General features: G+C 39.2%; 4 protein-coding genes and 3 long non-coding RNA genes across 23 annotated transcripts in view; 3 read left to right on the top strand and 4 right to left on the bottom strand.

Moving 5' to 3' along the window:
* The first annotated feature begins 18,454 nt into the window (after positions 1 to 18,454).
* Positions 18,455 to 25,407, top strand: LOC120410089. Its single transcript, XR_005602037.1, has 3 exons — positions 18,455 to 18,583; positions 20,264 to 20,338; positions 25,128 to 25,407. It is a non-coding gene; the product is annotated as an uncharacterized LOC120410089 (long non-coding RNA).
* On the bottom strand, positions 23,890 to 39,304 carry DDX24 (DEAD-box helicase 24). The gene is made up of 9 exons (XM_039552926.1): positions 39,148 to 39,304; positions 38,000 to 38,736; positions 34,651 to 35,028; positions 32,829 to 32,982; positions 31,947 to 32,462; positions 29,765 to 29,840; positions 29,003 to 29,191; positions 26,484 to 26,613; positions 23,890 to 25,018 (listed from the first exon to the last, which is right to left on the bottom strand). Exons 2-9 carry the CDS (start codon positions 38,727 to 38,729, stop codon positions 24,795 to 24,797), a joined length of 2,397 nt encoding a protein of 798 aa, XP_039408860.1. The 5' UTR covers positions 38,730 to 38,736; positions 39,148 to 39,304; the 3' UTR covers positions 23,890 to 24,794.
* A 4,391-nt stretch (positions 39,305 to 43,695) lies between these two features.
* LOC109144150 lies at positions 43,696 to 47,541 on the top strand. Its single transcript, XR_002044698.3, has 3 exons — positions 43,696 to 44,559; positions 45,044 to 45,197; positions 45,334 to 47,541. It is a non-coding gene; the product is annotated as an uncharacterized LOC109144150 (long non-coding RNA).
* A 440-nt stretch (positions 47,542 to 47,981) lies between these two features.
* On the top strand, positions 47,982 to 112,381 carry PPP4R4 (protein phosphatase 4 regulatory subunit 4). Of its 11 annotated transcripts, none has more exons than XM_019283446.2 (26): positions 48,026 to 48,586; positions 49,071 to 49,144; positions 72,274 to 72,376; positions 79,008 to 79,155; positions 79,833 to 79,906; positions 80,892 to 80,998; positions 83,487 to 83,594; positions 86,462 to 86,583; positions 88,118 to 88,240; positions 90,423 to 90,592; positions 91,621 to 91,740; positions 93,536 to 93,613; positions 94,999 to 95,082; positions 96,288 to 96,470; positions 97,203 to 97,308; positions 98,041 to 98,188; positions 100,725 to 100,869; positions 101,757 to 101,798; positions 101,890 to 101,964; positions 103,899 to 103,974; positions 104,385 to 104,465; positions 104,791 to 104,884; positions 105,323 to 105,393; positions 106,174 to 106,309; positions 106,524 to 106,570; positions 110,499 to 110,565. In XM_019283446.2, exons 1-26 carry the CDS (start codon positions 48,473 to 48,475, stop codon positions 110,555 to 110,557), a joined length of 2,688 nt encoding a protein of 895 aa, XP_019138991.1. In that variant the 5' UTR covers positions 48,026 to 48,472; the 3' UTR covers positions 110,558 to 110,565. The 11 variants fall into 11 exon arrangements, with proteins under 11 accessions (XP_019139026.1, XP_019138991.1, XP_019138993.1 ...); XM_019283448.2 differs by lacking the exon at positions 110,499 to 110,565 and adding an exon at positions 107,327 to 107,380; XM_019283444.2 differs by lacking the exon at positions 110,499 to 110,565 and adding an exon at positions 111,212 to 112,381 and having other exon boundaries at positions 48,027 to 48,586.
* SERPINA10 (serpin family A member 10) lies at positions 104,365 to 123,672 on the bottom strand. Of its 4 annotated transcripts, XR_005601955.1 has the most exons (7): positions 122,708 to 122,785; positions 119,921 to 120,686; positions 118,677 to 118,950; positions 117,835 to 117,982; positions 114,811 to 115,008; positions 106,483 to 106,537; positions 104,365 to 106,257 (listed from the first exon to the last, which is right to left on the bottom strand). XR_005601955.1 is itself a non-coding variant. In XM_039552231.1 (6 exons), the coding sequence occupies exons 2-5, from the start codon at positions 120,642 to 120,644 to the stop codon at positions 114,817 to 114,819; spliced, it is 1,338 nt and encodes a 445-aa protein (XP_039408165.1). In that variant the 5' UTR covers positions 120,645 to 120,686; positions 122,708 to 122,785; the 3' UTR covers positions 104,365 to 106,257; positions 114,811 to 114,816. The 4 variants fall into 4 exon arrangements, 3 of the variants coding, with proteins under 3 accessions (XP_039408165.1, XP_019139041.1, XP_019139043.1); XM_039552231.1 differs by lacking the exon at positions 106,483 to 106,537; XM_019283496.2 differs by lacking the exons at positions 104,365 to 106,257; positions 106,483 to 106,537 and adding an exon at positions 111,206 to 113,530.
* Positions 123,673 to 130,154: 6,482 nt separating this feature from the next.
* Positions 130,155 to 131,696, bottom strand: LOC120410101. The gene is made up of 2 exons (XR_005602039.1): positions 131,516 to 131,696; positions 130,155 to 131,159 (listed from the first exon to the last, which is right to left on the bottom strand). It is a non-coding gene; the product is annotated as an uncharacterized LOC120410101 (long non-coding RNA).
* Positions 131,697 to 140,555: 8,859 nt separating this feature from the next.
* LOC109143411 (alpha-1-antiproteinase 2-like) overlaps positions 140,556 to 143,711 on the bottom strand; it is a 9,489-nt gene continuing 6,333 nt past the window's right edge. For all 4 annotated transcript variants that reach the window (XM_019280754.2, XM_019280874.2, XM_019280835.2 and 1 more), the window contains 3 exons: positions 143,307 to 143,577; positions 141,410 to 141,557; positions 140,556 to 140,809 (listed from right to left, as the gene is read on the bottom strand). In XM_019280754.2, the coding sequence (XP_019136299.1) occupies positions 140,615 to 140,809; positions 141,410 to 141,557; positions 143,307 to 143,577 (614 nt within the window). In that variant the 3' untranslated portion in view covers positions 140,556 to 140,614. The remainder of the gene's footprint in view (positions 140,810 to 141,409; positions 141,558 to 143,306; positions 143,578 to 143,711) is intronic.

Below are 143,711 nucleotides of genomic sequence, written 5' to 3'. Positions count from 1 at the left end.
GAGCAATATGATGCCATGTACTTACCCTGGGTGCAATCCTAAAGTATAATCTTTGCACCAACTTGTCAGGAAGCTGGACAGGTGTGTTTTATATTCCCTCAGTCTGTATTTAGTCCACTTTGTCCTCATAAGGAGCCCTGCTCACAAGGATATATATTTTTGTAAAAATACCCATTCATTTTTACGCAGAACATCTCAAAGTAAAGTCATCTCTGTAAACACTCAGACCAAAACCCCTTTGGTACTGAAACCACTGATGCCAGAGCAATGGAAGAGATTCTTTTCTTTGTCTCAACACAACCCTTGCTCATCTTTGCTACCATGCACTACCAAGCAGAGCTGTGTGGTTGTATGCCATGACAATGCACCACATATCATTGCTATTATCAGGATCACAGAATCATGAATCACAGAATATTCTGAGTTGGAAGAGACTCACAAGGGTCATCAAGTCCAACTCTTAAGTGAATGGCCCATATAGAATCCAAAACCTTGGCATTATTTAGCACCATGCTCTGAACAACTGAGCTAATCTGTATTAGGAAAAAAAATCTTACCACTGCAAGCTGGTATTTCTCATGCCAGGTCTGATTCCAGCAGCAAATTCTTGATCTGTTTCCAAACATGAAGTGTAATCTTAATTTAAAAAGCAAAATCTATTAAAAGACATCAGATTTCATTTACATTTCCATTTAACTTAATATTGAACCTAAAAGATATGTTGAAATAACAAAAAATACTGAAATGACTTGCTTCATAAAATAAAATTTTCCAAATCCTGTAATTGCTTCTGAAACTAATCAAGCTATATAAAATCAGAATATTCAACTTCCCCTGTCATCAATTCAGAATTTTTTAAAGATCTTTTCAAGCCATCACTGCATTAAGTATGCTCAGGACAAATGTACTAGAGACAAGTAGATGCATCCTGCCCTCTTCTCTTCTAACTAACATGATTATAACACCAACAAATGCAAACAATTCCCTTTTGATTTGCATCAGCTTATGACTTGGCCAAAGAATTAAATAATGATGTCTCAACAGAAAATCTGTGACTAGGAATATCATCAAAAGAAAAGGCGGTGCCTCATTCACCTGTTAAATAAAGCATTTCATTTCTCTTGTGCCAGAATCAAGCTTTTAATTTTCATAAGTTTTTTTAAGACTAACAGTGGGAAAAGGAAACGAGGCAGCACAAACTACCAAGCAGAAATAAAATTGAATGAAATGACAGAGGGAGAGAAAAATAAACTAGTAGCAGAGCTTGAAAAATGGGGAGTCGGGTAGGGCTAAGCTCACACTGCCACAATATCAGACTGTAACACAGAGCTGCCTCTGACTGCACACGGTCTCATGCAACCTCCTGCATCTCTGTTCTTTCATCCATTCACTTAGTAAAATAAATTACCACGATAGAGCAGTATTGGTAATAGGAGAAAGCTACTAAAAGGGTCTCATTGCATCTTTAGGTCTTGTCCCTTGCTGTTGTTAGTAAACATTATGCACAATCCTCATTCAGAATAGAATGAGGTCCATCAAAAAGAAGCAAGGAAATACAGGCTAAACACATTAAGAGGCTGCAAAAACTGCTGGGCTGTACAAGACAAATGCCGATTTAAACCCAAAGGGGACTTGAAATTTGGGAGCTCAGGCTCCTTCTGCAGTCAGCGGGAATTAACCTCTGTTATCTAGCCTATTTATCAATAAAGCAGCTGTCTAAAAAACGTGGGTAATGGAGCACTGTCTCCTCATCCTTTAGTCATGATTAAAACACAGTGGCTCTTGACCATGGTGAGAAGCCCTCCAGGTTTAACCCCCAGGACATCAGCTGGTGATCAGCCACTTCTGATGGGGCTCAGGGATGAGCAGTGAATGAAGCTGCTCATCCTGAGCAGTGCTGGGCATGTGGTGACACAGGGCCTGCAGCTCTCTGGAGGCTCTTGATGCCTGTGGGAGAGTGCTAAGTGATTTAGGCACACCCAGCATTAGAGAGTTTTCAAGAGGCTGTAACTTGCAAGGACAGGATGCAAAAAGTGTCCAACATGGCTCTAGCCCCAGCTCCTGTTACACCCAGTAATATACTGTTCAAAACCTCTTTCCACTGATTACAAGGTTTTTTTCTAATTGACTCATGGTCCTTATTTATTTTGCTGCCAACTCTGTCCTTTAGCTCAGCTGTCTCTCCATCCTCCCTGATGATATGCCCTTGCTTTATTTATAGAAAGCACTGGTATCCACTCTGGGATACTTTCTCCATAGCAGTGAGCCAGCCCAGTTCCTGTTGTTCCAGCCAGGCTCTCAGCTCCCCTGCTCTGCTCAGATCTCCCTACTGCACCTGTCCTGAGTTGGCCTTTTGGGCACACTGCATGCAGTATTTGGGAGTAGATCTCATAAATGTCTAGTACCACAGGACATTAATACTTGCTATTATTAAGTATTATGGTTATTAGCATTCTTATTATTTCAGCAGACCACTGGGAGGCTCAACTGTCAGAACTTCTGGATTTCCCCCTCAAAGGATAGTTGTTTGATATATTCCTTCAACATCATGGACATTCTCTTCACGAGGCCTAACACAATTAAAAGCTCCTTTGACACAAAAATCTTTCACTCTTACTGTTTGAACTAGAATTGTCTTGTGCATTTCTCCATTTTCTTTGCAACAGCTAGAGAGGAAAGTTGCTAAATGCAAAGTATATGAAGGTTTCCTGCTGAAAAACAGTGACAAATTTCCTGTCAGTGTTACTCTAAGGCACCTGCTGTCTCCTTTACTGTAATAACAGCAACAGGCACTGCTCAGTTTGCTCCTGGGTCTGTTTACCAGCAATCAGCTGTGCAGGGCTGTGCTGGGGTGCACCCGGCAGCTGATGGCAGGAGCAGCAGGGAGGACTCAGACCCATTTAATGGGTTGAGCCTCTGTGCCTCGTCAGCACGGTCAAGGGGCAGGTAGAGGGTGAGAGAGACAGATCCCTTCAATAACAGCAGCAGCCCAGTTTGACCCTGGGATCTGCATTGCATCATGGCTGGGAGCTAGGAGCACCAACTCCTCCAGCTGATACCAAGACAAGGGGCAGAATCTTCAGCTTACCAATAACTCTGTGCTTGGGAAGAGAGTAAGTCGAGATTGCACAGTGGAGCTCAGCAGCATCAGCGCAATTAATTGATGATGTCCACTCAAGAGTTGGGTTGGACCAAGATGACATGAAGCTGCTGAAAGGATTCACAAAGTGTGTGGTCATTTCTGCCTTGCTGAGCTTGCTTTTGAAGGTGGGGTCTAAAGCATGCCTCTTGCACAGGAAGCTTTTAGACCTGCAACTCCATCCATTTACCACAGGTACTAGGTCTGCTGAGCCTGCAGAAGTGGGCAGTCATGCTTGGACTGCTACACTGCATTATCCCTGCAAGCACAGACTGGACCTAAAGTGACTATAAGCACCCTGAGCCTCCTCAACCCCTTGTTTCCCATTTCCATCATTGGCTGTTCTGTTTTTCTCCTGGCTCCACACAACCATAAAACACTCAGGTGGGCCAACCTGAAGAAAACTGCTGGGACAAATTGCAACCTATATATGGCCTTGCTTGGCACTTTTGTCAGACCACACAGGCACATCCTCAGGCCCCAGGACTTGGGTTTTGACTTTGGTTGGATTCCCTCCCTCCAGGTGACTGTGGATCTTGCCCTGAAATGTCTCCACAGCACATGCTTGCATGGGAGCAACGTGGATGGGAGACAGCCCTGAAATTCTACTTCTGCCCTTTTGTGAATGACACAGTCTGATTATCTCCACTTCTTTATTAGGGGATTAGGGCTGCCGTAGAAGAGGCTCCAGACTGTTTTATAGCTCAGTGTTTTTCAGCAAATTGGTTGTGACCCCTGTAGCCCCATGCAAGAGGCTTGTGATATGTTGAAACTTTTATTACACTATAAAATGAAAACAGTCCTGCTCCCTGACCCCCTCCCCACCATGTCTAAGGCCAACTATGCTCTGTCAGCTTCTCCAAACAAGCAAATCAGTCCAACAAGCTTTGATTTTTTTTTTCTCTTGCTTTTAAAACAAGTATACTGCGGTCAGGGGAATATTTATTTTAGAATGAGGGGGCCACCACCATCCAGTGGAGGCTGTTAAACATAGATCCAGCTTGCAGAAGGCTTGTTGGGCATAGATAAACCCATTTGTGCCTTAATGCTGTACCTAAACACTTAGGTGATTTTCTTTTAAATAAATTCCCTGTTGTGTTGTTTACATACAGGTAAAAGACCTGTCTATCATTACCAAACTCCCTAATCCTGTTGAATTACACAACCTTAGAGAAGATATATTAAATACATCTTTTTAAATCCATCTTAAACCCTACCTGAATCCTTTCTAGCAGTCCAGGTCTTCGGGTTTCCAGACCAGTCTTAATCTGGAGTGATAATTTTGCACCAAAAGCTTTATCAGCCAGAGCTATTTACCACATAGTCAGGTGTTAAGCTTATAAATAGTTTATCTCTTGGCAATGTTTAGACCTTGAGCTAAGAAAAGTCACTGCCTTGCTTTCACTGTCAGGTCAACTCTGTTTGAACGAGTGGCCTATTTAAAGGACTCAGAAGTACTCATGCAGACATTAAAAAAACCCAAAACAACAAAACAACAAAAAACCTCAACCTACGAAAAACAAGCCAAAATCCAAACCAAACAGCTTTTCTTAAAAGCCCGTTTCACTCGTTGGTGTGATGTCTCGCACTGGATTGATTTCTTTGTTGGATCACTATTGAGTTCCACTGTATTCATTCTCTATTAATGGCGCAACACTTTACTTGATGGAGAGCTTTCCTTCTTTCTGTCCTTATCACCATGTTCTACAGAAATTAAATTCCCTAAGACTAGAAGTTTAAAGCCTTCAGTAAAAGTGGTATGAAGTCCCATTCATTTTCCTGACAAAACTTTGACATGAAATCACTTTATGTGCCTTGTTTTCTTACCTTTCATATTCTCTGAGTAGAACAGGGTTGTTTCCTTTTGTCAGACTTTCAGCAGCACAGGCACTTCACTTAATTTTCTCATCTCTCAATCTGGCTCATGCTTTGGACTCAGCAGTTTAAGCAGCATTTTCCCTGTTCAGGTGTGAGTGGGAAAGAAGACAGCATGTTTTTTTGCCTCGGGAGTCTATTTCAAGTCTCTTCAAAGTAGCAGGGAAACCTGCAGTTGCACCTGAAAATGTGAAACTCCCACATTTAAAACCTGACAAGCACAAATCACTCCCAATTTCCAATTTTGGAATTCTTCACTATTGAGATGACCTTCAGATGTGGTAGAGGAGAGCAAACTGAGAGCTGAGACACAAGTGTTCCTAATTAATCATTTTGAATCTCTTTCCACTACGAGATGCACTCCCCAAAAGTGAGATTAGGTTGTTATGCAGAGGTCCTGGTCCTTCGTGGACTTTGTAAGGTGCATTCATTTCCTAAGAGGTCCATAAGAATCCTGCAGGAAGAAGTCTGTACATCAGTAGGATTTGGCTCCTACCATGCCACAAAAGGACCATAGTGTATATGGTAGATGGTAGGTGGCACCTCTATCCACTTTGTGGTTCATTTCCCTTTGTCCTTTACCGATTATTCAGAACTTGTTTGGGAACCCAGGATATGAGCTATCATCAGGAAACACAAGACTCACCTACAAACCAGATCTTGAGAAAGAATTTACTCATCCAGTCAGATGACCACAAAAATAAACCAGCATGACCCTGAAGCCACGCCATGGGAACATGATACCATAAAAATGGTAATGTTATTAAGCAGGTTATTTATGGTTTATAGGGTGGTATTTAGGTCGAGTCACACCATCTAAAAATCAAATGCTTCATGGTGCTGAATTTCATCTTGCAAGAATTCTTTAGACTCACATGTAACAGCTGAACAGGGGAACATTTCTTCAGCTATTGCTGACCATAAATATAAAATATATCTCCCTCATTTGAACAGGGAAGAAGAAAATCCCTTTTGTCAATTGAGCGGTGTCAGTGGCCATGCACAGTCTGGATACCCTCCCTCTTGGAATCTCTCATGGATATCAAGTGGGTTCCTGGAAGGTGGCCAAGTGCAATCCAGGCCACAGTGATACACAAACATGGTGACTGAAGCCTATTTTTGACACGTGTTTACAAAATGTTGCTACTGAGGCTGATTTCTATGATTAAACAAATACGATATTTTTGGTTCAATCAATCATCCTTATTCATTATTTTAATTGGGATGAGTTGAGAAACTATGCTCTCGCTGGGAGAGAAAGCAGCCCCAAAAAGCCTGTCTCCTCATATTACTGCCCTGGATCTGATCATTACTCCAGGCCAGGTCCCAGGGAGGCTCCAGTGGTGCCCATTGGGCATGGGCTGTGTCCGGGTGGCACTAATCTCATCACTGAGTGCTGATGCCAGAGCTGCTCGAGGTTTACCTCGGTATTGACAGTGAGAGAAGGAGCTGGTCCTGCCAGCAAGGACAGAGCTGCACAGAGCAGAGCCTTGGTGCTTGTGGAGCAGCCCAGCCTATGTTTGTCTCCGCCCAGCCCCAGAAGCAGGATTGGCAAATTTGCAGAGACTCTTGGAGTCACTAAGAAAGCTATTTGGTAACTGGAAGCCACCAGAGCTGGCAGTTGCTCTGCAAATGAGAGGCACAACGGTGGGTCAGCTTTCTGCTCTCTTCATCCAGATGCTGATGAGCAAGTTTCCCACTCCAGAGGAAGGGCAGTATCTTGTGGAAGAAAACAAAGAGCTGGAGTTACACACCACCCAAGAGAAAGGTCATTTCAGACAGCAGGTGAGCAGGTTGCATAAGGCCAGCCAGAGTCACAGGGAGGAAATGGGAACAGGGACAAAAGCATCAGTGTCATTGGCTAGCTGCCAGAAGAAAGAGAGGATCTCCCGAAGGGATCTGTACTGGTCTGAAGCCCTGCTCTGTCAGCATGGGAAGAATGGCATTTTCTGGGAATTTGGCAATCCTCAACTCACTGCAGGGAGCAGAAATTCACGCAGGGCTTTTGTGCCGGGGCAGAACTAGGTAGCAAGTCAGGCTACTGCCAGACACCCCATCATATGCACCCCTGGTAAAGGAGGTGGGATTTTCATCAGGCCTGAGTATGAGGCAGGTAAGTAACAAACTTTGAGTATGGCATGTCTGTGGCACTCCACCATGAGGACTATGCACACTCCCATGTCACCTAAACCCCTGGGGAATTGCCCTGCTCACCAAAGCACTCTGGCAACTGCAGTCCCCCTCAGACTGGCAGCATTGCTGATGACAGCAGGACTACAAACAGCCAGCAACAAGGAGTCCCAAACTGTCTCTCAGCTCCACCAGCGAAGCTACGAAGAGACTAGGAAAATGTGACATCATGCCATGCTTCAAGTTCCTCACAAAGAGCAGTATTTCTCCGCCTATCACTTTTTCTCTGAAAATTAATAGATACATTAAACAATGGAAATACTGGGGGAAATGTGCTAGAAAGGGCTACATATCACCAGCAGCACATGCACCTATGCATGTGTGGTGTGCACATTGCACAAGCCATGTTACCAGTCTCATCTTGCTGCCAGTCTGCAACACTAACAATGCTGGTGGATTCAGCTCCTATTAGGTGATCTGACAACAGACAGGTCATAAATCCAGGGCAGGGAGACTTGAAACTTTTTGGCCAAGATATGTCACAACATGATCTTCGAAACTGATTTTTCAGGATTCAGCCCCTGGGAATGTAAACCTGGGGAACGGAGTATTGTTGGAGAAAGCCATGGAACATGCAATCTGCTTGAATGAATAAATAAATCCACTTGGAGACTGCCTAAGTTTAGCTGTATATGGACATTTCTAGAAAGTGAAAACTGCCATGGTTTTCCATTAGTATTTCAAGAGTTTTCTCCAGCCTTTTCCAAAGCCCTATAATAAAGGGGTTTAACAGAATAATCCTGTCTTAACACAGAGATAACAGAGACACAGAGAAGTGCTTGGTCAGAGGTAAGGGACAAGAATAGCATCCAGACAGTTCCCAAGATGTGACCCCTTTGGGTCTAACTCTGAACCTTGCATCGGGTCTCTCAACCTTCAGTTGAAATCCTGGCCCTACTGAGACAAGACAAATTATTTTACCTTGCAAAAATAAAGAGAAAGGAGGAAATCAGTTCACCTTGATAGTCTCAAATCTCAGACTGTGGACCTAGTCTGTATCTACATGCATTTCATAGCAAGGGCAAGAAATCCTGAAGGTTGGATATGATAATAACAATAAATAATCCAAGTACTGGCCAGGACTAGTTAATAGTGTACATAAACATACTCCTCCACTTACTCTGATTCACTCTGCCTGCATTCCTGGCTACAGCACATGCCTGCAAGGCACAGCACAGCCCCATGACAATGCTATGGTGAGGGCACAGGCTGAGGAGAGTAGAACTGTAACTCAAATCCTGTAGATTAGGAGGGCACTTAAAGCAATTAATGGTTTCCTGCAGAGGAATCCTCTCCTTTTCATCACTAGAATTTACTTCTGAGAAGATTTATATCATACACTTAGTGACACAGACAGATGAATCTGGAATGTTGTCATTCAGTGTTGGAGACCAGACTCAATGCAAGATGCTACCAAGAAGGCACAAAACAAGTTACCAGTGGGTAGTGATGGAATAATACAATTGGGTGAGAAAAAGTGGAAAGCATTCACACAGCACTCTTTTAGATGACTGTACTGCTGCTTTTAAAATTGAGAACCTCAGCATTAGGCTAGCTGGTTTTCTTAACTAATTCTTCTAATGTTCTTTTTAATTTCTTTTCCCTGCATATCCAACTTGGTAGAAGTAGATTAACTGCTGCATAATGGAAACACACTGGTAATAGAAAATATTGACATTACACTGATCATGATGGGAATCAATGGGACTAATGTACGTTTTGGTGCACTCTGATTCAGGGTATCCACTTTGAAATTAGTGCAAGAGCCCTCCTTTTAGTTCCTTCTAAAGGTGTTATTGGAATCACTCACAGTGACAATACCATATTATGGTACTTCAGAATCTTCTCAGGGTGAGGCCAGTGGGGTTCAGAGGTTTTTGGCCTCTGTTTCCCTACACTAGCTCCTCACTAGCTCACTTTTCCCATCAGATTTACACTAGTCCCTTGAAACTTCCCCTGAACCTGGAGCTGAACAAGGCTGTGCTGAAACTGGCCCTCACCCTGTCTCCCCAGTGCCCACAGTGCCCTTCCCAGTCCATTATTCAAAGGCTGAGACAACCCAGTAGCTCCAAGAGCACCAGAAGCCAGAAGAGGAGAGTGGGGTGCAATTCTCTTTTGCTAGTCCTCCTTCCTACACTCCCTCCTTGATGACAATCCCAGTCTGGCAGGCTCCTCATTGCAGGGGTGGTAGAGGAGGGCATCAGGAACAGAGGCTCTCCAGGGCCAGAACATGTGAATAGCAATGGAGGAACAAGAAAGGGAAAGATGCAAACCCAGAATCACTGATCTCAATGCAGTACTTTGGTACTGGCCAGTAACACAGGCTGTGTTGTATTATCACCACATGCATCACTCTGTATGAGAAATTATTCACTACCTATGAAACACAGGGGCTCTGCTGACTTATTCTTGGTGAATACCTTACCCAGGATTTCCAGTGACATAACAGCATGTTCCATTCAGTTTTCCTGCAAGCTGCCAAATCTGTACAGTAGGGCAAGGTTGCTAGAAAACCCTACCAAACTGGAAAGGAAGCATCTGACCCTGCTTTGCACCAGGCTGCAGGGAACCAAACCCTTGAGTTCTCCCTCACACCATTCTAAACAGAAGAGCTGGTTGGTGAAGTTTTGCTTCCTAAGAGTCATGGAATTAGACACTCCTAAGTGACTCACCAGCAGATGAAGCTGGAGGCACTCACTGCAGGCAGCATAAAGTTCTTTCAGATCTAGCATCAAACCCCTTGTCTTTTGTCTCAGTCCAAAGGTAGCATCAGCCTTAATAGCGCTGGCATCAAACCACTTGTCAAGACCAGCCCTCCTTGAGTCACAAAAAATTATCCCCAGCTAGTAAAAGCCCTGTGGGACAGCAGCTGAGAACAGTTCATGCCCCATGCTCATTGCCAAATTCAACAAAGAGTGGTACTGGTGCCAAGGATGCCAACTTTTAGGACAGGTAGGCAAGTGGCAGTAAGAGCTCCCACTGGCGCCTTGGCTGGCAGGTGTGCAGCTGTGTCCAGAGCAGAGAGTGCAGATTCACACATGCTCTCCAAAACGTCCCACCACTGTGCTGCAGGTCCTCCTCCCCTCTCACCTCATGAATCCTGAGCTGCTCAATGGGTAGCTGCAGAAGCAGGGCTTGCAACTGCCTCCACCTTGCTCTTGCCCAGGCACTGCCATGAGATGTCATTTTGCCTCTCAGCCTAATGACAGGGCCCTGGGTAGGCACTTGTGGTGAGAGGCTTTTGTCTCTGGTCCCCCCATGCTCTCCAGTGGGCGTGTGGTAAAGATAGCTCTTCATCCAAAGCATGGGATAGTGGGCTGGGGGGAACTGGGCTGCCCACTGGACTGCACTGAATGATGTATTGAACGAAATTTCTTCTGATCACACAGAGGATGAAAGTAACACCTTTTCTCCTGTTGTACCACAGCCCCATGTCCAGTCAGTCCATTGGTAAATTAATAACAATTGCTTCTTTCAAAAAAGTGTGATGTAGCAGTTAATTCATAGAATGAAATGGAATGAGTTGGAAGGGACATTAAAGATCATCTAGTTTCAACCTCCTGTGCCAGAGGCAGGGATGCCTTCCACTTCACCAGGTTGGTCAAGGTGTCATCCAACCTGGCCTTGAACACTTTCAGGGATCAGGCATCCACAACTTCTCTGGGCAACCTGTGCCAGTGCCTCACCACCCTCACAGGGATGAATTTCTGCTCTATATCTAATCTAGTCCTGGCCTCTTTCAGTTTCAAGCCATTGTCCTATCCCTTGTAAAAAGCTCCTCTCCAGCTTTTTTGAGCCCATTTAGGTACTGGAAGGTGCTATAAGGTCTCCCCAGAGCCTTCTCTTCTCCAGGCTCAACAACCCCAATTCTTTCAGCCTGTCTTCCCAGGAGAGGTGCTCCAGTCCTCCTGATCAGCTTTGTGTCCCTCCTCTGGACTCGCTCCAACAGGTCTATGTCCTTCTGATGTTGGGGCCCCCAGAGCTGGTTGCAGTACTGCAGGTAGGGTCTCAAGAGAATGGAGTAGAGAGGGGGAGTCACCTCTCTCAACCCAACTCAGTCACCCCAGATTCTGTTAAGTTCCACTTTTCAGATTTTTGAATGATTTTATGATACCACAGTTACTACATGTAGTGCTGCTGTATGGATAAAGACCCAGAATGAACCAGTACTCCTGTGGTTTGTACAGGTATAAATAAAACCCATACAAATCACTGAAACCACATCACCTGCGCTCATTTGGAGAAGGACATGGATTTTCTTTTGGTGTCGAAGGCTCAATTCAATAGTATTTGGAAGCTGATATTATTTGATAAGTAGGAGTTACCAAAGCACAGTTCACAGCTTAGAAACCTTTAAAAAACATCCCCTTTATAACAACTGTCTATACAACCAACCAGGACAAAGTCAGGAGATCAATCTGCCACAAATTAAGTACTACAGTAAAATAAAAAAGAAAGTAAGAATGTGTTTAAAGACCTGAGTAAGACAAGTGTTCCTGTTGCTGATGTGTTAAGAGACATGATTGAAGAACAGTTTGTGCATGTGAAACATGACCCTGGTAACTCTGTCCAGTTCAGTCAGCTGAGGGACAGCGTGATTTGCTGGGAAGGGACAAGCAGTGTCACAGAGCTCTGCAAGATTTCATTTACCAGGGAGAGAGAGCATCACATCTTATGTGATCAGCTTAACTAGGACTAAAAAAGCAGGATTTAAAAGTGACTGCATGCTTCCTGTATGGCTGCCTCTGTCCTTCTCCTGGCCCCCTCTCTTTACTTGGAGTGTCCTCACCCAGAGCTGCTTCATGGGTCTCTCCTCTCATGTTTATCAGTGTGCAGAAGAGGGGACAAAGCATCGGGCACATGGAAAAGGCCGTTGTACACCAGTCCAGGAGTGAATCTTATTAATTCATTAACTGTTAATAGGCACCGCTAATGCTGAAACTGCTTCTGAGATGTAAACAAGATTTTCTGAAACTGTGGGGTTTGATAGAAAATGAAACTGGCCCTTGAGATACTACAACAGTTTTGTAAATACCTGGAAAATGAAAGTCACAGGGTCTGTAGACTAGAGCTGCACTTTGCTCCCTGTATCCTTCAGCTTTCCTAGAGGCCAGGATCACCCTCTCTCTGGCAAATAGCAAGGCCAGCACCTCCCAGGAAAAGGAAGCTGAGGGGTCCCCTCAGGATCTCAGTGCTAAGACAAGAATGACAGCTGCAAATGTAAAATGTGACTTCTCAGCAGCATGACAGCTCCTGTTTTGACTGCAGTCTTTCATGTTTTCAGAAATTAAATCAGAATTTTCCACTGAATGAAATGTTCTATTTCAGCAATATTTTCCCTGGCTTTCCCTCTTCTACCACAATGCTTGGAAGGATTAAAATTAAAACTCTAAACTGCCACATAAAATTTTTTATTTTCTTTTTTTTTTCCTTTAGGCCACACTAAGTCCTTTTTCTATAAGAAAAACAAATGTTTGGAGCTGCTGTGGTCTTTCTTTTTGTGACAGACCTGCAGAGGCAGAATGGTGCCCATGCCCATTCCACCATGACCTAGTTCCTCTGGTGGAAATCAGGAGCTCTGACAGTTAAGTGAACAAAACTCAGAAATGTCTCATTCTCCTCTTTGCACCTTTCTTTAACCTGTGCAGTGTAAAATGCAATGGAATTGCACTGGCCCGAAGCAGCTCTGTGCAGTGGCAGCCAGGTGCTCCTATTCCTCACCTACTGTTCCCCACCACCTTCCTCCAGCTCCCATCAAGATTCCTGCTTTCCGCTGCTCACCATTGCCTGCTCCAGGGACGTGATTTAATCTAGCCCAGCTCATTACCCACTTGAGCCAATTGGGATTCAGCTGTTCCAGCTTCTTGGAGGAAGCCCAACAGAGGGTAAAAATGTCACCTCTGGGTCATGCCTGTGAATTGCCCCACTGCACCCCATTGCATGCACCCAGATCCCCATGGCCCTGCTGCTGCCCCACAAAGATCTACACACAGCTAACCAGTTTAAATGGAGAGCTGGTCTCAGACTGTGAGAGCATCACAATTAGGAGTCTGCAGAGTGTAAGTAGCAATGATTGAAGCATCTGAGTTTGATTTCCAGAAGAGAAACCCAGAAGAAGTGTCTGCTGAGACTATTTATGAACAAAAGTGAGGAGAGTTAAACAGTCCTTGTTTCAGGCAGGAGGCAAATGGGGAAGACAATCCAGAACTGCTGTGTCTTGACAGCTTTGAGACAGTAACTGGGTTTGTCCATCTGATTACAAAATGCCAGTCCTTGCTGTCTAGACCCACATCTGCTTACTTCACACCACTGTTTGGCTCAGAAGTTTTCCAGTTTCCTTCAGCCTGCCTCACTGGGTAGGACATAAAGGACAACTGTGATCACTGTCATTCCCAGGACTAAACATACCCAGAACGACATGAGGGCACACGAACAAATGGCTGAAAGATTCTGTGGACTTACACGAGGTAAACTCTAGTCTTCATCTCTGTTGCTGAGACAAATGAGTTACCAAAAAAATGCAGGTTTGGGCCAAGTAAAAGGGGCAGTGCAGATATCCAGTGCTCCTCATTTCACTCATGAACCAAAAGGAGGGAGATTTACAGATGCATAAGCCTGTCCAGGGACACCTCTCCCAGCGGCTAACGGAGCAGAGGGAATTACGCGGGTGGCTCACCATGACCCTGGTCACAGTCCCTTACGCCTCCTCGGCTGCAGAGGCCCAGGGCTGGCTCCTGGGGAGGGAGGGAGGATGCGGGAGGCACAGCCCGGGCTGGCTCCTGCTCTCCCAGCGCCCCGGTGCAGCCAGCGCCTGCTCCACCCCGCTGCCGAAATGTCCCTGGAGCGGCCCCTGCTGCGCTGAAGACAGGGGGGCTGAGGTGGCTGCTTGCTAATGAGTTCAGCTGGCTCAAGAGACATCTGAGGCGGAAGCAGCACGAGCTCTATTGCATCCATAGGCACCCGATCATTGTGACATTGAACACCAGGGAGGGATGAACGCTGGCCTGTTATTTCACAGAATCATGGACCAGTTTGGGTCAGAAGAGATCTTAAAGATCATCTTGTTCCAGCCCCCCTGCCATCGACAAGGACTCATCCCATTAGACCAGATTGCTTAAAGCCCTGTCCATTCTGGCCTTGAACACTTCCAGTGGTGAGGCATCCACAACTTCTCTGGGCAACCTGTTCCAGTGCCTCACCACCCCCATAGGAACGAATTTCTTCCTAATAGCTAATCTAAAATTTCTTGTAGGGCGCATTAGGTACTGGTCTAGTGGACGGTGTACTTGCCATGGCAGGAGGGCAGGAACTAGATGATCGCTAAGGTCCCTTCCAACCCAAGCAATTCTGTGATCCTACATTTTCACCTAAAAGCCAATCATACTCCACAACACAGGAGAGAAAAAAGTCAACCCCACGACCCCAAAAACCAGCCCTGAATAATCCACCCCCCCCAATCCATCAATTTCATTTAGCCTGAATTTTACTATTAATGGTTTAAACAACATGCCAGAGTTTTGAATTCTTTTTCCAATCCAATAGAATAGAGCATTTTACCTGGTATCGCATCTGTATGGCTTCAGAAGACACAAAAAGGCTTAAGGATTACAGAACAGTCCTTTGATGTTTGCAGAGGATCAGTACGCTCTGAAATACGGAGCCTGCTGCCTCCTGCAGGAGACAGGAGAGTGGCCCAGGCAGGCCTGACACCTGGCCAGAGAAGCTGTCCATGAGCTCTGCCTGACACCAGAGGCAGAACCAGAGAGTCACCTACCAAATAAAACTGCAAACAGTGCCGATGTTTTGGTGGGAACCTCAAGAGCATCTCAAAGCTGCTACATGCAGCAACTTGAGATATCTTTATTGCCACATGATGCTTTCAGTGTGCCAGACAAACAGCACCAGGCAGCCCAGCCAGACTGCTGTATTTATGGGCAGAGCAGCTGACCCCGTCCTTACACGGTGAGTAACATGCTAAGCAGAGCACTGCTGTGGCTGCACCTCCAGATGAGGCTGCAGCTCTGCCGTACAAACAGCCGGGTGCATCAGCTGCTGACCAGAAACTGTGTCCTGTGGTGAAACAAGCCAAGGAACAATGAACAGCTGCAGAAAATGAGACAGAATGTGAGCAAAGGTAATACTTCAAGAAATCAGCAAGACTCCAGGAAACTCTCCTACTTGTCCTACAGCTGCGGTTGGTGGGGCACAATGTAGATCTGAAGCAAACTCAACTCCTGTGAAAATCCCTTCTTTCTCTTCTTCTGTTAGTGCTTTGGTCTGTCCCAAGTCCTGCCCCATTTTGGTTCTCTGTGCTGTGGGAGGTACAGGTGGGTGCTGGCAGAAGCCAGCAGCCACCAGCACAAACACAGCCATTGCCAGTGGGAGGGCGATGGGAACAGCAGTCAGTGTTTCAAGGTATGCCAGCTGTCCAGGAGATAAAATGTGGGAGGTTTTGGCAATATAAATAGCTATTGCATTAGTGCTGGATTAACAGGAGAAAGGCCAAGCTTAATCCCTCTCTTAGTGTGCTCCTGCATGCTGGGAAAAGGGCTAAGGAAGAGACGCTTTTCAGAGATGAGCATGCAGACAGGTACAGAGCATTTTGCTTGAAAGAGGAAGACACTGAAGAAAAATACATCACCCAGAGTAGGAATTCCCTAGCATTAGTGTCTTAAATTCAAGCAGCACTTTCCTATTGTGATTTTTGTTTTAAATCATGTTAACGAGGTAACAGATGTTTTTGCTATGAGTATTTATCATCTTTCAGGACCTCTCCTTGTATTCTCAATCACTGCAATGCAACAACACCTGGCAAGATTTGGTTTAATGCAATAACTGAACAAATAAATACAAGGAAGGCTGAAAATATAAAAAGAGAAGAGGGATGGTTATAGTGATAATGCCCAGGGAAGCAAGGCAGAAACGTGGGTGGTAACTACAGGCAGTGGTGAGGGACTTTGAGGTACAAGATGCTGAAGCAGAACTGAGAGGAGAGCAAGGCTCTTCCTTTCCCTCTTGCAAGGAGAAGGCAGGATTCCACAAGGAGGATAACCACTGTTTGTGCAGCAGCATCACTCTGGTTAAGTTTTGTACATGGGACAAAACTGTATGTCCATAAGAGACCTCTGTGTGACACTAGTACAGGAGTTAATCACTGTACCAGCTTTACCCCTCAATGTATGCACTGCTGCATTGTGCTATGCACTTTATAATACAACACCAAAGGGAGTTTGTTTACTTTAAATTTCATGCTGGCTAGGGAAAAATGTACTATCAGATTTGCCAGGATGGATAAAACCAGTGGCTAAAGCAGAGAGAAGACCTGTTTACTACTCACAGCAGCAGCAGCCTTTTGAATTTCATGGCTTCCTTTCAAAACCCAAGAAAAGTTTTTGAAGGGTCATGGAATTTTTCTGCAAAGGGCACACAGACACAATGCCTGATACTCACCAGTCACCAGATATTAACAGAGGAAGATACCTGTCTATCCCCTAGACACCATGCAGCCTGCTGAACAAACAGGGGTTTAAAATGACAAATGATTTGGCACCCAAACAGGTTCTAATTTAGGGGATGTGAACAACATTTTCTCAGTGCTTGTTAAGCATACAGGAACCTGGTCTGCACCTGGTGGTTCTGGCTGTATTAATGGTACTGGATCAGTAACTAATGAGAGCTGTCAGGAATTAGCATGCACCTCTTATAAAGCTGTCACTCAAATCTAGTTCCCTCCACACACCCTAAGGTATTTAATAAATTTTTCTAAATGAGTGTTTACTTTTCACATTAACTCAGTCGAAAGATTATGCTAATAGCTTAAAAACAAAGCAGACAGGAAGAACATGAAGTTCTAGTAATTGCAAGGTCACAGAAATTTTTTTCTTGAACTGCCTTCTCCCTAAGTCCTCTGCTTTGGCTGCTGTGTAGAGCAAGGCACATTTACCAGCCCTGTGTGTACCTGTATCCTGTCCAATTAGGACACAAATTACCTGTTTCTAATTAGTTCTCTGCTGGGGAAACTGCCATATATACAAGTGCCTGACTTGCTTTTCAGAGCATATAAAATGGTCATAAATATAAGTACACCAAGGAGCAGAAAGGTTAATTTATGGCATTGATTGCTTAGCAATGGAATCAGTGCCTGGCTGTTTGCTCTTGCACCATAACTCAGCTCTGGGATTCATCATGAACTCAGTTCTGGTCTCACCATCTGTGTAAGGAACAGTTTAATAAAAATGCAGGAATAACAAGGACAGCTTCCATTGATATACGTTAGATAATGTTTCCCAGTCTAGGGTTTTAATTTTTTATTTAGTTTTGGTGTTTTTTCAAATAACAAGTCATTGCAGTAAAATATGAATGTCATGTAATGGAAACTGCAAATATTTTCTTTATTCGAAGCAGGAAGTTGTCCCTGGCTATGGGTAACACCAAGATTTTGTGTACAGAAAAGGGCTGGGATAAATGGCGGTACCCTTTTCTAATTAAACAGTTCCTGATAAATGTTTATTTTTGTGCTCACATTGATCATATTTTAAAAAGAAGAAAACAACTTGCAATTTCCACTTGATAAACCTGTCCTTGGGTTTTTGTACCCCAAATATCAGGTCTTAATTCCTCTTCTTTTTGCCAATAAATCAATGCAATTTTTGTTAACCTTGTGTGGGAAATAGGAAGAAAAAGGTAAGACAGTATCTGGAATCGTGCTTCAAGGCTTAAAGGAAGCCGCATATTTTTTTTGCTAAGATGTCGTTGAGATAGAACATTGAAGTTTCCTTGTTTCTTCTGGAATCTGTGATGGCAACACTTTTTCCAGCTCACTTTCACTTATCATTTGGTAAACATATACCACACGTCCTTATTCCAAACCGGTAGAACGAAGCGGGAGCGGGAGCCGGGCAGCAGCGGGAGCGGGAGCCGGGCGGCAGCGGGAGCGGGAGCCGGGCAGCAGCGGGAGCCGGGCAGCAGCGGGAGCGGGAGCCGGGCAGCAGCGGGAGCCGGGCGGCAGCGGGAGCGGGAGCCGGGCGGCAGCGGGAGCGGGAGCCGGGCGGCAGCGGGAGCCGGGCGGCAGCGGGAGCCGGGCGGCAGCGGGAGCGGGAGCCGGGCGGCAGCGGGAGCGGGAGCCGGGCAGCAGCGGGAGCGGGAGCCGGGCGGCAGCGGGAGCGGGAGCCGGGCGGCAGCGGGAGCCGGGCGGCAGCGGGAGCCGGGCGGCAGCGGCAGCGGGAGCCGGGCGGCAGCGGGAGCCGGGCAGCAGCGGGCCCCCAGCGCCGCCCCGCGGTCAGCGCCGAGCGGAGCCTTACCACAGCGCCTTACCGCGGCAGCGGAGAGCGGCAGAGCGGCACCCCCGGCTGCCCCCCAGCCCTGCATGGCCCGCACGAGGTAAAACTGATTTTGAAGCAACATGCTACACAAGCATTGTCCCCACAAGCGGCTCAGCACTATGATTGAAAAGAATTTAATTATCTTAAATGAGAATAATGTTATTTTAAAGAGATGCAGTGTTTTGAATCCAGCAACTTTACTGCCTGCTCCCTATGATGAGCCCTGTCATGATTGTGCTAGGGCCGTGTTTCACTCCAAATACACACAGAAAGATCTGCTGCATCAGCTTCTAGGGAACGCAAATCTAACCCTTATCACCAACAGATCTTATGCTATGCGAATGGAAAATGATGTGTGGGCTATGTAGTGGTGAGAAACCTAGAGGTACTTGAAGCAGAACCTCTGCAAGCCTTGATGAATTAACTGCGTTAGCAAGAGCAGCCTGGTGGGGGCATCAGCAGCATTTATTCTAAGTAAGTTTTTGGAGAGTGCCATGCAATGGGTATGCTATGGAAAGAATGAAGATTCCTTACCTCAGCAAGAAAGTATATTTCTAGTGGAACTGAAATCTGAATGCTGTTGGAAGCCATTCAGCTTCCAAGGGAAATTGCTGTAGTGCACTGTCCAGCTCAAATCAAAGGATCCAGCAAAAGCAGAACAAATAATGAATCGGCAGATAAAGCAACTAAAGCTGCTGTCCAGCAACCTATAATGAGTGTGCCACCATAATACTTCCTCTGCTGACAGCTGATTAGAGATCAGTAATGCAGCCCAAATATATGCAGAGGTTACTCAGGACGAATGGGTTTGATGGGAAAGTTGGGAGGCTGTGAAAGATGAAACTAGAATTTGGACTATTGGGTGATAACCTATTCTACTACCAAGAAAGTATTTAATTACTTTGGCTAGGTGGTTTCATGATAAAATACATGGAGAGATGATAGCAATTGTTAACCAGATTGAAAAAATGTGGGCAGTCCCCAGAATGTATATGACAGTTAAAAGGATTTTGAGTTCTTGTCCCACTTGTTGGAAGTTTTCCAACGCAAAACACAAATGAGAGGTTGAAGGATGATCATAATCATTTTCCCCATTTTCAAAGACTGCAAAGTGGTTGTGCTGACATGCCTCTTATGAGCACTGGCAATCATGGATCAGCTCTCAGAATGGACAGAAGCTTTTCCCACCAGGAAAACTGTTACTTGGGAGTGGTTAAAGCATCTTTAACAGATATGGAATACCTGAAAACATAGAACCTGCCAGAGGTTCTCACTTTCCTGCAGGAATGCTAAACAACATGTATAAAAGTTTAGGAGCACAGTAACAACTACACATTCAGTATCATTCACAGTCCTCAGGAGAGGGGGAAAGAATGAATTTCAAAAATAAAATTGCTTGAATTTATAGGCAGGTAGGGTTGAAATGGCCCTTAGGAATAGACCTATGTGATATTAGAAATACTTTGTGCCACCAGCAGAAGTAGTGTTTGGCAGGCATTTAGCTGTATCTGCCTCCTTGGTCCCTGCTATAACCAGCCTCTAAGATGGAGAGGAATGGGTTACCAAATTTATACCAGGGACACAAAAACATCTACAAGAAAAAAAGGCACAAGACAGATGGTTTCAACCACTTCTATTGTTGGATTGTCTTCTACACCTTAAGATATTAGAATGGTTACTGCAGTTCAGGTATTAAACTCTCCCTTGTATAGATGTTTTGGTTCCTTTTGTTTTCTAGAATGCAAGGACAAAGGAGACAATTCCAAGGGAATGAGGTAACTTAAGAAGGCCAGCCCAGCAACAGTGAAAACCAGTAAGAAATCAAGAGATGACTGACCAGAATTAAGTGATGAGGTGTGGATTGGGTGATGGGTGGTGTCAGTATCGCAGAGGGGAATGGTCTTGGGGAAGGGGTCGCTCTCTGGAGGCACACAGATGTAACCTGAGAACTAACAAAAGAGGAACTGGAAACCTTCACTTGGACTCGACAATCAGTGGGATCCTAGGGTTGGACCCTATTATGATGGCCAGTGTATGTAAATGCGTAACACTTGTCAGCTTATACTGCTATAGTTATTGCCACGAGGAAAGGAAAAGAAACTTTACTTCTAAAAAACCACCCACACTAGTGATTAGACTGATATAATTGCATCAATAATAAAAAAATCAGGCCTCTAATTAGCCCAGTGTTACTAAGCCCATGTGAACTTTGTAGAGCCTGTTCTGCTTTTCCAAGTCAGGTTTTGTGTTTATGTTCTGTAACTGCAGCTCTTACCTACAGAAATTTGGCAATTTGTACCATCTAAAGTTGGTTGCTCTGGAAACTGGCTACAATTTCTTCCAGTTTCACAGCAAGAGCTGCTGAACTCCAAGGCAAAAAGCATAGCAGCTCTATTCACTTGCTTCCCCAGGCCAATAAACTTGCCACAGGAGTGACAGATTATTTTCCTATTTCTTACTTACTCTGGGAGGCCAATCCCAGGAGACGCTTATGACTGACTTGAGAAAACACTGAAACCTTGAAATATCTTTCACAAAAAGAAGCTGAAACAGAAAATCTCTCACATGCCAGAACAGTATCAGACAACATCTGCCTAACTGTCAGAAGTGGACTATAGAGGGGATCTACAGAGGGTTACAGAACCAGGACCATTTTCTTAAAGAGAGCTCTTATGTCTTGTGCCTCCCTTCTACTTCCCAAACCTATGACCACTGACATCATCCTACTTTTCTGCAATGACTGTTGGGTATTACTTACAGATTGTTGCTTGCTGTATTATCAATCTGTTACTAGTCTTTCAATTCATGGCCTTCTGAGCGCCATCCTTCACCAAGCCATTCATCAAACAGTCTGGAATAGCTCAGGCACCCCAAACCACATCCTGCTAGCAGAGGACAAAGCAGGGGGAGTTTCAACTCCCAGGAAAGCACAGCTTTCTTACCAGATTTTCCTGCTTGTGTCAGGCTGTGTGAGGTGAGGCTGTCAAATTTGTCCGTTTCCCATCTCTTCTCCCCTCAGGGACACGACACAGACTAATTGCAGTGAGGTGTGGTACTGGCCCTCTCTCAGGAGGTGTGAATTACCTCCCCTGTGCCACATGGCCAGCCGTGTGCCTGGGCTGCTGGCATATGGTGAGGCACCACTCCAGCTTCTGCTCTGCTAACTTGTTGTTTTATTAACATACAGGGGAGGAGAGAAATAAAAGGCATGGGGAACGTCAGGAAACTCTCTTGTCTAATACGCGAGATCCTGTCCAAACTATCTCCTCAGCAGATGCCCTAAACCGCAGGGACTCTTCCTTCTCTTTATAGAGTATGACAGACCAGGAACTCTGTCGCAGGGATGAGGTCAACTGGCCCCATGCTTTCGGAAAATAAAAATGAAGGTTCAGAAGCTATTGTTTCAGTTTTCTGTTTCACAGTACTGGTTGCTCTATATCAGCTTGTACCCTACCCCCACTCTGCTGAAGTCATGCTTTTATTAATCTACTTGGAAGTTGCTTTGACAGCTTAAATAGACTTAGTGAGTCCCTTAATTAATGGGTATTTCAGCAGACATAAGCTGCCACAAAACACAAGATTACTTGTTTAAGGCCTCAGTGTAACTGCTGTGCCAGCAGAGCATTAGAGAAGACATTTTATACTACATATTTGATAAATACTAAGATTACACTGGGCATATAAGACTTGATGTAAAATTCTTCACGTCTAATTTGCACCAGTAGTACACGTGCAAATCAGAGCTAGAGAAAACATTCTGCCTTACCATTCTCTCTTTCTGCAGTAACTTCATTCACATAGGACTGGGGCAGCTAAATGGTAGTATCTTTCAGTTATTGGTTTAACAATTTTTTGAAATTAGCTAAAGCAAATATAAGGTTTTTCTTCTAGCTAGAAGACCCAGGGTATCCTAGTAAGATAATGACAAGGTAAAACAGGCAGCCACAAGAGAGCTTCCAGAGCTCTAGACAAGTATTCTTTTTAAGACACCATGATATTTTTAGGGTTCAAGCTCTGCTTGAGTTCCTGTGCAGGTGCAGCATCAGTAGATTTAAGCACTGAGAGCTCATGCAGAGCACATCAGAGGCTGCAGAAGAAAACTAGCCCCAGAGCCTGTCCCACAGGCAAATGAACCATTAAGCATTGGAACAGGCTCGCCAGGGAAGTGGTGGAATCACCATCCCTGGAGTGTTCAAAAAATGAGTGGATGTGGCACTTTGCTGTATGTTTTAGTGGGCATGGTGGAATAATTTTGTGACTCTATGAAGGCAGCAAGGAGGGCACAAGTGCCACGCTCCATCTTGGGGAGACTCAGCAAGACAGTGGGCTGGCAGTGTGAGAGCAGTGTTGTTAAACACAGGGAAACAGAAGCAGCTGAAAAACTTCATAGCAATGATGGAAATGAAGTAACAACACGCTGTTCCTCAATTCAGTTCTCCTCATCATCTCATGGAATGAGAAATTGCCGAAACTCCTACCTCATGCAGATTCAGGCAGGAAGATGCTGAGCTCTATTGCCAGGATCCAGCCTTGATTTTGCTAATGAAATGGAACAGAAATGCATCATAAGATGCAGAAAAGGCCTTCCTGGTCTTCAAACTCTTCAGGATGCAAAACCAATACAAGTTTCCTTTTCATAATGTAAGAGTCTGATTAAAATGGCACAGAAAAGAAATGAGGGCATGCTTACCTTTGTTCAGTTCCTTTTTTCAGCCTTCCTTACAATGAACCGTCATAAAATTGTTTTTATTTTTCAGATGTCACATTAACTCCAAAGATGTGTCTCCTCACGAGTAGGGAAACCATCTCTTCTCACCCAAAACTTCCCCCTCTGCTCCCAAGGGCATGAGACAAACAGTGCATTGCAAGGAAAGTCTCATACATAATTGATAAGCTCTGTATGCTTATGATTACAATTGTCACAGCTCTTCTTCAGTAATGCATGAAAACAAGAGAAAAGTCCTCCAGAGATGAGGGGCTTCAGCTATTTACACAGATGAAGGGATAAAGAGTTTGTTATTCTCACGTAACTAGCAAGTGGTTAGAGGGGGCACTCAACTCCACAGACAAATTTCCCTGAGTAGCTGAGTAAATTGGTGCTTCCTATCATGGCAGTGACCCTGGTTCATTCATTCCATACTGTATGAGACACAGAAACTAAGCCTCATCTAGAGCTGGCAGGTGAAGGTTACCTGTCCTCCCACCAAAACAGATTCCACTGTCTTATCTTTTGGGTGCTTTTCCCCTCTCCTTGCCTGCTATGTGCAAACAACATCAGCTATGAGGGACTTAGAAATCTCAAGTAACTGAAAACAGACACAGACTTTGGAGTTTATGGCAGATATAATTTAACAAAAATTCAAAATATATTTCTGACGTATTATTAAAAATAGTTTTAAAAAATATTTGCCCAGACCAGGTTAAAATTATTTAAAAGCATAATTATCATGGAGCAATCTTCAAAAGTGACATTTCAAAACATCATCTCTTCCATTACAGCAAAGATCATGGTTCTAACATGTTTTCAAATACAGGCTTAACTTCAAATATTAATTAAGAAAACACTGAGTAACACCACTTATTCCTCAGAAATCTACACATCTCCAAGGTCAGTCCTGGCCCATTGCCACCTTAACTTTTTTTTGCACATTCAAAATGTATTAACACAGGACTAAGGGAATTAAACCTGGCGGAGAACAGAACAGAGAAATGTTATCAGAGGAGAAAGAAAATCGGGACATTTCCATAACCAGAACTGTAGACTTACTGGTAACATTATCTGTATTTTCTGCCTTTCACACTGAGCTGGAGACAGCAAAAGCCAAACCTCCCACTACCACCAGCTCAGATTGTACTCGCACTGTATATAGCTGACCTTCCCCTGTCCTTCAAAGACATTAAAACTGAAATCAAGTTTTATCCTTAGAGTATGCCCACAGTGAATTCTACCCAGTAACTTTTACCCATCTCACAAAATGGAGTAATTACCAGAACGATGAGAAAACTAATTAACTTCTATTAATACAGAGACTTAAGAAAAAAGTAAGAACATAAAAAAAAACCAAGATCCAAGACAAGATTCAACAGTAACTAACCAGATGTTATCTGAGCCCTTTAAATCAACATTTTGTTTTGTGCCTGCACAACAAATACACAGGCAACACCTTATACAATCTGTCTTCTAGCTGGGTTCTTCCATAAGCACTGACAGCCTTGATGAGGATAGTCCTTGCTTCTGTCACACTGAATGATCTTGCTGTTATCTAATTTTATTTTATTGATTTCTTCTTCTTGGCTTGCTTTCTGGACACGGCACCTAGAGCTGAAATGCCCACTGATGTCTGAGGCAGGAGTAGTTTTCCAGACTGCGTTGGGTACTTGGTTTTCATAAGGACTTTAAACAGTGGCTGGGACAACATATGTTTCAGTTGTTTTTTCATCCCCTTCAGCATCTTTTGCTTCTGGCTTTCTTCTTGCTCGCTAGCTTTTCTTCCTTGGGGCAGAAATCAAAGATACAGAATGTTACAATAAAAGAAAAACTTGCATTGCAGGTCTTTGTAGTGATAGGGGCAGATGCTAACCCCAGCTTTCTCTCTAACAAGGTCACTCAACTCCCAGTCATCAGTGACACTTTCAGATCACCCAGGCTGTTCACAAGGTAACGAGATCGAGAAGAATCCTGACTACTGAGTAACCATAGTAAAGGCCTGAACTGAGGAAAAATGAAATCAAGGTTGCTGTAAGGTAAAATTGAAAGCACATTACTAAATCTTTTGTAACTGTGTAAGAGGCGCTTCACTTATGGGAGGAATGGCTGAGAGTTTAATTGGTCTCCAACAAGCTACACAAGAATTAGAGACTGAGTACACTTTAAAGCATAAATCTGGCAAGTTTCTGGGTGGCAATTATCAAGTGTTTCACTTGAGAGTCACAACTTACTTGGACTGGATGTGCTGTTTAGAAACTCATTCCAAAGCACAGCATACTCAGATTACGTCAAAACAAGAGAGCAGAGTGCTAATTATCTGAAAGCACCCCTGAACAATTTAGACAGAGATGGTTAGTGTTTGCTTGCAGAGTGATTGAGAAACAGCTAGTCCAGCCATGAATAAAGAAAGACATTAATCTAAACATGTTTCAAAATTAAGACATTGGCATATTTAGCAGCTAACAGGTTAGATGCAGACTAATCTGAAGTGACCCCTGCAGCAACCCTATTCAGCCCGCCTTCAAAGAACTGGTAGGAAATCATAATTTCAGCTCTCAAAATATGAACACAATGCGGCATTTAACAGTGCATCTAAGCTTTGCAAAACTTCATGGCATTGAACTAATAGCCACTTGCAGTTGTACAGCCCTACACATTCTCTCAGCCACAGCCTGCAAAATATTTTAAAAATGTAAGAAATTATTTACTTCTAACAAACCACCAAAAACCTCACCAACTTCAATATATGGTCATTTAGCCCACACAACTCAACCTACTTAAGGCTCACATAATATTTGGTGTTCCCTAGCACTTCCTGGGTGTTCCCACACAGAGCTGTCAGGCTCCTGTCCTGATGCCTGACTACAAGGGAGTGGGAGAGAGAAGCAGAAGTGTGGAAACAGCCTTCTCTATGACAAGAGGGGACAAGACTCAATCAGGACATACTGAGCTGCGTAGATTACTCTGAAATGCTTGCCAGAGCTCAACAGTTCTTGTCCTACAACATGTAGACTTGTCTGCGACTTGCCAGAACTGTCACACTTCACTCCCTCAGCTCCAGCACTCTCTGCTGCTCTCTCTGCATCATCCTGAAAACATCTCTAACACCATGTACCAACAACACTCCTTTCCTTCCCCCCCACTTCTGCCCTGCTGCTTTTGAAGCTTCTCCGCCATAGTGAGGCTTCTTCTGGACACCAGTGCTATGGGACCTACTGAGCATACCCATGGAAAAACATTTTCTACTTGCCCATCAACATGTCATCATCAAGATCAATCTCAAGAGCCTCTGCAGCTTGCTGGAGCCAGGAGTTGTGTTGCTTTGCCCGACTGTTGAAAAATTCTGCCTTCTCAATCTGCCTTGCCAAATTCATCCGTTCCTGCAACAAAAATACATTTAGACATTATGATCAGGTTTAAATGTGGGGTACTTTAGCAGAATAAGTGTTTGAGAGCATGCACTATAATGCAACTGGGGTGCAGAGACACTTTTGCTCCCCATCCATGTTCCAGGAGATGCCCCACCTAATAAACACATAATTATTCACTAGCGTTTTCCTTCTTTAGATCCATGATAGACTCTGACTTCTAAAACACCTCAACTACTAAACATACCTGAATGTTAACATTCTATGTGAATCATTATAAACACTTGAGAGATATCAAGAGCAAACCATGATTCAAATACCAATCACTTCCAAGTTACATATTTATATAGTACAGCTTGATCTCAGATTTATTAGTCTCAGCAGTTTAAGGGGCAGCCACTACTTTCATCCCACTCTGAAGAAAGTAAACTCCTGCAAGCCATATGGAAGGAATTGATGTTTTCAGGAATGCACCTGGATCTTGTTTAGGCACAGGACAGACTGTCCTGTCCTTCTTCCCAGCTGCACACAGGTGGAACAAAGATGTCCAGCAAACTTCACCTGACCTGCAGGCTTCCAGCTGGGCCAAACACATAACTAATTCACTGTGGAAAGAAAGTCTGCACTAACAGTAAATAGGAACCAACCAGAAGCAAGTTCTGCTCTTCGGAATGTGCCTGCAGTTGCATAAAACAAACTCTTGCACTAAGCGGAACAGGCTGGTGCTACACAGTAACAGCAGCAACCAGGACTGCCAGGATAATTACTACAGAGAGAAAGAGAAGAAATACCACTTGCAGTGGACTACTCACTCAGTCAGTTACTTCTTAGATCATCACAAGAAATTTCAAGTAAGTTTTTCCATCTCTGTAAAATTTAAGTCCTCTGTAAGTCTATCTTGGTTCAACAATTCTTTTCCTCTCAAGTGTGAAACCCCTTCAGACTTCCTGAACTTGAATGAAGGCATGCAAAAGGAGGGAAAGAGCATGCCAAAGGGACAGACATAAAGAACCAGCAGCACTATTAGTCCCAACTACAATGACTTTGTGATTAAACCCAGGACAAAGCATAAATAAGACCTGACTGTTCCAAGGGCTTATGAGGCTGGAGTCCTGCAACTACAGTTACAAAGATCTCTTCTGGGGAGAAGAGCACTATTACAGACAGGAGAGATCACTGTGAGATGGCGACAGGAAACAGAAAGTGTAGAAACAGTATTTATTTGCCCATTAATTGACAGAGCATGATAAGAGCCAAGAACTACTCATCAAGAAACACAGAAGGAACCTCTGAAGCAACACTCTCTGAAACAACAGATTTCTTTCAGTAACTAGAAACATTTAGTAGGTGGAAGGGGGCAGTGGGAGAGACAGGGGTGGAAATCAGGTTCTCTTCGTTACTACCAAGAGGAGAAAAGAATGAATCTGTGGAAACATTTATTTTATTTCCTTTCCTCTTTCAGACATCTGCATCTCCTGAAAGAAATACCCTATTTGCAGCAAGCCAGGGTTTTGAAGCTTGCTGTCATTATTCCCAAGGTGAGGATACTGCTGTTGTCACTGGGGTAGACCCTGGGCTCAGTCCAAGCCAGTTAGGTAAGCCTGAATCAGAACACCATGGGGAAGACACCTGCTACATTATCTGACTGCTTGCATTCTTCCCTGTTCTCAGTGACTGTGCAATATTCAGACATTTCAACCCCAGCTGGATTCCTTTAAAATCCAGTATTTAAATATGTCCCATTTGTACATGATTGACACCACCCAAACTCTTAAGAGAATGCTGAGACATGAAATAGTCTCTTACTCAAGAAGCAGAAAATCTGCAGTGACAAGATGCTTTCTAAAACACATTGCTTTGTAAATCCTAACCATTACCCATCTTGTGAGTTAGTGAATGAATCCTCCTTAAAATGGGCAATAACCTATAAAAGGGAAACACAGTTTGACAGGGTTCAGTGGCAGCTGTGGCCTCACAGTACAGGAACTTCTAGAAAAGCAGACAACTCACTACTTCACATGGGAAGAGGCAGGTGAAGACCACTGAACATCCCTGGACCTGCTACTGTTGTCTAGTCTGTTCTTAACATAAGAGCCTTTAAACAATGTACTTAGCAGAGCCACCCCAACTCCACAGCCACAAAACACATTCGCTTCCATATACTGCTGTTGGAAAAACAAGTGATATTTATGTTTGAACACCTTTCTTGTGCCAGTTATTGAGGAGAAATCATAGATATTGCTTAAAAAACCAGAAAGTGTTATTAACTTAATTTTCAAATCCAGGTCCTCAAGAGTAAATTTCATCTGAAACCTGGAAAGAACACCACAGGCAATATCGTATCAGTAATACAAGTAAGAAAGCAACTACTCAGGTTGCAAAAAGACTGTTGTTTCTTTACCTTGATAGAAGTCATGCACTTGGTATCAACTGGGAAAAATGGCAGCTCTTCACTCTTCTCCAATGTTTTATAGATTTTCCGAAAATTGATCAAGTCCTCAGGGCCAATCAGCAGCAGGCTGAGGCCTTCACTGGCAGCTCGGGCTGTTCGGCCACTTCTGTGCACGTACAGCTCAGAAGTACGAGGGACCTGCAAGGATTCAGAGAAGCCATGCAGCTGGCCATGGACAGCTACCAGCAGCCTGGCATGCTTTGGACAAGAGGCTGCATACACACAGTACATTGCATGTAACACTGATGAAAGTAATGTAAAAGATGATGTCCTGACACACTTTTTGTTCTCTGATCCAGCATTTTTCCTTGCGTAATCTTTTGTGAGTCTCTCCTAACTTCTGACCCTCTGTCATTTCACTTGCAAAGCAGGAAAATATTTTATGTGTCCTCAGAGAAGAGTTATATGGCTGAGTCATTTCACACCTTCGGATACCAAAGTTGAGCAAAAAACAAGGAAGATCATATCTATTATGTCATTTCTGATACATAATCACACATTCATAAAGTACTACCTACTGCAGTCAGTCACTGCAGAAATGAGATCTTTAAGTACAAAGCACCAAGGACAGTTAAATGATTTAATTTCTGTACTTGGGACTATACTATACACAGGACCAAGAATTACAGCTTTACAGTGTTCAGGATTTGTATCAGCAAAAACGTATGTCAAACCACAACAGTAAAAGGAAAAACATTAAAAATACTTAACCTGGTAGTGGATGACATGCTGGACATTAGGAATATCAAGACCACGAGCTGCAACATCTGTTGTCAGGAGGACACAGCTGAGAAGGTGACAAAATTTAATTAACATAAAATTGAAGAGTAAATCATGTACCAAGGAACATAAAATACAGCAACCTAGAATTCTACCATAGCAGTTTAAAGAACAGGTTTATACTGCATTATCTGTAGGACACATGCATTCTGTTTGTCCTTACAGAAACGATACCCAATTTAACTCAAGGGCACTCTTGAAACAATAATTCTTAGAAGTAAAATTAAAAAATGCAAATGTTGCCTTCAGCAGGTCTATTGTGTTTCCAGTAAATAAATACTACCTTGCTGGATTGTGTTTTCCTAACGTTTTCTTCTCAGTTCACAAAAATGCTAGAACAAATTGCTATTTAATGAGGAAGTGGGGGGTATGTGCCCCTGCATTACACTTTTCAGTGCACTGTCCAGGTTTTAAAGAATTTCTTTAGCTTGCTATGACCACACAATTAAAAACACAGTTGATCCTCCAGCAGTACAGACATGTTATTAGAAGTTTTACCAGTTGAGGAAAATCACATTTTTCACATTATCTATTTAAATAACAGTTTTTGGTGGTGAAATATCTTCTGCCAACTTGCACTCAAATAAGCTCTCAGTAAATTAAAAGCTAGAAATACAAGGGGTGAGTTCTGTTCTAACAATTACTATTTCTCCTTATCCTTAGACAAGATGAACTACTCAAAGAAGTTGTTCTTTTATATAAGCAGTCTCTACAGAGACAAAAGTCTCCCCAGGATATGGAACAGTTTGTTTCAAAAACATCTCCCAGCAACTGAAATTAGTTCCTTTTAGATAATGGAAATTCATTGAGATTTTATGGCATTTGACTGCATACTCTATTGCTACAAGGTGCAAAGCAGAAATAGCAAAAGAAAATTCTACAGCTTGCAACCTGCAGAAGGCTGTGAGAGATGGTCTCATAGATTTCTTTCTTGCCTTGAAAATCTGCAGTCTCTGAAAACACCTCACCTAACCTATGCAAATGCTATCAATACATTTGCCAAGGGATGCTGCAGCTCCATCACAGCAATTCAACCTCTGCTCTCCATGCCTGAATCTCCTAACAAGGTACAAATTCCCAGACAGCACACAGCAGTTCACAGCAGGACTAAATTGTGAGGCTTCTGGATCATGGAAGTACTGAGACCAAACACCTCCTCCCAAAGGCCACCCCAAAGACACCCCAAAACAATGTTTCCTAAAATGGCAGGACAGGTCTGCTTGGGTAAGCCCTGGCTGCCCACCACTGCTGAAAAGCATAATTGCCCTTTCTTTTGCATTGCTCAAAGATACTTTGACCCTTGGGATGCTAATTTATGTAACTAAACCTGCAAATGAGTAATGAGTGGTTAGTTTTCTGATGGTTTAGGGAGATTCAATAACTTACAGAGGATCAAATGAGCTGCAGAGCCAGGACATGGGCAGAGGTGTGCAGGAGAGTTCTAAAAACATGTCTGAAAACAGGGCAAGTGACAGCTCTTTCAGCAGCAACGAGCTGCTGGACCACAGGATATTTCAGGCTCCAGTGGACCTCAGGAGGTCTCTAATAAAACCTCCTCTTCAAAGCAGGATGAGCTGCAAGACTGGACCAGGTTGCTCAGGGCTTTTATCCAACTGAGCCTCAAAAAACTCCAAGACAAGCAGCCTATTCCCATGCTCAACTGTCCTAACAGATGAAAAGCCCTTTCTCACATCCAGCCTGATCTTATTTCAACTTGTACCCATTGCCCCTCATTCTCCCATCAAGCACCACTCTGAAAAGCTTGGCACCATCTTCTTGATAACCCTCTTTTATGGTGTCAGAGGGCTGCCATTAGGTCCCCACAAAATACTTTTCCCAGGTAATACAAACAGCCAGTGCCTTCAGCCTCTCCTCTTGCAGAGTCAGTGCTTCTTGAACATCTGGGTGGCCTTCCACTGAACTTGTTCCAGTTCATCACCTCAACTGTGAAACCTCATCCTTAATCGTTAATATCCTGGGCTCATCAACAGGGGACTCACATCCTCAGCTAACTTCCCCAACCTGCTCCTACTCTAACAGAGTTGTTTCCCCTCCCCACCACCCTTTATGCAATTTCTTTTTTTCTCTACTAGGAAGTTGAAAATCAACTCACCTCTCTCGCTCAGCAAACCTTTCCAGGTTTTTCAGCCTTTGCTTTTGGTGCATGTTGGCGTGCAAAGGAAGAGGATCACAATTTAAGATTGTGAGGAGAGAACTGAGGCGTTTTACACAGTCTATGCTGTTTGCAAAGACCATGGTTCTTCCTGGATACTGGAGAAGAAAGTAATAGAGATAATAGTCCTTCTCATTTGTGTTACAGTGGATTCTGGTTTCTGTCAGAGTCTCAACAGTAGCCTCTTTCCTTGTTAAGTCTATTACTTTGGGTTTGCCCCTTATTCCTACTTTTTCCATTAACAATTCTAGTTTGGTCTTCTTGTCCATCTTTTTAGCATTCTTTTTTTGTAAAACTCTTGTGGGAGTCTGATGGACTAAAGTCAAAGTGGCAGAAAAAACAAAAGTCTGCCGTCGAGGGTTATACTGTGAATCATTTAAGATTTCCAGCAACTGAGACAGCTCTAAGAAGTGACCTTTCTCAACCATTCGGTCTGCTTCATCAATCACAAGGCACCTGTCAAGTAGAAAACACACAGTAAAAATACACTTGTGTAGCTAAATACAAACCTGATACATTTAAAAACAACTTTTCCTGCTAAACACATAAAGGATGTTATGCATACAAAACTGAAAAGAACACCAGGTATGCTGGAGCAGCTACAGCAGCCTTCTGCACTTCCTTTTGAAAAATCAGTTCTTTACTATTGTTTTTAACTGACATCTTCCTCCATCAAAATAACCAATGTGCATTTCAATAAAACACTGACACGGAAACAGGTGATTTTATGTAGTCTAAATTATTTAACCTGTTAGTAAACCTAATCAGTATGCAGGGCTGCCCAGTTCAGTATCCAGCAGTTATCTGGAAAGACACTTTTACCTGAGCTGACGAAGATTTGAAAGATGTGGGTGTCTCTCTTTAACTAACTCCCACAGACGGCCTGGGGTTGCAATTACAATTTCTGGCTTTCGATTCAGTACACGTTCTTGCTTCTGTGCAGCCATGCCTCCTACTAGAATTGCAGTCTTAATGCCTAGAACATATAAATAACAGATTTTATTTCACTAATTTACCAGTGAATGTTGTTATATAGATCTACTTCATGAAGTGTTTTAAACACTCTACACTGCAACTTTCAACAAGCATTTTGGCCAGGAAACTTCAGGGGTTTTATGTAACACTGAGCATACAACAATGCACTCAATTTTACAAAAAATTCCTCATTATAGTTACATGCCATGAATTAGTACACGTCTTTCAACAGCATGAAGAATCACATCCACAGCTGTTAGATTTGTTTACACACGTTTCAGAGTCTCATGTTTTCTCGATTGTATTTGCATGAACAAGCACATTCCTGTTAAGAATAACCAGAAGATCCCTTCAAGAGTAAGACTGAGAAATGCTTGTCTTACTAAATAACTGCTCGTTTGTTATGGAATAATCAATCCTACCAAGTATGCCTCCACACGATTAACGATTCTTGCACAGCAGCACAGACCTCATTAGCTTTAAGTAGTCTGCTGAAGTACTAAAAGGAGTTTATCTTTGGAAGCAGACTCCACACACAGCTTATTTCACCCTACTTCTTCAAACAATACATTGGCCCATGGTAAATTCCATGTTACTCTGCAAGACCCTTCCAGTATCCAAGCTCCCACTGATCTCTCTTCTGGACTACTTGTGGAACACCATGCTTCCAGGTGCAGATTTTTTTCCCAAAGTGAGTTGAAGGCAATAAAGAAAGTCCACATCAAAACATTTCCTCTCCTGCTGCAGCAACTGTATTATCACTTGGACAGCAGATTTTTACACATAAATAGCACTGCTCCTATCAGAACTGTATGACATAAATTGATTATTTCAGCCCAGCAGTTAAAATAAGCCTTGTAATCAGATGCAGACTGATGAGCACAGCAGGACATACAGACACCAAAGGAAGATGGGCTTAAAAGTAGTGCATTGCACTATATATCCTCTTTAATAAATAAACAATTCCTGGTACTGGAGAAGTGGAAAGGATTGGGAAAAACTTGTAATCTTTAACAGTTTCACGTCCTCACTCATTTACTTAACAGACATACTGACTTCTGGTTGGGAAAGGAAAGGAAGAGGGGGGAATTGCTTTTGTCAGGCACGTTAACATTGTCAGGTCAGTAACACTTCTGTGGCTTGACTGATGCAGGAGGTAAGTCAGACAATACAGCAATACAATATGGCCATATTTATGGTCATAACTTCTTTTTCTTTTTTAATAGATGGAACAAAGTTATACATATACAGTATATACAAAGATTGATATACCTGTCAAAAATGAAATTATTATACGTATAATCAAAATTTTATATATAATGAAATTATTAATTATATATAGCCTACGTTACCCAAACCTAGAATAAAGTTAACTGTGGCCAGGTATGTAGTACTGATTCTGTGTTATGAGAGCATGAATCAACACCTATTCGAAGGAAGACACATTTTAAAGTAAAATAGCTCACATTAACTGATTACTTCCACATGCATCTCATTGAAGAATCTTCAAGCATTTCTCCCACATCAATGACTACAAACTCTAACCCTTCAGAAGCTACACCAATTTTATGATTTTATGGAAGAAAGTGTGGCACACATGCTGGTTCAACACCAATGCCAAGATCCAAACACAGTATAATCTGAGACATGGCCTGTGGGATCTACGTACCTGTAAACTTTGCAACTGCATCAATGTGGTGCTTTACTTGTACAGCTAATTCTCTTGTAGGAGTAAGGACCAGTCCTAAAAGAGGTCTCTTTTTATGGGAGTCAACAGTATGTGTCTTGTCATCGGAATCAAATTCAACATTTTCCAGCACCTTCACACAGCCTGTTGTGAAAGATGCATCATCTTCATCTCCGCTATCTTCAACCTGCTGATGGGTTACTTTTTCTGCTTCATCCTCATTTTCCCATCTTGTTTCATCATGATGCTGATGGGACTCTTTAGAAACACTGTCATTTCTGGTTGTTGAGTTATTTGATTTTTGCCACTGCAGCACAGAGTGAATCATTGGAATTGCAAATGCAAGCGTTTTGCCACTTCCTAAAAAAACAAACAAGAATAATAACACAGACTGACAAGTCATTTATTTGAAAAGATGAGAAAAGCAACAGCCAATCACACACTGTTCTCAAAGCATACCATTGTAACAGATGCAAACCCACGATCTTTAGAAGACCAGAAACTTGCAGCAATAGCATCTTTTCTCCCATTTCCCTTATATATCTCTTTGACATGACCAATAGCATATTTCCTGGGGAACAGGTATTTTTCCAATCTCTAGCAGGTCAGGCAGATTTATTTCTTCTGAAAGTGTTTTTAAAAAGCTGCAGTTGCAGTCAAGATATTTTTAAGGAACTTCATGCTCATAATGAGAATACCATGCCCTAATTGAAAGTTCTAATCAGTGTTCTCCAAATAAAGGAGTAGCAAATGAGGCCAAGGACAAACTGGAATGCACTTGAAGGATTAGCTTCCATCTTCAATTTGTAGTCCTGTATTTACGACCTTCTAAGAAACTGTATTTTGAAATACTCCACTGTCTAATTTCCTGATCTAGCACTGGGTCCTATTTTTATAATCAGAACACATACATTTAATTTAAAAGAAAGAATCCACTTTGGTGAGACGAGGCTTGTCAAAAGAAAGTTTAATTGCAAGACTTCACTGTACCAACTGCAAGTTACATCCCTGCCACATATTCCCTTCTGAACTATCTGTCAGAAATAAAGACATTAGGAAAAGCCCAGCAGCACATCCACCCCAGACAATTAAGCTTCTCAGATGTAGCAGTTCACTAATCATGAAAGCAGCATCTGGAGTACAAGACACTATTACACCATTCCTGTAACAGGCCACTGCTAGAAAGCAGTCCTTTGGAAATCTAATCTCAATTCCTGTCCATATCACAAAGCTGTAAAGGTTTGCCAAATTTGGCAACACAGAATCTTGCCTATTTAGGGAAGAACCTTAATATGAGATAATAAACAGCTAAGCCCAGTGTCATCATCACGACCAGTGCTGCTGCAAAGTCTCATATCCACTTCTCCACCTTTCTGCATGTCTGTGAGGTCTTTTATGACTTCTGTCTGGACTTGAGGCAGAAAATGTTTATAACCTGTACTTAGAGCACTTATACAGTAAGATTCTGAATTACCAAAACATCTGTTTTTAAGGTGAACAACACTGCTGATCTTGAATTAAATGTAATTCAATTTCACTGGTGCAAATGTCAGTACTGGACCCAGACAGATTATGGCTGTGATAATCAGAACTATTCTGCAGGCATTGGATTCACCCAAAATTATCACCTCACAGGACATGTTATCTTTATAACACACAAACCACATACCATAGGCAGGCGTGCAAAACCAGAAGGAAAGTGTATCTTGGTACTACAGCTCAAGCCAATTCTTGCTCTTTTAAACTGTTTCAGATTGTATCATTTTACATAGATTTGGCTCCTTAACCAGAAACCTCACTAGTTCTACATAGTAATGAACAGAAAGGGTAAGACCCACTGCAAAAACAAGCCTTGACATTCCCCGCATCTCCACCTGGATCTGCTGCCATTATCAAAATCTTGCCACTCTTCCCAATGCTGCTACCAAAAAAGGAAGATTAATAGTTCTTTAACTTCATACATTCCTCCCTCAGGCCCAATGCTAAGGGGTGCTATAGGATGCAGAAAAAAGGACTAGAGAGTTTCACCCTCTCTCAGCTGCAGCACCTCTTAACAGGCAGTTGTTTACATCTCCCAAGTTTCTACAGAAACACCAACGATCCATTGGACTGTCTACAGAGAATCTGGATTGCTCTCATGAAAGAATAAATGAGCAAAACACAGTCCTACTACCTCAGGGTTATACAAAATTATAAAGCAACCACACAGCCTGCCACCAACCATGCTTTCCATTCTGCAGTTAGAAAGCAATTTGCTTACCAGCACTGCCAAAATGGCACTTTTTTGCAGTACAAAAGCACCATTTAAATTTTCAGTCCCATTTTCAAAAACACTCCCTGCGGGGCTTTCTAATCTTATTAAAGCTAATAGCATCAACGTAGCTTCTAATTAAAATAAAAATGCAAATGACTGCGTATCGTATTAGTTACTATACCTTCCTGCTTGAGAGCAGTAAATGACTTCACAGAGAAGCAGTGAGATAAAGCAACTGGAACAGATGAAAACAATGTAAAGGAAGCCTTTAAATCAAGGCAGCTTCCAATTGTGCTTCCTATCTCTAGGTGTTTTATGGAAAAAACATTGCAGTGCTAAAGACAAAACTTCAAAGGCAGGAACCGCAAACAAAGTTTGAGGGAGCATAATGTTCTGAGACTTCCTCGCATTAAGTAAACAAGGAGCTATAACAAATTTCATGAAGGCTAGTAATGCTCAAACCATGAGCTGAGCGCAAAATGGAAGTGACTCTACCTCTCAATCATCGATATAATACTCAGTTCAAGCACAAGCAGGGAGAAGGGCTGGTGACAATGTACAGGCAAAGCCAGGGGACAGAGCACAGGGTGGACACATTTTGCTGTATGACCTGGGTCATATTCACACTTAACACTGTGCCCAGTGTTTATTCACTGCTCCACACTAGTATGAATTATCTCCACAGGAACCTGGTTCTCTGCTTTGCCTTGCCAGGAGCACAGGTTTGGCTGCTGCAGAAATGAGCCTGTTTGTTTCATTAATTCTGCCTTTTGCAGAGCATCACTTTCCATTCCCAAAACAGGAAGCACTTCGAGAAACAGGAAAAGAGACTTCTGCCAAAAGCATAAAGACTCATTGAGACTTCAAAGCTTTGCATGCTTTGTAAAGATGGGACGTTCCCATGTTTGTAAGTTACAAAGTTCTAACGCTTTACTAATATGTTGGATACCCAAAAGACAAAAGCTCTTCTCTTATAATACATAAAAGCTGCTTCTTCTACACATAAAAACTGGGCTACATTTAAAGAAGAGAAACGGGATGCTGCCAGCATACACAATAATTTTAACAGATTTGTACCTGTTTCTGCAGCACCAAGAACATCCATATTATCCCGAATGGCAGAAGGCAAGGCTAAGGCTTGAATAGGAGTTGGAGCACTAAACCCCAGGTAGCTCAAGGCCTGCAGCACTGGCTCAGGTACAAACAGGTCTTTCCATGCAGACACATCAGCTTTTTGATCAGTTGAGGCAGATAAAACTTCTGTTGTCCAATTTTTGACTTTTTTAGAACCAGATACTGATGGAAAGGCTTCCTGTGCTTGAGAAGCCTTGTTTTTAGACACCTTCTTTTTCTTTTTCTTTGGAGTGTCTTTCCTGCTTGACATGCTCTCAGTCACATGTCTGTGGTCTTCCCGATTTGCTTCTTCAATTATTTCATTACACTTTGTCTCTTTATCAACCAGCACATCAATTTCTACTGCATTAGGAGTATTGCCTTTATCTGTTTGGCTTCTCAAATCTTTGTTTTTCTTTTTCTTTTTTGGAGGGATGACAGGTTCTTCCACCTCCTCATTGCCTTCTTCTGAAGCACTCTCAGCCCTTCTCTTCTTCTCTTTTACTTTCCCCACTTTGGAAGAACTTACTAGCTTGTACTCTGTAAGTTCCTCCAAGCACACTATATCTCGAAACTCCTCCTCAGCAAATAGATTGGGGTCGATCTGCACGGTTTTCCATTCTCCTACAACTTCAATGCCTTTTTGTTTCAATTTAAAGGAAGACCTAAATCTCCCTCCTTTTCTGACCTTCATTTTTTACCTAAAAAAGAAACCGAAGGAAAAAAGAAAAGAAGGGCTTCAGATCCAAAAAATGAAGACTATCTTGATATTCAAGCAAACGGGAATCTATGGAATAATTATTTTACTTACTTCTAAAATATGCCAATAGCATAACTTAAATATAGCTTTAGGCTAATATAAATACAGCTAAAATATAACTTAATAAACTATAGTATAACTAAATACATCAGGCAGGCAAGCCTACTGCGTCCCTCCTGTAACACCTCCGGAGATATAACTAGAAGCGCTGGATAAATTGCCGCAGGCCGCGCAGCGCTCCCACCCCTGCCCACCCCGGGAACCACCCGCCGGAGCCGCGGCAGGGCCCGGCACGGCCTCCGCAGCCACACGCGGGATCTCCGGGCACCTACTCCCCCGGCCCAGCGCTTACCGCGCTCCGGAGCCCCGGGACAGAGGAGACCGCAGAGGGACAGAGGGGACTGGAGCGGGACAGAGGGGACTGGAGCGGGACCGCAGGCTCTGCCCAGGCCCGGCCGCTGCCGCTACCGCCCGCCGCGTGCGCTGCCGGGCGCCGCCATTGCCGCGTGACGTCACGCCGCCGCCGCATGACGTCACTCCGCGGCGCCGGGCGGCCGCGGGCCGGGTGTGCGTCCCCGCGCGCCTCGTGTCCTGTGAGGAGGCAGCGAAAGGCCTCTGGAATCCCAACCCCGAAACTGGCAGCTGCGGTTGGGTACCACCGGCACTGCTCATTCAGTGAAAAAGATTTGTTATTCACGCCTGCTTGTGTGTTCGTGTGGTCCTATTTTAAAGACTATTGCTATTATTCTATTTAAGGACTATTACGGGTAAAGTAACGCATTTAGGAGAGAAGTAGCCAATACCTACTGAAAAGCAGCAAACACCACCGAGGTTACAGCAAGGTTTTTTTCCTCTTGTGTGATCACATGCTCTTCGCAGCCACATCTTGCTGTAGGAGGAGGACGTCAAAAATTATATGATAATGGAAGATTTTTTTTCTGCTAAAAGGTTGGCTGACATTCAGAAGCACCTCTTGCTATGAGTGATTTAAAACAACAGGAGGTTTCTAGGTGGTAGAGACCAGGACAGTAGGTTAAAGCACAATTACAACAGCAACTGCAGTTATTTCTTCTCTTTGGTATTTGCAGACGTTTCCCAATTCTGTGAGAAGATGGGAAAACAGAGGGTTGTTTTCTCTACCTTTGTTTTTTTCTTTCTTCTTTTTTTTTTTTTTAATGTTTCAAGGCCAAGGGCAGAAATATGCATATTAAATGTTTTTAAGGACAGTTCCAGGTAATCATCATTAATGAGCTACCAATGCACAACATAGGGAGTTTCTTCCAATTCATATTCCATGAGCAAGGCTAAAGAGCATTTGATGCTTGGTCCTCATGTTCTGTATGAGACGAGTTTAAATCAGTGACAGTCAGGAAGTGAGTTCAGGGAGCAGGGTTTTATATGGTACATTTAACACTGTAGCTATCCAACCTTATTTACGTAGTACTGAGCTGGAGGCAGCCAACAGTACTGCCTCACTGATAGGAACTGGGGCTGCATCTTCATGCCAGCCTTAATGAAGGGTCTCAGGAGCCTTTATGCATTCCTTCATTAAAAGTACCTTTCCTTCTAGGTTGTTTAGATTCAAATTTGTAAGTGACAAAAGAGCTTGTTTGCAATTTTTCAATTTTTTTCTCTCATTTCAGTGCATATTAGCAAAAGCAAATTTGCAAATGCAAAAAACCCCATTATTCTGAAATTCTGGTGTGGTTGACTTAACACTGATGCTGAATAAAGATACAAAAAAAAAAGTGGACAGAAGAGTTCTTAGCTGTTACTCTTAGGTATAATCATATGTCCTTATGTAGTTTCAGAATTTCCAGCTTTGTTCTGAAAGAAATATTTAACATAGACATGGCTTGCCAAATTATGTTGAATTACGCTTTCTAATGTGGACATGTTTTTACAGGAGTATTCTGATTTCTTCAGTAAGATTTCGTGTGAGGGTGCAGCTGAGTTTTCTTCTTGATCAGTATTGAGCTCTATATACTATTTATAGACTGAGGGACTGAACTACAGGCTCTAAATCTCAATTTGAAAGGAGGGACATGCCTGTCTGTAATAAGCCATGATCTTCAGAACAGCCTTAGCCACACAGCCATGGAAACTTTCTCCCTGCTGAGTTGGGAACTGGTTGTTCAAGAGGCGTTTGGTTATTTGAGTTGCTTTGAAATGGGATAAACTAAACATTTGCTTAGTATTACGGTGACGTTAATCTTTCTGAGCCTTTGTAACATTAATCTTTCTGAGCCTTTGTGACCTGAAGGAGGCGCAGCTTTGGTGTGTTGTGACAAGGCTTTGTCAATGAGAAGTTCACCTCCGTGTCCTAACAGAGAGTCAGCTGTTAAACTCCTGATAAACACAGTTCCATTATCGACAGTGCTGAGTGAGCTCTTAGTAAAAATACCAATGACAAATGAAACAGGTCTGCTTTACCCTCCTAGGATTTCTTTAGATCAACAGTTATTTAAATACCAGGAAATTGTGAATTGAAGATAATACCCTGTATTAATAAATTAATGAATCATGTCATTTACTTGCATAACTCATGTCAGTACATACATATTTTATTATTTTATCAATAGTTTCCAAGTTATTTAAGCCAGTAAGTTTGAGAGCCCAAGAGAACTTGAAGGGTTTGATGTCCTTGTTATAGAACTTTACCTGGTAACCGATCCTGTTCTTCCCAGCTGTAAATTTACATTCCTGCAGATCAGTAGCCCAGAGATTGTGGTTTGGTCCCTAGAGTGCAGTATTAGATAATAGATATTATATGTTTTTTCAATTAATATTTTAAATTTTTATAAAATATGGAAGACTTCTCCTAAGGTGGGTTAAGCCAAAGATTGTTTCGACCAATACCTTTAATTTTGGGATTCATGCAGCACCCAGTAACAGTTGAATCTGCAAGTGAGCAACTGATGTAGGCTTTCACTTAGTAATCAAATTCTTTGGTTTCCCTCTTTTTTTTTTTTTTTTTTTTTTTTTTTTTTTGGTCTCTTGCAAGAATGTCAGTATGTGCTTAATTACTGATTCTGATAGCTATTTCTGCTAACAAAAGAATGTCATCATACTGTGATTTATATTAATACTCACGGTGCACTGTGCACCTGAAAAACATGCAGCTGCTGGCCAGTGGGGGACCTGATGCCTCCTGTGCTTTGCAGACTGTAAAATTTGCTCTTCTCTCTTTTCTGGGATGCAGCCAGACAAGATTTGTTGTCCTGGTCCTGAAGTGGCAAGGTAAAGCCTTGGTTCTCAAGCTTAAGGCCTCTGTTGTCATCTTCAGAAGTTCTGGAATACCATTCTAGGACTGACAAGATCTTATGGCATAGCACCATGAAAAATAGTAACTCTGGGAGTTGGGTTGTTAACTGTTTTAGGTTGGATTCCTCTTTCTGTTTTCTGCAGTATTCTGGAATACTTTTCTATATTTCTCCACTTTATTAGTTCTCCATTGTTAAACCTCATTTGAAAATATATACCCCTTTGCCTGTGCTGCCTTTTTTTACTTTTTCTCTGTTTGTTCTTGTAACTTCACAGATGTGTTTCTTATCTCTGTGAAGCCTTTTGTCAGACATCATGCTGCTCCTACAGCCAATGTGTTCATAAAGCCAGGAGAACAAGATAATCTCCAGGTGTGAGATTTAAGAGTACTGGCACGTTTAACTCTAGTTACAGTAGCAAAGACTTGTTTCAAGTACAGATTTATCAAGGGGAAGATTTTTCTGTGTGATTGAAGAATAGCAAAAACAACTCCATTTAATATGAGAGAAACATTTGGAATGGTTGCAAATGCAGTCAAATGCAATGGATACTTCAGAATGTATTTTCAAGGGAAGAATGGTAAAGGAAGTTATGAAGATAACAGGAAATTAAATAAAAATCGATATTGGTTAACCGAGGGGAAATGGGAAATCAGGCCATGTCCCTTAAGAGGGTAACTGGTTTTCTGGGCAGAAAAATAAAGTGCATGTAATCTATCTGGACAACATCAAAACATTTTTCATAGGGGAAAAGGGAATAGTACAGAACTTTGAGAGGAAAGAAGTTGGCTAAAGAGGAAGGGAAATGCATGTTTCTTTTGGGGGAGCATATTGGTGTGTATATTGATAGATTAATCTATCAGCTATATGGAGTTTACTTGCATTTCTTAAAGTTTTGTGGACTAATCTTATTTAATGAATAACTGTGATACAATATTAAATTTGCTGATGACATAGTTATTAATACAGAGGGGAATTATGATATCAAAGCCGATTGAAAGGACCTCAAGGACCAGAATAATTGGATGAATTGTCTTATACAAAGTACATTCAGCTAAAGCTAATACTGAGAATTTATACCATTAAGATGGGACTTAATTAATTTTAGGTCACTGTGGATGACAGTAGTAATTGACCCCAAGATCAACTGTGAGCTGCCAATGTAGTATATTTGGTAAGATAACTCCTGTACAGAGATTCATTCTTTGCAAGAGGCATTATTACCCGGAAGTTTTTATGTTTAATACTATATTCTGGTCACCTTAATTCAAGAGAGGTGAAGTCAAACTGCAGCAGATGCCAAGGGAACTGCTAGGGTAATCAGGAGAATGAGGAGCCTATTTTAGGGGTGAAAACTAAATTCTGAGCTTAGCTTGTTTAATCAAGGATTAGAGCAGATATGACTGCAGTCTTTAAATACCAGGAAAGGAAGAATAAAGGACACTATGACAAGAAGAAACTTGGTAAACTGGCCAACAGTAATTTTAGGTAGGAAATCTTAAGTTTCTATGGCAACTAATGAGTAAAGAATACTTGAAGACAAAAAGTTGTTAGTTTTAATATAATATTTGACATAAGTATGACAGACAGTGTTCATGGTTGTCATAGCAAGGAACTGGACTCATCAGCTTCCTCTTATGAATATAGCAGAGCCAGTTTTTACAATAGAAAATCATTCACTTAAACTTTGTAAAGTAGTTGGCTATTAGGTCCTACTGCCAGATAAAAAATCATACAGATAGCTGGATGATATGAGGAAAAACAACACTTTCTATTTTCTCTGTTGTTATTCTCTTTGTGCATGTGCTTTTAACTACTTTTGGACAGAGGGTAGCAGATTAGACACTGTAGGAGAACATTACTAGTTCTTAGAGAAAGACAGGGAGAGCACAATGACTGCAATCTTTCAGATTTTATATATTACATAAAGATAAATTTAAGGGTCTTTTCTGTGTTCTCATAAAATAATCTGTTTGGTTTTTTAGATCTTATTGGAGGTAACTGAGTTACAGGAAATAATATGGGAGACCAGGCTACAGATGAAAGCACATTGAATACAATCCAGTGCTTTTCCCTTTTAACCCATTTATTTATATAGCTGTTACAATGAGATGAAATGGCAAAAGAACAATCAAAAATTTTCTGCAAATGACAATAGTGAAATGAAGCAACAGTTTCTTAGCAACGAAGTGGAAAATACGCTAAATAATATATTTTTCCTGCTGAGGTTTGTGTATGCTACATTCCAAGCATTGTTCAGAAGTAGATTCACATTTTTGTGCATGTTTCTTTTATATTAATCTTGTTACAGGTTTGCCTCAACATGGAGATTTTCTGAAGAACCCCTGTTTATGGCTACATCCTTACTTGGAGTACAAATGGAATAAAAACAACCTTGTTTGTAAGGCTAAGGGATTAGATTGGACATCAAAATTGCATTTTTTAAGAGTCTGGTGGACTGTAAAAACCAATTCCAGTCAGAGGTCGCTCATTTGGAAATGGTGAGTGACAGCTGCTGCAGCTTTGGCTGTCTGTCAGTGGTGGTGAACAGACAGAATTCTGAATTGAACTTCTGCACAGTTCAGGTGCTGAGTCCTGAGTAGAACTGTAATTACACAGTGCATAGCCTACATTGTGTACATTATGAAACAGTATTTATTTTTCTTTAGAGTATTAAATTAGAGAAAATGGGAAATGAAGAATGATTTCATTTTTGGGGTTTTTTTTCCCAACTTAATTAAAAAATATTTTGCTGAATTTTTCCTTCTTTTTTGGTTTGGCCTTTGCATGAGAAAGTCTGGCTCTTAATCGGGAGGGCACACATTTTGCCTGAAAGCATCTCTTGGCATGTCTTTTTGTATCCCCCAAACCAGTTCCTTCATATTTCAGCTGATTCAGGCATTACAGTACATACTGGGACTTCACAAATTTTCAATATCTCTGTGACTAATTTAATTTACAGGTAGATTCTTTTGGTACGTACAGGTACAGTAAGAACACACAGCTTTTTCAGAGCAGTTTCCAGAAGGCAGACACCTAACCGCGGGTAGCAAAGGAGAACTGTGCATCTGTCCAACACCACAAATCACTTCTCCCCAGAATCCTTAAGTTGAGCCAGAGTACCTGAAGAATACTTCAGGTATAAAGTCCTTCCATCTATTTTGTAGTTGGTTTTTTTATTATTATTATTATTTTTATTTTATCTTTGCCTGTATTGCATTTAGACCTCATTGCTTTAAAAGGCATGAATAACACTCTCTCTCTTCTTCCGCTAGGTATGGGTGCCATTCTCCCAGGTGCTCTGCAGTTTTCTCCATCAAAGAAAGATTATTTGAAATCAGCCTGGTACTGGCTTTGCAAGGTTACACAGCTCCTGTTAGAACGAAGGTTCCAATTCACTCTGGATTTCACTAAAGCAGCATGAAATAGCTCTTGATTCTAATACAATAGCTATGACAAGGTTAGAATGAAGCTGAGAGTAGAGTTTTATTTGAGAGAAGAGAGGAGTGGAAAAGGGAGGAGCTGAAAGCAGCAGGAGTGGAAGGGAAGTCATACGTGACTTTAATCACAGATGAGAATGAGAGACCACTTGCCTGCAGATTTACTGTCAGAGGGGATTCATTTTTATATATGTGGTTTTGGAACAAAATATGCAAGCTTTATTTTTTCTGTCAAATGCATGGGTCAAAATGAGATATGTTTATAGTTAATCTAATTCCTTCTGTGTTCTTTATTCTAGTCCAGTACTATATGTCTAGAAAAAAAAATCTTTTTTTAAAAAATTTATTCTGCTTTTCACATTTCCAGGATATTTTTAGATCTCTTTGACATATCTACAGATTTAAAAAATCAATGGGAATCATGTCTGCTCAGTGTTTCCCGGACTGAGTTAGAAGGACAGTTTTTTAAAAGCAGTAAGGTAGAGATGCTTTTATAAATGTTTACATATTTTTTTAAAACTCTCTTCCTTAGTGGCTTGCGAAGTTTATGTAAAATATACCATGAGAAATCAGCCTAATTGCATATCTAAACTCCATATTTTTCAGTCTTTAAAACTGAATTCTGGAATTCCTTGTTTGAAAACTGCATTGAGTTCCTAGTTTGAGACATGCAAAAGAAAATATCTTTGATCTCATAAGATCTCTAAGATTCATGAGAACTACTTGCAAGGTGAAATAACCACAGATTGGTTGTGAAAGAACTTGCAAAAGGATTTTCCTAACTAACTGTGTTCAGGGTTTCAATATGTTTTCCTAGTACTTATTATTGGCAGAAGCCTGTATGCTAGGATTCTGAATTTGAGGAGAGAACATTCTTTAAAACTCTTTTATTATTTCCTCTGCTAGAGCTAGTTCCTTAACTACTCCGAGAGGACTTAGGTTCAGTTACAACTATATATTGTATTTACTGTCTAATGATGCTCCCTGGTTAAAAAGATTTTGCAAAGGAGATGTTCAAAATAGTTTTTCTCGTTTTAATTCATCATCATGCCTTGAAAACTCCAAATGGTTTTAGTTTTGTATTACATAACACTTTAATTATTTATATATATATATTGGATTAGATTTTCCTGCTAATAATTCATTGTACATTTGAACTTACAATTTGTTGTGCATTTGAAATTAATGGAGATGGTCTAAGTTTTTACTGTTTTACTGGTTTATCTGAGTACAGGATTTGGCCTAACTGGTAGACAGAGAAGCAAGACATAGGGACCATGTTTATTTTTTTCTAAATAAAAGCTGAGATACTTGCCAGTCATAGAATAAAAATTAATAAAATTCTGGGCAATATACTACATAGTATCATATAATCTTTAGGATTTCTGGAATTACTTTTATCAACAACTTAGTCATGTGGGCATTTCGGAAGGATAAAAAAACATTTCACCCCCTCAAATCAGCCCTTGCATAATTTTTACAGATTTTTTAACTCCTGGTTGGAGTGTGATTGTTTAGTTGTGTTCATATAACCATTGGAAAGGCCACTGTCTAGATGTCTGGTGAATTACCTCAGTAAATGCTGAGTCTAACTGTGTAATGATTCTTGTCCTGTGTGCATTTTACATCACTAACCAAAAGAAGCTCTCTTACTAAGTTTTTTAAGATTATCCATGCTTATTTGTCTATGAATCAGAGGTAAACAGCATACCTTTATTTTGAAAAAAAATACTCTCCCTTCAACCCCCAAGGCAATCCACATTTGTGAACCAAAATGGCAAAGGCATCCAAGGCCTAACTGCATGTATCAGGAAGACTATCCATATGGAAATCTGTGCTGCTGCTGTGATTATGAGTGGTGTGTAACCTGGGTCTAGCATATAAAAGGTGAAGAATAAGAATTTATGAAGAGTGTAAGTGGTGTCTTCACCAGAGATTCACAATTTACTGTCAAAGAAGTAATTTTTTTTTTTTTAAACATTAATAGAAAAGTGTTCATTGGGGGAGGACCCTGCTTTGGACTTTTCATTAAAAACAGCATTTCTATCAGTTATTCCGGTGTAATTCTGCGTTGACATAGCTGTGAGACAGCGGCGACAATTGGTGGGGGGCCCCAGCACCGCTGGAGAGGAACGTGGCGCCCCACAGGGGAGGGGTCGAGGAGCAATGGACGAGGTGCTGCAGCTGTGGGAGGGGAAGCCCCCGGAGGCCACAGCCGCCGCCGGGGCGCCGCGCGGTGCTCGCCGCACGTCAGGGGAGCCCCCGCACGGGGCCTGGTGCTGAGGGGGCGGCGCCCCCCGCCCGTTCCGCCGCTACCGCGCCCGGCGCTGCCCTGCCCCGCGGAGGCCGCGGTAGCGCCGCGTTGCCCGGAGACCGGCTCGGCGGGGCTGGGGCTGCCCCGGCCGGGGGCTGTGGCGTTCACCCCCGCGCCGCCGGGGAAGGAGCCGGGGAGCTGCGCTGCGGGACGGGGGCGGGGAGCGTCACTGCACCACAGAGACCGTCCCTCCTCCCGGGGCGGGCGGATAGGCGGCACCCGGGTACCGCGGCGGGGCTGTTTCGCTCCGCGCCGCGCCGCGCCCTGCCTCGCCGGTGAGGGGCGAGCCCGCAGCTGAGGGCTCCGCCGTGCCCTTCTGGCGCTCGGGGACACCCCGCTTCCCGCGCCCTCACTGCGGACAGGGGTGGCCGGCGACGAGGGGAAACTTGGCTCGAAACTCCTGCCCGCCGAGGCACCAGCGGCTGCAGCGGGCTCTCGGGCTGCGGGCGCGGCCCCGCCGCCTGCCCGCCCGGGCCGAGCGGAGAAAGTTTGGCGGCGGGAGGCTGGGCGCGGGCGGCGGCCGGCGGGCGCTGCCGCAGTGTGTGCGCCGAGCCGCGACTGCTGCCGGCGGCGGGAGCGCCCCGGGGCTTCGCTCCTGCCGCCCTCGGTGCGATGTGACGCTCGGGGACAGCGTCGGCTGCCGAAGGCTTTAGTTGTTACATGCGCCCAATAATCTTCTCCAAAATGGATTTTAGTCATAGCAATCTTTTTGGATACATAGAAGACCTGCAGGAACTAACTATTATAGAGAGGCCAGTACGCAGGAGCCTGAAGGTATATACCTTGAAATAGAACGATGCTTTAAAATCCATTTTAAATTGTGTCTGTTTTAATTATGCACAAATAAGTGAATAGACAGTTTATTTATTTTTTTTTTTACAGCACCAGCATACGAAACATTGTTCTCAGTCATTTTACAGTCTCGAATTCTAGATAGCAGGGGTTTAATGTTTTCAGTATAAGAATATTAAGATGGGAACAAATCGACTAACTTGGGTCTTTAGATTAATTTATATGCCACTTGTTTAACAGTGATAGTGTCTGACTTGAAACAGTACTTCTCTGACATTCTTTCTTTTCGTGGTGGAAGATTTATTTGATTGAATTTGAAATGTTGGCTAAAGGCTTCATGAATAAATTCAAATTACTCATGAAGCTAGCCGTGTATATGTGGGGAGAAAGGGGTTGTTTTAAGAAGATTAAGACAGTGAAATAGTAAGGTATTGTAAACTCATAATTTCTGTTTCACACTTGACAGACCCCAGAAGAAATAGAAAGATTGACAGTTGATGAAGAACTCAGTGATATTGAAAGGGCTGTTTATCTACTCAGGTATTTCCTAAAACGTTACTGTGAAACATTGCTGACCATCGTGTTTACATACATGTTTTTAGTGTTTTACTCTTCACTCCTATAATTTTCAGTCTATTAGTAGTTTTTTTTTTATATTCAACTATGTTAAGCATATAGGCAAGATAAGAATAGGTACTGTAATTAAAAAAAAATATATAATTTTTTATTATATATAAAAAGAATTATTATATATTAATGGGGTGTCTGTGTATATGTATAAGCATTTCTGAGCTTTTAATATGGTCCTCACCAGCACAGAGTTGTACTTAATAATTTTTTCCCCTGCAGTTGATTTTGCAAGATTCCCTGAGCGTTAATGTTAACACCAATCGTTCAGGGAGTTTGTACTCAGTCTAAGCAAATATTCACTCATGGGCAGTTACCACAGGCTGGTAACAGAGCTGTTCTAGCATCCTGTGTATGTTTGGACTTTCAGAAGAGAAAAACTTGAGAGGTTAGATTTACAGCCCGTATAAATTACTGTAGAAGATACTGTGTTAATACTTCCCTGTGTTCTATTTTTTTTTGGGTTACCTCCTTCTTGTTGAAAGCATTTATTTGCAGCTACTTGAAAAACTTAAATTTGGTAGTTTAAAATACAGATTTTTCAACTACTGTGTAAGTCATCTTTAAGAGTACCAGTGTTCTGGGGGATTTTGAGTTGAATATGCATTTTTAAACAATACCTAGCAATTGGAGAACCAGCTGCAACTCCCTCTCAGTTTGCTTATTCTGCTGTTTTAAGTGCTTTTCTAGTCTATGCCTGTACTCAGTATTTAGAATATATATTCTTGGTGATTTCATTTTCTCTTTTTGGGGTGCGTGGCATTATTTTTAAGTTATCATTTTTGTCCAGTGATACTGCTTTTGATACTGACTTCTGTTTGTGGTTTTTTTTTTTTTTTTAACGCTGAAATTTATGAAATAGAGGATTTTAAAACTTGCTTTGCTCTTAGTTCCTGTACTGAAAGCAGTCTGTTGACTCTAGGAAACAGTTTGCATGTGCTGCATATCACGGAAAGGATGCATATCAATTCTGGTTGTTACCTCACAACAACCAGTGTAGGTGATGTTTTTTTTTTTTTCTTTTCCAGTGTGGTAGCAAATTTCTTTGCTTTTTTTCCGATTAAAGATCACATTTCCAGCATATATGTCTTAACTAGATCATTGCCTTTTTAAATGGCAAAAGGTTCCACTTAATATCTTTCATCTTATCAATTGCTTTTCAACCTGGCCTTGACCTTCTCCTGACACCTTTATCTGATTTTTTCTACTCTAGCAGCTGTTCTTGAGACATAACATTCTTCTTCTTTTAATGAAGCTTTCATTTTTTTCTCTGCATAGTTCTCATTGCTGAAAGGTACCTTCAACTCTGCTTGATAGGCTTTTTGTAAGGTAATCTTACTGTGCAGGTATGTTAATATAATAATCCAGTGGAAGCTTTTGCTGTTGAATAGCATATTGCTGTCCTTGTACTGAGTGGAGTAAAAGCAGAGTTGAAAAGCTGCCTGTTACCCAGTAGTACCTTTTATATAATGTACAAGAGCATGTACTTCTGGCTTGTCAGGAATTTTTAATCTATTTTAATACAATATCCCTGCCTATTGCTATTTGACAGTAATGTCAGTCCAGTCTTTCTGTGCCTCATTTTCTCACACAGATGCATTATTCACTGTCCTTCAGGTTGTTCCTTATGTGGGACTCTCCTTGATCTTATCCAAAAAGCCACTGCCTTTTCTGAAAATCTATCTATAGAAATAGCTTTGCTGAGATGGAAACAATTTGTTAATGACACCTCTGTTGTATCCCATTTGGAAAGGACGATGTTATCTCCATATACATTAAAAGTGTACAAGAACAATAATGGAAAGCAAATCTCTCACCTTAAATACCTACAGATAACATCAAAATACTACTTCTGTGCCAATGTCTTTTATATTGTCATTTACTTATTGCACCCTAATCTGCAAGTTGAAGATTTTAAATTTACTGAGGTGAGTATCTTCAGTGTTGCTTGTACAGTGCAATGGAGCTGGTTAATACTGAGTGAAACTTTTGTATGCTACAGCAAAGCTAATATTTACTAATGATTTTCTGGGAAAGTTCAGGAAGAGTCTTCACATTTTAAAGATTCTGATTCTGAACCAAAAACCTCAACCACTTTCTTCTCTTTTCACATCCTTTCCCTCTAAAACCTGCCCCCAACTTCTCCTCCCCACCCTTGAACTTGGATTTGCTTATATGCAGGGTTGTTCTATGTTTACTAGATACTTGTTTTTAAAAGATTTCTGCTCTTGTAGTCTTTTACTGTAGTAGGCTGAAAATGGGTACATTGACATCCAAGTTGGAGAGGATAGATTTTTTTTTTCCTAGTGACTGATTCTTGCTTGCTGTATATATGAGAAGGTGTTAATTTCCCAGCTCTCAGAGTTTCATCAGTTATTCTTCTCTTTTCACTTCTTGTGTTCTCCACTTCTTGTTTGCCAGTGGTATCGTGGAGTTTCTGGCATGGTCTTTTACTTCTTGGTACTGTAAAGTTAATTGTTTTGCTCATCTAGTATGTATTTGTAACCATCTAAGGATTATTTTGCATTTCCATAGTGTCCTGTCTGTGTCTAGCCATGATGTATGGTCACAGATTTTGTAAATTTCTGTTCATTGTCGTCTCTTAAGTATGACATAATTATGTATCTACAAGTGTTTTTAGCACGTGGTAAGTACATTGACAGATTGATCTTGTGTGAGATCTCACTTCCATAGGGACATGATTTCATTGTAATTGGTTTTTTGTTGTTACCTATCATAATTTGGTTTCACATTCTAAAGTGATAATTGCAATTTTGATAATCCTAAAAAGTTAATCTCTCTCTCATTATTTCTAGTGAATGTCTTTGCTTTCTGTCTCCCCTTTTCTGCTAGTACAATTTTTCAGATAACTATGTAATGAGGTAAATTGATAAGAAGATCTAGCTAAAGCTGATGATTTTTAGTTGCATTAGTTTTCAGATAAATCAACTCTTTGATTTGCTACATCATGTGGATATAGAAACAGCTCTGCAAGCAAAAGGAGAGGATGTAGTAGCTCTCCTGGTGGCTAGAGTTACTTTAATATGACATGAGCGTAAGTGAACTTCTGCTTTAAATCACTGATGCCCAGAGTACTCAGTTTATTTAGGTAACATTCTGCAATTAGACTGAACAAGTTCTAATTTAATAAGAATGTGGTAAAAAAGTGGACTGTAATTTGTTTTAATCTTATTTAACCTTGATTCTGGTAGAGGAACCTGGGTTTCCTTAGACCAGACTGTCAGGGGTGTTCATGAACTTCTCATTGAAATCAAATGGGTTTAGGGACTTCTGGAGGAAGAGGCATCTGAGTGTCTTAGATCTATCTTTTAGAGCTTCAGCCTGTGTGTTTGGTGGTTTCTGGAGGGTGTAACAGGAATCACTGTAGAGTTGTATTCTGCCTGGCTTTGCATGCTGCTGGCCCAGCAGAAGAACAAGGACAGCAAAATAGCTCTGCATCTCAACCAAGTCAATGTCAAGGTTGATGGCTTATCATAAAACCATCAGCAGCTTAAGAGAAGCTGCCAGACCACACTGAAGCAACTGAATAGTTTGCATTCCACCTCAGGGCATTGTGACCTCTACCAGGACAGTGGCACTAAGCAGCTCAGGGACAATTTTTTAAATTCCTGCTGTGAAGTTTTGCCTGTAATCTTAGTTTTCATGTTTTCTGATGCTTGATTCATGTTATTACTTATATTAATTTGTCTTACTGTGGCTCCCTCTTTTATGGTATACAGCCAACAGTAGGTATTGTTAGCTTGATGAGAATCTGGTTCTGGATGCTTACTGGCATGTACACTGCAGAGTGGTTTGTTTTTGATTTTTTGGATAGATTTCCCTAGGGCTTTTGCATTTTTGTGTGTACTATATGATTTTGTATTCAGCTACATTTTGGTTTTTTTTTCATTTGTGTCTGCTTTTCATTTTTTTTCATTTGTGTCTGCTTTCCAGACCTTGACATTTGTGTCTTACTCAAAATTACAGGGTAATAAGGAGTTATTAAGCTGGAAGACTGAATTATTTACCTTTTTGAGAACATAGTATACTTTGTTTTTGGAGAGGTCCTATATGTCAGTGTAGAAAACAACACAATCCCTTTCTAAAACATTTGACATAGTTTTTGAAGACGCAATAGGTACTCTGTCTAGATTGGAAAGAATTCAATGCCTCTAAGCTTAGGATGACTTAAAAAGACCACAGCAACAACAAGAAAAGTTGTACTTTATTGTAGCAATCCTTGATTAACTAGAGCATTCTCAAATTCTAAGCATCTTTTAATACATTCTGTGCTGTTAATTGTGAACATCAAAACCACTGCTATTTAAAAGTTTGTGGGTTTTAAATTTTTTGTCTTGTTTTTAGTGGTTGTGTTAGTTTTGGGAAGTTTCATTTTTCTGTAGGTGAAGGCAACTCATCTTTGATTTTAAATGAAAGCTTTCATTTACATTTAAATTTAGGAGCTGATTTTTTGCATTGTATCAATTTTTTGGGTGTGTTACATAATCATGAGAACTGGCTACTCTATTCCAGATATACAGTTTATGGTTCTGATGCATACATGGTATACTGAATGATCCAGCTGTAATGCTCAGCATATTGGAAAATAGTTCTGCCATCTGTACTGCTGAGCTGTAAATATTAATGTAAGAAGTATTTCTTCATTTTCCCCATCTTTTATTTTTCAAATTGCAACTTAAATTTTATAAAAGTTTCCTTCTGATTCACTTTGCTAGACAGGTAAACTATTTTCTTGACCTTAAATGTGTTATGCAAATAAATTAATGAGTATAAAATTGATTCTTTCACTTTAGAGTAAAAGGTGTACCTGTAGACTCCTAAAGTGTTGCTCAGTCACATACTTTTATTTAAATTTAGATTTGTGCAAATACTTCTGTTAATCATATTTGCTGAGCTGAAACTGCAGCTGAGGAACCAGCTGTGAACATACAGAGCAGAGTTAATATAGTGCTTTGAGAAGCATAAAAAAAAATAGGAGAGAGAAAAATGTACATTTCAGTATTCTTTCTCAGGCTACAGTCAGTGCAGGAAGATGGCAGTGCCAGCCCTCTCCCTACCCTAGTGTTTGTGCTGTGTTTGCCCTTTTGCCTGCACAGCACATTTATCTGAGGCAAACCCTGAAAATGATGGTTAGTTTTATTCTGATCGACTGTGTGATCCAGGACTTTGTACACTTTAAAAAAGACCTGTGCCAGCACAAAGGAACTGAATAGCAACATGGGAACAATGCTTGGGAGGGGGTGAAATGTCTTTGAGACTTAGCACTATGTTTGGCTGGCTTATGGTATTTATGAAGTTCTGGTTTCCTGGTGTCTGGTTTCACAGTCAAGTTAAGCTGAAAGAAGCTTTCCTGGTATCAGAGAGGAGCTCTCCTCTCCTTCCATTATGTGACTGCATGTTACTGGTAAGTTTTGTGTACCAGTGCTAATGCTGTTGCAGCCACGCAATCTCAGTCAGATTAGGGAATGGATGCTAATTCTAACAAGTTTTTCAGATGCTTGCTTCCAGCAAAGTGTGGAACAAAATGCGACTGCTTGTGCTACTATAAATGGGAGCATGAGCAAGAAGTCACAGCTGGTAGATGACTCTCCCATCAATAGCAAACCAGATTTAGTTCTTATTACTCTAATTTTGAATGTATGCTTTGAATCTGTGAAGTAAAGTACTGGTTGAAATGACCAGAGAATAGAAAGTATCAGCTGTTAAAGAATCATTAAAGTTGGAAGAGACCTCCAAGGGCATTGAGTCCAACCTCTGACTAAACGCCACCGTGTCAAATAAACTATAGCACTAAGTGCCACACCCAGTCATTTTTTGAACACTTCAAGGGATAGAGACTCTACTACTGCTCTGGGAAGCCTTAACTACCCCTTCCTGATCTTCAACTTGACCCTTCCCTGACACAGTTTGAGGCCATTTCCTCTCATCCTGTCACTTGTTGCCTGAGAGAAGAGGCTGATACCCCCCTGGCTACAAACCCCTTTCAGGTGGTTGTGGAGAATAGTAAGGTCATCCCTGAGCCACCTCTTCTCCAGGCTAAACAACCCCAGCTCCCGCAGCTGCTTCTCACAAGACTTGTGCCCCAGCTCAAGCTCTGTTGCCATCAATACTCCAGCACCTCAATGTCTTTTCTGTTGTGGGGGGCCCAGAATGGATTACAGGATTCGAGGTGTGGCCTCACCAGTGCCAAGTACAGGGGGCCAGTCACTGCCCTACCCCTGCTGGTCACACTGTTGCTGACCCAGGCCAGGATGCCATTGGCCTTCTTGGCCACCTGGGCAGAGCTGGCTCATGTTCAGCTGCTATCAACCAGTGCCTCCTTTTCCACCAGGCAGCTTTCCAGCTGTTCTGCCCTCAGCCTGTCACGCTGCGTGGGGTTGTTGTGACCCCAGTGCAGGACCTGACATTTGGCCTTGTTGAACCTCATACCAGTGGCCTCAGCCCATTGATCCAGCCTGTCCAGATCTCCTTGCAGACCCTTCCTACCCTCCAGCAGAGTGACGTTCCCACCCAACTTGGTGTCATCTGCAAATTGACCAAGGGTGCCCTTGATCCTCACGTCCAGATCTAATCCTTAGCCTTGGGGAACACCACTGGTGTCCATCTGCCAACTGAACGCAGCACTATTCATCACTGCTCTCTGCATCCAGCTGTCCAGACAGGTTTTAACCCAGCGAAGAATACACCCATCCAAGCCATAAGCTGTCAGCTTCTCCAGGAAAAGGATGTGGGAAACTGTATGAAAGGTTTTGCTGAAGTCCACGTAGCCTATAGCCACACCCTGCACCACCACTAGGTGGTTCACCTGGTCATAGAAGGGAGATCAGGTCTGCCTGAGGTTTGGAAGTCTGCCTGAGCTGTGATGTGTGAGACCAGGTAGTTCTTCCTTATGTGTTGTCAGGTTCTTCTCTGAAGATGTCAATTATATGTGTGTTTCAGAGCATCTTTGCTCATGACATAATAAGGAGAAACTTGGTGGCTACAAGGTATAGATGTTATTTTTTTAATATCAGACACAGTTGAAAAATCTGTGGGTTTTCTTCTAAAATGTTCTGTTGTCCTGGGAAAACCTTATCATCCTCTCCTAGAAACGTTCAACGTAGGAATATCCAGCTAAATATTGCCCATGTTTCTTTCTTTCTACATGATGGATCCCATACATAAATAGCATGTTGCCCAGCAGGCGAGTGAGTTTCTTTTGGTTTTGTTTAGATAAGCACTGGCATTTAATAAATAAGTTTAACACTTACACAGTTCATTTCAGAGGTCACGTAGTTAATGTGTAGGTATAATAATTCTTCTTTATATCACCTTCCTTAGAAAGTTCCAAGTGTTTATAGAAACATTTTGTGCTTACAAGGAGCTTTTATCCTCATGCTTGCTCAATATTACTAATTTATGTTTTTATCCTTTACCTGATTTGGCAAGAGATGATAGTATTGCACTAGGTTTTGTCAGGAACTGGAAATGCCAGTGGAAACTCTATGAGGATGTAGATGGGAAAATGTGATATTTTATGTTAGAATACATCAAAGGTACAGACTCCTTAAAGAGTAGATCAGGCTGTCCATTTATGGCTAGTCTGAATATGCTTTTGCGCGATGGTGCCCGGTAAAATAATGGCTATTGTATGCTAGTGACTGAAACACAAATCTCTAGTCAATTTTCATGGAATCGTTGAAGGCTGGGGTCAGAAGGGATTAAAGGTTATCTAATTCCAACCCCCTGCCACAGGCAGAGACACCTTCAACTAGGTCAATTTGCTAAAGGCCCCATCCAACTTGGCTGTGGATGCTTCCAGGGATGGGAACTCTGAGCAACCTCTTCCAGTGCCTCTCCACCCTCACAGTAAAGAATTTCTTCCTAGTATTTGATTTAAACCTACTCTCAGTTTGAATCCATTTCCCTTTATCCTATCACTACATGCCCTTGTAAAAAGTCCTTTTTCACCTTTCCTGTAGGACCCCTTTAGGTGCTGTAAGGCTTCTGTAAGAGGCTGCTCTCTTTTCCAGGCTGAACAACCCCAATTCTCTCAGCCTTTCCTCACAGGGGAGGTGCTCCATCTCTTTAGTTTACTTTGTGGCCTTCCTCTGGACTTGTTCAAACATGTTGATATCCTTTCTCTGCTGAGGGACCTGGACCTGGATGCAGCACTCCAGGTTGGGTCTCATGAGAGCAGAGTAGAGGGGCAGTGTCACATTGCCTTGCTGGCCACGCTGCTTTGGATGCAAAAGCCCAGGATACAGTTGGCTTTCTGGGCTGTTGCACAGTGCACATTGCCAGCTCATGTCCAGCGTCTCACTGACCAGCACCCCCAAGTCCTTCCTAGCAGGGCTGCTCTGATCTGTTTGTCTACTGGCCTGCGTTGGTACCAGGGGTTGCCCCGATCCAGGGACAGCACCTTGCACTTGGTCTTGTTAAACCTCATGATTTTCCAGCAACGCTCAGCTTGGTGTCGTTGGCAAACTTGCTGAGGCTGCACTTGATCCTTTCGAGTCATTAATGACGTAACCAAGTGACACTGGTCCTAGTACAGACCTCTGAGGGATACCACTTGTCACTGATGTCAGTTGAGACCACTATCCTCTGAATGTGAACGTCCAACCAATTCCTTATTCACCGAACATGTTTTTCTTGCAAATTCCTTTGGATGTTTTGCGGACTACTTGGTTATACGCGTAGGAAGCCCTTCATGTGTCATGCTGTGATGCTTCTGTGGCCCTGCATTTTGACTCCATATGTTGCTGACACAAAGAAGAAACAGCACTTAGTACTGATCCAGCTACTCTTTCCATAAAAGCAGTTTAGTAGCATGCACTGCTACCTGTCCCAAAAAATCGGAATACTCTGAGACTCTTGAGAATAATAACTCTTAGTGCTGATACACCGCATATTTTTGCATTCAGGGCTGTTAAAAAGCTTTTCTGAATCTCCGCAAGACAAAGTAGATAAAACTCCATTATATATTGGTACACTGTAAACTTCATATGCAGGGAAGTTGTTTTACTGAGGTGAAATTCTGATTGTAATTTAAGGACTTCAGAACTAGGACTGCAGTCTTGGGGCTGTATCTGTGCCTTAGCAGATATGCTATGACAGAAGAAGTTGGAATGAGACAAGAAATAGCTTTGTTGAGATTTAAAATTAATCCTGCTCTCTGGGGTAAACTTGTATAACAGTTAATTTAGCTATTTTTAGAGTTAACTTTAGTAATACTAATGTTTTTGTCCTTGTTCCACCAGCTGGTACTCTAAATGCCAACACTGAGTTACCCTGGATTTTGTCAAGCCTTGGAGCCCAAAGCTTTATGTCACAGGAAAAAACCCCAGGATTATTTAATCACTTAGAAATTTTTACACTGGGAAAACACAACGGGAATGTAGACAGTCCTTGAGAGTAAGCAACTCAAAGAGATCTGCATTATTCATTGAGAAATTCTCCTGTGTTGGTAGGAGCATCTTATTTAATCTTCTAGGGACAGCTTTTTGTATAAGAGGAGTTCTCTTTAGTTCTTGAGGACAAACAGAAAAGGAAATTGAAGTGATTTCTATACCAAGGGTTTCTATTGACATAGTCTGGCAAAACCTATATTGCAGCTAAAGAGCCGGCTGTTTCAATTATGCACAATTATAGGACTCTGGACTTGTTCAAACATGTTGATATCCTTGTACCTGAATAAGAAGGTTGCTTCAGATTCCAAAACTGAGGCCAGAAGTGGCATCTCTAGCCAAAGACAGTTATATCCTTAGGCAAAGATTTTTAAAAAAACCCCAGTAATACAAAATCGATGGGAATTGTTCATAACTGAGTTGTTCTTGAAATTCACCCTTTGAGAATTAATGTGTCACTGGCATTCTTATATTTTGATTCTCCTCTCCTTCCCCCCAATGTATCTTTATCTTCCTAGATGAGGTTGGTATGTGTCTTTCCAGTCTGAACTGTAACGGTGTCCTTTGCAGGCTTTGAAAATCAGGGGTCTCCAAACTCATAGGCCTCAGTCTGTTAAAACTAGTTTTACATGGCCATCACATTCACTGCAGTTTGAGGTTGCTCCTGTCTCCGTGAATAACCTTGCTATCTCATGGAGACACTCTTTGACAAGAGGGAGTCTTTCCCTTTGAATGCTAATTCCCTATGGCCTATCCACCCCCGAAAAAGGAAGAAAAATGTGTTTCTGGTTTAAGAGTAATAAATAAACAGAATGAAGAAGGAGACAAAGAATCCCTTGAAATCTTGTGCTAGATCTCCTGGATACATCTGTCTGAGGTTTTTTTGGCACTGCCTGATACTTTTACACAAGCGGAAGGTACCAGGTGTTTCACATCCATGTTATTAATTGAATGGACTCTTGATGATGCAGGTATTCTTATTTAAATTAATCTATTTAGCTTCTTTTACATTCAAATAAATGTTTCTGCATGTTTCTCTTTGCAAAACATTACCCTATGAGGGGTTAATGTTAGGAAATAAAAATACCAGGCTCTAGATACGTCTCTGTATCTTGGTAGCGGTTGTTCCAGCAGCAGTTTTGTTTATTCCATGTTACGTGACTGTGGGTTCTGAGAATGTGTACAACTCTCATGTACAGAGTAGCTGAGTCATTCCTTGTCAGTTGTATCAATTCAGAGCAGGACCAAGGGTACTTGCTGTGCTTTACTGAGCTCGTTAACTGTTGTTGGAAATGCCTTACCCATCTATCCTTACATAGTACCTTTCCTAACAGACTACAGATAGACAGTACTTCTTAGTCATTGCATAATCCCAAAATTGCTGTTGCTTTGTTTACAGAAACATGTTACACTGTGAATTTAGCCTCAGTGTTTCTATGTAATGCTTACTTTCACGTTCTTCCACTTGTTCTTGAATTTACTATAAGAAAGTCAGATTTAGGCAGTGTGTAAGCAGGGATAGATGAACTGGCATGAATGGAATTGCATAATTTTAAGTGTGTATGAGTCCAAGCTGGGTATAGTAACAAGGTTTGTTGCAGGACTTCAGACTTTTTTTTTAAACTGACAGTATATAAATAAAGGTGACCCATATTGCTAAGTCAGTATAATGTATAGTGGTAAAGAAAGACTGCAGTCTCAAAGAGCATAGTCTTACATTCTTTCTAATAGGGAAAAAAGTAGTTTATGCATTCTTCTTGTCCTTATCTGTTTTTCAAGAATCATCTAGTTTAAGAGAACACTTCTGGCTTTGGAAATAGATCAGTACATCATTTTTTCATTGGGCATTTTAGAGTCAAATGTCCTATTTGATTTGGAAAAAAACGAAAGAAATTAGTTTTCTTTCACCAATCTATCTTAAATCAGAATGATATAATTAATTTTTTTAAATGGCAAAGCACTGTAACTTTAAATAAAATTACGAAAATTTCCACAGGGTATTATGTGACAGTCTAAGAGAAAAGGTATAAACAGAATATCTTGGAGGACTTGGGTTGGTTTTTTTTTTTTTGTTTTTTTTTTTTTTTTTTTTTTTTGTTTATGGGAGTAGCTTTGTGTCCAAATTGTCAATTATGCCTCTAGTGAAAATTCCACATTTCTTGAAGTAAAACCAGTAAATTAATTTAGGTAGGTATCAGTTGGCTTCTCCCTCTCCCCATCCCTGCTGCCTCCCCATGACTATTGTGGAAAAACAAAGAACAACATTAAGGACTGGAGCCACCAGTTTATGCTATGATTAAATAAAAGTTTTTCAAACCTGCTTGTTTAATTCCAAAACATTTCTCTTTACCAGTTGAAGTACGACAGGAAAGTTGGATTCAAGGTGGATCAAAGCATTTGATAACACAATTGATATTAACAGAGCTGTACAGCAGAAGTGATGTTGCACTCAATAATGCCATTTCATTTTGGTTGCAGTAGTTTATGTCTACAAAATGGGATGATTTACTGTTTTTCTGTGCTGCATGAGAAGTGCAGCTGACCAGCTTGTGGTCAGATTTTCCAAAGTAACTGGCTGGTTTTTTTCCTCCTCTGTAGTGAAATTGCTTGGTAACTTCTGTTACCAAGAGTATGTTGAGAAGGCTCAACTAGGGACAGAAACAAAATGCTTTAAACATGCTAATTGTATTTTTGTTGTCAGTAGGGGTTGATTGTATTGTCTCTTGCAGAATAAACACATGTAAAAGAGAAATGTGAAAGGCATCTGCTTTAATACACTTTTTTACATGGTAATACTACTTACATTTTTGGGCAGGCTTGGAGATAAAAATCCTGTCTTTAAAGTGAGAAACAGAAAAGATGCCATTTTCACTGCTGAAATTGTAACTGAACTTTTTGAGGGGGAGGATTTATGTCCATATTAAATAGCAAAACATGAGTCATTGCCTGATTGCTGCTCGCACCAAAATTCTTCTGTTAATCTCTTTTATGTAATTTCATTTCAAAGCTCAGTATTAGGACACCTATTTCTCTGCCATTTTGGGAAGTAGAAGTCAGTTAGATTCAGGGCAAGATTTAATTTTATTTTTGCTTTTTCCAACTGCAGCAATTGGTCGTCACTAAATCAACAGAGGAAAGAATGATGGCTACTTAAAATTAACCTGCTTCTTTACTACAGGTTTTGATACAAGAGTATGTCTCTTTCTTCTTATTTTTATCACCATGTAAAGCAAATTTAGGTGTATTTTAAGGATTACTTGTAAATTCTTTTGACCCTTTCATGCTTGTTGTATTGCAAGAAAATACTTACTACAAATGAGTTTGTAATAAATCAGTAGATGCATACTGGTATGCAAAAATCAACTCTAATTGCAGATAAATGCACTTGTGCTTTGATGACTTAAACTGTCCCACCTGTTTGAAAATGATGTGTTAGAGGGTAGATAGATCAATAAAATTAATGTACAAATCTTTGTATCTTATGTATTTATTGCAAATTCTGAGGGTATTAGGTAAAAACTTCTTCAGTGTCTCATCTTACTTTCTTAAGTGAAGAAGCTGGTTTTGGTCTTTTTAAATGAACGGTTGGAACATGGCAGTTTCTGGATCTGTTGGGTGTAATGCCCCCCACCTGTAAAACCCATAAGCTGAAAAAGATTCTAACTAGACTTTAGTACATGATAGGTTGTTTGAGATGTTCATGCCTCACTTTACCTGGTTTTTGGCAAAGGATGTGAGTATTTTCCCCCAAATGTTTTTTCTTCCCTTTTATTTTCCTTTTCTTTGCCCTCATTGCTGTGACTGAGAGTTTGCCTTAAGATCATTATTTTCAGGGGACTACACACTGGATACCAACTGAGATGGTTTGTGAGACATCTGTAAAGACTATGTTGGTCCTATGGAAGTTGTATAGAACTTTGGAGTTCTTTATGCACTAGAATAACATTGATAGCTTAAGTACTGTGGGCTGTGTTTAAGGTAAATTCTGCCAGTAGATATCCATTTTCATGGATGCCTCTTCAGATATCGAATTAAAAGTATTGTTTATGAAAATAATATATTCTGTTAATATTACACCATGAGTTTAGACTAAAAATTTATTATTCCTAACCTTTTAGTGATCACTTAATTCAGTTCTTTTTCAGTAACAAACAAACCACAGGGAGCAGGACCGGGGGGATGGCATGCAAATAGTATTGTATCAATGGATGCTTTTTACCATAATTTTTCTTTTTCCGTGTTACGTTTTCTTCCATAGAATAATGTTGATACCAATGCAATAAATAGATAACCCAGAAATTCTGGTGGTTAACACTGAATATATGCTGTGAGGGATCTATGCAGCTGAGCATATTTGACATGCATTCAAAGGAAGGAGATATTCTTTTCTTCAGAGATGATTCTGGACTAATTTTAGTAAATGTGGGAGGAATTACTGGTAAATGCTTTTATTTATTCTTCCCATTGCATAATGTCGAACTCTTTCTGGGATAACTGTACCACTAGAAATAAGTTAATATGACTATATGAGGAAAAAATAGTGTAACTATATGAGGAAAAAATAGTGTAAAAAGGCTATTTAAGATTATTGTAGTGATTTTGAAGATAGGGAATGTTATGAGGACTATAATTACCTAAACATAATTGAGTAGTGTTGTGGATTAACCCCAGCCAGCTGCCAAGCCCCACGTAGCCACTCGCTCATTGGGACAGAATCAGAAGGGTAAAAGCTGGAAAACTTGTGGGCTGAGATAAAAACAATTTAATAGGGAAAGTAAAGCCACGCACGCAAGCAAAGCGAAGCACTGCTTCCCACTGGCAGGCAGGTGTTCAGCCATCTCCAGGAGAGCAGAGCTCCGTCACGTGTAACGGTGACTTGGAAAGAGAAACATCATCATTACAAATGTTTCCCCCTTCCTCCTTCTTCTCCCCACTTTATATACTGAGTATGATGCCACATGGTCTGGACTATCCCTTTGGTCAGTTTGGGTCACCTGTCCTGGCTGTGTATCCCACCAGTCTCCCATGCACCTCCAGTCTCCTCCCTAGCATGGCAGTACGAAAAGCAGAAAAGGCCTTGGCTCTGTGTAAGCCCTGCTCAGCAATAACAAGAACATCTCTTTAGTATCAACACTGTCTCCAGCACAAATCCAAAACACAGCCCTATACCAGCCACTGGGAAGAAAATTAACTCTACCTCAGCCAAAGCCAGCACAGGTAGGCAGGAGGATTCCAATGGTGTGCTAATAATGGTTTTAACAAGAATGCAGATATGGGTTAATTGTCTGTATATGTAATGCTTTTTTTTTTTCTACTGTTTGAAATTATTCTGTCAGAGAGCTGGAAGTTTGAAATACTTGTGTCACCACTTCAATTTGTTAATGATGTTAATTGTATTACCTAGCTTGTTTGTCCTCTCCAACATGGAACAAATCCTATGTGTGTTTGAGAGACGTGTCTTGACTCTTCAATTTAATTAAGTAGCTGAATTTTATCCTACTTTCCAAAGTGAACATAAATCAAGTAAAGCACTTTTTTGTTTGACAGAACATGAACCAGGAACAGCTTGAAATTGAAGCAGTTTTTAGTTATTTGTGTATTTACTTCAGAAAGCTGCCTTCAATCTATGGTTGCTTTTGATATATGAGAAAGCAGCACTAGCATCAGCTGTTTGACATTGTATTGCTGATGCATGTAACTGCATCAGTCTAAAGTAGCTGTCCAATATACTTGAAAATATGAATATTACTGCTATGAATACTCCTTGAATAATGAATAGTGTGTGAACCAGCAGAGCTTTCCACTTCTGACTTGTCTAAAAGCTAGCTCTTACAAGGAGTAAGTTTACAGTTTTGTGTTCATTTTCTAATTAGTTTTTCTTTTGAGTTGTCAGGCCCTTGGAGTATAACAGCAGTAATTTGATAAAAATTTAATATGAACTGTTGGAAGTCATTCTGAGCCCACAGTTAGATTTCCTTGGCTGAGAATAAAACTGCTTCTACAGCTAAAAATACAAATTGTTTCTAAGATTTCAGGTATATTTTTTTGGTGCTCACAATTTTACTCCTCTATTTTTCAAATTAGAACATAAGCTTAGCTTGTATTATTAGATATGATACCTGTCTACTTACAATATCTAGATACCTATACATATATCTATGTAAAATATATCTAAGATATCTAGATGTGTTTCTCTTGCATATGAGGGAAAATGCTGTGATCAAAAGCTTCAAACCCTCTCTGTACCCTTTTTTATTTTTATTTTCCTTGTGGCTTTTCATTCAGTCATTGTACTCATACCCTGTACTTTCATTCTGTACTCAGTGTGATTTATAGTGTCTCTATGGGTCTTCTACATTTGCATTTTCCTTTGGTCCAGTCTCTGTGATTTTGAAAAAGGCTGATCAACTCTTGTACAAAGTATGTTTTATTTACTATTTGTCTTACTGTTAGTAAGATTTTGTTGTTACGGGGCTTATAAGCCTGTTCTAAAAAGTTTGAATTTTTTGAAAGACAGGTAAGAAGTTCTACTTGTACTTTAATTCCTAAAAGGCTAGGGTTACTTCAGGCTTTTACCGTGGTCTTCAACTCTTGCATATACAGAAAGGTCTTTTTTATGAAGCCAAGCAGATATAGGCAAAATGACCAGTTAATAGTTTCTTTCCTAATCTTTAATGTGCTTTTCTTAATAGCATGCTGAGGAATTGCAAGTGGGTTTAGCATAGCATAATTTGTTTTTAAATGATTGAAGAGACTCATAGCAAGGGTTGAGGTGAAGTGGCAGCTTCTGTTAGAGCTGTCAATAAATCTTGAAAAAATAAACTATTTTTTTAGACCTGTGAGTCAGTTTAAGAAAGGAGAGGTTGCAATGTACAGCTACAGCTTTCTATTTTTTAGAAATTCTCATCAGCTTCCATGACTATTAGATTAGAGTTGCTATGAAAAAAAAAGTATGGAATTGATACACAGTGGAATATGCTATAGTCAGAAAGGTTGAGAAGGCATGATAGAAATACACAGAATAATAAAGTGGGAGATTTGGGATCTGTTGTTTATAACTCCCCACACACGTAAGACAAACTGAAGAAGACTCTAAGTAGATTTTAGTACTTACTAGGTCATTTAAAGTTTTCCTCTCTGTGTGCTTGAAATATACTGATAGGAAAAATAAGACTGGCGAATGAAAAGAGATCCTGTGTTGAAATTAGACTATAAGAGAAATTTAGGTCAACAGAAGTAATTTATCCTTCTAGATTTCGGTTAGCATCTGTGGTTTTTTATTTTTTTTCACTTTCAGCGTAGAAAAATTACAGGCCTTGTACTTTTTCAGAGGACTTCTTTTAGCACATAATGCATGCTGTGAACATGACAAATCTTGTTGAATGTGAAAATTACAAATTCTGGTTCAGTGAATGAGGACTGGCAGAATGAAAGATAATACCAGCTCCTAGCTCATTTTTGCTATATCATCTAGCAATGGGAAATGGCTATCTTGATCTTGAAGTAAGAAGACTGTCTTTACTTTTCACATTCAGACTCAAAATAAAAAATGACAAAATGAATTCTACCCAGAAACCATACAAAATGCAATATGTGTTGTAAGCCCTCTAAGGAAGAAGAAACATTTATCTTCTAGGAGGTTGTAATGTTGATACTGGGATAATATTTGAAGGGAAAAATGTGTTCCTTTGAGGCTCTTTTTACATTCTTGAAACTTTTCTTGAAATTCAAGGGAGAAAAGCTCAATGTTAACTCATAATAATTAGTGTATAAACTCATAGAAACTGATTATATTAGGAAGAAAGACATTATTGTGTCATTATAATGTGTCTGTTTTGGTTCAGGAACAGAAAGGGATATCTGTATGAGTTAGACATTCTTCTTTCTCTCTTGACAGATGTTCAGCAAGGAAACAGAAATAAGAGGCTTCAGTTGACCAAACCTATCCTGGTAAACAAGGTTACTATGAATATGAAACTACTGTGCAGCTAAATCTGGGGTTTTGGTTCTTACTTTAATTACATTACATGTGATGGTACAAGTTCAGATATGTACTAAAATGAGATTAGTTTCTTCTTTTTTTAATTTATAGACCATGTAGATTTTATTCAGATGTGCTCTAAAATGATCATGGGCACATATATCTTAAGTAGAAGATGAAAATGAGAAAGTGGTTTTGAAAATTAGATTTTACTAGGAAAGGACTATAATGTCAATTGCAAGGAGATGTTCAGCCTATGATCTTATTAGGGCTTCCAGCTTCTTGAAAATTGTCATTATTATGGAGTTAAATTTTCAGATTAATTTTATTCTCTTATTTTCAGCAAAGTTATAGAAGCCTAAAAATAAAGTTTCTTCTCTTAAAGAAGTCTCCTAAAGTCTCTTCTCTTAATTTACTTTGGATTTTCTGCAGATTTACTCCATTGTAATATATAGATTCAAGACTGTGCTAATAATGATATTGCTCACAATTCTCCATCTTTGTTCAACTGAGGCTCTTAAAGGAAGTTACTTTAACAAAATGACAGATCTTTCCATGGGACTGAGTCTGTTTATAATATACTTGCTACAATAAATGTCAGATAGATGTTCAGACACTCCTGTTACATAATTTATGTTTAAAGAAGTATAATTGAAATGTAAGCATACCTCACATGACATGAAAAGAAGGTTACTGCTTTACACCAGTGTAAAGAAAGGGTTGTACTTTTACAGAAGATAGTAGATTGTATTTTATCAAAGGAGTATTTACTTTAAAATAAAATGAAAACTAGTCATAAAATGACACATCAATATTCGTGATTTCAAGACATTTTTCTAATTTCTAGATTTTTCCCCTTTTTTTACTAAAAGCCTAAAATTATTCAATCAAAAACTAAAAAAAAAAAAAAAACCAAAAAACCCTTGTAAAAGTGTTAGTATTGATTAGCAAGAGCAGTACCTAGAAAGCAGTGTAATAGATCTTAAGTCTGTGTCTACCCATCTGCATAGGAAAGATTGCCATGTAAAAATCTTCACAATATACTAAAGGTGTTTCTCAAAGGAAGTTTTATGGGCCACACACTTTAATGTTATTGGCAAATATTTATCTGGATTTCTAGTTTGCCTTGGCAACAGTAGATTGTACAGGAGAACAGAAATCCTGGAGGGAGAATTGAATCATTCTGAATCAGGCTAAATCCTGTCAGATACTGAGCTTTTAAACAAATAGGAAATTCAGTCTAGGATTTATGAATCCCAGTCACAGAATAGTTTAGGTGGTTGGGGACCCCGGAAGTCATTTGGTCCAATGCCCTGCTTAAAGCAGAACCAACTTCCACGTCTGATGTCATTTGATGTTAGATAGTGTTGTTGCTCAGGACATTGTCCAGATGAGTTACGAATGTCTCCAAAGATTCCCACAACCTCTGGACACCCTTTTTCAAGTTTGAGTGTTTATGAATTTCGTTTTTCTAATACCCATTTAGTTACTGAATACTTAATTCTTTTTTTTTTTAAATCTTGCTATTCTAATCCCTCACTCATTGAAGTTGCTAAATTTTTACTTCTGTCTTCAACAAATTCAGATTTAGACTAACATAGAACATAGAATCTTGCACTGAAAACAGTATCGCTTAAGGGGTGTTAACAATGTAATTCCCTGCAGCCATTCATCAGAACTTCTGTTTACACCGAGCACAGACTTCAGTGGTGGATTCAACAATGGCTGTTTAACAAATCATTTCTGCTGAAGTAGTACACTTAGCCACAGTGTGAAAGAAAAGCCTCTTCACAAACAGAGCCTCAGTTAGAGTTTGGGTAAATGTTGTACCTCAGTCTTCTTTCCAGTACTGTGTTCTGCTCTTGCAGTCATGTTTTGTAGGCTAGTGCGAATGAAGGAGAGCAAGATGTAGATCTGTCTTTTCTCTTTCAGAATCCTTTGTGGTAATGCTGTCTTGCAGTACATTCAGTGACTAGTCTTCGTTCCTCATGCTGTAGAAGGAGCTGTAGTCCTTCCATCCATTTCCAGATACAAATATTTCTAATTGAGTACCCAGGGACTTTTAAAATTTTCTATGTTCTTATCCTGTAGAATGTGTCTTTAAAAATGCTTTAAAAATTAATGTAAGAAATCTTGTCTTCCTTGAGCTTCATGAAAGTTTGCAAAATTGACAACACCTACCCTGAACATAATCATAGTATAGTTGTGGGAAGGGACCTCTGGAGATCAACTAGTCCACCTCCCTGCTCAAAGTAGTGTCAATTAGAGCAATATATTCAATCTTGTCCTGAACTCAGGATTTTGAATCCTACAGATGGAGGCTGCACCACTTGTGTGGGCAACTCATTCCAATATTTGAACACTCTGATATAGAAAAATCTGTGGGTTTTTTTAAGATTTATGTTGCATTTCCTGTGTATTGAATTTGTTCCCATTGCTTTGCATCCTGTCACTGGGCACTGCTGGGAAGAATCTGCCTCTGTCTTCTTTACTGTCTCACATCAGAGTTTATACATGTCAGATAAGGCCCCCAAGCTTTCTCTTCTCAAGATTAAAAATCCCTGTTGTCTAAGCATCTGCTCAGATATTTCAATGAACTTGCTGCCGCCTGTCTGTGAGATTCTTGTGTTGAATAGAGAAGAATAATCACCTCCCTTGAGCTGCTGGAGATGCTCTTGAGTGCAGCCCAGGATGCCATCAGCTGCCTTTCCCGCAAGAATGCATTGTTGGCTCCTGGTCAGCTTTGTGTCCACTGGGACCTCCAGGTTCTTTCCTGTCAAGCTATTTCTCAGTTGTCTGGCCCCCAGCCTCTGGTGGTGCATGGGGCTGTTCTGCCACAGCTACAGAACTTGCATTTCCTGCTGCTGAGCTTTGTAAGATCCCTGTTGGTTTGTTTCTCCAACTTGTTGAGTCACCAGAGACTCCTGGTCTGTCAATCCCTCCTCCTGGTTTTGTGTCATCTGCATACTGAGAGTCTGCCTTGTCCCCTCACCCAGGCCATTAATGAAAACTCTAAACTGTTGCCCCCAGTAAGGTAAACCATGAGGTAAACCACCTGTGGCTGGCTTCTTTGCCACTAATCACAACCCTTTAGGCTCAATAGTTTGCTCAGTTTTCAGTCCACATCACTTTCCCTTTGTCCAGCTTGTACTTCATCAGTTTATCTATGGGGATATGATGGGAGACAATGTCAACAACCTTGCTAAAATAAGTTAAACAACTTCCACCATCTCAGCCAGTCATCGTGTTGTCAAGTTGGCTGGTCAGAATTGATTTCCCCTTGTGCTGGTTTGGTCAAATTTAGAAATATATCCTCTGAGAGAAGGCACAACCAGCCCTCCCCCACCAGGTTCAGGAAAAATTAATTTTCCTCAAAGAAAAGTGAAAGATATAAAAACTTTGTTTACCAAACACACGGGAAAAGGATAATAATGCTAAATAATAAAACCCCTTGCCCTGCTGAGGGAAACCTGGGAAAATTTCAGAGTCCTTCCATAGATCTCTCTCCCCCTCCTTGGAGCTAGGACAGGGTGGGCCCACCTCCAGGGCCAAGGCCTTGGTAGAAAGTCCTCCCAATGTATTCTGATGTTGAAACCATCCAACAGAGAGAAAAGGAAAAAAAACCAAAGTCCCAGGAAAACAAAAGTTCAACTCTCCAAAAAAAAAAAAAGCTGAGGAAAAAAACCTGCCAAAAAGCTGGCTGGAAAGAAAAGCGAGCAGGGTGCTTCCCTTCCCTCCCACTCTCCTGCTGCAGCTGAAAAAAAAAGTCTCTATCTCTATGTGACCTTGAACAAGCTGCAAACTGCTTTGAAAAAGTTTTGCTCAGTTTTTCCTTCCCTCTCTCAGGCTCAGTTTAAAGGCATAGAAAGGTACAAAAATTAATTTCTGGGCATAGGGCAGCAATATGGGTTACACATCATAAAGTCACCCCAAGACACCCCTGACTACTCCCAGGCACTTTTCTGTCCTTCGTATGTTTGTATGTGTTTCCTAGGAGGATTTGCTTCAGTCTCAAGGCATCCCAAATATTATGTGGACTTCATTTTATGATGGTAGAAGAAACAAGTAAAACCAAATGTAGGGGCTAGAGGGAGAGCATTAGTGCTGTCCTTGTGCTTGAGAAGTGTTTGAAAAGTGCTTTGCAATGGGTGTTGCAGTTAGACCAGGTCTGGTAATACTGGCCAGCAGCAAGCAGCTGCTGTTGCAGAGGAAGGAAATATTAGAACAGGAGTGTTGGGGCATGAGAGCTTCCCTCCCTGCATGAGGATTCCCAGCCTTGTAAAGTCACTGGGATCTCCTGTAGGATGAACTCCGAAGATGAGTCCTGAAGTTTTGTATTAAAATGGTACGTGAATTTAGCTAGTACAAAAGAGGTTGAGTTAAATTGCTTCTAAGTATAGGGCTCTGTTGTGTTCTTCTATACTTAGCACTGTTAATAGAGGAATAGCATCTTCATAATACTGAGCTTACTGTGAGTCTGAAGAAAAGATTTAGCATTTATCTTAATTTGTTTATTGGTACAAAAATGTGTACATCCGAGCACTTAGCAATAATTCGCAGTAATTCTGAAGTCTCCAATATTTAAAGAAAATCTGTGGTGCAGCTCTTTTGGTAGAAATAAAAGAAAAATCTTCTGCAGTTGGAAAATTACAGACTGTGTAGGTGTTGAAATGCCTCTTGCTTCACATTCTTAATTGGCAGTAAGCCAGTTAGTAAGAATTTCTGGTTTAAAGGGAAATGCTTCCCTTTTCTTTACATTTTGATGGATAAAGGTAGCATTTTTGTTTGCATTTTTATCAGTTCGGGTTTCTTCCATCTTGATACAAAATGACTAAAATTTCAATTAAATAGCTTCTCCAAGGTACCTTGGCTTTTTGCATTACTACTGGATAACACAAAGATATGCATGCCTTGCCAAAGGAAAAGGATGTGTTGATGTTTAGTTTTAATTTTGGCATCCAGACCCTCTTGCTTTTTGATTCTATTCTAGGAGTTTATCCATTTGAGTAATTTTTGTTTTCACCTCATACTTTTTTTCATATCTGCCTACCATTTCCTTCCCATACTGCTTTTTTTTTTTTTCATTTCCTTTTTCAATTGTGGGATACCTTTGAGAGAGACAGAATGAGGAGAAAGGTAAGAGATCTGTAATTTAACCGAGTTTTTGCATCCTTTCTTGATCATGTTTGTGTGCATATGACCATACATCTGACTGCTTTCCCTACAAAAAGGAAATAATGGTAGATTTCTGTTAAAATGTTGTACATTGCATGTAGTTTTCATGTATGTCTTCTATTTGCCCCTTCCTATGGTTTATCCCTTGTATTGCTTTAATACAAAAGATTCCATGAAACCACTGCCTTGATCATCTGGTTTGAAAAGATCTTTCGCAGGTTTCATATTTTTATGCAAAGCTACACTAAAAATTAAAGCATCCCATGTAGGAAATTATATACAATAGCTTGAGAGGTTGATCTTTTTAAATGTTGTCTTCTGCCACATATTATAGAAAAACATAATGCCTCTCTTTACTTACATGAAAAAAAAAGCGTAGGTTTATTCTCGTTGGTTTTGTTTTGTTCTTTTAATGCAATCCGTGAGATTGTAATCATCATAGTGAGTAATGTATTGTATGTTTATGTTTTTTTAAGTTCTGGTCAGGATATCCAAGGAACAAGTGTGGTGGCAAATCTTCCAGTCCTGATGCGACAGAATCCTGCAGAAACACTTCGTCGGGTTTTACCAAAAATCAGAGTAAGTTTTGTGTATTGATGTTTGAATGTATCTTTTTCTGCCAGTTTAACTACTTTAACAAAGGAAAAAAAATCCCACTTTTATTGCAAACTCAGTCTCCAGGAGGTGTATGTCCAGTAGGCTTCCACATTAATTCACTCAATTTACGAAATATTAAAGGTATTATATATTTTTTTAAATTGTTACAACAGGGAAAAATAAAAAAGCAGAATTAATACTACTTATATATTGTAAAGATTTACCAGTGTTTTGACAGCTTTTTGAGACCTTTCTTTGAGGACCATCCAGTCATAATGGTTCATTCTGATGTTCTCAATCTCCTTTCATCCAAACATTAAGATTTTCATAGTGCTGTCCAGGAGAGTATAGTTTGCTTTTAGCTGTCTGTGTCAGTCACTTCTAGTTGTGATAGATGCATACTGACCATGGAATGTTATACAGTAATTTTATATAGAGATATGTTTGTATAAAGCATATTTGTGTTGTTTAACCTGGAGAAGAGAAGGTTCTGGGTATACCTTATTGTGACTTTTCAATACTTGGAAGGAGGCTTATAAGAAAGATGAGGACAAGCTTTTTGGCAGTGCCTTTTGAGATATGACAAGGGGCACTGGGGTTAAACTAAAGAAGGATAGATTCAGACTAGATATAAGGAAGAAATTTTTTAACATGAGGATAGTGAAACACTGGAACAGATTACCCTGTATCCAGGTCAGACTGGATGTGGTTCTGAGCAACCTGGTCTAGTGGAAGGTGTCCCTGCTCATTGCTGTGGGGGTGGAATAGCTGACATGTAAAGGTCCCTGCCAACCCAAACTATTCTATGATTCTGTGATAGTGGAGAAGATACATGTCTGTATTTCCACTCTGTCCCGGATATGAACTCTTGTCCACAAGAAATGTACAAGTTCATTTAAGGTGTGGTTTAAGGAGCAGCCTTGGCCAAATAAGAACAAACTAAATCACAAATGCAAAACTTACTAACGCTAAATATCCATTGGCCCCCTGCAGAAGAAGAGGGTTGCAGGGGGCCTTATCAACATATACAAATACCTGACAAAGCAAAGACAGAGACAGGCTCTTTGCAGTGGTACCCAGTAACAGGACTGCAGCTGTTGTTGCAGTGCGCACAAACAGAAACACGGGAGATTTTTTCTGTATATCAGGAATCACTTTCTCACTGTGAGGGTGACTGAGCTGTGGCACAAGTTGCCCAGAGATGTTATTGTCTCCCTCTTTGGAGGTATTCAAAAGTGGTCTGGGCATGTCCTAGCTGTAACTGGTCCTGCTTGAGCAGGGGGATTGGACAAAATGACCTTTCAGCCTCAAGCATTCTGTGAATATCAGACATCACCTCTCAACTTCATATTATCTCCTGAAACATCTGTGATTTCAGGAGACTTCTGTTTCTTAAGAGGAGCTGTTCCAACTTTTGTCTGATTTTTTAGATTCAGCAAATGGTCAAGATAAATAGCTGTCCTCAGGATTAAGGACTGCTATAGGCTGACAGATTATTTAGAAAATGTTAAAGTGCTTCTAGTTACATTCTGTGCTCTAAGATGCAGGTCAATAGGCATTTTGTTTAAATATGTATGAGTGTAAAAGTGCTTTGAGAAGAATGACTTGAAGGTGCAAAGTAATTGGAAATTTCAACTTATACCAAGTTGCTACCACGTTATTCTGACATATGTAATGCAGTCTTTCTAAACCTACCTACTGGCTTCAAGAAAAGTTGGTTTGGTTTTTTTTATGCTTACCATACTGAATCCATTTTTGCCTCTGGTTTTCTACTTTGAGAGCAGAATTCTTCCTGAAATTAAGGAGGAATAAGAAACACTGGGAATTTTCTACCCTTATTTTTCAGGCTGTAGAGAAGTGCTGGTCTTGGCCTGTATTCAATAAAAAGTCTAGTATGGGAATACAGTTTTTGATTCTAGTTTTAAGTTTTTTTATATAGGGATGAAGAAAATATTTGAAAGTATGATGATTTGCATGAATAGGGCCTAGAGCCTGGAAAGTATTTGTACAGTGGGAGTTGGATCTCAGTGTGGTCTTAGATCAGGCTGTACTTGGTTATTTTGTAAAAGTATCTTCCTGTATAATATTGAAGACATACAACTGAAAACAGTATTTGAAGGAAGAAGCATTAGGAATTGCAGATAGAACTATTTGAAATGAAGCAGACTACTTTAATAAAAATGCAGTCAATCTTTGAGCAAATTACTGAGAAAAGTAGTGTGGTTTTCATCTTACAGTGTCATTTAAACCCAAACTGGATGCCTTGCTAAATGGTAAATTAAATGAAACCTAAGTCAATGGGCTCCAGAGAGAGGTAAAAAAGTAAAATATAAGAAGGTCAGTCTAAATCCAAGTGTTTCTTTCATGTTTAAGCTTTACAAACTGAAACTTTGTAGAATGTTTATGAATTAAGTTCCTTTCTGTGGCAGTGCTCCTATAAAGGCAATTCTTCAATGGTGTTCTGTTATCTAATATTATTTATTCGTAATAGAAGTAAAGTTCTGTTGCAGCCATATGCACTGCACTTTTGACTGCAAACCAGTATTTGGCATCATTAACTTGACCTATTTTTTTTTCTTAACCTTGTTTTTCTTGGAGGAATCATCCTGACCATCCATTAAATTGAAACTTTTATAGTCTGTAAAGGCATAATTGAACTCAGCTGCAATTAGAGTCTTGCAAGTGTAATCTGTCACTGCAGGGAAATAAGCTGATTTAAATTACTGCACTTGGTTCTACTTCTTTAGGTTGGGAGTAATCATTTGTGAAATCAAATTGGCACATGAAAGATGAATTGTGTAGTAGTTTCAGAGGGCTGTTTATTTGAAAGTATTGTCACCATATGATTGCATAAGGGTGAACTTATTTAGCATACTTGCAGACACCCAAAGCAAAAATAATTTTTTTGTTAGAGCTGAGGGTAAAGCAGATGAAGAAAGAAATAAATGCAAGGAATGTTCAGTCTGAATATATTGAAAATTTGTATTTTATTTCTGAAAAATTGATAAACCTGGTTACTTCTAGAAGTGTAGAAATGGGTGTATGCAAATTGCTTATTCTGAGGAATCTAATGAAATTAAAATTATATCAAAGACACTATATATTTAACATAAGTGTTTTAGGTCTGAGATGAGCAAAATCAGTACACCAATACATGTGACATACATAAGTAATTATTGAATTGTCAGTGTTTTGGTTATAGTATATAATTTAGATGTTAATGTAGGAATGAGATTAGGAATTTATTTTTTAAGTTCTGCAGTTAAAATGAAATTGTGTCCTTGTATGTGTTCTTTTGCATAGAGAGCCCCACTCTGGATTTCTGCATGCACCTCCTCATGAACCTTGGAAGTCATTGAAATGCAGATTTAGGGAAAGCTTAGACATTCTTACCAGCATTTCTCTTTGTGCACAAAATGTCTCTTTTCAAATGATGTTAATAGTATTTTTCCTGCTTTCCGTCTGCAGGCTCTGCAACCAAAAGTGAGAGAGGGAGATTGCAGGCATCTATCTGATTGACTTAATAAGACATTTTTCCAAATGCTGTGATTGCAGCAAACTATGCTTATTCTTGTTGTTGTATATACATCAAGCTTTATTCAGTGTTGTCTGATTAGTTCCAAACTCATTTTCGTAGTTACTTGTTTTTCTAATATATCAGCCTCCTCTTGAAAGCTTTTCTTTTCCACAGCTGATTTTATAGTTTAGGAAAAGGTGGGGTGATTTTCATCCTTTCTTATACCTAACATTAATTTTAAGGTCCGTTCTCATTGTATTCTTGAGCTTCTGTAATCTCCATTATTTCTGTGTCTTTTAGTCTTAAATGAAAATTTCTATCATATCAATGCAATTACTAAAATGATTAGACTATGTCTGTGCTTGCAGCATTCTTTTAAGAGAATTCTGTTGTTGCAAGACAAAATGTGCATTTAAACTAGAGGCAAATTTTCTTTTTTCCAATTAATGGAATAAACCAGGCTTTCTAAATTTTAAGTTTTGATGCCTGAGTTTAACTTGTAGACATTAGAACAGTTAAGAACATGCTAATGCCCTTAAATTCCATTAAATATGCTTGTCTGAGTAAGATAGATAGGGAGAGTTTTTTTAGTCTGGAGTGAAAATTTGTGGAGTATCCATATATAGAAAAATACATTACTTCCTAAATAAATAATTCTATGTTAATTAAATTTAAATTACTCAACTTGGGTTGTGTGAAGATGGAAAGAGGAGACCCATAGATTTCCAAATGCGGAACTGTATAGTTCTGAGTGTAAACACCAGTGCAGGCAGGTGTGTAAGCAGTCTAGAAATTTATATTTCAATGTCTCCCGAGGTCCATGAGGAGGCACATCCAGAGAATGTGTTCTCACACATGACTATCCAGAGTTATGTGGATCAGTGGAGGAGACTATTTGGAAACTTTGTTTGTTGGTAAGTAACCCTGTTTGTATTGCGTACAAAGTGAATATGTACAGAAAACTGAATTCATAGAATCATCGAATTATTTAGGTTGGAAAAGACCTTTAAATTCATCAAGTCCAAGGGTTAACCTGGCACTGCTCCATAATTTTCTGGTCTGCACTGCTGTGTTAGCATCTGCAGTGTGAAGATAGTGCTTTTGATTCTCTTGGGGATGTTTTTTTGAACAAGTACAAGCCAGAATCCCAGAACAGTATGGACAGGTATTCTGATCCCAAAAATATTCAAAATACAAAATTGGTAGGTGTCCTTATTCTTTCTTGGCTGTGGCTGTAATAGCAGTGGAGGAACAGCAACGGAGATAGTCTGTGGAAATAAGAAGAAGGCAATTTCCATGGCTATTGAATGTAAATATTTTGTTGGAAAGCAGCACAGTTCTGTTCCTTTTTTTCATTTGGGGGAGCAAGGACACAGAGAATCCTTTTAAAAAGGAACGTGGCTGTAAACGGAGGTCTTGAGAGATATGTTATGGTTCTCCTTGAACTGAGATAAACTAATAATTGTACGTTTGCACGTACAAATTTTTTGACATTTGTAGAATGAAAACTTCTTAGTTTTTACCAAGTCAAATAGTAATATCTCAGATGTTCTCTACAAACTATTTTCTCAGCAAAATCCTTCTGATATGCAATACTTAGAGTCATAGAATCATTAAAGTTGGGAAAGTCCTAAGATTATCAAGTCCAGTTGTTTACCCAGCACCACCATTTCTGCCATGTCCCTAAGTTCCATATCCACATGCCTTTTGAACGCTTCCAGAAATTCCACCATGTCCCTGGCAGCCTGTTCCAATGCCTGACCACCCGCCCAGTGAAGAAAGCCACTTTCCAGCCACTGCCACCAGCCTGTAGCACTGCATGGGGTTTGTGTGACCCAAGCGTAGGGTCTGGCGCTTGCCTTCGTTGAACCTCGGACCATTGGCCTCGGCCTTGATATTAATTAAGAAATTAAACAGGACTGGCCCCAGCACTGAGCCCTGGGGACACCCGCTTGTGACTGGCTACCAGCTGGATGTAATTCCATTCACCAGCACTCTGGACCTGGCCATCCAGCCAGTCTGTAACCCAGTGGAGAGTGCTCCTGTCCAATCCATAACCAACCATGCACTTAGCTGCAAAATGAATTTTTTTTTTAATCTGATCCAGGCTTATTTTTGTTTTTTGGTGAGTGATCTGAGAAAACACTGTTCATCTCAAGCACTTTAAAAAATAAACAAAACCACATATATAAAGTGCTAAATAGAAAACACGGGCTTTAAACTCTTACTGAGTTTGGAATCAGTTGTAAAATGAGTGTAATGCTTTAGTAGTAGAATAATGAACTTTTTATTTTCTCATGAAATAGAGAGACATGTTTAGAAAACTAAACAAATGGAATGTTCACTTAGTTGATAGATACTTACAGTTACGAATACTTATAATGGATGCTACATCATAGATTGCATCCTGCAAGGTCTGTGCATAAATCTGAAATTTAAAACTTAAATTGCCTTTTTTTAAGTTAAAAAAAAAAGTAATATTTCATTTCATTTCATTTCATTTCATTTCAACATGTTAACTTTAACTTTTGAATTTATGATTTTAAAGACAACCTAATTAATGACTTTCTTGTGTGTCAGAGCGCAGACTACTTAATATTTAGTTATGTAGATAAATATTCTTGTATATCTTGCTTTATTCTTAAGACTATATTTATGTACTTTTCATTTGCATTCCATGTTAGTCAAGGGATGAAATTTAAATTGCCTTCTGCTATTTTAGTATCTCTCACTGAATGAATGAATGAAATAGTTCTTTTTAATTCATGTGCGTAAACAGCAGAAGTGCAAGTGTTGGCTGCTCTGGTTTTACCTCTCATTTTGTAAAGTGGAAAAATCCACACATATGCATTGATGAAACTTAAAGTCTCAGAAATATTACAACTAACTTTTTTTTTCTTAGAAGATTCATGCTATACCATAAGAAAATTTAATGTCTGCAATAAATTGCTGTTAAGAGAAAATAATTTTACAGCAAATTTTACAGTTTACCCAGGTTGTTGCATATTAATTCTAAAAGTGAATATAAAAATTTGGATATTCTTTCAGTACATTTCTGCCTCACTTTCTAAATTGTTACAATTTGTAATTATACAGGAGGTTCTGCATGTTGCAGGAGTGGAAATGCAGTTAACAGCTGCTGTTTCTTTTTTGACTGTTCTGCAAGAGGAGTCGGTGTCCATTCATACGTACTCCCACTCCTTCCTACACATCATTCTCCAGAACGTGGAACACAGAGATGCAGGTCAGGGCTGTACAGCTACTCTCATGACTGATGACTTCTACGTGTTTTGTTTCTTTAGTGACCCTACAATACTGTGTCAACAGTGAGTACAGTCACTGTGACTTTGTATCTAGACTGGCATGAATGGAAAGATTTTTGCACTTTCATACTGACATTTAAGTGTAATTCTCATTGAAGCAAAAAAACCCTCTGACTTTGTCTGAAGGATTAAATCCCAAAGTTGTTTCTGAGTCTGAGCTTCTCCTGAAATACCAACTTTTTATGGCTGAGAGAATGGAGGGGGGTTGACAATTCTTCTGTGTTGACTATTTGTTCTTAATTTCTTTGACACTAATTTTAGAATACAAAGGAAAAAAAAGGCCTATTGTGAAACTAGAAAGTTTCAGTGGGCATAAGAAAAGAACATCCTTCTAAAAGAGGGAAATTAGCTTTATAAAGCAATCAGAGTAATAATTAATTTTATATAGGAATTGGAAAGGGAAAAGAAATGGGGGTAGACTTTGCTTCTTACCTATCCTATTTCTTACTTTGAAGTCTTGAATATATAGTGGCTTTCAGATACATAGCTCCTTGAAGACGTGTGAAAAGAGCAAATTTTATAAAACTGATGTATGTTTTCGTTTAGTCATGGTATGTACAATATAACATATCATGTATAACTCATTTCTCTTAAACAGGTGTCAGCAATGCATGGTTAGAAACTCTTCTTGCTGTAATAGAAGCTTTACCAAAAGAAACTGTCAGACATGAGGTAATAATAATCTCTCACACTAACAAAAAATAATATTAAGATTGTAAGATTGTATTTCCCTGCAAGTTTTATTCACCTCAGTCAGATTTGTGGCAGTTCTGTACCTGTGAGAATGGTAATGGTTGTCGAACACCCTGTAAGAGACGAATGTGCAAAAAGGCAAGACAGGAAGTCACCTTAAAAAAAGTAGTGTTCTTCAGCAAATAAAGTCAACACACACACTCCACTGTACCACTTCCACTGTACCTTGTATTCTCTGTAACATGTTTTCCTGCAGTCTGTTTTGGTTTACAGAATAGTATCTCACTTTGCGTTTTCATGAAGAAACTACCTTTTGTTTGTTACTGGACTAAAATTCCAGTCTGCTATGTCTGCTAAATGGAACTGAATGCTGGAGAGCCATTCCTTAGTGTATTTCAGTTGTTCTTGATGTACCAAAACCCTAATGCACTGCAAACACTCTTAATTTTTCACTGTGTAGCTCAAGAAAGAAAATCTGTCACTAAGTTATAATGCCAGTCCCTTTTAGTCAGCTAATTTATTCACTTTTAAGTATTCTTATTTTTTTAAGTTTAAAAGCTTTTCAACAGGCATATTTACCGTGTTTATAATTTAAAACAATATGGAGATTTAAATATGTGATTGTTTGTGTGGTATAAAATTTCTCATCAGAATAAGAGTAAAATCCAGAACTGTTTAAAAAATAAACTTCTAAAGGGTAAAAACTTAGGTTGGATGAAGCACATAGAAATTATTCTAGTCACCTCCAAAATCTAATTGCAATGTAATTTTAAAGATGTCATTTAAAAAAAAGGGACTATTAATGTTCATAGGCGCCATTATTGTTAGTACTGATTAATTCAGTGAAAAGGTTAATGACATTTGGAACATGTTTTTCTAGATTTTTTTTAAGAAGAGGAATACTTTATTTAATGCTCACAATTTTTCTGCTTATATTTCTTCTTTTTTTTTTTTTTCCATGTAGATCCTGAATCCACTTGTTTCCAAAGCACAGCTTTCTCAAACACTTCAGTCCCGCTTAGTTAGTTGTAAAATCATGGGAAAAGTAGCTAACAAGTTTGAAGCTCATATGTAAGTAGACTGTACATATATTTTCATTCCGCAGTGTAAACCAGTATTTCTTTGTTAGTGGACAGAAATTACTACAAGAAAAGTAGACTTCATTGCAAAAATGAAATGCTTTTTTTTACAGATCCCTTTCATTATTTAACTAGCATGTTCAGACTTGCTAATGATTGTCATTTTATAACTTGAGTTTGTTTGCTCTTTCACAGATTTGAATAGATACCATTTTCATGCCATTCTTCCATATTGTTTTTATTACTAGAAAATAAGCCACAAAGTGGATTTCTCTGCAACTTACAGACACAAAACACAGCTTCATCTCCTTGGAGTTTCTTGTCATAAACAGAAGAATTCTATTCCCAACTTTTTATTATGTAACCAAATTTAGCATGTAGATCTGTTTTTTTCTATCCCTAATTAAAATGTAGATACATCAGGAACTACTGCTGTTCCCTGATATTATCCAGGCCTTAGATTCAGTGTCTGTGAGTCTGGACAGAAGAGAGTGCAATAATGAAAGTAAATCTGAGTAACTCATCTGCCCAAAGCAATTGGTGTGGTACATTCCTTGGTCAGTTTACCCAGGCTTATGATAGCAGGACCACTTCACCAAATGTGTTTCCTATCCGGGCAATTGGCACAATGTGACTTTGAATTACAATAGAAATCCACTGCGGGCTACTAAATGCACAGAAACTGTCTAGCTGAGGAAGTCCACTCTAATAATGATTTTGATTTGCCCCAAAATGCAAGAATTCAGTATAACACAAAAGAAGAACAACAGGACACTATGACAAGATATTTAGTAATAAATTTCTTTAGAGCTATGTTTTTTTTCTTTAATAAAGAAGAACTAGAAGCAGCCAAAAGGAAACTCTTTAAATCTTCATTTGCCATTTACATTGTTGGACATTCAAAAGTTAATGAACATGGTAGAGTAGTACTTTTGGAGAATGTTACCAAAGCCTTCTAAACCTTTATATTCCAAATCTCTAGGACTCTGGCAGAAGAGCAGTTGCATTTATTTATTTGATGTTACATTCTCATGAAAATAAGTGACTTTATGGGTTACTTGGAATCTTATATGAACATATAGCAGTGTTAATTAGTAGCCATAATTTTTTATGTTGTGTTTTTTGTTGTGTTTCTTCAAGGTGATTCCTTGCTGTTCAGAAGTAGGAATCCCCTCATTTCAGTGAACAGATCATAGCACCTTTTCTGCACAACCACTACATTTTAAGAAGATAACTGAGAATTTTCTGGGACATCTTGTTCATTTGGTAGAGAGCTCTCAGTGCAGTTCAGAGGCCTGAAAAGAGAGCTGGGTCCCCAGGTTTAGAATGTGGCAGACTGACTAAAATTCAGGACACACTCTCATTCCCCTTTCCGTAGGGCTCTTGGTACAGGCCCAGAAGACGTATCTGTCCCCAGGAGTAGGCAATACATAAGCATATCTTCACTTTCTTCTTCAGAATGGCACAGTTTTTCCTCATAAAATTTATACTATAATTAAAAACTTTGTATTTGATGTTACTCCTGGGTTATTTTATATCCTGTCCTTTTCATAGAACATTAGTTTTTCTACCCTCTGTTCCAGTGTTCTAAGTTACAAAGTCTTTTTTTCTCTGTAGCCCCTACTTCAGAGTATTCTAAAATGCCAAACTTCCAAGACTGTGTAATTTTTGAAACTTCAGGCTAAATTCTTCTGTAAGAAAAATTAATTAAAAAACTAATTTTCACTGGAATGAATGGAGGCTGTGCAAGCTGGCTTGAAAATTTGCTTGTCTGTGTCTGCATATTATTTATCTTGAGTTTTGCAATAACATAAGAATTTTTATAGAGATGTTTGATGAATACTTATGACAGAATCTTGGGCAGTGAAAGGAAACACAATGGCTGATTCTGCCAAGTTGTAGTGTGTGTTTTTACTTTAACAGGAATCAAAATTTTTGTTTTGTATCTGCCATTGATTTACATGAATACTTGGTCTACTTGCCTGAAGGCAGCACTCAATCTTTTAATCTTAAATTCTTCTTCTCCTTTCTTCCTAATTATGTCTTGGGTGATACCTGCATGTCAAAGATGAGGTATTACAGACATTTAATTGGGGTTTACATTTCCATTTATGTAATTCTTTGTATTCTTTCAATGGCTGTTCAGAAATTGTGCTGAAAATGGTTATTAAATGAGGACAGCATTCTACTACTACAGTAGCCTACCTACTATTTTTGTAGTTTATAAGAAATAATAGATGAAGTATGAGCAAATGGTAATGACAGTAAATATTCCTTTTCCTGTTTCTTTGTAGCACATATTTGCATCCAATGAACAATATTCTTTTCTAATTGCTAATTGTCAGAAAAATAATTTACTCTGTGTTATAAATTAGTAATATATGGGATAAACAAGTAATATATGAGTAAAGTTCAGTACTACTCAATGGATTTTCTATATTCTTGTTCTATATGTTAATAAAAAATGTTCACATTTTTAGTGTTAAAAGAGAGGTTCTTCCATTGGTAAAATCACTGTGCCAGGATGTGGAATATGAAGTTAGAACTTGCATGTGTCGGCAACTGGAACATGTAGCTCGAGGAATAGGGTGAGTACAATTTGCCTAATTGATCTTAAATGCAAAATGTTTCTCTAAAATGGTAACTTAAGAACTCCCTTTAAAATTGCTGAATTCATGCATACTCAATAATGAATTTGGACTGTACAGATGTGATCTTAGGAAATGGCTGTTGGCAGTTGTCCATTTTCCGGTTTTAGATTTTTCTTTCTCTTTTATAGTAAAATTGCTGAACCATAAACCCAACGGTTTTTTGTAAATAATCACTTCATCTGTAGCTTCTTGAAATCATCTCAATTACCCATCGGTGGTATTTGGCTTTTAAAAAAATTCTGACAAGTATTAGCAGTTTTAATAATTACTGTGCAGTGTCTGAGAAAGGATCCCAAATGGGTTTTGTACGCAAATTTCAGCTCAGTATCAACTTTTACTTGAAGCTTGATGGTCTTCAGTATTCATGCATAGGATTGAAAAAGTCTGAAACTTTAATACAAGAAAATGTTAATTACACACAGGATTGGTCTCTGAGTGAACAAATATTTTAAATTCGAGGTCTCTCTACCTGGTATTTTGTCAAGGCAGATAAAAAGCAGTAACTCCTTTTACACACTGGAAAATTTATCAAGTAATGTTCCCTACCCAGTGCTAGACAGCAGAGATAGATTAGTTCTTGAGTGTCCACCTGGCTTTTAAAATTGTAAATCTATGAGCAAATTCAAGGATGAGGCTGAAACTGAAGTGCAGTTGGAAAGATCCATTGTGTACTTGAGTGTGATATGTCAGTACAGGTGTTTGTGGAAAGGATGCTTTCCTGTAGCTGTGGAATGATTTCTGGTTCTTTGGTTTGTTTTTTTTTTTTTTGTTGTTGTTGGTTTCTTTTTGGGGGGTGTTTGTTTGTTTGTTTGTTTGGGGTTTTTTTTGAGAATTATATTGTGGTTTAGATTCTGAGTTATTAAAAAAATAAATAAAAAAACCATCAAAAACCCCCAAAACTAAACCACCAGAAATTCCTGAAGCAATGGGCTTAGGGAATATAGAGATATAAGGAATTCACAGCAAGAGCTAAGCATTGCTGTTAAAAACTTAATTTCTCTTTTTTTTTGTAATGTCATGTAGGTTAGTAATTTCTAGATTTCTAGAAAAAATTCTCTTTATTGCATAGAAAATAAACTTATCCATGTGCTTTAGGCACTTCTTCTGCAAGGTCTTTGTCTTGCAGAAGTTCAGAGGATGTGAATAATGTTGAAACCATATTATACTCATCACAGTAAATTTGCTAATTTTTTTTTGTACTTACTCTTTTTTATAACAAAATGTAGGCTAGCATGATAAATCATTTTAACATTTGACATATTGAATGTCTTTCAATATAAAAGAACTTGTGATTAAAGAAAAGAAGGGTACTATTGTCAGTACTGTTGATATTTGTAAAACTGGTGATTTAACAGGCATTTTACTAAACTGAATTACTGAATAATTTGAACTTGCATTTATTTTTACTGTGTGCATGGGTCTCATGTATCTTTGTGTATCACAAAATTGAATTCTGTTCAATGGGAGATAAAAGATTTGAGAAAGAGAGGGTTCTCTTTACCTCCAGGGAGTAGCCTGGTGTTTTTATTCCATAACTACTGTGTTTTGAAGGGAGAGCTGTTTCTGTCCATCATATTAGTTTGAAGATTTTTGATGCCACTAAATTGGAAATCCAAAGAAACATTTGCAATTTTTTAAAAAAATTTCTTTCCCCCTTCCTCCTATTTCTATGTTTTGATTTAGGATTTAGTCCTACCCTTTTCTTTCCTGCTCATTCTTAGGCTGTCTGTTCTCATTGATCTCATTTGTTCTTGCTCAATTCCATGGGAATTCTTTTGTGTCTTAAGTTTGAGGTACTGTCTCCATTTCCATGGATTCCTTTAACATTCTCAGTCAACCTGTGCTGTAGTCAAGAGCTGAGAAGTAAGCATATGGATTTGGCTTTGAAAATGACTTGTTATGCATAATACAGAAATTTTTTTAAACAGTACAAATATGTTTAAAGTATCCCTTACCTAGGATATGCATATAGTTAGAGAATATTTCTTACTGCTACGAAAATTATTTTGGTGGTAGCCTGTAGGAAGCACTCACAGTTAATATGCTGCGTGACTTTGCTTTCAGCAGTTTTATTTTACATTTAAAATAGGTTTAGGAACAGCCAGGTGTTAAAATAATAATTGAAAGTGTGCATTTGTCTCATTTTCTTCACTCCTCCAAGTGCAGTTTAAGTTCAACATATACTAAGCAGTGTGAAAGAAGAACAAAAAATGTTGTTTTCAGTGATTACAAGGTGGCTATGTCTTATACTAATAAGTAACCATACTGGAAAGGAAATTTTCTTAATTCTGTTTAGTGTCATTAAAATTAACTAAATTTAATTTACTCTACCTGGGAGTTGAAAGTTTTAAAAAATTATAGGTATTATGCAGTGGCAAATGACAGCAGTATTGGTAATTTACCCAGCCTTAGAATAGTGGGTTTGATAGGGCTAAATACTTTGTTATCAATTAGTGGTCTGTCCTGTGTATTTTTCTTTGATTCTTTCCTCACCAACTTTTATTTTTAGCATTAATGTATTTCTATAAACTGTTCTCTCTCTGAAGATTTTACTTAATCCCTTTTCAATGCTTCAGATGATTTAATCTCATAAGAAATGGTGAACATTCAGTGTTTTCAGTATGGAAGCTCTTCAGTGTGTCATGTTGAGGATAAATAGTAGGTAAATGAAGAAATAACTAAACAGACATGAACAAATCTTCCCAAAAAATATCTAAATGACTATTTCAATGAAGAATTCTGTTTTGCAGTGGCAGTATTGTTTCATTGTAAGTTTTCTTTTGACTGCTTGCTTCACGTTGCAGGACAGAACTAACAAAAACTGTGGTGCTTCCTGAGTTAGTGGAACTGGCAAGAGATGAGGGCAGCAGTGTACGCCTGGCAGCTTTTGAGACCTTAGTGAATCTGCTTGATATGTTTGATGCAGGTAAGAATTTAATTTAGGCTTACTAGCCCAGTTCTTAGTGCTCTAGTGCATCTTATAATTGTATTTAAATGCTTTTTGTTCTGTCTGCATTATTCAGACATTTCTGATTTTATTTTGTTTATTGCTTTATCCTTTATATTTCCTTCTATTTCATGTCTTGCAGTGCTTGACATGCAGAAAGTTTTAAGGGAGGTGAACTAGTTGTCCATGAAATCAGTTATCATATTCCAAGTTCCTAATGTAATGTGCCTAAATGGAATGAGTAAAATTACTGTATAAATTATGGGAATATTGTGTTGCTAAGATTTAATTAATTAATGTAGTGCTATCAATACACAGAATACAAAGTGTTAGCTCAACAAAAATGTACTGTACAGGAACTTGGTGATGAATTACTAATATATGGTAGTATTTAAGCCATATAGAGGAGTGGAAAAGGAAAAGAAAAAATAATATAGTTTTAGGGAGAATACCATAAATGGACTTTTTAGCAGTTAGTGTTTATATCATTAAGTATGATAGTAGGTTAATTTTGTAATTCTTGAGCCTTTGGATTCATGCCATCAAGTTTGTGCCTCTCTTTGCACCTTTCAGTCTTCGCTCCTTCTCCCCCACCCGCTGCTGTAACTACTGCTTTGAGTTGCTGTAAGAAGCTTAGAGAAAGCAATCAGGGGTTATTTACAGGTTTGTAAGGAATGTGTTTCTAGAAACTGGGTGTGCTTTCATGGCTGAACTAGAAAATGAGCACTTTTGAAGGTAGATGACCCAGAATTGCATCCTAGAGTTTCTCTTCCACAATATTAAAATATTTCTTCAGGCCAACCTAACTTTGTTCAGCCAAAATTATTTGCTGAATTTCACTGTTGGTCTACCATTAAAAAAATCATAATCTATTTAAAACTCAAAAATTTTTATACAGTGATTTTATTTAAAATAAGTCAAAATATATAAATTTCTTTAAACGTTTGCTTCTTTATTTTATAAGGAAGGCAGAGTGCTTTAGTTTCTAAATGGTTTAATTTCTTTTCTGTGTCCTTAATTATTTTGTTTCTCTGAATTTATTGTATACCAAAAGATTTTGAAACACTTCTCAGTAGGTTTAAAAAATCAACTTGCAGCATATCCAGATTTTTCTGTTTACTGTCACAGTCATGTTCAGTCTTGATCTCCCTGTGTGCCTACTATTGTAGGAAATCCTATTGTAGGAGTACTTCAGTATTCCTTCTCTCTCTACAGTCTTTTGCATGGAGAAGGTAGTGACTTTATTTATTCTATGCCTCATCCTTTAATGGGGGATGCCTTTTCACTGACAACAAGCTAACAAATGAACGTAACAGGTAGGGTATTAAATTTAGGACCTGTATTATATTAACATGCTCATCATTCTTTTTACCTCTTTTCAGTGACTGCCTGCCAGAAGTAATCCTAAGACTGTTAAATGAAATTTTTCTAATGTATTACAGAAGTTCAGTCTCTGTGCTCTTTTTAAAATGTTGACCAATGGTTAACTCTAAAAATTTCTTTTGTTTTTCAGATGATCGGAGTCAAACTGTTCTCCCATTAGTGAAATCGTTCTGTGAAAAATCCTTCAAAGCAGATGAATCTATCCTAGTTTCTTTATCTTTCCATTTAGGGAAACTGTGTAATGGATTATATGGTATGATTTAATTTCTTTTTTTAAAATCTTAAAAATGAGTGAGGATTGGAGAATTTGAACCCCTTGGAAAATATCCAGATTTGAGTGTATCAAATTAAATGGTAGTTAGTTAGATTTTGGAAATTTCTTCTCAGGGTGACCATCTGCTTATTTTTTGTTTTTGTTCTGTTTTGTTTAGACAGGGTCAAAGATGGAAAGATGGTGTTTTATCTTTATTGGTTTGACTGATTTATTTGGGTGTTCTGGAGCTTGTGATTTGGATGACTGAATTTTTAAAACTAGAAACCTTTGAAAATATTATGATGTTTAACTTTGTATGTTCGTTTCTGTGCTTGATCTCCTTTTAAGGCACAGTGCAGAGTGTGGCCCATAAGGAACTTCAGGGGAGAAAGGAGACCTAATGGCATGTGGATTCCCCAGCTGCAGCTGAGGCTGAATCTGAACGCATAATTTTTATACCCATAATTTGTGCTTGAGTTTTCACTTGAGCACAGCACATCTTTCCTTGATAATTCTGCCCACCATATATTACCTGTGGAGGAGCAGCACAGAATCATGGCTTTACATTATAATTTTCCCCTAGGCTCTTAATACCTTTGATCTTTCCTACAGCTCTCTAAAATGAACCTCCATGATTATGTTAGAGACTATCAAAGTGACCATTGCTTCACTACAAATTACTTGAAATGGCTGTTCCACAGTGTCAAGCTATTATTTTCAAAAACAGATGGCTAGAACAGTTCATCCTGTATTTACCATGTTTTTCCAGTCTTTTCTCTAGGTTGAATGACTAATTCCTGATCTTTCTTCACCTCTAAACTCCATCTGATGAGGTGTTAATGCCTTAGGACAGCTGAACAAAGTGAAAGGGTTACTTCATGTCTCTTGCCAGATACATTGCTGTTCACATTTTTCAGTAGGAAAAATTGCTTTTTTATAAAAATAAATCTAGCAGCTAGTTAGTCTTTCTCTTTCCTGGCCTTGTGCAGGTGATGCAGATCAGGCTAAGCATGGTACCTTACTGCTGTTCGAATGGAATAATAGTCTAAAGTGTTAAGGCCATATGTCCAGTTACTGAAGATCATTTTAAACTCTGCCTCTGAAGAATAAGCAGTCTGTCCTTGGTTGATGCTTTCAGAATACTGAATAAGCAAAGTCTCTTGTCCAGCATCCAGAAAATCAATGAAAATACTGAATGGTACCACAACTAGGATAGAACTTTCTTTATGTAGTTGCCTGTCTTGTCAGTAGTCCATGGGTAGTTTTTTCTTAGTTGTTTTTCCAAGCAGTTTTAGAGCACCTCTATAGTTTTTCATCTCTCATTCCTGTTCCCTTGTGAAAGTCATGACCTTTACTGCCTCTTCTGTTTCACAGGTCCTGTTACCCCATATTAGGAAATTGAATCAGTTTGACAAGTTTTCCTTTTGTCGTGTTGTCTACTACTGCTATTTTTTGGAAGGAGGGAGGGTGGTGGTGGTATTTTGTAGTAGATTTTTTTATTTCTTTTTTGTTTCAATTTTTTCAAACATGTGAAAGGAACCTGACTTACCTAATTATATGGCTTGTCTTTCCCTCTCCAACTCTTAAATATCAGTACCACTTCAGCCCTTTTCTGTTCCATTATTTGACTTATTTATGAATTCAGCAACTAGTACTTAAGTATTTTGAATACTGGAATGAAGCACATCTGACTCTGCACGTTTTGAAAACCTCTCAAGTGTTATAATCCCCACTGTAACACTTAAGATCCACTGACCTGTTGCTTCTCTACTTAAAGCTTGAATCTTTGTCACAGTTATTAATTGTACTCAGCCTGATAACACTAGTGGAATTTGAAAAAGAAAATAAAATTATTAAGCATTTCAACCTTCTTGGTACCAGTCACTGATAGCTTTCTTCCCTCTCTGGAGTAGAAAATTGAGCCTTTCCTTGATTATTCTCTTACTACTAATGCACTTGTAGTTTTGAATTCTTCTTGCTAGTTGCATTGCAGTTTGTTCTGAGTACTTGTGTGTACTGTTTATACTCTGCTAGATTCAAGGGGATGGGAGGGAAAGGAGGGATAAAATCAAGATCTTTGATAGATTTTAAAATAAGACTTGTTTGGGTACATTATTAATAGCATTTGTAATGAGGAAAGTTTGTTGTTTTGTTTGGTTTTGTTTTTTTTTCTTTTTTTGAGGCATTTTTACTCCTGAACAGCACTTGCGGTTTTTGGAATTTTATAAGAAGCTTTCCACACTGGGTTTACAGCAGGAAAATGGACACAATGATAATCAACTACATCTGCAAACTCTGGAACAGGAAAAGAAGTATATTTCAGTGAGGAAAAACTGTGCTTACAATTTTCCAGTAAGTAATATTAATTTAAGGTTTAATATTAATTTGTGTAATGCATATACTTCACTAAATAGGAATACATGAGTGATAGAAGAGTTATTCCCAAATTGTTCATTATTAGCTACATTTTAACTCTTTCCTGCAAAGTTTCAGTTAGTGAGGTTGTCCAAAAGAGTTAGCAAGAAATATTACTCAGAGCCTCAGAAAATTATTGGCAAATTTTGACAGAGGAAATGGTGTTCTAAGAGTTTACTGGTCTTATTCTTTCCTACGCATTTTCTCCAGACTCTTAGCACAAAGGATTTGGGAAAATGTCTGCGTAACAGAGTCCCCAGTTTCAAATCACTTGAATCTACACTTTTACATTCACTGTGTGTCACATCATTCTAGGGAGTTGAAGATGGAAATGGAATGCTTAGGTTGATGTTTTAGTGATGTTCCTGCCTGAGTACAGAAAGTCTTTTCAATTTTATGTGAGGTCTTTAAATACACCACTCATGTTTCTGTAAATCCACTTTGTATTTTGACATTCTGCATTTGTATTCAATGAAAACATGTTTGCACCAAGAGCCAGTAGACAACTATTTTTCGTTCTGCCTTTTAAAGGCAAGCACACTGTATGTAGGTAGACATCTGTTGGTTTATTTGAGCAAAACCAGGGTATGTACAAACATGATCATGCTGAAAGTCAGGTTCTTGCTTTGCTGCTTGCTAAAATGTTCTTTGTTTTTGAGGTATCCAGTTACAGGTTTTGCTAGAGTACAGAAACATTAACAATATTTATAAAACTGAGGTTTTATATCTCATGGTTTTAGTCCTTATCTTCAGAAAAAAAGCCTACAGCGTGTTTGGAAAATACGTAAATTCAGTTTAGTTCTCAGCTCCGGATTTTGTCTGGTGCCTGTGTTTTAACAAGGCCAACAGAACCTCCACACTTCCTCCTTAAAATAACAACCTGTTATCTCTCAAGTTCATCTGATAATCTCTGATAGTGTGATCCTTTAGCTGTGTAGTTGAAAAAGGACTTTATCCTTCCGCAGGCCATGATTGTTTTTGTGGATCCAAAGAACTTCAATTTAGAACTTTATTCTATATTCTTCTGCCTTTGCCATGATCCCGAAGTTCCTGTCAGATACACCATGGCCATAAGCTTCTTTGAAGTAAGTCTACAGTGGTTCTTTGTTACTGCTCACATGGCTTTATTTTCTTTTGTTTTCTTCTTTAAGCTTACATTTGTGATTGTTCAACCAAAATAAAAAGACTGGAGAAAATATATTGAACTTACTTAGTTTGTCAAGGGTGTTCAGTTCTTTCCAACCTCTGTATATAGCCCATATACGCACATTGTTTTATTTAAGTTGTGTAACATTTGGCTACAAGAGACTACTGTTAGGTCAGATTGTAAGGAGCAAAAGCTTAAAGAAACTTTTAATGATCTAGTACCACAAACATAAACAAATGCAGTAACTATAATATTTGAGATTTTTCAGTGGTATTAGAAAACAGACAAATGGGAGAAAGGAACTTGCCCTTTTTGTGCCTCAAAACCTTCAGAACTGTAGTTTGCTGGTGTGGAATGTGAGGAATATTTATGTGGAACAAATCCAGATGAAATGCTCAATTTAATATGAAAGTACTTGGAAATTTATGCAGATGTAACAGCATATGTATTCTTATATTTCTTTTCAGCTTATATATGTTCTACTTTATTATTTTCATAAAATTGAAAAAAAAGTATAAATGCATAGGTAGTATTAGCTATATGGAGTGAATTCCAGAAATTAAAATACACTCTCCTAAATACAGAAACCAATATAGAGAAATCTTCGATGTTTTCATATTCTCTTACTGAGAATCCTTGTGTTTCAGTCCTTGAGCTCAGCTTTGATCCCATTTTGTTGCTGAGGAGATTGGTAAATTTGCTGAAAATATTTAAATGACTAGTAGAGGAAAAAATGGCATTATTTCCACCATTGTAAGAAAGATGTATGGATTTCCGGTTCTCATTACCTGTTGATGTTTTAGTGAATGATAATCCAGCATAATTGTTGAAATTGTAAAATCAGCATTTAATTCTACATAATGTTTTGTTTTAGCTATATAACACTATTAAGGTACTGCCTGAATATAAGGAAAGTATTTTAGCTCATTTTAAAAAACCTGTAAAATTATGCCTTGGTCTAAATGTACATTTAGTTCTTGTTGGTTTAATTTTAATAGCATAACTAGGCAACCACGTGACAGACAGAAATGAGTAATTTATGGCATTCCCTGTTAGGTGGATTACTTTTCAAAAAAGAAAAGTCCTTGTAGCCATTTCGTTAAAGCTTCATCTTGATTGGTAGTAAGCTCTTATTTTCACTTGGCTTAAAAAAACATTAAAAAACATCATCTAAATATTCCTTGTGGCAAAAAAATCTCATTCCTCAAGTTTGTGTTATGCTTGCTATAAAATCCTTTTAATAACATGGAGATGGACTACTAGTGTTTCTTAAAAATTTACATGAGACTTATGAATCACATAAGTCACAGTCAAAAACCTAAAGAAGTGAGGAGTGAAGACTTCAGATGGAAGGTTGGGGAAGCTTAAAATCCAGCACTGGCTAAGAAAGTTTTTTATGTTTATCTTTTGTAAATTATATGGCAGGCTGACTCTCAGCTCTCCTAATTTACAACATTTGAATATTCCCCTAGAAATTTCTAGCCTGGCAGTGCAGCCTTAAACATTTTTGGTAAATGTGAAATAGACTTAATTCTAAAAGCATGTGTCATACATAATAGACCTGTTTCTTGGGCATATTTTTAATGTGATCAGTGGGAAAGTACACAACTTTAGGAAGCTGATATTAAACAATTTTTTCTGTGTCTCTTCATGCTTGCTGTAAAGTAAGTAAGTGGTGGTATGCGATAGAACTAAAGAATGTTTCACCTTGCCATCTTACTGTCATTTTTTAGGTTGCTAAGCTTTTAAATTCTGATGTGTATACAATACATAAAGAACTGGTTACGCTATTACAGGATGAGTCACTGGAGGTAATACACTTTTATTGAAGCTTCTTTTTGCTTATTACATCAAGGCAGATTATCTTCATATTTAATAACTCTTCAGTAACACAGTAGAGTAGCAATTTGAAATGATTAATAGCTTTTACTTCTATTACACAGATACCACGTAAAGATGCCAGCCTTCTGTGAATAAAAAAAGAGGAAAATAGGAAGGTGTTTGAATTTAGTAAACCCACACTAAATTTATTATCTTTTAAAAATACTAATTCTAAATAGTTTTATTTGCTGTATTATTTATTACCTTACAAACTCTAAAAAGCTTTGGGTTTGGTACTATATTAAAATAATAGTTGGGAATAGATCGGATTCAAGGTCTTTTGCTTTGTTTTATTTTTATTGTCCAGTTGAAGAGGAGATGAAGAAGTTGTGTATGGTTCAGAGATCAAGATTTACAGAAAGAGATTTGATCCAAGGATACCTGTATAGAACATGAATCAGTTATATTGCAGTTAACATAGTGAAACTTTTTTGGCTGGAAAAAAGAGACATATTTATGCTTGAGACAAAATCACCATTTCCTCTGATACCAGTTACTCCAGTAGTTGATGTTTCTTGTTTTCTATGAGGATCTTTGGATATGGCATGGAAAAATTAGTTTTGTATTCAGGTGCTCTTTTTTCATTCAGTACCTTTTGTTAGGTGTTTTCAGGAAAATTAATAGTATTTGTAGAACATATAGTTTAGGAAATTCTGACCCATATTAGAAGATTTCTCAAGTTGAACACCTGAAGGTTGAGACTTAGAAACATCTGGTGACCTGGAAAAATTCCTTGTTTTGATCTCTGTATGTTTATATGAATCGTAACAAATATATTGAGCTTTATCTTATATACCACCTCAGTCTGAATTGGTACAAAAATATACAGTTATGTACTTTTCTAGTCAAGTTAAAGTCTCACAATATTTGAAAGTAGGGTTCGTCTATTACTATAGGCTACATATTGTATTTTGTCTATCAACTGCATCTTTTCTTAACACAGGAAAAATTGCTTTTAAGATACAGCTGACAAATATAAAAAAGCATCTTTTTGTTTGTTCAGGCTCTTAACTCCTGATGAAACACAGATCTTTCTTAGGGATGAATGTTCATTTTAAAATATTATATTCTCTGGATATTTTAGAAAACTTGTCTGGTCACATAAATAAAAACTGAGACCTGTAATGCTTATATTACTTACTACATTAAAATATCAGTTTTAAATCCCAGTCCTCATCAATGCAACTAATCTCCTTTTTTTTTCAACATGAGAGAGCAGTAACTTAAAAGGTATCAGCAGGGATATGTTGGTGAGAGTTAAAAATGGAGTTGAGTTCATTTACAGACCTCTTTCATGCAGCCTTTCTTTAAATAGGTGTTAGATGCCCTAGTAGGTCACCTTCCTGAAATCCTTGAACTAATGACTAATGGAGGAGAAAACAGTGGATCAGAAAGCAAGGTGGGTATTCCCATGTGTTTTTTTAAATTTTCTTTCTAAGTGAAGGTAGTAGCAAATTTCAGACAAATTTTGAAGGAAAATGCTTTCATGATTAGTTTCTGCTTTGGAGAGATACGAAGTTTGTGTTTGTTTTTGGCTTTGTTTTGTTTTGTTGGGTTTTTTTTGGTTTTTTGTTTGTTTTTTTTGGTGGGTTTTTTTGGGTTTTTTGGTTGGTTTTTTGGGGGGTTTTTTGTTGTTTGTTGTTGTTTTGCTGTTTGGGGTTTTTTGATTGTTGACTTCATAAACTTTAACATTAAAAAAGTTTTGGAAAGATTAGAGTTAATAAAAAAATGAACAGTTATACATCTTCTTTTTCTGATTAACCACAGTTAAGTGAAAACAAAATTTGGTTTCATGTTAAGGGAATGATAGGTAATACCTATTTTAAATCTTTTTCATATTAATGTGTCAATTGCTCATGGGTGCCATTTTCAGGCTTCTGCTAGAAGGAAATCTATTTCCTGAAGTAAAGACACTGAATTAAGAGATCTGTACTCAGCTCCCAACTTTTCTAATTTAATTTTATGTGGCTCTGGAGGACTCCTCACCTCTAAGATGGAACAGAAAAGATGCTGGTTTTGAGCAGACTTCCTAAATGTGTGGATAAATTGAGATATTGCAGCAGTATATTGTATGGACAGAAGTTGACAGCGTAATTTAAAAACTCGAATTTGTCAGATGTTTACAGCTGTAAATATATATAACATAAAGCAAATGCAATGTTGGGTGTGGCAGTCTGTTTCATTTTTCTTAGTGCTAAAGGGAATTTAGCTTGGCTACTATAAATTCTTTGCCTCCTACTGAGAAAAGGTGTATGATTCCTACTAAAATTAATTCCTACTAAAACTAATTAGGGGATTGAGAACAATAACTGCAAAGACTTAAGAGAATAAAAGAGAAGTGGGATTCGTTTGGTTTGAGAAAGAGAATACTGAGGAGAGTTGGCATAATAGTCTTAATATCTGTAAAAGGGTGTTACAAAGAGAACGGTGTTTAATTTTCCTTTGTCAGGAGAAGGGGTTGGAGATGAAAGTGTATTTAGTAGGTACTGGAATAGCTTTTGGATTAGTCTTCCCATCTTGTATTGTTGTGATATGCTTTTTAAGCATAGTGACAAGACATGTAGCCCGAAAATGTAAAGTTAATGTTTATCTTTCTGTTTGTAGTTACTCTCTATTCCTGACTTGATTCCTGCATTAACAACAGCAGAACAGAGAGCAGCGACTTCTTTAAAATGGAGAACGCATGAGAAGTTACTACAAAAATATGCATGTCTCCCTCATATCATATCCAGTGATCAGATCTATTACCGTTTTCTTCACAGAATGTTGACAATCATTTTGACAAATGTGAGCCCACCTGCTGCTTTCTCATTTGCTTTTATTTGTTTATGCGAGTTAGAGCAATGACCACTGGGTATTTCCTATGTGTAGTACTTCCTGTGTTACATTAAAGTACTGTCCTTTTCATATGGTATATCAAGCTATGGGATTTTTTCTATGAGAATTTTCACTGAAAACTTGCCCCCATTTGAGGAGCAAAATTTGGATTGACAGTTTTCCTCCTATCCAAGACTTCTTTCCTTTCCTTCTGTTCATCATCAGTTAGTTTCTAGTTAAATCAAAGCCTTTTCCTCTGACATATGCCTTCTTTTTCCTGATTTCATACATTACATTGTGTTTGTTCTTTATGAAAGAACACTGTATTCCTAAAAGAAATTATCATTTAGAGCTATTAGTCTGAAATTTTACTGAGTTAATTCAAGAATAAAACTGTTATAAGAAAAGATGTTGTAAGTTTTATTTCTAACACCTGAAATACAGAAGGTGCCTTGCAAACATGGAATATTTTAAGGTGCTTATAAAATAGTTGAATCGACAAGTTGGACAGAAGGAATAAAGAAGTAGGTGTCTCATGAATTGGCCAAACTTCATAAATCTCTTTTACGTTATGACAATTATTTCAAAATTTATAAAGTTAGGATACTTTTTAGCTATTTTTTTCTAATTCTAGAATTGTTATATGTTTTTAGTCATATTCTTTCAGATATGTTTAATTATGTTCCCTTTATTTCTTTCAAGAATGTCCTGCCAGTCCAAAAAGCAGCTGCTCGGACTCTCTGCGTTTATTTGCGCTACAATCGCAAACAAGAACAGAGACATGAGGTTATTCAGAAACTGATTGAACGTAAGATGATTTTTCCTCCATTACCTAGAAATGAAAGTTAGTTTTGACTGAAGATCTATTTATAGTTACATTTATTCAGTGTAATTTCCTTCCATCTTTGGAGGGATTACTCTTGGAGGACATTCATTTGGTCATATTATCACCAGCAAAACATACTGTGCATATATGTAAGGGGATTGGGGAAGAGGCAATGCAGGAAACTGATAATATGCTGAGACCCCTCCAACCCTACTTCTTGTACCCAAAATTACTAAGCAGCAGTATACAAAGCAGAGTTCCTCTGTAGAAGTAAAATTCTCTAGAGCCTTCAGCATAAGAAATGCTGAATAAACCTCAGAAATTAATTTATTAATCAGTCACTTTAAGTTGACGCTTTGGTGTATGCTATGTGTTTTAAAGATAGTTGAGAAGTTTTAACAGTTCCCATTAACGTTACTTAATGTTTACACAGTAATTTTGATACTCCTGTGACGTGGTTTGAAAGGCATAGAGGTCTTTGTTTACATAGTAGTTAGTTCACTTGCTATTTTTGCTTTTTCAAGTGCTCACTGACAGAATTAATTGAATTCAGAATGTTAGTTTTTCACTAAAAGAAGGAACTGAGATAGGCTGAGAAGTTGTGCCTTTTGATGCCCGTGATTATCATCTTCAGGTCAAAGGTCAACCTGTGAAATGTTTTCTATCTGACATTGAAAGCTTGACAGATAGTATCTGCAAAATTTTATTTTTCAGAACTGGGCCAAGGAAAAAGTTACTGGAACAGACTTCGATTTTTAGATACTTGTGAATTCATTATGGAACTGTTTTCAAAATCATTCTTCTGTAAATACTTCTTTTTACCTGTGCTTGAACTTACACATGACCCAGTGGCAAATGTCAGGTATGAAGAATATGTAGCAGTGTACAGGAAAAAAGCTTTAAATAATATATTAAGAAATACTGTTAGAAGTTTTATGTTTTGCTTAAATAATGGGATTTGAGTAAAAAGATAAAGACCCTTCAGAACAACCAGTATTAAAGATGTAAGGGAGTGTGGGAATGATGCTAGAAAATCCCAGAAGCAGGTCAGTTCTGAGTGTTTGAGAGACTAATCAAAAGTGTCGTGGTTTGGGAGTGAAGGGAGCAATGAGGCAGAGGAGCGAGCAATAGATGGAAAGAAATGCACCACATCTACATGTCTGTTAAATACCTCCAGGGATGGTGACTCTGTGCAGCATTGATATTAGATGTTCAGATATGTTAACGATGACAACATGAATGATTCACATCAGAAATGAGGTTAAAAGTGTAAACTACAGGTGTGCACTCAGGAAGCTTCACCACATACTGTTTATTACCAAGTGAAACTTAAAGTAGACACTGTGTTTAGTATAACTACCACATCTCAACTAAGCAGGATCCTAAAAATTAAGCCATTTTGTACATACAGACTAACATTCATGTCTCATGTCATTAAATTAAGAGGATTATATTAAAACAATAAACTAAATTTGTATATAATCTGAAGTAGTTTATTGCTTATAACAAATATTTTAATTAAAAGCTCTATTGTTACAATATTAAAATTTAATGGAAACTTGAACTAACTTGCAATCATTTAGCTGACATTAAAATTAATTTTGTTGTAATTCTTTTCTGAATTGTTCTTGTACAAAAGAAATGCACAGTCTCCAGTGGAGTGAAGTTTACCGGTTAGACTTTGTTTTTAGCTGATGGTTTTAAAACATCTTTAGGGAGATACTGTTCTGGATTTCTACAGTGTGGTGTAACTCTTGGTAATGGGAAATTATGATAATTAAAGTCTTTTGAAGGTGTAAAAATGGTAGGATGAATTCATATGAGAAAGTTTTTTGAAATGTTTATAATCACAGAGTTACTATGTCTGGCAAAGGATTGTCTTTGATCCAAAGCCAGTTGACTCTGAGTTCAACAGAGAATATATCCATGTATTGTTCTTGGTGTTTCTTTTAATCTATTTCTGTAGATTAAAACTAGTCATTATTACATGCTATTACAGTCTGATCAAATCAAGGAATTTTTATTTGCTCAATTGCATGAAACATTTTTAGTTTAATTTGCAGAGTATTTCGGTGTTAATGAAATAAAAAGCAATGAGCACATTTTTTATATAAACAGTTTAGAAACAATATCTTGGAATCAAGGGAATGAACCACAAAATTGTTTAGGTTGGAAAAGACCTTTAAGATCATCAAGTCCAACCATTAGCCTAAGACTGCTAAGTCAACCACTAAACCATGTCCCTAAGCACCACATCTGCATGTCTGTTAAATACCTCCAGTGACTCCACCACTGCCCTGGGCAGCCTGTTCCAGTGCTTGACAAACCTTCTGGTCAAGAACTTGTTCCTGAATCCAATCTGAGTCCCCCTGGAGCAACTTAAGACCATTTCCTCTTGTCCTATTGCTTATTATTTGGGGGAAGAGACCAACCCCAACAATGCAACCTTTCAGGTGGTTGTAGAGAGTGATAAGGTCTCCGCTGAGCCTCCTTTTCTTCAGGCTAATCACCACTCCTCGTCAGCTCCCTCAGCCACTTCTCATCAGACTTATGCTCCACACCCTTCCCCAGCTCTGTTGCCCTTCTCTGGACACACTCCAGCCCCTCAATGTCTTTCTTATTGTGAGGGTCCCAGAACTGGACATGAGATTCAGTGTGTGGGGGTACAGGGGGACAATCCCTGCCCTGGTCCTGCTGGCCACACTGTTGTTGACACAGAATGCCAGGATGACATTGGCCTTCTGGGCCACCTGGGCACAGCTGGCTCATGTTCAGCCACTGTTGACCAGCACCCCAGGTCCTTTTCCATCAGGAAGCTTTCCAGCCACTCTGCCCCCAGCCTGTAGTGGTGTGGGGTTGTTGTGACCCAAGTGCAGGACCTGGTGCTTGGCCTTGTTGAACAGCACAAGCAGGGGCAGCCTCCAGACATAAACAGGAAGAATAAGGAAGGGGAAAGAAGGGCTTTCTTTTCTTCTTTTTAGTCTATCTGATACATTTTCATCCTTGCAGTTGTATGGAATTGCAGTAACATGATTTGTGGTGAGACTTGGGCTCCTTTGTACTGATGGACAAGACTTCCACGATATTTAGGTAACTGATAAAGTTAAGTGTGCAGATCACTTGGAAAATCCAGAGGTCTCCTTATTTTTCTAGATTAAAAAAAACCCAAAGCAAACCAAAGACATGTTTATGGACTGTAGTCATGATCTGTAGAGATGTTTTCGAAAACAGTATGTCTGGAAACAACACATAAGCAACAATCACTTCTGAAAAATAAGACCACCTAATTTATTTATTTTGTGTCAAATGCTAGCATGAATACATTGAGAATTAATAATAAATATTAAACATCTGCATCAAAAAGTGAATATTTAGGTGGTTTGGGGATTTTTTTGTAGAATGAAGCTATGCTGTTTGTTGCCAAAAGTTAAATCTACTCTGAAGATTCCCACTGATAAACATTTACTTCAGCAGTTGGAATTATGTATAAGGAAACTTCTGTGTCAAGAGAAAGACAAGGATGTCCTGACTATTGTAAAAAGAGTAAGCATCTTTCCTTTTCAGCAGCATTTTATCTCGGGGTTATCATTGAAATTTAAGATTATTAAAGTTATGCTTTCTGTTGATTTTCTCCATGTAAGAACAGGAGTTTAAAAAATTGTATTGTCTGTTATGTAATTTTGAACAATTAAAAGATAGTGTAGTATAGTATATTCTGTGAAATTTAGTAGTGTTGATGTTTCCTTGGTTATTTCCTTGGTTAATTATAGTGCAGTTATTTTCTATTGATTGAAATTCAGGATTTTAGTCCAATGACCATTTATGAAAAAAATAGTGAATGACTAGAGAATGGATTAAATGTTGATTCTAGTAAAACTGATCAGGTCTGTGAGATAGAGATATCTTGTTAATCTATATATTTTACCATATACAGACAAAGCATTTGCAGGATTGTAAGATTGTTACAAATGTGTTTGTAAGGTGAATATTCAGAAAAGTACATCTTTAAGGAATGTCTGTGCTCAGTCTCAAACTTAGAAACCATGACGTGAAATAGCTCAAGTAGGTGGCTTCCTTACAGGGCCAGTCTGCAGGAGAGACTGGGTGAACACCTGTGTGGAACCTTCTGAGTTACACACAGATTCCTGAGTTGCTTTTTTCAGTCCTGGTTCCTAAGCCTGTGCTGTAGCTATTCTTGCTTTGGTGCTTCCTTGAGTGTATTTTGAGTTCTGTGTAGATAGTCCATGAGTCTGTTCATTCTGTGAGTCTCAGCAGGGCTCTGAGAATACTCTCTGACACTTTTTAACTGCATTTGTAGCACAAAAATAAAGGCATAGGCTTCAAATATTTAGGAAGAAAAGGCAATTTTTTACTTCAAAGTGTGGCATGCCATTGTGTAATAATAAATAATGTTTTAATTTTCTTTACAGACAGTGTTAGAATTGGACAGAATGGAGATCTCTGTAGATGCTGTAAGTATTTAGTAACTTTAATACTTAGGAACTACTTTTAGTTTCCATTTCCATGTAGTGATTTTTTGTTTTTATTGATTTTATTTTGAAGTTTCAGAAAAGATTTTATGAAAATGATTTATTGGATCAAGAAAAAGAGACACAAGAACAACTCCTTTTGGAAATGGTATATTTTATCAGTACACTGTCATTATTTTAAAATAGTTTGTAGCTAAATATTGATGAGGCAATAATTTTAAGGTAGGGGAAATGCATATTTTGGAGTGACCTGATAGGTTCACAATCTGTGTGTGGTTTCATTTTACACTTTATAATAGGGTTAAGTCCTTCAAGGTAACATGTAACTTTTTTCTTTACTACCTAAATTTTGCTGTATCAATTAGAAAGGCAAACTTGAGTTTCTTGAGAAATACCATGTATAATGTAATACACTCATCAATGAAACACTTCAGAATTCACATACAGCTTCTCTAGGCAAAGAAATTAATGTCATAACTTCTTTTGTCCCAAGGAAGCCGAAGAATGCTCTGTGTTACAGCCTTTCATGTTACCCAGGAAAAAGAGAAAAGCAAAAGCTGCAGTAGGCACTTCAGCACACAGCTTACATCTTCACCACATACTGCATCTCCACAAAGCCTAAATTAGACCACTGCAGTCCTCCGTTCTGCTGCCTCCCCTCCAGCCTGAGGTGGGACAAGCTGAGCAGCTGATAGGACTCAGAAGATCCTGATATTGTTAACATGCTTCCTCTGACTTGTAGTAAATGAACTTCTTTGTAGTGAACTAGAACAGATTCAAGAGTGTCCCAAAAATGTCATTGTTTCCTATGTTTGTGGTCTGCTTTGATGTCAGTAGCTATTGCAGGTAAGTATGAGCAAATATACCTGACCCACAGACTTCCTGCCACTTCCCAGTGTCTCGAGCCAGTGGTTCAGCTTTGTTCTCAGGATCTGCATATTCACATTCAAAGTCTTAAACTCAGCTCTAGTAGTCTCCAGGTGGATACAATTAATGCTTTTGTATGAAAGCATTTGAATGGTGCAAAATAGCCCCCAGTGTGCTCTGTGTTACTGTGTATTGTATGATGACATCAATTTTTACCCTGTTTCTACAGCTATACTTTAGAAGAGGACCTGAATTTTTATGATACAGGCCACTGATATGTGCAACCCTTCTCTATCACAAAGGCCTCAATAAGCATTGTTTGTGAGAGGCATGTGTTTGGGGAACCTGAGATGGACACTGTAAATTGTGCCATGTTGCAGTCCCAGAGAGATGAAGAGCCATTCACCCCACTTAAATGTGTCTGACTGCTAAAGATTTTAATACTGGATATGTTAATAAATGTCCTTAATTTTAGTAGCTGACTTTGTAGAAACTATTTTCCAGCAAACCTGACCTGAATTAATTACCTCTTTCTTTTCTTAATTGGGTAGCAATTAGAACTACATGAAAAAAATAGAACAATTATGGTTCACTTAACACTTTTTATTATGAAAAGGGTACAGAAAATAAGATAATATTATATAGTTTTTTGAAGCTGGAGTGATATCTATTCACCACATGGAAGATACTTTTGGGCTAGGTAGTATTACAGAAGAGCAAATAAATTCCATGAACCCAATTTTACCCAGTTGACTTTTTTTTGCATAAAGATTTATCAACTGTAGATGTTAATTTTAGATCTTTATAAAGTTTGAGTATATCTGACACACCTTAACATTTAAGAAAAACATTTTCATTGAATTGTATGAAATAAAAATATTGCCCACTCTGTTCTCAGAGTATCTGTGTAACCAAAAATTTTTACATTGCCAGCTGCCAATTTCTGTACCTTTTTAAATATAAAAAACCCCAAAAGCCAGACATAATTTTAATAATAAGTTATAGATGTGAACTTCAACTCTGAGCTTTCTCCAGACTGTAGCTTTTAAATGAGATACGTACCCTGATTTCATTCTGTACTATTTAATTGGTTCTCTGGATTTTCACCAGAGGTTGTACTACTAGCAGGAGAGAGTAGAAATGAACTGTTATTTGGAAACACAATTTATTTACTTTTACCTGAGTAATATCTAAGAAAATTATTCATTCTTTTAGGAACAATTGGAAAAGGAGAAGCAGAAAAATGAAGGAAGATCTACAAATATTAATGATAAAATGCTTGAAAAGAAGCGTAAGTTTGTTTATTTGTGTACATGTTGTTTATGCATGCTTTACTCTTCTACAAAGGTAGTAGAGAAAGGTGCAGGAAAGAGACACTTTATACAATAGAGTTTTAGAAATTGGAAATAAAATTTGTTTCTATATATTTCTGAAGTTATTTATGAAAACTGGCCTCATATATTATATATAATATATATATATTTTTTGACTTTATTAAAATACATTACAGTTTTAGTTCTGGTTTTTTTTCATTTTGGGATATAGTATAAGTACTTGCCTGTGGTTTTTGTGAAGTGCCAGTAGCACTGGATTAGATATTATTACTCTTTGCTCCAGGACTATGATATGTTATGTCCTCTCTTTTATATTAGGTTTTAAGAGGGAAGGGATTATACTGGACTTTTTTTTTTTTTTTTTTAGGTAGAGACAGTAAAACATCATCAGTGTTGGCAAAAAGTATCAATCTCTCTGTTTCTGGAAGTTCTTCTGGTACATCAGTAGGTAAGAGCTGTTCAAAAACTCACCTGGAACACTCACATCATCAGGTTAAACCCCAACAAAGCTGCTGTTGACATCTGTGGACCCAAGTTTCTCCCACTGCACAGAGGAAAAGATTCCTCTCCTAGAACTGAATGTATTTTCTATGCTTTTTAGCTTTGTTTTATTCTGTAGTATATAAATAATGACTGAAGGTTTATTTTTTAATTGAAGTATTCAAATCAGTTCCTTCATCTACCATAGGTTGACAGAAAAATATATTTTAAAGTATTCTTAATTATTGAGGAAATGCAATATTCATGTTAAAAAATGTTCTTTATAATTTTAGGCAAAGAAGAAAAAAAATCCAAGCTGGTTCGAAGCCAATCTTTCAGTACTCAAGTACTGCATCCAAAATACACCAACATAGACAAGTGTCCTAAGTATCTTTATAATCTTCATTCCTTACATCATAGGCAGATGTTTACTCTTAGACAGCTGTTATGAAATTATATGCTCATGGATCTCTGAGAGTAGTGATGTACTTACTGAATTGTGACTTATATTTTCAGCTTTGTGTTTAATTGATTAACTGAGGGAAGAAATATCATCTAAGGCATGCTGAAGCCTACAAATGGTTATGAATTCCTTTTAAGTTAATATATGTCACCTTTTATCATATATTAAAAATAATTTTCAGTATGAATTGCTAAATCTAATTTTGTACATTTCTTAAAGAAATTTCAGCATAACTTTCTCATTCAATTTTTTCATATAAACTCAGAAATAACCTCTAATACTGTTAAACAGCAGGATGATACAATTGAGAGGACCGCTTTTGGAAAAACCAACTTGGTTTTGTTTTGTTTGGTTTTTTTTAGTAAAAGTTCTGCTACAGCATATACATCTTCAGTATCAGGAATGGGAAAGAGTTGTATGTTATCCTTTAGTGGTAAGTAGGTTATTGTATTGTATTTTACTTCAGTTTTTTTGTGTGGGTGTTGAATGTATGGGCCCAATTAGACAGGCATACTCTAAGATGTCGTTCTCCTAAAGAAAGCAGAATAATAGATTTCCAACACGTTTGTGCATTTAAATGCTAGTCTACTAAGTGTATTTTTCAGATTCTTTTTTGTTCTTACACATTTGTTTTAATTTATGTTTAAAAATAGTAAAAACAAACTTGAGTTTGTCATGTCCTGGTTGGAATTTCAGATATCATAAAAAGGTTGGGTTCGCAGTTTTTCCCCACCTGTTTTACATGAGGAGAATGCATATCATGTATAACTTCTACTGAATTAAGAGAGAGAAACTACTGTTTGCAGTTCTGTCTGCTAAATTTTAAAGAGTTTGGATGATTAAAGATAAGATTGAGATGAATGGCTTCCTAGAGAAACGTGTCTTTCCATCACTACCAATAGGCACTAGACAGTTAAGTTACATTAAATAGGTAAATTTTAAGCAGCAAAAGATTGGCCCAAGACATCACGCTCTTTACATACATTAAATGTATTAATATTTTCTTCGAAAAAGTGCATTCTAGTTATTTAGCAGGACTTTTTCATAAAAATACTTGAAGAAATGTTAAGTTGAAACCATTCCATTACAATTTTGGATTAGTGCCATAGGAAATATGCCGCTACTGCCACAGGAAAAACAGCTCATTCTGTTTACTCTCTGTGTACTTTTTTCAACCAAAATTCTTTGTCTAAGCTGAAGCTCTTTATTTCAGATGATTCATTCCGGACTCATTCTTCTGGTAATAGTGGGAATGCTGCCTTCACTTCTAGTTCTTCTCGCAGCTTATTTAACTCAGCTGACCAAAAGAACAGTGGAAATAAGGAGAGTCAGTCCCGAAAGATGAGCATGTAAGTTGTTGACAAGAGATTAAACCGAGCCTGGGGGTAACGCTTTCAAAGGAAAGAGCCGTGTAAAACTAGGCCTGTATTTATTATACTCCTGCACACAGATTTTGAAATACTAAAATAGCAGGGTAGAAATGTGATGTATGCAATTATAAGTGTTTCTAAGATGGCATTACCTTCTAATTAGTCTTTCACATTTTTCTCCTGCACACATTAGCATTCAGCTGGTACCTAAATGGGAGGGTGGAATGGGACAAAGTGAAGGTTAGTGCCTTTGATACGTACTAACTACAGTCACAGTGATTTAGCTGCCTGTAGTTGGAGAAATAGAATATAAGTATTTTTAGACTACTTAGTTTTTCATTTTCCTTCTTTTTATGTGCTTACATATATGTTTATGTATCATTATGTAACAATTTTGTGATGAATCTTGAGAATGATGATGAACTGCTACTGCTACTTGTTATTAATGCTGCCTTCTTTGCCTTACCTTAGCCATTTGAAAAACCCAAAAATTCAATGCTAGGCATCTCCCTCAGGCTGCTTTCCTTTAAACGTCAGCCTGTGCTGTTCAGAATTTTGCAAGAACAAAATCAAAGATGTATTTTTTGCCCCTGTAATAAAACTGTAAGTCATAGAAAATCACTGTTACATATACTCACCCAAATCTCTGTAGGCTCTAGCAGCAAATTCCCTGCAGATTCCTTTTACACTATAACTAAATTACTGTCATGGGATTAGCTATAATATTGTGGGCTCAAACTGAGGCTTTTATTTGCTAGCAGAGATTTGCATTCTTACCCAAGGCAGAATGGAGAAAGGAAAGGAGCCAGCTATAGCAAGAAAGGGAGTCTGGGAAAGTAGACTTCAGTGTAATAGAAACTACATCTGGAAGCTAAGATATGAAAGAGGAGACATCTTATATTGGTTTGCCAGGTATAAAGAGGAAACAATAGTGATGGTCTGTGTTGGTAAATTAAATATCTGTATGAACGTATTTTTCCGCTTCTGTATTTTCAGTTTTCTTTAAAAAACAAAATAAAACATCTCCCCAACTTTACTCAGGATTTTAAGGTAATAAAAATTACTGAATTTTAAAATAAAGCACTCAAAAACTTAACAAACAAGAAAAGAAATTCTCTGGACAGTATTAATTTAATTCCTTATGTACTTGATTTTTTTTCTGCTGAAATTTTACCATCCTCACTGTAAAAGATAAATTGTTTTGTAGAATGAACTCAAGCTTGCATAGTGACCTATTGTTTTTAAAACTGCATTTTTTTTGTAGAAAAGGTTGGAAGGTCAACTGTGAATGCAGATGGACTGTTTGTGTTAAATGATTTCACAGGAATAGCACTTTAAAGTGCCAAATCACTTTGCCCTCTGTCCTTGTCTTTGCCAGTGTCTAATGCCTTCTCTTAAAAATACCCACAGTACTTCAGACTTTTTATAGGTGATCATTAGGGGGCCGCTTATTTCAAAGTGCACCATTTCAAAGTCAGCAGTTAGATGTGTAGACATGCTGACATTTTCAGCTATCTATAAAGTAAATGGGGCATGTATCCTGAGAACATAAAATGTCATGGAGTGCTACATAGTTTCAAAAATTAGATGTGCTCAAAACCTCATTTTCTTTCACCCTAATCACTGTATGCCTCTTTTCCTCGCTTTAAAACCAGAAAATTAGTTCAAATGTTGTAAATAGTTTGAGCAATCTGTAGAAATTCCAGTTATTTGCTGTTCCACAAGGATTTGGGGAAAATTAATGGATTAATATTCACGAAGCAGTGAGGTGCAAAGGTTAGTTAGACAAATTTTTTATGTCACATAAAACTTTTCCAAATTTCAAAGGTTTCTCTATCTGTCATTTAAAGTAAAACTGATATATTTTGTTTAAATACAAAGGGACAGAAAAAGCTCACAAAGAACAGTTTGCACCTTTGTCTTCAGGCAGGAGACCGGAATGTAAGAAACACAGCTTCAAGTCTCTATGTGCTATTCCCAAATGAATACCTTAAGAGCAGAGTGTTTGAAAGTAGTATCTGATCAAACACAATCATCTGGATGCTTTTTCTGGTTCAGAAAGTCCCTGAACTGCATAGGGTCAGAAGCCAAGAGGATATACCAGGGAAAGAAAAACATTTTTGGGGAAAGAAGAGGAAGCTTAGGATGTCCTACATTCAGTTCTGAATAAGAGTTTTAATGTTCTGTGTTCTTATGGGAAAATGCATCTCTCAAGTTGGTCTAATGTCTGCTGTACTGCAGATTCAACTTCTCTTTTGTAAACTGACCCAATACTTTTTCATAAGAAAATGAAGCAACTCTGTAAGAAGATATTAAGAGATACAGATACAGGAATGTTTGGTGGTAAATGCATTCAATCACAGATATTTTTAGCTGTACTTTTTATCTTTCTTTCTTTCTTTCTTACTTTCTATCTATCTCTAACTATCAGGAAGTCAGGTGCTAATATATGCCCACTAAATGAAAAAAACCAACCCAAAACAACAAAAATTTCAGTTTCAAGGAAGCATTATTTTCTAAGTTGAATGATGGAAAAAATTGATAGCCAAATATATAAACAGCTGACAGAAATCACTCTGAGAGAAGAATTTGAAAACTGTACAGTGAGAGGTGCAAACGAATAGATGCTCATCAATGAGCATCACCTTTGGTGGACTCACTAAGGCAGAAAACTTGTGAGAAAATACTAATTGGGTATTTTTGTAGACTGTCTCATCATGCAGATTTGCATATGTGCTGGTTAAAATTTGCACTGACCATCTATCTCAGTTCTGGCAAGACCTGACTTTTAGTTTGCTGGCTCTGCAACTTGAGTAAGGTAACTTCTAGTATGTTTCTTTTTCTAAGGAAATATGTGGGCAGTAACACATTTAATAATTAAAGTATTAGCAGATAAAATCAATGATTCTTAGTTCGAAGTGATATATGCTTGGACAAAATATTGATTAATTGCTTAAGCCTACTATTTTCCACAAAATTGCTCTACAGAATATTGGCAAATGTTTGATTTTGACAATATAATGCAATTTGCAGGGATGAAAAATTTCTGATTTCATATATGATAGTGCTCCAGAATTTTTCAAAACTCAGAGTTACTTTGGTGGAGAACAGAAGTCTTTTCTTAGCACACTCACACATTCAAACATTCAGTTCAAACTAAGTCATAAGTGTGTGCCAATTAAAATTTCATCTCTTTTTAAAAATAACATAAATGCAGGAAAAAAAAATTAGTAAATCATGCTCCAGGGCTCACAAGCAGGTGACAAGAAAGTATTGTTTTAGTGTAGGTGTCAGTTGCTAGGTCTTAGGTAATACTCAGGCAATAGAAAATGCAAGAATTATGCTAAAGAAGCACCCATGTAAGTTAATGGGGGAATCAGAAAAGAGATGACTACCTGCTTTAAGTACCTGATGGAATAGGAAAGAATCAGAAAGAGCACTGGTTGAGTACTTTGTCCCACAAGAGATCTTACTTAATTTGCAGAGCAGACAAGTTTTTCTGAGTTCCTGTTGAAGAGTTGCCAGTAGGATAATGAATCATCCTAGTGCAGACATTAACATAATTCATGAACACTGTGTTCTATCAAGCAGTCCGAGCTTGTACCATTATGCTGTGTAGCTTTATTATTTCTTTTGAATGTTTTCAGCTTTATGAGATTAATTTAGATATAAGCTGTTTTGCCTGAGTTTATATTGCTGTAATGTGACTGATTTCAACATGCAATTGTTTAAAACTGTTTAGAAACTTTATAGATTCATCAATGAATATACCCACTTTATAGACAACATTTAAGTATTTTGCATCTTGCCTATAGACATGCAGATACTGCCTGATGTTATTTCACTTTGAATTAAAGCTTTCTCAAGGATGTGTGGTACAGGTTTTCCATCTTGTAAAAAGAGGGAGTAGATTTATTTTTATGCAACAATAAACCTAAATAAATAGCAGCATTTTATAAGATGTCCACAGCTGACCTTTAAGACATCCAGTTCAGTGTGTGACCATGATGTACCAGTTATATGTTTAAGATCAGTGTCTTAAAGTAATGTCTTTCATCCAGTCATATGATTGCTTAGAAAATTAAGCACAAGATGAAATAATTCTGCCGCTCTACTACACTTTGAGTTACTTACAGATTTTAATCATATTTTCATCATGATGTTTAAGGTGCTGGGAGTTCTGAGTTCCAGTGGGACTGGCATATGTTTTGTGTCCCATTTCTCTAATGAAGCGAGTAGGTATCCTGACACTGATATATTATCATATAATAGATGCAGTTTTTAAATATTCAGCAGTTTTACAACGGTAAAACAGAACAATATATTGTGTTATTTGTAAATGATACTGTAAAAATATTGATACAAGTTAATATTTCCACTGTGTTCTAAAAGTTATGCCCTATTCTTTGAAATATTTCTGACTGATACAAATAGTTGTTAATTGACACAGCTACAACTCTTTGAAGCTGAAAAATGGTATATTTAAAGATTAAAAAATTAAGGAATGAAAAATCCAGAGATTACCCAAATGACCTTGTGGTCAACGTGAGACCTAGAAATCAGCCTGTCATGTGCCAGACTTCTGGCACTTTTTGTAGCCATGAGTAGACTGCTTGTACCACCTTAACCATCTCACTCAAATGGATCTCTTCAGTACCTTCTGTAGACAACTTAATGGAGAACTTCACTCTTCCTGAGAAGAATGCCCTCAGAATGCATCCATGTGGCTTTTCCAGTGGGTGCAGTACAACAGCTGGTAATTTTCTAAGAGGAGCAGCTGAGAGTTATGTTAAAATGTTGTGCACAATAGCAGTTTATTATGTTATGCTATTTAATAATACAGTAACAATGTATTATGTGTGTTTCTTCTTTTGTATGAAGAAAAAACAGAAAATCAAACTCCTAGATCATCTGACAGAAAAATGAGGGAACCAGAGACTGGAGGAAGCAATGTTCTGGTGAGATAAGGTGGAAGCAGCAGATGGGACTCCCTAATGCCTGGACTGAATAAAATGCATTCTGCAATGTTAAAACTTAAAAATAAATCTTTCAAATAAAATTCCAAGCTGTAAAATACGTTCTGATAAGCAATGTAATGGTTGCAGAATTCTAACATTGTAGTGAAATGATATGAAATGTAACTTCAGCTATGTGCTCTTAACTGCTGCAGCTAAAGAGAAGATTTTGTTTTCTTCAGTCATGCCTTTGTAGTTTGATTTCTTGGACTTAAATGCACATACCCATTATTTAATTGGCTTATTTACAATCTTAGCAACTCTTAGCTCCCATATTTTAAGCAAGAAATAGAAGGAATTGCTATGAATATGAAAAAGTAATCCCACATTTTAAAGAATCTGCAAACCTAATTTAATACCAAAGTCCAGAATCATTGATCAGTCTATTAAAAAAACATAGACTTTTGAAGCATTGTGCTGTGAATTTGGAATTAATGTTTTTACAAGTACAAAGTTCTTAAAAATTCTGTGTAAGTTTCAAAGCAATGTAAAAGAAAATGTCTCCAGATTATGTAAAAAAAAAGTTTTATTTCATAAGTTTTGTTGTATTAATACTTGTTTTAATTTTTAGTATTTCAAATTGTATTTTCACTTTAATAATTTATAATAACAAATCTAGTTTTTAATCAACTGCTATTGCAAGCTGTCATGGTTCAGTGATATCATCTGAATTTGTTTGTATTAATGCTAATGTTTCTATCAAAATTTATGTGGAAAAACATGCAATCATATTTTAAGAAGTTTAATTTATGCTAATACTTGAGAGAGAGATTATGAAGCTATTGTCAGCTTCTCTATTTCAAAATTGAGGCAGCATAAATATATTGAGATCAGAAATATATGGTTTTTAAAATTTATTGGTGTATGATAAAGATGATCTAGTCCGTGTATGCATATGCGTGTGTGGTTACTTTTTATAATGTAAAAACATGAATGATGATTTACTCAAAATAAAACCTAGGACAATGCTGTACATGCATGTTCTTGAAAAAAAAAACTCTCAGGGCATCTTTTATAATTAAAATAAATAAAATCACTTACCTATGGAGGGTATTTATTTAAAATAGTGATAATGCTGGATGTATGCTGTCTTGTGTGAAGTACAAAATGTTTCTTTGGATTTAGCACTGTCTGAATTCTTAAGCTTCCTACACTGCAGTTGGATTTAGCTGTATTCACTGTCTTAAGTCACAGGCATTGTTTGGGGTCTGTGGAAATATTTAATTTTTCAGTTTATTTTGCATCCTGGCATATGATCTTGTAAATCACGAATTTCTTTAAAAGCTTCTTCAAGTTTTATGATGTTTAACACTCAGTATTGATACAGGCGTACAGATGACTGGGGCTGGCTCCTCCTGGGCTCTGCTTTTGGTTCATTAATGCAAACAGATACTCCCAGTTCCCCAGGGACAGCTGACTCAAGTGCCAGCTACAGCTGCTCACCCGTGGGCCACAGGAGACTGCTCAGTCTGTTCTTAGTCTGACCTTTGCCAGGACCAAACTCAGATCATCAGCAGCCAGCTGTAGAACAGGACTCAAAACTGTATTTGACCTTTCGATGCCTTTACTAGAGCAATGCAGAACAACCTGTAAGTTCAGAAATTTGAAGCTCTTCCTCCCCTTCATAAGCATGTAATGAGTTCTGTAAACTGTCTTTTGTTTCTTCTTGGTTGTCATTGTCTGTCGTTTTAAACTGATTAATTTATTTAATGCTGATAACACATGCTCTACCCAATAACCCTATTGTGTATTAAATTCCTTCAATGTAATCTTTAAATGCTCTGTTTAGACATTTTTTGGAGTGGACATTTTCCTTGTGCAATACCTGTGGTGTCTTGTGCATACTTTCATCAGTCCTTTACACTACAGACCTCCATCCAAACAGTCTTTTTAGGGGCCATTTCCTTCTGGATTAGTTCTGTAAAACAGCACGAATGCTTTTGAACCCTTCAGAGCATTGTTTTTACCTGCTGGTCAGCTGTAGCTCAGGAATAACAGCTGAAGGTCAACTGTGCAGTGGAATTGGTTGGTTTTCATACAGACCAGTGGCAGGAAGGAGTGATTCTCTTTCTGGGTACATTTGTAATGCAATCTGGAGTTAGGTTCAATGCACCTTCGTAGTCTAGTCAGAGAGCAGAGCCTGCCTCCTGAGTCCTTTTGTGAGTGGCTTACACCAGTGTCTGGGCTGTTGTGGGCAGACATCAAATGGTAACTGAGAGGATTTTTAGAGATTTACCAGGCTTATCGTATAATGTATCCTTTTATCTTCTCTAGCAGATATATCTGTTTATGTGTGTTTACTGATAGACACCTGTGAAGTTCCTTGCCCAATGATTTTGAAAAGTCTCCTCCTCCCTTTTGGGCAATTGTTTAGTGAAGGTTGTATGAGCAGGCAGAATAATGCTGAGATCTGTTAGTTGCATAAAACTAGAAGTAGCTTTTTGCTTTGTTTCCTACTTTATACATAGGAGTCTGCTAATTAAAATCTATTAAATGTTAAGATCTTGTAATTCCGTTGGAAGCACTGCTCTACTTGAATAAAGGAAATTGTGGTTAGATCATGGAAATATTTTTCTGAAACGGCTTGGCAACACCTTTTGGATTTTAGGATCTACTCTGTGAATAGATTTATTCTGGACATACTTTTTTTTCTACCAATGTTAGCCTTAGTTCACTTAGAGAGTCCTGTTACATAGTTCACCGTGGTGTCTAGATGATATTACAGGTAGAAATTCTGGGTTTAGGAGAGGGCTAGCTTTGTGCTATGAAATAGTACAGTCCAGATTTTCCAAAATCAGAATACCTAAGTTATTTTTCAGAACTATTTTGTTTTTAATTCAAAGAATGTTTTAAAGCACATCATGTACTCTGAGAAAATGAGGTGATTTGACAGTCTGCATAAACACTTTGAAAGAGGTCACACAATGTGGACTTCATGATAGTGCAATTTCTACACTAATAAAATAAAGATCTCTAGATGGAGGCTATAAATTCTCTTTTAGGGCTTGATACTGCTTCTGTTTTTATAACTGGCCAAATTCTGAAAACATTGAGGTCACTGGGCTATTAAGACTCCTTGCAACAGAAGATAACACTGAGGAATCTGCAGTTTTTGGGAACGAGCTTCCTGAATATTTTGGCATGTGAATATCTGGGGCTTTTAATTCAGATTTATTACTAAAATAATGATTTTTGAAAGTTCTGTTCTGTGGTTGTTGGGTTTTCTTTTAATTTAATAGTTTAAAGGTAGATTTTACAAGTCACGTTTTTGTCACTTTGAGCCTGAATGAAATTAGCTTGTTACGTGGCATTAATAAAATACTGCTAGGATGACGTAGTGCTAGCTGGAGAGCTGGAGAGACAAAACAGGTTTTCACATTTCATATTTCACTATCTTTTTATTCTAAAATAAATTAATAAAATAAAAGTAAAGCCTCTTACATACCAAAGAATAGAAACTATTACCTTTATTCACATTTCTGTTGGATCAATCACCCTGCCAATGAACAGTAATGTTTTAAAAGTTTCTTCAAAAATCATGAAAAGGAATGGTCGGTCCACTTTGATGACAGGAGGCACCGTGAATGCAGTTATTTCTGACCCACTTGCTGCTGCAGCCTCAGTTCCTTCTTCATCCACTTCAATAACTGCCTTTTGGACAACCTGAAGTGCAAGGTAGGAATAAAATATGTGACAGAAATAAGTACTAGCATGAAAAGTATTTTACCAGGTGAAGGCATTCAGTCTTCTGTTAAGGATTAAAATGAGGAGGTCAGTGCAATCTATTAGACTGGTAGAGCCATGTGCTGTCTACTTCAGCAGCAGAGGAGTCAGCACAGCCACTATGCCCACAGTGCTCTCAGTGTGGATGCTAGTTCAGGAGTCATTGCACTTTTCCACATCTCTGAGCACAGACCTCACTTAGAGATTGGGGCTTTTGCATGAAGCAACCATTGCATTTATATAGAGTGCTCCTCTATGACACGTAAGTGTGCAAAGGAGTTTCTAAAAAGTAGGAAGTGTGTTTTCACCAGTCACACACACTGCCTGGCTGGGTATGTCATTCACAGTTGATTTTGTGAGAGCTTAGGAAAATGCACCAATCTTGGCTTTTCCCCCTGTATATTTCTGATTTGTGCATTTGGTAGCACAGACCAAATATGTACAGCAATGAGGTACAGTCCTGTTTGAGTTTGAGGACCTTCCCTTCCCACTGAAATTGCAGCATGGCAGAATCTGATATTTCATTTTTTCATCTTTTCCATTTTGTTCTTTCAGCCTGTGCATACCTCTGACTGCTTCTGCTGTGTTTGTGTCTGTATTGGTGAACTGCCTGCTCAGCTAGTGGATTTCCAGCTCCTGAACTCCTAATTCTAGGAATTACTTATGTGAAAAACAGTTGAAGGACTTCACCAGTATTGAGCTTTCTGCTACATATTCTTAAATAATAAATTTGTCTTTCACAATTCTCAGGGACAGGATGCTCCTCTGGCACTTTGTAGCTGATGCACATATTGCTTCTAATATCAGTTAGCATCTCCTGTTAAAAGTGTGATTTTTTCATAACACAATAGACTTAACTGCTGAGAATCAGCATGAAAGTTACATGATCAAGAGGAAGGGAGAAAAGTGCTGCAGATTGCCAGTATATTTCCCAACTATTATTTTCCCAACTATATTTCCAAACTATTTCCCAAGCAAAATAGTTTATACCAAGCTGAAAATCACTGCAATTCTATCCATTAAATATTTATTTTTAGGATGTTACATCTTCCCAGAAAGGTTGTTTAGTTAAGCCACCACAATTTTGAAAACCCGTAGGTCAAGCATTAGAGTTTTTGAAACTTGTATAAAAGTGTTTATTATACCACCCTATTAACTGGCTAATCACAAAGGCTTCTATAAGGTTTTGGTGTAGGGAGACTCGTAAGAGCAGCACCAGAAGGATTCTTTCTTGTAGGGTAAAAATACCCAAAGGGAGGCTGCAAAGAAGGTGGAGCCAGGCTTGTTGTTGGCGCCCAGCGACAGGACCAGAGGCAGTGGGTACCAACTGAAACACAGAAGGTTCCCTCTGAACATCAGCAAATGGGTTTTCATATGAGGGTGACTGAGCACTGGCACAGGTTGCCCAGAGATATTGTGGATTCTTCCTCTTTGGAGATATTCAAAAACTGTGTGGACATGGTCCTCAGCAACCTGCTCTAGGTGATCCTGCTTGAGCAGAGGATTTGGACCAGGTGACCTCCAGAGGTCCTTTCCAACCCTCACCATTCTGTGAATCTGGGAAGCCTCTCCTGGAGTAACAGTCCTGGATTGTCAGTGCCATACAACCCTCCACAACCACAAGCAGTTGCATGCTACAATTTCCTTACATAAGTTTGTAAAGCTATGTTTTTAAATCCTGTGCCAGATTAATTTCATTTGGGTCTTGTTTATAACTTCAATTTGTTTCATAGATTTTTTTACTTTTACTGTAATGTATCAATTTCTATTTAAAATTAATTGCTTTTCATCTAGTTCCACACACTCCATTCTTGTGGGCACAATTATCTCTGTGTTTTATGTCTTTCAGCTCCTTTCTTTGACCATGCCTTTTAATTTTCTATCATCAGCAAATTTCTGTCTTTTCTATAGACTAGCAGTTTCTTTTTTATAAGACATCTCTGGTCACATAGACCTGTTCCTTCTTGATACTGATGTGATTGACAAATCCTTTGTTTTTCATTCTTTTCTGCTTCTCATTCTGCCTCTGTTTTTTATCAGTTTTCTGAAATTCATCTATGCTCTCCCTTAAACACTGGTACAAAATATCCCTTCGTCCTCGGGGCTGTGTGCCTATCTTCTTGGCCGTTCACTGCCCTTGCCTTTACCTGTTTAAAAGTTCTTTAAAAGTTTCAGCATATGAAGTGGAACATCTGTTTGGGTCGGAGTACAGCTCTGTTGTGCCAGTCCTTTACTGTGAGATTCTGTTTTTTCTCTTCCATGGTATGCAGAAGGAAAAGCAGGAGTGCTTTGACTTTTCTTTCTCACCGTTATCTTTTTGAGATTTTACTATTTAAACTTTCTAAAGTTCTTTATTTTTTGAGAAGTTTACCTTTCTCTGGACTGTGTATGAGGAGTTCCCTCCTTGAATTTCCTTCCTTGACCTGGGTTTTCTCATTTCACTGTTATTTACAACATCTTTCTTGTTCACAGTTTTTGTGAAATTGTGCTCATTCCCTGCCAACCATATTCCTCTTGAGGCAGAGCTTTTCTCCTGTGATGGGTTAGCTTTGGGAGTCGTTGAGCACCTATGAGATGTCACTGCCCCTTACCTCTACACACCTCATACCTGAAGTGGGATCTGTCCTGATTAGGATGGGTAGATTGCAAATACCTGGCAGGTGAGGTACTTTGCTAGTGGTGTCTCTATAAATTTATATGACCATCTTGGCTGGGCCATTTATATACTATTATAATCCAAACAGCAAATCATTTTAGAAGGCTTACCTGTGAAACTGCTGCATATTCGTGATCTGTCAGATGACTAAGATCTGCTGAATGTGTAAAGAGCTTTTTAATTCCAAGACCTTGAAGCAGTTTCTTCATTTTGTATTTTTGCTCTAGTTTAAACTTTGGAAATGAAATATCCACTTTTCTGTTAAAAAAAATAAAATTCAATGCAAACAGTAGGTCACTTGACTGCTGAAATGCACACAGGAATTAAGCTTTACACTGAAAAAGAAGGGAAGAAAACTGAAGATTCTCTGCTGGCATTTAGGTTGGCAGAAAATAATTTCTAATCTGACTGCCAGTGATGCTAGAAATAATGTCCTTCTCTGTATAAATACTTCCACCAACAGTTACAGTGTCCTGATACCAGGGAGACACATTAATTTATTGACTGGTGGAAAGAATTGTCACTTCAGGAACTATGTTTCACGGGGATCATTTGTGTTTGCATTTTTATATTCAAATTTATCAATTCCTCTCGGTTTTCCATGGTAAAAAATGTTTAATAAATGTCTAGATTTACTGTGGATTTTGCTTGGCAGTGCTAAATTTAAGGAGAGAGAAGACCTAAGGAAGAAGAATATGGAAAGACTCATGCCCTCAGAGAGACATTTTTAACTGAGATGAGTCAAAGATTTGTCCCTTAGAGTTGAAACTTTCACATGCCACTTTGGCTGTGGATAGGCTATTAAAGAACCTCTACTCTGTAGATACCTCTTGCCACAGAGATGCTAACATGGTAAAAGGCTTAGGAAGACCAGCTAATCTTTGCTGGGCTTTGTTGCTTTGCTGCAGTAGACATTAAAGACATTAGGGCCCCATGGGTGTCAAAGCAATACCTGGTTTTCATGTTTCCAAGCCAGGATTCCACAAGCTCTGTAGTCAAATGGTCTTCAATTGAAATGTAGTCTCCCCCTTTTTCTGGGATAACAATCAGCATGTGGGCATTCCCTTTGTAAGGTATCTTTATCACAGTGCATCTTAAGTTCTCATCAAAAGTTGAATTAATTTTGTCTGACCTGAACATCATGGGTACCTGTACACTTCTGTATTTGTTTATGTGGAAAGTCTCCATTTCTGTGAATTTGGAATTAAATGGATAGACCCACTTGCCTACGGAAAGAAAGAAAGAAAGAAATTAAATAATTCCATGTGTTTAGGTTTGTTTACAAAAAAAAGTTCTGAAATGTTTAAAAAACCATAGGATATTTTATGTATCCAGTTGAAGTGGCTGTCAATTGTGTCTGGGATAAGTGAATGACAATTTCATGTTTGTGTTTATTTTATGTTATGTTTATTGTATATAATTTTTTTTACAGAAAAAAACCAAAGTAATCCACAAAATAAACTTCTTCATTTGCACAGAAAGACAGGAAATATTTTTCTAAGGTTGGTTAGTTGCCACCCAAGTTCAGAATTTATGTTCTCTTTGTTTATTAAATACCTGGTGAGCATCTGACCTTCCCTAACATGTAACCTTCTCTTAAAATCTCTACCAGCTGTTCAATATCCTGTATTTCATTTAATGATCCAATATTTCGGATGGGGGTTTAGCAATGCACTGACCTCTCCACGGAATGGTTCCCGCCTATCACTGGTATTTCTTTCCCTCCCCCTGTAAGGTACTTGGGTTCCTCTGGGGCAGATAATTCTTGATGGAAATTGAGAAATTATTTTTGTTTCAATGATTTTGTGTACTATGTTAAATCAATCCATGATTTTATGCCCAGTATCCAGCATTCAAGACTACTCTGATTAAGACTTTCTCATTTTAATGGGCGAACGAAAATAAAACATGGTTTCTAGTTGTAAAGAGGGATAATTTGGAGATGGACTGAGATAGTTTGATACAGGGCTTTTTGTTCTCTTTGAGGCTATTGTATGGAAGAAAGCATAGAAGAATGGTGGTTCCCTATCATGAAAAATAATTTCCTATTAAATAAGCTTAATAGAAGAAAGTAAACTTAGAGACGTAGGGAAAACAGGACATCTAAATTCATTTAAACTCCTCCTAATGTAGCTTAAGCTAGAGTTTTAATTCTTCTAATAAATAATTATTTTGCAAAATGAAAACAGCAATTACCTTTGAAGACAATGTAGTTGACAAGCACCAGTTTATTATGGCGGTCCAGCTCTTCAAAAAGCCCTGTGATTTTTCCTTTGGTCCTTTTGTTAATGTTTTGATTTACGAAAAGTTTTGCCTGTGTGAAGTTTGAAAAGTCCACTTTCAGGAATTCCATGTCAAAGTACTGCTTAGATAAATTCAGGAAAGACTCCTTGAGTTTGAAGTCCTTTTGAATAAAAGAAAGAGTACCTTGCACAAGGAGAAATTCTTCATTCATTGTAATGTTACCTATCAGTTGTTTAAACAAAGCTGGTAAGTGTTGCTGATCCACTCTGTCCTTCACAGCATGGAGGTTTAGACCTTTTACAATTTGTCTGTATGTTTCTCCTTTAGCTGCCAGCATACAGACACCCATGAGAGCTGATACAGAAAGGGGAGAGATGATTACATTGTTATCATGTGTCATTGCAATTCTTCTGTAGAGGTTAAATCCAAAATTTGCATTCTTTTCAGTAAAGTTGTGAAGAGTGAAGTCTTCAAGACTTTGGTCTTCAAAACCTTGGTCTTCAAAAGGCTTAGAGATATTTTTGTGATGATACCACTCTCTGGAAATACTGACATTGTTACTTCTTTCCAAGAAATTACTCTCTTCTTCCTCCTTTGGAAATTTAGGTTTGATATCAGCCTTGATGAATTCAAAACATATTTCACTTAAGAGAAGTATGTAGATACCTGTTTTCATGTTGACATCCAATAATGAGCTCTTTGGTTTGTTTTTTTTTCCCTAGGAAAAAAGTCAACAAAATGACTTTTTAGTTTGTTCTTCCATTCACAATGCAAAAGGTCATAGGTAGTGAAGTGATCTTTCTGCATCTTCTACTCTAAACCTAAGATCTGGTTCCTATCTGAAAATTCAGATTTAGATCAGTGAAAGAGAAGCTTCCAACATCATTAAATTAATCCAGAAAAGGTATTGCAATCTTCTGTTATTGGTGGTTCACATCAGGAGTAGTTCACTGATTTTCCCTTGCTCACTTGTATTCCCTTTACAAAATGAAACCCAGATTTCAAGCACAATATGCAGCTCAAAGATGAAAAATGGACTTGCTAGACACTGTGTTGCAGCTTCTGCTCCTGTGAAACTGATGTCATCTCTAAGCACAGGAATTCTAGGCAGCATGTGGTAGAAACAACATGATTGCCTTTCATAACTCCATCTCACTTTTCATCCTTCTGCTATAGACTGTTTATTACTACATTCAGATTGTTCTCCTGATCACATGCCATAGCATTCCCTGCTCTTTTCCACCTTGCTTTCCAGAAAATGCTGAAGTAGGTTTATTGGTGCTGTCTCCTGCCTAGCAATAGATGCTTCAATGTCAAATAGCACAAGGATGAAGCAGTTGTTCTATGCTTAAAAATAAAGTATTTTACACAAGTTTTGATTTCTGAGTGAAGTTAATACAGGGTCTCTCACCTGGCCAACAAAATGTTTGGAGAAAACTAGGCACATCTTACAGGACACCTCAGGCAAACCTTAGCATCGGACATTGTGTAAATTTGCAAATGAAATGCACTTTTCAAGCATAAAATGCAAACATAATTATCATCCATCTTTCCATTAAAGCAATATATTAATTCTCTCCTATACAGCAGTGTTGAATTGCACCTTATGGAAAAATTTTGAATGGCCACAATCTTTGGGGATGCTTTTTCCCATTGTAAATTGAACAGGATGTTCAAGACCACCAAACCTGCACAGATTCCTTTCATATAGCAGTGGGCAAAGGGATAAATGAGATGAAAAGATGGATTATATGGCCTGTCATTAAAGTAGTAAGTGATTCAACAGTCTAGAATCACATGGCAACTGCTAACTACTCCTTTTAAGTTGTAAAAAGAGGATCTGTAACAGCAAATTATGGTCATTGTATAATTTGTGATTTGGCATATGGGAAAGCTGGTTTTATCCAATTTATTCAGAGTTCAGCTGAATTTCACAGTTGGCTGATTCAGGCTGTGGGAGTTAGTCCTGAAAAGGTATGTTGATGTGAGTATTGAGACATTTGGGTGCCAAGTCACGAGGTGCTTTTGGCAGTCAGGTGTTGTGTTATTTTCTTTGGAGATAATAGGTCACGTTCTGTACTTGGTGCAACACAGATGGGCTGTCATGACTTAATCGGGAGGAGTGAAATTGCTGAATGTTGTGCTTGCTCTAGAGAGCATGGCAGACAGAGAACAGAGTAAAATATGTGGCAAATAGGTTGTGAATATTTTTTTTCTTTATTTTTCTTTCCCATTAACCCTTGATTTATTTTTAATGAGATTCCCAGTGTCTGGATTGTGCGGGACTGGAGTAGGGAAGGGGATGACTTGACTTCAGCTCCTGCCTTGCTGGTCAAGTGGTGCATGCGACTTCGGGAATGCTGGGATACTGTCCCCTGGCAGGCTGAAGCTGCACAGTTCAAAGCTATGGCAGTAACTGCTGGGCATTCCTTCTGCTTATGCAGTGACCCACTTTGGTGGGAAGTAACACAGGCACAGAGGTCCTGTTCCTGCTGCAATGCTGCACCTGCCCTGGCAGCAAAGAAGGAGGTTCTTTCCTCTGGGAGTCATCCCTACTTTGAAGAAGCATCTCTGGACACTGCAGAGTCAGCTCTGGCAAAGAGGCAGGGATTGCAGAATTTTGCTTTTGATCATATTCAATCACAGGGAAGGGATTTTCTGCAGCAGCAGTCCCTCCTTCTGAAAGAGCATCAGGCCTAACTGCTCACTAGGCATTGCAGAGTGCAAGCTCTCGCTCACCTTTTCTAGGCACAGTGCAATTCCTGCGCAATGTCTGGCAGTGCTGCGTTTGGCAGATGTCACTGTTGTGTCTCTCTCTGGGAGGCCTGGGACAGTGCTTGGCTCAAGTGGCCAGCAGCTTCCCCAGGAGATGTGAAGGGACTGATTGGGCCAAGTGCTGAGCTGTCTTCCAGAGGGCTCTGCCTTCCCAGCACAGATAGAGTTTGGACTGAAAAGGCAGGACAAACACAGAAGCTCTTGTTTACAGGTACGTCCCAAACCTTTCAACACTCAAGAGAATATTCCTGCATCCTCAGGCAAACACATACACAAATGCTACTGATTTTGGTGTAATGAACATCATGGGAATAAGAACCTTGCAGATGCACTAAGTAATCACTGCAAATCTGAGATTGCAAACATTTAAATTTAACATTACAGCAGCTGTATCATTCACCTTTACTAATAGAGCTAGTAAAGATAGAACTGGTAAAAACAATAGAACTGGGAACAATAAAGTGGGATTTATGTACATTATAGACTCGTATTTTTAGACCTGATTGAAGCTTGTTGCTAATTTTAGACAACTCACATTATGTGCAGAGCAGACAGTTAATTAATAAATGTGTTTTAGAGCAAAGTGAACATTATTTCCATTTTAAGAAATATTTATTTCTAGTAATATCAATATCAAAGAAAGAAATTTCTTGTGCAAATGCCTTTTTCTTCTGAAGGCATTAGAGCAAGAGAAAAATACATTAGAAGCTGATTAAGATCTGCAGCCATTTAAAACATCACATCTAGAGAATCATTGATAAAAATATAAAATTGTATATATATATATAAATATAATAATATTTCCTTTACAATCTAAATGCTTCATATAAATCTTACCTTGCCTATTAGGTAGCTCTTCTGTTACTTTTCTCAATCAGCTATGTTTAAAATTGAAGTGAAGATGTCTGTCCCATTTAGAAGTTTTTGATCAAATATTTGCTCTTCCAAAGACTGATAATCTGGTTTTGTCTGTTATAAATTAACTGCTTTATAAACACTGCGTATGTGTTTCATGTAAATGACATAATAAGGTAGGGCTATATTCCAGTAAATATGTTCTGTCTTTCATGAGAAACAAGAAAACAATAAATTCTTTTCATTTAGCCCTTCAGCACCCTAGCAGGATGTGGCCCCACACATCCAGTAGCCCATGAGGATTATTTTTCAGGCAGGCTCTGAGCTACTCAGTGGTGGAAGCAGTATCCAATTCTGCTTAAATTACCCCCTTACAATATTCACCAAGGCAGGGGGAGCACAAGGGAGGGAGGGAGGGGGGAGGGAGAAGGTACAGAACATTTGTAGGGGTGTTACCAGCTCCCTCGCCCTGCAATTTGGCCATGCTTTGAGAGGAGAGGCCAGGACTCCACTCCCGCTTCGAAGAGCGTGCCAGAAATTTGGTGACGTATCAGTCTGCCAACATCAACTGCCTGATAGCCATTGAAGGATGTTTCTCCCATTAAATACAAAGTGGGCCAAGCTGATATTCCCAAAAAAGTTATACAGAGCTATGGGAGGCATTAATAAACTTTTTGAATCTCTGTGGGTCTTGCTTGAACAGATTTGAAGGCTGGCTTTGGGTCTTGGGCCTTATTAGTTGGGCAAGGCACATTATTTAAGACAGATAGTTTATTCAACAATTTCTGTAACATGGGATGGTCTAAACTCTTCACTATTTTGATTGTTGACCTAATTCCAGATAAAACATAAACATGGAATTCCCTATCTTCTCCTCACACTCCTAAATTATTTTCAAAAATACTCCCAAATGAAATAAGAGCACTTAATTTTGATTTGGATTGTAAAAGAAAAATAATTTGGCTTTAAAATGTGAGATAAGGGTACTAGTTTCTAATTTTCCACTGAATGGAAAAAAATAAATATTATATGCAGTCTGAGTGGATGTATTGGATGTTTTAGAAAGCCCATAAAGGATTAGGGCATCCAGGACTCAATTTAAAAAAGGCTTTTGTTTGTTGCTGATGAGTATTTCTTCAATAAGAGTGTTTGCTTACAAAATGCAAGATTTGATTAGGATTAGCCTTGATTGATTTGATTGATTAGGCTTAAGAACTGAAAGTTCAGATTTATGTCCTTGTTGCAAGGACACCTTATTGGAGGGCAGTTGTGGGGTTTATGCTCTTAAGAAGCTCAGCAGAGGGGTCACAAGCTCTAGCTTCTAAATTCTTGTTGGTTTAAATTAATTAAAAATATTCTTCCTTTTTGAAGCAATCCCAGTCATAATAAGCCCCCAGTGTAGGCACTGTATTAAAGAACATGGGAAAATAAGATGGGGTTATGAAGTGAAGGCCCTGCTCTAACATCAGGCAGTCTATTGCCTAAACATGAAAAGCTCCTCTGTGAATGCTCCAGTGACTTCGGAACTTCTGTTCTCTGTCCAGGTGATTGGACTTTTTTTCCCCTACTTCCTAGTCTTCCTAGTCTATATCTACTTCTGGTTAATTCAGTTGGATTTGAAATTGAAATGTCTTCTCATCGCATGGAAGAAATTTGCATCTGATATGGTTGAACAAAGCTGCATTACTGCAGTGTGCCTCTGAATCTGTGTCTTCTGGAGACTGTGGTACTGTGGTTGTGGCCCAAAGGAAAATACAGGGAAAACCTGATGCACACAGACCTGGCTTTTGTGCTCAGCAAAATCAGCAGTTATTTGCAATGCCAGTAGCAACCAAGCCTCTTCCTCCTCACACCAGGACGCTGACACATGTGGTTACTGCTGGCAGCTGAGTTAAGACACTCGATAATGATGTTTAATATTTAAAAGATTAAGATTTTTTATAGATGGTACTGAAAATAAGGGTTTGATGAAATCTTAAAGTCTTTGAATCTCTAGGCTAAATCTTTGCTGGACCACAAAGCCCATATGAATCCTGTTTTACCCAGAGGAAAAAGGAGGCTGTTATGAGATGTATTGGCTACGTACAGAGATCTGAGAGAATTGTCTTCCTCTCTAGTTACTCACAAAGCCCTTGCTAGATTTTTCTGCCAGGTAACACCTTGCTGAGAGTATCTACCATACACTACCGGGGTAATGTATTCCTCCCACCAACTCCTATTTATATTGTCAGTTGCTCTTTGGATTCAACAGAGCTTTCTGAACAATAAAACTCCACATAGCATATGGGTAACACTCTGCCAAACTATTCATGTTCACAGAGTGATTTACTGGGAGAGGGTTGCCAGTGTGTGACTCTGGCAGAATTGCACTTTTCCACAGTTTAGGACAAAAACCACCTCTGAGACCAGAACAAGCAAGGCAAATACAAGTGCACTGCTACCCAATTGCGTCTCTGCTGGGAGCTTGTGCCAGCACAGTGCTGAGGCTGGGCAACAGGCAACTGATAGGCCAGCTGTTGGGCCAAAGACCGTCTGTTCTCTAATAGACAACTGGTTTTGGATGCATATGCAACTCTGAAAAACTTGGCAGTGATTATGTCGTCCCGGTTCTCTCCAATCTGTTTGAAAAAGCCCTGTGACTCTTGAGTACCTGGGGGTAGATAGTGCAGAGGCACATTCAGCTGCTTGTTCCAAATAGAGAGCTTCCGTTGTAAGACCCTTTCTTCCTTTTGCCATTCTTGTGGGGCTGGCAACAACTCTATTTCAGTGGCTGCTTTTCCTCTTATTTAATTTCCTCAGTCTGTTTCAGGAAACCTTCTGTGACCATGAAACAACCAGTCAACCTAATATTCAGGGGTTTTGGAGATTAGGTTCCCTGCGCTGACTAATTATGATCTCCTTGGAACAGCAATAGTGCTTGCATTAAGTAATGCCTCTGTTCCACATGCCGTGACCCATTTTAGCAGTTTGTAGCTTGACCACAGCTGAGATTCAAAGTGGGCTATAAGATACGATGGGCATGACTGCACTGCTCAGAGCATGCTCCAGGAAGGAGACGGGTGGTTTAATTAATTGTATCTGTACCAGCTTCCCAGTAAGAGATTTTTTGGAACTGAGTTTCTTGCCCTGCTCAAACAAGGTAATAACTAAACAGATACATTTCACTCAAGGCCCTGCAAATTTCTGTCCCCAGCTAGTGGCTACACATTTGATTTCTCAAGGTCAGACACAGGGTATTTACACCTGTCTTGAGGGATCTAGTTGAAATCAGTCAGAAATACTGTCCAGGCTGGAGTCTGATGAGAAGGATAAAGGTAGAAAGTGTCAATTTAGGAAAATATTTAGGCTGAATGTGATCTAACCTCTTCCATGTTTCTTAGACTAAACAAAATACCAGGAATAGTGCAGGGGGTGATTTTCAGGGATCTGTAGTTCTTCTGAAGTCTCAGTGTGAAATTACTCATAACACATAAACTAACATGCTCCAACCGTTATAAAACAGCTCTTTATAGTCTCCTGAACATACTTAGTTTGTCAACGAGCTGATTCACCAAGGTGACTGCTGCTTCTCCCACTCCAAGAATGCACCATGTAATTGAAATCATCAGGATGCAACTGTGGCTCCAGACCACTGTTATTAAGCTTGACCCCTTTTGTACAACTATGGCACTGTCCATGTGACAGGATTCCTGTAGTGAAAGCCTCTTTGGACGGTACCTATTCCTGCATCTCACCTGGGGTGAGATGGGTGTGTTACTGTACAAGGTGGACAAAGCAGTAAAGCTGTACTATCTCATAAACAGGGCTGAAGTATCTCCACTGTGCTTTCAACTTCACAGTCAAGTGCTAACTGTCCTTGAACACACAAATAAAAGTATAACTTTCTGTTAATAAGACATCTTAATGTGGAATCTTTTATAGGAAATGCAAAAATGATGAAACATTGTAACAGTGTGTCCAGAGAAGTACTATCAATTTTCAGTAAACAACCATCCATGATGTAGATGGAAGTAGCACAAACCCTGTTTTTTTCCAGGGGATGGAATATGTGACCTTTTAAACTTCCTAGCCTTGTTTCCTATGGTTTTCTGACTTGCAGCAATGAAAAATTTTAATTAAAAATAATTTATTTATCCTCCATTTTTGCCTGCAAGTATTGAAGAGCTCTAGCAGAGGCTGGCTGGTGTTTGCTGAGTCCCCATGGAGCCAGCAGGTGTCATCAGAACCTTTAGTTCTCAGATAGAAAGAAGGATAATTTTGTGTGTTTGGACAGCTGCCCTTCTCTGTGCCTTACTAAGTTTGTGTCATGAGACACAGGACTTAAGCAGGCATGAGACACAAACTTAAAAAAATGGCACTGGTAGATATTTCTGTTCTCCAGGAAGGGCATCTCAAAGTTTCTCCAGTAGATGTGAAATATATGTGCGTTTCTATTTTAAATTTCTGGAAAAAATTCAACTTGAAAGGCAGGAATTACGAAGTGCCTAGGAGACTGGTATATCTAAGGGGAAAATCCTTGTTATTGCACCTTCAAAATCGCAGAAAATTTTACAATCAATGGCTTCTGATGACCTGAACTTGCAATATGAACTATTTTCCCACTATTTCTTACCCAAATTCCATGTTTACATGCACTGCACATGCATCTCCTTACTGCTGTGATAATCAATCTGAGTTCCTGGGACATGCAGTGTTTGACTGTCTGGCCTGAAGCAATTACATGGTGTAATGAAGAAATCTCTGCACTTTGGCCTCTGCAGCAGACATGTAAAAGGTGCCCTCTGGCACTTGCTGAGGGTTACTAAGTACCAAATGAGTGCAAGTTAGTGCTAACTGCATTGTCCAGAGTGGCTGGCAAAGAGTTCTGCACTGTGGGGTTGGGTACTTGAGTTTCTTTGGGGTTTTTCCATTTGAACAGAAATATCAGTGCAGTAACCTGCTGCAGGCCTGGAAGTGAGCATGCTCCTCCTGTTGGAGGCTGCATAGGGTGGATATTCAAAAGCAGGATATTCTTCTTCCTCAGGAAAATGTGTACCTACCTGGCTGTGCTCTCATGGAGTATTTAAGCAGGAAATAGTTTTCATACAGGACTTGGTGTCTTTGTTTAAGCTGCTTCAGCACTTTACACTAGCTGTTCTTCCATGAAATGTGTCTGTGCCTCTCTGGTTCTACTCATTTCTATGTGCTGGTCTGTGGCCAGGCCCTTCCTGAGGTTTTTGAAGACAGTATCAGTGTTGTGATCTATGTATCTATGTTTTGAAGACAGTATCTAACTGAAAAAGTAAAACTAAAGTGGAGAGGCAAGGGCAGTGCTGTAACCTGCCTTCTATCAGAGAATATTTTTCCTCCAAATTTGTCCAAACTGGCACAGGCAGATAAACAAATCTTTAAAATATTAATATTTTCTTCAAATAACATTATGAAGCTGTTATATGGCAACAAAATGGTTCTTGTGAATTTTGAGTTAAAAGGATAATAAATTACATGCTGCTACAAACAAGGGGCATCTATAATGACCGGTCTCAAGTGTAAGGCCAGAGACATTGCACATTTGTGGCTACTGCTCAACTGTATATATAATATTCATTTTCCAGAAAAAGATGTATTAACCTAAAAATCTACTCTAATTTGAACATTTGTAACTAGTATTTCCATTGTTTCTTTCCCATAAGGAAAATTATTTAGACAGCAAAATAATTAAGTGGACAGCAACCTCTGTCTATGAGCTGTACAGGGACTCAAATATGGCTTTCTTTATGTTTCATAAGAATATTGCAGTTACTATGTGGGCAGTGCCAGATGTGAGGTGTTAATTTTTCACTTCCTTGGTTTAGGCTTAATGTCACTTAGCAACCTTACTCATCTTTGAAATGGAACTTCTTAAGGATCCACATACATTGCTAGTGAGAATATAATTTATATTGGAAAAAAATTTGGGAAATGGAGCAAATGCATGAACCTCTGTCAGTCCTGATGGAAACCAGGAACTAAGTTTAAAGTTCTTTTGAGAGGTTTCTTTTAGGCCACTACAGAACTGGTCTTCCCAGTTCCTGATATTTTCTGATTAAAATGCCATCCAACTCTGAACTTTGAATCAGTAAATTTTCAGCTTGAAGTTTTTGAGATTTAGGTTATATTTTCTCTATCTCATTCTCTCTCTCTCGCCTTCTCTCAATTGCATTTTATATATTTTGAAAGTATTCTTTTCTTGCATCCACTGTGATAAAATGATAAAGGTCATGAAATTCATGAGGTCATACCAAATTCATGAAGCTGAATGAGCTAATCCAGGGCAGGCACTTTTACAGCCTGTACTGTGGGAGGAAGTGATGAGCTCATCTTTGCCAGACATCAGATAATCTGCACCAGAGAAGTTATGGAAACCAGGTTTCACTGAATCTGCAGGCCAGACAACTCTTTGTATGTACCAAAAAAGTGCAAATATATTTGCTTTCAGATACTTGTTTTTATGCTGGTGAGTTGATCCCATCAATGTGTCAGAGGTAGATGAAACCTTAATATTAATTTCTGAGATAACAAAGAGTAGTGAGACACGTTCATGATGAGCAGTTTTTATGTAAGAATCCATTTCTATAAGGTGATAGGACAGCTGGAAGGAGGAGAGAAGAAAAGGACAATCAAGGTTGTAGAAAGCTGAGACTTTACTGAACAGAGCTCAGAAAAAGTAACCTCAAAACCCAGCCCAGGATTCCATCAACCCATGAAACATAACTGGCCATTGGAGGTCTGCTCCTTGGCTGGTACCAGCATGTTCCCACATGGTTGGCATGGATGATGCAGTCTCTCAGTAACTCTCTGGGTCACTTGGAGTAGAAAGTTGTGTTCCCATAGGATGTGGACCATGGGTCAGCTCAAAGCACCTTCACTGTCAGGACCCCGTTGGAGATTCAACTGTAGGTTAGTCTTGCTTTTCTGTGCTACAGCCATAACTACAATATCGGCACTGTTCTCTATGCCTTTTCTTGGAAAGATTCCCAGCCTCCTACAGTCAGGATTTTGTGCCAAACTGAAGCATTTAAAAGCCTATAATACACTGTATTATATATTCCTTTAATGAGAGTGGTGTCTCCAGTGTGGGAGCAGTCTTACATCAGACACTTCCTGGGGCTGTGGCCAGATCAGAGTAAGTGACTGAACACATCCAAGATATCCTTCTTACCTCCCAGAAGGCCTCATCTAGCATCGTCACATGTTCCTTCTTAGTCATTTTTGATTGAAAGCACCTATTTTGCTCCCTATATAATGAAACAATTTTTGGATCCCACTGAAGTCACTCTGTAGGAAATGATAGTAACCTTGGTCAGCATGTGATTATAGAATGAATGCAAGAGTTCTGCATCATATAATTTGCTTTTGATGGAGGTATTCATTTTTCTTTTTGGCATTGTAATGAGCATGGAAGCATTTGCATTGACAGGAGGTTTAAATTACAAGCCACCATCCATTCTTCTTCAGTGAGCAGTGGTGTCTTCAAGTTCCAGTCACTGTCCTTCTAAAGGACAGTCAGTCCTGTGGTCAGACTTCTTGTCAGCCAATATTTCTGTTCAGTAGAAGATAAGAGTAGGGTGAATAAGATATTTCAGCTACATTTTATTGAGCAACTGGCTGTATTTAACAAGACTTTGCTCTCTCTGACCAACAAGCAAACAAGTGCTCTTGTGAACACACAGTGCAGTAATCACACAGAATTGAGGACTCTATCAAGAGACTGTAAGAGAACAGACTTTACTTTTTAACATCATGGTTCACACACTTGCCACCCAAACCCATACCTTCAGCTTGACCATAGTTATCTTACAGCTTAGGCACAACATAGCCATAGTAGGCATTGGAAGATCTAAGCTTGGACACAAAGATGCTCCCATTCTAAAGGAAGGATATAATCATTGCACCTACTTTGATGCTTGTGGGAGGTCAGATCAAATGATGATCCACCCTGCCTGTACTCCATACACAGGTTGGTCTTTGCTTTTAACATGCTCCAGATATCCTGTCTCAACTCCTTCTTAGACTTGTGTACGAGTGACGTGGATCATGTGTGACAATGTGCTCAGAGGCTCCACCTCCTGCTATTGTGTACCAGATCAAATTGCTCCTCCCAGGTAATGTGTAACACGATGGGCTGCAGAAGATCAGGAGAACTAAACAGAGCATTGAAAATAGAGAACTGATGTTCTTCATATGAGAAAAGAAACATATAAGCGGCAATAATAAGGGGAGGAAAAGTACCAGTCCTTTTAGCGTGGATATGTTTTATTGTTCTATCAGTAGATTGTAACTGACATCGGGCTGTTCACCTGAGGAAATATTGCAGTGGAACTATGATGGGAAAGCGTTACTATCCTAAATCCTTGTGTGGACTTTCATTCCAGCATGAGTGACTTCTTGGGTGAGCTTAAACTCTTAAACTCTTCAACAGATGACAAATAAAAAAAGATTTCTTATGTCAGGACAAAAGTTTCTGTACAGGAAATTTTCAATCTAGACCTACTTCATTTTAAACCAATCCTTTAGATCATAGCAGAACCTTGGTTTTGTGTGCATCTAGTGTAATGGAAAATGGAATGATTCAGCACATCACCAAATATGATTTTTGGAAATCAATTTAACTCTTTCTGCCCTTTTGAACAAAATTCAATATGTGAAGCCTTGCAAAACTCATGGCTTCCACTGCTAGCTAGCACCACAGGAGTAGGTCTGCTACTGTGGCTGTGTGACTCCCACACTTGACTTACAGAGCAGCTCTTACTCTTGGCATGCCCAGACCTGCCATGATGTGATGGGTTTTGAGTTCTCACTGAGAGCTGAGCAAGTGAGAGCCTCCCTGTATGAGCAATTACACCAATACAGCTGTGCCTGTAGCAGTACAGCTCATGCTGCTCAGGAGAAGTCGCACAAAGAGTCTCCGTATGAGACAGTGGTATAATGACATAACTCCATTACTCCACCGAGCTGGCTGTGGGTTTAACTGCCCTTGCTCAGGCAAGGACCACTTTAGTAATTAATTATGCACATACTGCAGTTTATGTTGGTAACAGCGTGTGTTTTCAAGTAGATGTGATAGATACAGGTGTTGAGGCCAGTCCATAGCATGATGCTGAGAGCCTGCAAGCAAACAAGCTCTAACAGATGAGGTTGCAAAAGCAAAAGTTGAAGCCAGGCTAGAAATTTTGTCCTAAGTATGCATGAAATGCAAACGCCTCATCTTTTTTCAGTTCTGCTGAAAAGAAAAATGAGCTGTGCAAGGGAGTCTTTACCCAGAGTTTTATCTCCTAGTTTAAAATCAAGCAATAGGGAGTTGGGGTGGAAGAACAGTGCAGAGTCAGCATGCTCACTGCAATGCAAACATGAGCATTATCTTAAATTTGCCCTGAGAGAGAAGAAAACAAAGGTATAAGCTAGCAAAGCATTTTCTTATAGAACCTCCTCTGTGCACTGAGAGTGCCTTAGCCACTGTCTCTTTTAATTTGGTTTAATTATACTAACAGTGGTTAACACTTCGATGTCCCCAAACCATACAGTAAAGATCAGTGTGTATAAGCGTATCTGTGTGTGGATGCATCTGTAGGAAAGAAATAGGACACTGAGACTGAGTGCCAGGACTTAAGCAAACAGATGCACAGCTGGAAGGACCTGGACTGTGTAGCTTTGCCCATTAGCCAGGGTTTGTGTAGGAATGGTGGCAAATTGCAGTCACCCCGAAAGCAGGAAGGAATCTGAGAAGACAGCAAGCCTTGGTGGAGCACAGCCCACCTAGGGAGCCCTGCCGGCATATCAAGCAGCACCAGCACTGCTCAGTGGTGTGGGGATACAGCCAGGAGGGAGCAGAGTCCTAAACCCCACTGCTCCTTTTGTCATCTTGACAGTGATACATTTGAGCTGGGGAGAAATCTGTATATTATAAAGTGCTGTCATCACAGTCTCTCCGTAATCTCAAAAATGTCCAGATTTTGTGCTATCTTGATGTGTGGTTTTGTTCACTTCCCCAACTGCATCAGGTGTGAGACTCATCTCTTCCTGATGCACTTCTGGAGCTGTGGAGATATGCCCTGTGTTGGTAAATGTGACCTGCATTGGTGACAATATGATACACATGGCAGGCAGAGCTAAGCTGAAACAAAATGTACTGGCTGTCCTCAAGTGTCTATTCTTGATTATGCAGCGATAAGGTGATCTCAGCCATCCTAAAAATTGTGGGTTTTGCTTGGGTCATGTTAAAGGGGGAATTTGGAAATTGGTATTTTATCTGCAGGGGAGATCATGCCTACAAATACGGCAGCAAAAACACACTCCTGACCTCAGACTTCCAGATTCATGGAAATCTCTCCTTTCCCCTCCTGTCCCTGTCTGTGCTACCCAAAAAAAGGACAGCACACTCAAGGACACCCAATGGATGACACTGGGACTTTTGCATCGTGGTCAGTGACTCTGCCTGGCAGTGAGGCTGACACCTGCAACCCCAAGGCTCCTTCCACCTGAACTCCTGTTTATCATCAGCCCTCCCTGTAGGGAAACCCACCTTTTCTCTGCCCAAGTGGCCTCATGTGTCCAGCCCCAGCACTGCCACTTCTGGTGGCCATGGGCAGAAGCAGAGTGAGATGATCTCCTGTGCTAACCAAAGAGGCTGAGCTTTTCTGCAGCCACCAGCTTAAACACACCCTTGTTTCTTGAACTTTGCATTTATATTTTACTGAAGTCTGGAATAGTTTGAAAGTTTTTCTTCTGTGACCAAAGGACTCCAACTCAACAAAGAAAAATACATACACAATCTGCCTGTTTGGGAAGACTGCTGACTTAGACAGGTTTTTCTGGCTGATGCTGCTGGGCTCCATGGGATGGCATCACCCTCACTGCCCAGCATGACAGGCTGAGATAATTTCCACTGCAGAGCCACTCCAGAAGCGTGTCTTTTCCCAACGACTGTATGAGGAACTCAGGATATATTTTGAGAATATTGAAAAATAAATCCCTCAAGAAATAAAATAAAATAAATTCCCCAAGCTTTTGTTAAAGTTTTAAATATTATAGAATTATTAAGTCATGCTAGACTTTTACCTGTGGCCAAACATGTTAAATTAGTTAAACAGTTATTTCCTGTGCTTTGAAGCCAGCTATTTCAACACCACAGGTAGTCTGATAATCTCTCAGCTGCACCATTTACCAGGCAAATAGCTTCTCTGTGTAAATAACATAGCCAACCCAGGGATATAAAATAATGGATAGAACTAGATCAAGCTGTAATATGAGTGCTTCTAATTATACCCAGATTGCCTAGGGAGCGATGACAAACAAAACCAGATTCTCATGCTTGTCTCCTACAACCAATAACCTGCACAACCACATTCACGTGTGGCCTGAAACAAGATGTCCTTAAAAATGCTGGTGGTTTTCAGTGCCCCAACACCAACAGCACTGGATGTTTCAGCATCAGTTCTGGTCAGAGGCTGGGCACTCTGACACATGTGAATGAACACACAGGGGTTTTGCCACAACAACTTCTGTGTTGCTGTCACAGGACTGACAATCATTTACAGCTGTGAAGATTTGTTTTAAAATAGTTTTTCATGTAACCATGAAGAAAGCAATCTACTAGAGATTTTAGCTGTGATTTCATCTCATCTCAGTGAGCTGCTGTCCTTTGTCAGTGAGTAGAGGCATGCTGATGCCTTCCACTAGTCTGTAGGTGACTGGCTCAGCTACTGAAGATAAGACAGAATAAACAATCATGAAATCTTATTTCTTATAGCTATCCAGGGGGAAAAAAAAGTGCTTTTGGTCAAGTTGCTAAACTTCTAGTGACTGAGTAACAGAGTATCAGTATATCAGATAAGATAAGGAGGCACAGGAAAAGGAGTTCCACTGATGCCTGTTGTACTGCTTTCTTTGGTTTCTGGACTAATAAAGCAGTTTGAAATTCTGTTCTGTGGGACAGATCTCCTCAACAGAGCTCTGGGCCTGTTATCCCCAGAGCAGTCACCCAGAGGGTCCCTGGGCTGTGGGTCAGCCTCCTGCCTGGGGGTGTCCCCTTGCCCCTCTGTGATGTGGCCCTTTACCAGCCTTCTTCATAGTCTTGCTGCTCAGCTGTGGGGAAGAGCTGAATGTCCTGTGGCCCAACATGCAGCAGCAGGCTTGATGGGAGGGCAGGCTAGGGGAGGGTCTTTGGGGGAGAATCGGGACTGCCACCCAGAGCTGTCTCCTTGCCTCTAATTCCTCCTCCCCCTGCTGCACCAACTTTTGCCTTTTGTTCACCAGTGGTCCACAAGGTTTGAAGCACTTGGCAGAGCTCACCGACTGACTACAAAGGGGTGTTTTGGGGGGATGTTTTCTTTCCAAAACATCGGTTCTTCTTCTACCATCAACCAGGCACTGAGAGAAGGGACCTCTGGTATCACTCTGTGAAGCTGATCTTGTGGTTAAACACTACTTTTTGAGTAAACCCATGATGTATTCCTGCTTCAAATATTACAGAAGCTGGCATCCAGGGAAGATTTACCATTTCCTTTCTGGATGCAGTATATGAGTCTCTTGCATATTTCATGAGCTTCTTCCCTTCTTCCCTTGTCAGCAACCTCCAGGAACATCCTCCCATGGCTGGCATGCTGTGTTACCTTGCAGTGGATAGGGTTTTTTCATATTTCATTTAGGAAGCAAGAAAACCATAGGGTGGTTTTGTCCCTTAGCCCTACCCAGGTGTGCAGGGGACTCGCTGATATTACCAATTTGTTTTGCATCCAAGTAACAAGGTAGGTGACTTGAATTCCTACCATTTTCTTACACTGAAAATCTCGTTGTGATGGAAAAACATGCCTTGTATGCAAAGATGATAATTTATTGGTAGTATTTTTAAAATCTTAACAGTTTTATCCAAGAATTAATGGCCTGGTTACAGTACTAAAACTTACTCTTCAGATTATGTATGGTTAAAATTTATACATGCAAACTTTTTAGTACGTTCCCTATTCTCTTGTCTTAGCTTACACTTTCTCTGTTCCACTCATTCCTCAGGTTGATGGCTTCAGCCCTAAGGGAAGGGGTGGCCACTTCCTTGCCAGGAGGAGCACAAGAGGCAGATGTAACCTCTGTGCTTTGGGGTCTGCTTGGGATTGCTGTTACACATTTGCTCACATGTTCTTCCCCTTGCTTTCCTTCATTGTTTCACAGGTCCACAGTACACCTGGACAAAGTACCTGTGCTGTGTTTTACATACACTGCGTACTCAATCTCTGTTCTCCTAATTGCTAGTTATGCCCCAAACTGGTTTCACACAGCTCCCAGTTCTGCAAAGCTTTGATGACCAGTGACTGAGCACTCGTAAGATGTTCATGGCTCTGAGGTGCCCAGTATCATCCTGTGCTTGTACTCTCCAGTCCCCTGTTATCATCCCACCACATCTGTATGCCCCTTCATTCTAGGGCCACAGACACTTCATTCTGTGCAGAACTCCTTGTTCTTAGTACCTCCTGGTTACAGAAATATCTGTATACAATTATACAAAGCAAAGGAAAAAATTAACCTATTACTATTAGGTAATAGCATCCAATTGCTGGCTAGTTACTGTTACAAGCAAAGAAGCTGAAACAAAACCCCGGGCAGGCCCAGACAGGTCCTAGCAAAGCCTGACGAGTGCAGAGACCCGAGGCCTGTGCTGTTAGTTTGACACAAAGCAGGTCGCTGCATTACAAGCAACAACAACACTGCTGTATTTGCGAAGTTAGAGGTTGTACTGACCTGTGTCTTTCCTCCTGCTGGGCAAGAGCTATCAGATCATGCCTGCCTGAACAGTACATAGGGAGTTTTTCCCGTGACTCCTGTTTGTAGGGAGGCTGAAGGGTGTGGGGTGGGAAGTGAGGAGACCTTTTTTCCCTACCTCCAGGTACAGCCTTAGCGATGGTGCAAAACGAGCAAAACCCTAAATGCCTGCTTCAACAAAGAGGGTGGGAGCCCAGGAGGCTGTTGCAGTCTTGGGATGTGGCACTCGGAGCACTTGGAGGCTCTTGGGCTACAGCCGATGGCGTTGCCGTGGTGCAGTCAGTGAAACAGGACTGGCATCTGGCCAAGAGACGAGCAGCTTACCCAAACCTGGGATCACCACAAGCACGGCCGTGAGTTCCGTCCTCACACTTTATAGCTGTGTCAGCTGTGGCAATGCCTAATGAACCTGGTCATTAATTACCCCCGAGATGCGTCTCTGGCTCATTTATATCCCCACACTGCCTGCCACACCAAATGGCAATAGCCCAGTGACCTGAAGCTCTGCCTTTCTGCCCAGCCTCCCTCACTGTGTGCTGTGAGTGCCCTCAAAATGGTTTGTGGAAGGCAGAGAACCCTGTTTATTCCCGCCCTGCATTTTTTGGGAAGGAGAGAGGAGGACCTGCTGGCGCCACAGCTGAGCCGGCAGCGGTCCCCTCCTGCACGAACAAACGGTGCCGGCGAGTGGGAGGGATAAAATGTTAATCTGCAGGAGGGAGAGTGGGAGGCTGTGAAAAAGAGCTGGTCCGGAGAGGAAATGAGGAGAGTGAGTGTAATCAGGAAAACCTGTTTTGTTGCTTGCAGCAACGAGAGCAGGATTAAGAGAGTAGGACTTGGTGGATGGGGGGGAGAGATGAGAACGGGCCTCATAGCAGCACAGCGCAGCATGGATGTAGGCAGGGAGCAAGCTGTCTGCTGCTCTTTTGTGCTGAGTGTGGTGCCTGCCTCTTCTTAACACTGTCTCTGGCAAATCCTGCAGTGGAAAATCACAGCATGATGTCAATACAGCAGGAGCTATTGCCTAATGAAGCAAGTCTAGCAAACGGCTCCTGGACGCCGGTCTTGATTGACAGGAAGTCCCCTGTGGGAACGGCAGACGCCCCTCATCACCACCACTCACTGTCCCTGTAACCTCCCAACACGTTTTACAAACACGGAGAGATCGTATAAAAGATGCAGTGAGAGGAGAAGCACAAACAGTGAGGCGCTAGTTCTTTGCAGCAGCGTATCTGCTCCTGTGCTTCCCTCCTACTGCCCCTGTGGGCTCTTTTCTCTGGAATTTGTGAGGAAACCAGAATTCCAGCATCCTGCTTATGGAGGGGGCACATCTGTGAGGGCACCAAGATACTAAGGGTAGGAAAGGAAGGAGTCTCCTTCAAAAAATAAGGATTAACAGCCTGCAAAAGCTGATTTAGCTTTGAGAAAATTCTCTTCATCTTCAAACCTCTCGCAAAACCACTTTCCTCCTACTATGCTGTATTTCTATGTTTATGTCTTTATCCACTACAAAGTGGTTTACCAGGGAGTGAGCACTATTTAGTGCAGCTGTGGCCTCTGTTTCTTCAACACTTCTTGATGTAAACTCAGAATCACCCTACTAAAATCAATTATGTCCATTTTTCAACTGCAGCTCTAGGGAATTCAGTACATAACTAAGGATCTCACCTTTTTGAGCTCTCTACCCCCTAAAGGTTTTACTGCTGCTTTGCTGGATGTCTGTTGCTTAACAGCAGTTAACAGCAGGAGTGATAACAGCTGAGACTGACCCCACTGAGGCTGCACCCTGCAACTGTATTTCAGGGAGATGAGAAACCTACAGTCAGGCAGGAGGCCTTGTTAGTTACTCCTGTTTGGGCGTTGGGCCACAAAGCCACCCAAACTGATGGGGAAGTGTGCAGGAAGGTGCCAGAAAAGTACATGCATTTCTGTCACTCTGAGTCCTGCCTTTGATACCATGGGTTGTTGATATATTCATCTATACTGAGACTGTATTTAGTCAAAAACCACCATTAAGCATTGTGTTAACAGAGGGTATTTACTAGAAACACAGAGCAGAAAGGGGGCTTTCCTTTAGACTGCAATAGGGGAGACAATGCTTTGCAGAAGACTGATAAAATCACATTTGCTCTTAATTTTGCAGAGGGCACACAAGACCTTGCTGAGGCTGTGTTCTCTTCCCAAGCCATTTGACTGCTTCCAGTGTCATTGCCAATGACACGACACCATTTCATCTCCTTCCAAACCCCGCAACTTTAGAGAAAACAGGGCCAATTGTACCCTTTCTGGTACCAGTTGCCAAGGCAGGTCCACTGAATTCTGGTTTCCAGCCAGCCATCAAGCTGCCCTATGTTCTACCTAGGTGCCTGTCACCCCCTACCTGGGTCAGCTGATTTGGTTATTGTGTGCTCCTTACTTATGTTTTTGGCTGTAAAAGGACAGCATTTGAAAGATCTTTAATTTTCCAGAGCCTCCTTATAGGTTTTCCACGAATTTCAGCTGACAGCACGCTTGTGTAATTGCCATCCAAATACCTCACCTTCCCATTCACCTACATCCTCCTTCTCACTACTGATGGATGCATGTGTGAGAAGTCAGTAACTCCATCTAAATCTGTTAAATTGGCAACATGTGGTGAAAACCTTCAGATTCAAGGCAGATTTGATCCTCCTGCTCTCCTTTAAGCTGCGAGAAACTCAGGAAGATTTGCTGCTAGATTGATACTAAGAATGATAAAAGGTTTCTGGTGCAGAAAGCAGGTTTTTTTTTGTTGAAAGCAGATTTTCACATTCCTAGTGCTGTCTCCATTAGAAGCTTCAGGTTCCTGTGACTCTGCAATTTTGATCCAACTCTTCCCATCTCATATTTACTTAGCGTGAATTACAACCACTTCTGCTTTGTTTGCAATAATGTTCATAATTTTACCTGCTATTCTGGCTGACTACTTCGTATTAAGCAGGAGTCTTCTATTGTAATATAAACATTTCTCTCCAAATGCTGGCAAAGTTTAGGTCTTTCCTTGTCTTACAGTCAAGTAAAAAAGGCATTCTTTTCTAGCTGAATTTAAAACAATTTCTTCCTTCCTTTTCAGCAAGTGTCGTGGTCAATACCAATAGTTTTTGATGATGACATAAAATAAAAACTGTTATTGAAAAAGAACCATATATGAGCTGTTAGAAATGGAAATAAATCATGTCATGCATTTTCACATCTTTAATTAGTAGTAGCAAACAAAATTCATATGTCACTTCAGCTAGGGATGGTCGGGTTAACTATTTTTCCTATGAAGAGTGTGCTGTTTGTATCCCTATCAAAAATCAGCATGAGGAAGGGATGGCTGAATTCAATGGTTGGAGGAAGAGCCACTGCCATTATTTCAGCAGCAGTTGCTGCTGCTGCTTCAGTACCTCTCTCATCAACATCCAGAGAAGCCTTGTGAACAACCTGGGAAAAAAGAAAATAGAGTCACTCTGGGCAGTCAACAGCCACTTGAGAAATGAATTAGACTCCTTCTAAAGAAGCCCTGCTTTGAGGGACCCACTGAGAAGTGAGTAGGGGCAGAAGAGCTGTATTATTGTAGTCACGGCCGCTTAAATGAGGGCTTGGATGGAGCTATGGAAATCTCATTAAAAAGTTCGAAATATTGGATGAAGGGTAGAGGCTCCACCTGTAATTGTTTGTCTGCACCTCCAAAACTGAGTCTCCAGGGTGAGAAGGACAGGTTGTCATGTACCTGGGAGCATTAGTGCTTTTCCTTAAGGAGCCAGGGGTTGATGCTTCTCTCATGTTTCAGATACTGCCCAAAAAGTCTTGGCCAATACCATTCTTGGAAAAACATACATGCAGCAATCTAATCTGATCTCCAGTGTCACTGAGGGCCAAACTCCTTTTTTAAGCTTGCAGGCTGAGGCCTGGGTGACCCAGCTGCAGGCAAGCCAGGAAGCTGGGAGCTGTATTTACCTGGTGCTTCTGGATGCTACTACTGATGGGTTTTCCCGGTATGTTTGTGAAAAAACAGGAAAGGTCCAACAGCCACAGACTTACTTTGGAAACCTTCAGCTCTGGGGTGCCAGTGATGCCAGAGAGATCTGCCTGGTTTGTGAACACATCCACAATTCCCATCTTGCTAAGGGTGTTACGTATTTCATAGCTCCCAGATATAGAAAATTTGGGGAAGTAGAGGTCCATAAAGCTGTTAGGTAGAAGAGAAACATAGAGGGTGGTGAGAGGATTTTTCACCAACATAAAGGAGGGTGAGATATTTGTGTAATTCCCATGAGTGTCAAATCCCAGGAGTTTGGACCCTGAATGTACAATAAGCACTAATTCAATTGCTGGTTCTTTTCACGGTGATACAAGCACTATTATTCTTAATAATAATAATAATAGGAACAATCATAATGGTATTTATCTGGTGTTTTGCTTCAGGAAATTTGAGAGCACTCTGCTAAGTAGGACAGTAACAAGAGCCCCTCTTTACAGGCAGAGATGAGGGACAGCCCATGTCACTCAAGAAGGTGGAGAACTCAAGAGAAGTCCTGACAAAATCTGTTTGGGGAGAAGTGTGGCAAATCCCAACATTTCAAATCAAATAAGTATTTTTGACATAACTGGGGCATTTGGCATGGTCCCAGGTAAGGTCTGTTTCCTGCTGCCTGCACATTTGGATTCCATGTCCTCTAATTTTCTTCCTCCTCTGGGCTGGCCATGATCAAGTTTGCCTTTGACTATGAGCTGTTTGTAGGCAGTTCATGCTTAGTATGCTTTCTGTTGGATTTCTCTTCATGCCCTGTCCAGGGATCCTCAGATCATCCGAGTCACTCACAACAGTGATTACCCTTTAGGTAGCTCAAGTCTTTTGCTGCTTTGCCCAGAGACAGCTTGGGCTGTATAGCAAAACAGATGGGACCTGACTGCAGTGCTGTAGCCCACATGTGATACTGCCCAGTGCACTAGAAGAGGATGGGATCAAGTCCATCAGCACTGCCATCAACAAAACAGTAGGACAGAAATTACCATTTGGTTCTCACAGTTTCTCCCATGAAGAACTTATTCCTATATTGATCCTGACTGACCTTGCACCACAAATTCATTTAGATAAGGGTTTTCCTGATATTGCAGCTGAGAATGATACATTTTTTATTTTAGATAGTTGAGGTATCACATTATTAGCTCATATTCAGTTTGCTACCCATTATGTTTTTACTAACTGTGCTGGTATTTCTGTGATGATGCACTGAGATATATGGGTGTGAACTGCACAGCCTTATTAGTTGTGAATTAGGGCAGAGCTTGGTAAATTAAGCATGTATTAACTTGATATTACTCATCCACTGTTGCTAAGATCTCCTCTCCCAGACAAACAAGGTTGTAAAATGCATTAGCTGATGTTGGTGTCAATGGTTGAAACTAACAGAAACTCATTAGATTTTTATAGTTTCAAAACAAAATGCCAGAAAATCAGGACATCCACAATTAATCACTTGCCTGTTGTAAGATCAACTGTATGCTGCCAGATAATTGTGTAGGATATATCATGTCTATAAGCACTACAAACTGTGTGAATTATGCTTTATTTAAGGTTTAGACTTATGCCTGAGTGAGTGTCTCAGTGACATATGAGAAGTAAAACACACTAGCTGAAATCTCAGTACAGAAGATTTGGTTTAAAATTGTGACCATTCCGCTCAGTCCATGGAGTATTTTAGAAACACCAATCTAGGCTTGCTATTCAAGATGGTTGGGAGAGCAGCAAGTCACTCAGCCATCAACAAAAGAATGGTTAAATACCAACCAGCTGCAAGATTTTTACAGCTAGGGCACACAGGCCAAAAATAACCCACTCAGTTCCCAGAATCACCAAGTTCATAGTGTTTGCATTCCCAAAAAAGAAGAAATACTATAAATTAGGTGTCATTGCAGCTGACTGGCAGAAGATTACCTTTGGAAGAGATGGTCTGACCATTTCTGGATGGTTTCCTTGTCCAGAGTTTGCTCTAACTGCTTCATTTTCCCTTTTGCTGGCAGAACCAGAAATGCAGTAGCACTCCCATTATAATGCAGTCGTACCACAGTGCATGAGAGCTCTTCATCAAAATAGAAGTCAAATCTGCCCATCTGGTGCATCATAGGGACTTTCACAGTAGTTTCAGCATCCACAAAGAACTCCCTTTCTTCAGTATGCTCTGGTTTAAAAGGCTTTTCCCAGCTGCCTGATACAGAGAAGGAGAATTTGACTGAATATCCCATGTTCTATCCCATCACAGACTAAATTTTTTATAGCTAGTAAATAATATTCACCTATTTCTCCGTGTGTTAAATACAGAATTTTCAAACGTAACACTTT

Source organism: Corvus cornix, chromosome 5 (assembly GCF_000738735.6).
Source record: "Corvus cornix cornix isolate S_Up_H32 chromosome 5, ASM73873v5, whole genome shotgun sequence".
Classification (NCBI taxonomy): domain Eukaryota; kingdom Metazoa; phylum Chordata; class Aves; order Passeriformes; family Corvidae; genus Corvus; species Corvus cornix.
This window is presented reverse-complemented; position numbering and strand designations above follow the sequence as displayed.

Bases quoted from the DNA above. Each gene is read 5' to 3' on its own strand.
- PPP4R4 (XM_019283444.2), top strand. From the start codon at position 48,473: ATGCGCCCAATAATCTTCTCCAAAATGGATTTTAGTCATAGCAATCTT. The intron at 101,799-101,889 runs GTAAGTATTTAG...TTTATTTTGAAG, and splicing joins TGGAGATCTCTGTAGATGCT to TTTCAGAAAAGATTTTATGA. The intron at 106,571-111,211 runs GTTAGTGCCTTT...TTTTGTATGAAG, and splicing joins TGGAATGGGACAAAGTGAAG to AAAAAACAGAAAATCAAACT.
- SERPINA10 (XM_019283498.1), bottom strand. From the start codon at position 120,644: ATGAAAACAGGTATCTACATACTTCTCTTAAGTGAAATATGTTTTGAA. The intron at 118,951-119,920 runs GTAATTGCTGTT...TTCTTTCCGTAG, and splicing joins CAACTACATTGTCTTCAAAG to GCAAGTGGGTCTATCCATTT. The intron at 117,983-118,676 runs GTATTGCTTTGA...TTTTTTTAACAG, and splicing joins CTTGGAAACATGAAAACCAG to AAAAGTGGATATTTCATTTC.
- DDX24 (XM_039552926.1), bottom strand. From the start codon at position 38,729: ATGAAGGTCAGAAAAGGAGGGAGATTTAGGTCTTCCTTTAAATTGAAA. The intron at 29,841-31,946 runs GTGAGTTGATTT...TCACCTTCTCAG, and splicing joins AGGTTTGCTGAGCGAGAGAG to CTGTGTCCTCCTGACAACAG. The intron at 29,192-29,764 runs GTTAAGTATTTT...GAATCCTTGCAG, and splicing joins AGCATGTCATCCACTACCAG to GTCCCTCGTACTTCTGAGCT.